This window comes from Trichosurus vulpecula, chromosome 1 (assembly GCF_011100635.1).
Source record: "Trichosurus vulpecula isolate mTriVul1 chromosome 1, mTriVul1.pri, whole genome shotgun sequence".
Taxonomy (NCBI): Eukaryota; Metazoa; Chordata; class Mammalia; order Diprotodontia; family Phalangeridae; genus Trichosurus; species Trichosurus vulpecula.
The window spans coordinates 134,198,997-134,336,747 of NC_050573.1; the positions used below are offsets into that span (position 1 = coordinate 134,198,997).

Consider the following 137,751-nt stretch of genomic DNA (forward strand, 5'->3'; position numbering starts at 1 on the left):
ATGTGTGTATATATTCTAATTAGTACCTTGGAGCCAGGTGTGGCTTGCAAAATCCTATCTGGAATTCCTTTACTCTGTGATTCAGATCTGCCTTGTGTATTAGGTGAACATTTCTTTGCTTGGCTACCCCTCCCCACACTCTCTTCCCTATTCAGCTCATTCCTAGCCCTCCCCAGTGCCTATCTTGCTCTACCTTCCTTTTCCACTTAGCACTCTGAAACACTCCTCTCATTAACATACAACTTCACCCTTGATCTCTTCAATCTTAAATGCTCAGTCACTGAAGCTTAGCTTTGTCCTAGTGACACTACATCTCTTGGTACCCTGTCTAAGGCTTTTTTTTAACATTCCCTGATACATAGGACTAGAAGGAAGGATTGGTAAATTCCTTCTTCTACAAGGCCTCTCACTCTCTCTACCTAACTCACTCAGCAATCACCTCCCTCCCTTTAAAGTTGACTCTATCCTATCCAGACCCTTATTGCTGCCATCTTTTAGGCCTCCAAGTCACTGTCCCTACTCCCAAACAAGTAAAGCACTTAGATAATGTTCTCCATCCCAGCCCCAAACTGCCTGGCAAATACATGGTATAGAATTTTCCTTTAAACTTTATCCCACTTTCCATCTGATAATAATCTATGTTGACAGTACATGTGGCTCAACTACATTCTTTAGAAAGTACAAAGTTGATTGGGAAGAAGAAGAGCAACTTATGATCAAGGGCATATCCTTGAAACTCATAGCTCCTATCAAAACTCAGCTAAAGGGCAACCCTGCAATTCTCCCAATCATTTGTGTCCTATCTGCCTTGCAATCACATTTTTAATTTTGTATGCATCCTATATTTACTCATCTATGAGCGTGTTATATCCTCCTAGAAGAACATAAGCTTCTTGAAGGTTTTCAGATTTGTATCTGTAGGAACTAGGATGATGCCTAACACAGAAAAGGGGCTGGTGATTGCTTGATTACTTGATTCCTATCTGCCTTTACATAGATGCTTGCAAAGCAAAGAATGGAGTTATATTGGTTATAAAATCTACTCCTACTCAGAACCAAAATACTATGACCAGCAAAGGTTATAGCAACACTTAGCTGAAAATTCTACCTTCTGCAAGAGGCTTTTCCCAATCCTACACACTGCACTGTTAGTACCTTCCTTCTGAGGTTACCTCCCTTGTACATTGCAAAGATGTTGTATGTGCGTTGTTGTTTGCGTACTGTCTCCCCCATTAAAATCTGAGTTTTCTGAGGGGAAGGATCTTGTTTTCGCCTTTCCTTGTACATTCAGGGCTTACTACAGTGCCTGGCACACAGAAAGCACTTAATAAATGATTGTTAACTAATAGCAGACTCCATGGCTTTTAGTGGAGTTTCTCAGTGTACTAGTACTTATAAAAGTCCTTCAAACAGGGCCAGATATTACAGCATACATCAGTAGTATCGATGGATTAATTCTTGTCTAATTATTCTCCATCTGGCCCACCATTAGAGTGTGGTGTTAAACCCACATTACTTCCCCTAAGCAGTAAGGAGTACCATTACTCATTCACAGAAAAATCATACCTTCTATTTGTCCTGGCCTTTTAATATGACTGCCCAAATCCTCAATGTAAAACTATTCTCCGTCTTTTCTTCCTTGTCTACATTTTTACTATGAGACAGTATTTAACAAGGGAAGGAAACAAACATTTATTAAGTAAGCTCTAGGTACCAATCACTGTGCTAAGTGATTTGCAAACATTATCTCATTTGATCCCCACAACCACGCTGGGAAATATATACTGTTATTACCCCCATTTTAAAGCTGAGGAGACTGAAGCAGACAATGGTTATGTGATGTGCTCAGGATTACACAGCTAGGATGTGTCTAAGGATGGATTTGAATTCCTCTTCCAGGCTTCAGACTCAATGCTCCATTCATTCTTGATCCTTTGTAAATTAATTTGAGGGGGAGGAGAACCAAGAGAATAGAAATAACTATCATTCCTGGGAACTGGACAGAAAGCATGCCTAAAAATCTTTTTAAATTAAAAATAGAAATCTTTTACAATCTACAAGGTCCTATACCGGACTTAACCTCTTCTAAATGATGCAGGCATATTCCCAGGTAACCTTAACTGCCAATACAGGGAGACTAGTAAAGTTTGGAGCTATCTAAAACATGGACCAGAAGTCAGGGGAGCTGTTAAATATCCACAAGAAAAGCAGGAACATTGATCTTGCCAGCTTCACCTAACTTTGTTTGCAATCAAAGATGATGTTGGGAGTGAGACACACAGACTTTACACACAGTAGGTTTTAATTGCGGGAAGGGTTGGAAACCCTGAAATGGGTTTTGAAGGCAAAGTGTTCACAATTAGGAATTAATTGGTGTTACATAGAATTTAAAAACCCCAGATCAGATAGATGTCTGGATGCACAAGCCCCAAATCACTACCAGATAATGGGCAGTCAAAAGAACAGATAATCTTATCCCGGGAAAGTATGCTAGATTTTTGCTACCTTTCTCAATGTTTGATGGCTTCTGAACATGATGGATTAACTTTGCCAGGGAGAGGTTTTCTGAGCAGTAATTCTCAATAAACAGGCATAGAGACCTGAAGACCAGAAGATGGTAGGAGAAAGTGACTCATCAATAACTAATCAGCAGAAGTGCCCAAGAGAAACAACATGACAGAACAAAGATGGTATCCTGTCCAGTTGACAATGGAAATGTAACACTCACCTGAAAGTGGGAGATAAGTAGAAAACAGCATGGTGACATCACCAGAGGATACTGAGAGCTCTGCAGTGTCTTGGGTGGGAATTGTTTTGGCCATGTGTGTTCCATTGCTTCATAAGTTCACTATGTATATACCCTCTATGCGTGATCTATGGTTACACAAAGTCTTTGATCATGGACCCTTGCCCATTGGTAGTATAATAAGTCACCCTATTTGTGCATGGAGGGACCTTTTCTTGATGTAGTTTGATTAAATATCTTTTGACAAATGTCTTTGAACCAGTGTGGTCTCTGGCAGGCTGGTAAAATGAAACATATCAGTAGTGACTGTTGAGCTATGGTTTTGAGTTGGTGCCATCCTACGGAATTAATGTTTTTTTTAAAAGAGGCATGTTTCCTGTTCAGATGCCAAGCATGATGGGTTCATTTTTTTCACCTGTTTTTTTTTCTTCCATGTAATTCATAATCATCTGAGTGGAGCTGCTTCTGATCCAGTCCTCCTTTGTTAAATACAATCAAACAATCAAATAAAGCAATCAAACAATCAACAAGAATTTTCATAATAATAGCTTGCATTCATATATCACTTTAAGGTTTGCAGAGCACTTTACATATCTTATCTTATTTGCTCCTTACAATATCCCATTTTATAGATAAAGAAACTTAGGCCCAAAGAGGTGCTATAATTGTCCAGCGTCACATAGCTAGTAAGTATTAAAGACAGAATTTGAACTCAGATCTTCTTCACACCAGCCCCTAACTCTATCCATTGAGCCACCTACCTGCCTGAAACAGAAGAGGGAGTAGGTGGCTGGAAACCAAAAGTACCCAGAACTGTGTGTCTTATTTAGCTCATCTTGGCCTTATCTAACTTCCTAACTAGATAGACTATCCTAGAGATTGGAGGTAAAAAAAAAAATTGACCTTGCATTCTACTAAGGTGATACAATATATATTCGGTCATGTATGGGGTGTTTTGGTCTAGGGCAGGAATGGGAAACCTGCTGCCTCAAAGCCACAAGGGCCCTTTAGGTCCTCAAGTGTGGCCCTTTGACTGAATGCAAATTTCACAGAAGGGATTCAGTCAAAGGGTTGCCCTTGAGGACCTGGAGGGCCACAAGTGGCCTCGAGGCTGCAGTTTCCCCACGCCGGGTCTAGGGAGTCACAGGTGTTACAAGTAGAACCATAGAGAAGTAGCTTATTGTGCTCTTCCCAGTAACAATGCTAATATTGATTTGATAATTATTCCCTAAGTAAAAGATAGAAAGGATTGGGGATGGGGAGTCCTTGTGTTGCCAGTGCAGATGGAAACATGACTAGTCTCTGGTGTCCTGGTTGGATGGGACGAAGCCTGTTCTAGAGTAGCTAGCTAGTACATTGAGCTGAGGTTCAGATCATTCAGATCATCCCTACTCTAGAATGAGTCCCAAGGCTGAATGGGTTAATTTTCCCTGAGATGGGGTTGGGGTATAGAAGCACAGTACCACGTATCTGAGTCCCAAGGCTTTTAATTATAGTTAGAACACTTTGCAAAGATGTATCTGGGCTGTCTCCATCCTTAGTGCCATACCCCTGTCACCTAAATTACTCACATGACTCACAATGGCCCCCCAGCTCCATGGGTTCCCAGATGTCTTGTCCTTTCTGTACCTCATTTCTGATCTACTTAGAAAAATTGCAACCTCCCTTCCATTGCCTCTACTAGTCTTTCCCCCAAAATCAATTAGTTCTGTTAAATCCCAGAGTTTCACATGCTAATTGATCCTTGAGATCAGCACTTTTAATCCAAACCTCTTGATCAACACTTCTCCTAGCCTGAAATAATATGAAGCCCCAGAAATCCATTGCTGTATTCAATTAACAGCGAGTTCCCCTGTCTTAATCTACCTTTAAATGTATTCAAGGATTATTACTAATTCAGAATCACACAATGCCAAATTTGGAGAAGGCCAAAGAGGCTATTTAGACCAATCCATATCTGAGAGATGAGTCCCTGCTACAACATCCTTTAGTCATTATTCATCCTTTGCTTGAAGATTCCAGTTAAAGTGGACTTTCACCCCTCCCACCCATCTCCACCCCCACAGCAGCCTATGACACTTATGGATAGCTCTAATTTTTAGAAAGGTTTTCCTTATATCAAGAATAAATTTGCTCTTGGCAATTTCCACTGATTGTTCTTATTTTTAGTTATTCAATCCACTTCAAGAAGAACAAATTTAATCCCTTTTCCAAGTGACATCCCTTCATAGCCTTTAAGATAGCTATCATGTCCTGCACTTGTCTTTTCTTTTTCCAGGTTAAATATGCCAAGATCTTTAGCCTAATACTCACATGGTGGCCCTGCATCATCCTAATTGCCCTTCTCAGCACTCTCTCCAAGTTATCAATGTGCTTCTTAGAACCTAGTGCCCAGGAGCAAATATAGCATTCCAGATGAGATTTGGCCAGAGCTATGGTCCTTTCTGGGTGCACTCTAGGATTCCCAGTGCTTTAGCTAATGTCACACTGGTAATTCATTTTAAGCTTACAATCCATTAAAATCCCTAAATATTTTTTTTTCTGAAGTACTATCATCTAGACCAGAACTTCACAGAATGAATCACCTTACTAAAAGGATTTGTTCTATAAAACATGGACTCAGTCGAAAGGCCACACCCAAGGACCTAGAAGGCCAGACATATGTGGGTGGTTCTCCACCCTGAGCTAGACATATATCCCATAGTCTATGCTATAAAAGTTGATTTTTGAAAGTGAATTTGACTAGGTATTTATTATTAAATTTCATCTCATCAAATCAAATGATCATGAGACAGTATTTGTAAAAAGCTTAGCACAGTGCATGGCACATAGTAGATGCTTAATAAACACTTTTTCCCTTTTCTCTTCCCTTCCTTTTTCCTTATATTACTAAGCCCAAGGTTCTAACCTGTTGAGATCTTGGGGTAAGTTCTTTGTGAGATCTCACTCTATCATTCAATGCAATACAAAGTACATTTATCTAGTACTTACTATGAGTACGATGCTATGTTAGGCACTGGAGATACAAACAGAAAGTACCTGACTTCGGGGAGCTTATATTTTACTGGAGGGATGAGATACACAAAAATTAGTAGAAATGAAGTAATGTCACTAATGATTCCACATCAGCAGCATAAAATATTTCTTCCTCTCAATGATGGAGGATTTAGTCCCTTCTGCACATATCGTTTCTTTTTTTTTCCCCCAAAGAAGCCAAGGGAAGAGAGAATTTGAGGTGTAACTGACAGTAGCAAAAACTGCTGAGAAGTTACATAGACTATGAATTTAAATAAAAGTAATTGGATTAAGCAGTTAAGAGATTGTTGGTAACATTGTATAAAGCCGTTTCAGTCTGTGGGTGGAATAGGAAACCATATCACTGGAGGTTGAGAAGTGAGAAGTGTAGAAACAGAAGTATTAAGTATAAATAGACAGCCCTTTCTCAGACAGTGGTTGTGAAAGGAAGAAGAGTTACATGATGATAACCTAAGGAGAAGGAGTTCCTCTTCCTTATGGTCTAGAAGAAAGAAGAAAGGAATTGGGAGAATGTGTAGATGGCTTTTGGGATGTAGATCAGGGGTTGAGAGAATTTATAATGAATAACCTTTTCCTCAATAAAAGAAAAATAACCTGAAGTCCTTTACTGAGAGGGAGGAGGTGAGCCCAACATATAGGGTTTGAGGAAAGAAATGTTTGGAATAGCAGCCATTAAGAGTGAGAAAGCCAAGCACTGAGTAATAATTTTTTAAAATTGCTATTCAAGAATGGGAGTCCAGTTGAGATTAGATAACATAAATTTGCATGGGAACCAGTCTCCACAATTCCATGACTTTTTCCACCAGCATACTAGTAGGAGACAGAAAACAAATGTTAAGTGTATTTAAGGGATGGAAATTTGTTGGCTGTGACAGACATGAGAATATGTGTTCAAAGATAAAAAGGGAGTATATACAATTGAACTGGGGCCCACCTGAGAAGGAAGAAAAGGGAGGCCAGAGGAATGTGAGAACTGAATGTGAGAACAGGGAGGAGTGGAGACACTGTAAGTCACGATATAGATGTAGAATGGTGTAGTACTCCCTCCAAGGCTACTTCCCAATTGCCACTCAAATTGGTGGGTCAGGTCCTCAAAAGTGGCTAACTACATCCCCTGTTAGGGTTCTAGAGATACCCCCGAGGGAATGAATTCTCTAGAACTTTTGCTCATGAGCCCCAACAATGTGCTTCCCATTGATTATCAGTTAGACTTAATTAGCTTTAAGAAAGGATATCTACTAAGCAAGTGTAACAAGAGCTATTGTTAGAACAATCCCCACAAACTGGAGATAACATTCTCCCTTTTCACACATAAGATCCCTTGGCTCAAATTTGTGGGGAAATGGAGAGAAACAAATGTAGGGAACCAACAGACGAAGGGGTAACTCAGCTCATTTTCTTCCTTCTTAGTCCACCTGATGTTCTCTTTAAGAGTGGCTCTCTATTCTGTTCCAAGGATTGCACCTGTGTAGAGTCCATAGCCTGTATTTCTCTATGTCCCAAAGGAACATACTCTATGAGACTGCCATCGCTGTGTCTAGTTTTTCTCAGTTGCCAACACAGATGCTGCCAGGAGTCAGTCTACTCTGAGGACATTGCTACCTACCAATAAGAATTTCAGTTCTTATAACCCTTTTAAGGTTATGACCTTCAGATGAGTGGGGGGCGGGGGCAGGAAAGAAGTTATTTCTTTTCCCCCCGGTCCTTCCACCAAAGAAATCCCTTTTTAGGAGTCCTTCACTGCTATATTTGACTATGACCATGTCTCCAAGCTTTCTTTCTGGTTTTTCTGGTTGATAGTACAAATCACTGGCTGATTCTTTCACATTATATGCTTAGTTGGGGGGGCCAGGGAAGAAGTGGGGAGTACTCTATTTTTTTAAATTAAGGACTTGTTCATATCCAGTGCAGACTTTTGATTGGTTCAATCTAGCTGCCAGGGTATTCTCTGATTAATGGCATTGGGATGGAAACCCAATCTTACAAAAAGTTTAGAAGGAGTAAGGTAGAGGGAAAGATGGAAGGATAGAGGTTATTATGATCAGGGAAAGGAATTGCAGAAATCTGGACCCAAGAGCACTGAATTTGAAGTAAGAGGACTTGGATTCAAATTCTAGCTCTACTTGCCATCTGTGTGATCTTGAGACAAACAGTCCCTGAACCTCAGTTTCCTCATTTGAAAAATGTAGAGGTTGGACCAGATGATCTCTAAGTTACCTTTCAGTATTATGAGTGATGGTCAGCTCAATGCTATGATATCTATGGGCTGACTAAAGTGAAGTGAAGATGTAGGTTTGGGAATTGGCTTTGATTAATTGGAAAGTGGGGTATTTCAAGGGAACACCAATATGAATACTGAACTCCTTGAAAAGGAAAGGAGTTGGAGGCTGAAATGCGACTCTGACAAGGCTCTGAACCATCAAAGACTAATGGAATGAAGCTTAAAGTTAGAGAGGTTGTTGAGTAGTGGTTGCAAAGGGATCGTCTAGAAGTGTCAATGAGAAACAGGAACCATGCATATTCATTATCCTAGCCTGGTGTATAAGGGAGTAAAAGAGCAGGAACTAGTACTGGTAAAAGTACCTATGTATTCAGCAGCTTCCAAAGAAAGACAGATATCTGTTAATACAAATTTGTGTGTATTTAAATAAATAAATAAAAATAAAATACACACACAGATTCAGGTGTGTATCTGTGTATGTGTGTATGTATAGTCAAGTAAAAAAAAGTACAGAATGCCTTGTTGAGAAACAGGAAATGTTATTAACAAGAGAGTAATTTGTTCCAGAGGATACAGTGGAATGGGAAGTCAATGGAAGAAATGGACTACAGAACAGTAGGGCCACAGTTGATAGGGATGAGAGCCAGGAAGAGGTAGCAAGGGGAAAAGAATTTTTATAGCATTAAAGTGAGCAGTATCTAAGCATTTGGCCATCATAATATGGGGGAATAACCAAGTAATCAGGATCTCTACCCTTTAGGGTATTGTGGTGACTGAGCAAGAAGTCTCTGATTAAGTAATTATTTCCTTACAAGATTGCCAACATTTCTGTCCCAACAATCAATGATTCATGATTGATGAGACTTAGATCTGGAACAAAAACTTTCATCATTTTTTTATTTTATTTATTTTATTCTGACCTTAAGAGATGAAACAAGCATTTCTATAATATAATAGAACAGAAAAAAAAAGATGATTGCACATGAAACTGCAAATCTATTATGTACAACTTACTATTTCTTTTAAATATATATTAAATTTGTCATGTAACTTTCTCTTTTTTCTCTCCCCCCCCCCATGGCTACCATCAGACTCAAATATGTGTCTGTGTCTGTGTATGTAAAATCACTTCATACGTACTTCTATTTATCTGATCTTTCACTGGACGCAGATAGCATCTTCCTTCACAGGTCCTTTGTAGGTAATTTCGGTATTTATAATCATCAAAATGATAGTCCAGGAGTGGAGATAAATAATCCCTTGATAAAAGGATTTGTTCTGTGAAGTTTGGATTCAGTCAAAGGGCCACACTATGAAAGGATTTGTTCTGTGAAGTTTGGATTCAGTCAAAGGGCTGCACTTGAGGGCCTACAGGGCCCCATGTGGCCTCGAGGCCACAGGCTGCCCACCCCTGACTTAGTCTCTCAAAGTTGTTTTTAAAACAATGTTGGGTTTTTTTTTGTTGTTGTTGTATATGACATTCTCTCTCTGCCCCCATCTTCTAAAGGATAAAAAAAGGAAAAAATCACTTGTCTTCTATCAATACAGTGAACTCTATCATCCTAAGAAGAGCTACTCCTCTTCATTGGCAGTATCGTCCAATCGAGTATGAACTATCCCAAATTTCCCACTGAGAAATGCTATCCAAAACTGATCATCTACAAAGATGGCGGCTACTTGTGAAAGATCAACTCATGATGACAAAAAAAATTCCTGAATAATAGATGAAGATGCTTGCAGAATAAAGACAGCAACACTGCTGAGCTGCTGCTGGAAGGATCATTATAGTCATCTGTAAAGGTCATTCTTGATGACACATTACAAGGACAATTCTTGTAGCTGTTACCCACACCTATAATACCTTTTCCCATAGAAAAAGGGGATAGGGGAGCAGCTAGGTGGCACAGTGACTAGAGCACTGGCCCTGGAGTCAGGAGGACCTGAGTTCAAATCTGGCCTCAAACATTTGACTTACTAGCTGTGTGACCTTGGGCAAGTCACTTAACCCCAATTGCCCTGCTTTCTCCCCTCAAAAAAAAACTAAAAGTGAAAAAAAAGAAAAGGGAGAGAGAGAGCATTATCAACACATATCCTTGCTATAATTTGTGAGAAAGATTCTCATTGCTAGACTAAGTTCGAGTGCGAAGAATCAGATCTGTGACCCTACAGGATTTAACATTCTTTTTTTAGTTATATGTCAATTTCTTGCTTCCAAACAATACAAAGACTTGGGTAAAAAAAAAGATAGACAAGGAAATATCAATACACTTCATAAGATGATTTCCTGACTGCCTTCCTTGGGGAGTTGAGTCAAACCCACATATCACAATACTGTTGGATATGGGAAAGCAAACCCCAATTCATCACAGCCAACCACTGCAAAATCACTTGAACTTCACCTACTGTGTATTTTCCTACTCTGTAACGTATCCTATTATGACTCCTGAAGACTTACCTTTTGCTCACTCAGTGCTTTGCAATCTGGCTTCTCTACTACACTATTGAAATTGTTCTCTTGAAATTCACCAATGTCCTACTAAATCATCATATCTAATGGCACTTTCCCAGCCCTCATTCTTTTTGACCTCTTTGTAACAGATGATACTGCTGACCACCCCTTTCTTCTGGTTATTCTCTCTTCTCTTGGCTTCTGCTCCCATATTTCTCCTCTTAAGTATCTTACCACATCTCTATTTCCTTTGCTGGCCCCCTGTCTTTTCTCCTTGCTCCTTAAGGTAAGTGTTTTTTAAAATTCTGTCTTTGGTTTTCTTCTTTCCTCTATGCTTTCTTTCACAGCAATCTTCTTCCCACAGTGTCAACTCTCACATATATGCATCTGTATCTCAACCAATAACCTTTCTATCAAGCTCCTGACCCTCATCTTCAAATTCCTGTTGACAGGCTCTACTTGGATATACTACATTACCTCAGACTCAATAACAGGTCCTAAACTGATTTTTTTTCCTCCACACCTGCTCTTCTGTCTAATCTTACTATCTCTCTGTGATACTGCCACCATTCATATAGTTTCCCATGTTTCGAAACAAAACAAAAGAACAACTTAGCATTTATTCTTGATTCTGCTTTTTCTCACCACACCTCTTAGGCCCACATACTACACCACCTTGGGAGATGAGAAATAAAATCTCCACTCATCACAACGTAGCCATAGCAAGCTCATCTGAGCCTAGCCAGCTATTTACTTTGCTATTTTCTTCAACATTATAGCATGCTTCCTAAAAAGGATAGGCATGTTAACAAGTCCTGTGGATTCTCCCTGTACCACATCTTTCTTTTTTTTCTTTTTTTCTCCTGAAACTCAAACACACAATAAGAAAAAGAAACATATTATAAACTTAAACATAAAATAAGAAAAGAAAAAAAGCATGTCATGTGCACAGCAAAACATGAGAGGATTCAAAATATATAGTAATAAGTTCCCATGTCAAGAAAGCCTATATAATAAATACTCTGCATTATGTTGAGAGCTGTCCATCTTTTCTTTGCCTCCTTGTTAGTTTTCTTTTGCTTTCTGCTGTGCACTTTCTATTTTGTTCTTTTCCCCCCTTTCTCCCCATCCCAGGCACATATAGACACATACTTTCCCTAACAAATTCTACTTGTACAACATCTCTTGCATTTGTCTATTCATCTCTGTTCCCACTACCACCACCCTAGTAAGGTCCTTATGTTCACCCACCTGGACCGCTGCAATAGATTCCAAAAGAGTATTTCTGACTGGACTTTCTTCCTGCTCCAAACCATCTTTCACATTGCTGCCAGATCTAACATTCCTATGCATAAATCTAGTTATTTTGAGTATTTTCTAGTATTGTGGGCATGCAGCAAGAAAAGAAAGATAAGCTTCTCTCCCTCATGCATGGAAGATTGCTGGGGCATTTAGATAAAAAGAGAGCTGCTTCCATATAACAGGAGACTTCGATAGACCAGGGTCAATAGACCAGACAAAGAAAAAAGCTGTTGGAAGACAGTGACTCCCCACAATGAGGACCTGGAAAATAGCCTGCACACCTGCATGAACAAAGCCCTCTGACAGAGCTGGGATCTGACTCCAAACCCCCTGCTCGTTCCACTGTACCCTGCTGTCCTTCTTTTAACAGATGAGGAAACTGAGACCCAGGGAACTTAAGTGATTTGCCAAGGCAGTGACAGCAGAGCTTGAATTCAAACCCCAGTCTTCTGATTCCCAAGAAAATGTCTTTTAAAATGACCTTTTCACTAATCTACACCACCACTCCATGGCACAGTTTACTCTCCAGCTTTATCCCATTCTTCTCCCTTCCATGTACCTTTGTGCTCTCCACTCCTGTACTTTTTCTCCTTTATTTGATATCGTCTAAATATGTACCTGGAATGCTCTCTAACCCTCACCCCTCCTCTTGCACTTGTTGAATACCTATGTAACCTTTAAAGCCTAATTCAAATACAGTGCCATTTCCTCCAAGAGTCCTACCTTATCCTCTCAGTCTTAGTAGCGTCAGTCCCCTCTTGTATCTCTGCCTGTCTGCACCTCTCATACATTTATATATTGTCTTTTGTAATAGCTACCATATCTATTACTAGCTGTAGCTCCAAAGGAATAGGATATATAAACTATACTATAACCACTATCACCCCCCAAGACTCCGCATACAGTTGGTGATTAATAAATATTTGTTACATTGACTGGCAAAAGATGGACACTTATGAAGAGCTCGGTCAGAAAATTTAAAAAAATGCAATCTACTACAAAGAAAAAAGAACCCTGGCATGGCTTAGATTGCAATACTTTTCATTTCGATGATGTAAACCCTGTCAGCTGATCTGTGCTGCTGTGCCAACAGTAGGTTACATACAGAGACAGTACACACACACACACACACACACACACACACACACACACACACACACACACAGAGCCAGTGTTTCATCAGGGCTGAGAGAGTCCAGGAAGAGACTCCAGCACAAGCAGGTAGGATTTGATGGGGAAATATTTGTGCTTGGGTGGGGCAGGGAGGAAGGAGGAAGAGCAAGGATACATTTAAGTTTTATGATGTGCAAATTTTATATTTGTTTTGCTGTACATTTTGCATTCTTTCTTCTGGAAAGTCAGGGTTCTGGGGGTATTTTATCAATAATAGCCTTTCCTTACTCAATTGGCTTCAAGATGCCTTTAAACTACACCTCTCATAGTTACTGCAAGGCTCAAATAAAATACTGAATATGAAAAAAGTGCTATGTACATACATACAATATTTGTATTAAGATCGATTGACTGACAGACCCATTGGTATCTATAAATGCAAATCGACAGATGATCCTGGGATCTGGAGCTGCAGTCTATTTGTCATACCCAAGTGCCAAGATTCTACACCCCCTAAACCTTCCTAGAATTTGGTTTTAGCTATTTTTTTGGCTAAATTTGGCAAAATTTAAGGGAGCTAATCTTCTGCAGTGGCTGATCTTTTGTATTTCCTAAAATGAGAAATTAATATGGCTTAAATATAATTCTTAAAATTATAACCTGTACTGTAAAAGCAGCCATTGCAGTCAGAAAGATTCTAGACAAGACTCTTCTTAAAGACATGTAAAAGATGAATCTGATGTTCGTTATTGGATTATATACTTTTTATGGTTATAGCTCTAATAACTATCAGACATTTTATCTAGTGACATATGGAATACTTGAATGAGTATAAAGACCAAAAAGCTATTATCATTCGTCCAATTTGCACTTTAGGAAAAGAAGCAAATAAGGTTCCCAAACTACAGCACTAAGAAGCCTCTGACTACTGAATCATCTCCCTTTTCCTTGGCAGGGTTGCTATGGTGACAAGCCGCTGCTGCAAAGCCTCTCTCCTGCCTGCACTTCTGCAGTAAAAGCTTCCACTGAACACATGTTATTTGCTAGGCACACACGCCCCATCGTCAAATAGAAAGGCTTGTTTGATTCATTTTCAAAATGGAAATTAAGCCTGTGTGCTTTACCATACCAGTAGTGTCCTCAATTCTTCCTTCTTTACATTTTGGGGATTTACTCTATTTAACCTCTGGGAAAATTTCAGATTTCCTTTTATATTTTGTTTTAAAACTCTCCAAATAGTCAAAATAACTGTCAGTGTCTTTCTCATAGATTATTAGAATTGGAAGGGACCTTAGAGATAATTTAGTCTATTCTGTTCTCTGCCCTGACACCATTCTCCCTATTTCACAGATATATACATTTAAAATATTTTGATGAAGTGGAAAAAACACTGTATTTAGGGTCTGACAACTTGGATTTGAATCCTGGGTCTGCTCCTTACTATTGGTGTGACCTTGGGCAAGTCATTGTGTGTAGATGACCTCTACGGTCCCTTACAACCCTAAATCTAATATCCCATTATTATTGCTGTTATTTTTTTTAACTCCAGTTCCCTAGCACCTCCCAACTTCAGATGCTGATTTTGCTATTCCTCAAACATGTTTATGTCACTGTGCTCAGAAACTCCACCTCGGACTCTCCCCAAATTTGTGGTAACTAGCTCCAGGCTTGGGAGGAACACTGTTGTATATATAGTGTATAGAGTTAGTCCTGGAAGCAAAGCAATCAGAATTTATTAAGTGCCTACTATGTACCAGGAACTGTGCTAATCACTTTACAAAAACTACTGTACATCCATTTATCCTTACAGTGACCTTGGGAGATTGATGCTATTATTATCAGTATTTTGCAATGGAGGAAACTGACATAGAAGTTAAATGATTTGCCCAAAGTCACACAGTTAAGTAAGTTTCTGAGGATGGATTTGAACTCAGATCTTCCTACCTCCAAGTTGAGCACTCTGTTCACTGTGCCACTTTGCTGTTTCTTACCTTAGATTCAGGAAGACTTGGCTTCTAGTTATGTCTTTAAAAGTAGTCTAGTAACTGTCTAGGACTATAAGTTAGAGATGAGTTGTGCACTGGTGATGAAATTGCATTAAAAAGAATCCACAGGTTTTCATTTTTGGAAATACTGAATTATATGATTCATGATGGGCCACCATTTTTCTTAAATCATTTTCTGAGATAGCATTATGTCAAGTGTGTATTATATCGATGACAAAAATCCTAGACCACACTTAAGTCATAGATTTAGATTTCCAAAAGACTTTAGAGATTATCTAATCCAAAGCCCTCTTTTTACAGGTGAGGCCCATAAGTAACTTGCCGAAGGTCATTCAGGTTTCACATGTATGTGAAACAGAACCAAGATTTAAATCTACAGTGGAAAAGTGCTAATTTGGAATTAGAAGACCTGGGTTTCAATCTTAGCTCTGGCAGTATCTGTGTGACCTGGTACAAGTCTCTACTTCTCAAGGCCTCAGTTTCCTCTTCCATAAAATAAGAGAATTGGACTAGATAATCTCTAAACTCCTTTCCAACTCTAAATCCGTGATCCTATGGTCAAAATCCATTCTGTTTCTCCTTAACCACACTTGCATTAGGAAACCCAAATAAATGAGACAATAGAGACACATCACTGCCTTAGTGGGAAGAGATTGGACAGGGTGGTTCTCTTTCATTAGCTTTATTTTTTCCCTCCACTCCCTTTTCCCTATGTTTCTCCCACAACAAATCTAATATCCTAGTTGGTTACTCTAAGAATTGAACGTAGGAAGAAATGTAATTATTCCTGGGAAATACAGTAAGGCTGCAATGTTTCCATAGACACAAGGAAGTTAAAGACCAGATAACATATCTGTTCATCATCTATCAATCACTCACAAAAGTCCCCCTGAAACTCCCAAACCATACACCAAAACAAATATAACCAAGCCCATCCATAAAAATTAATTATTATTACAATTCGGGAGTTTGATAAGAGTGGAATATTTGACATCTCTGTCCTACACATCTACACACACACACACACACACACACACACAAACACACCCCTCATCCCACTGTCATTTCTGGAAAAGAATTCATTTTTAACAAAATTCCACTACAACCAAACCATTAAATGGTCCACAGGACTTCGTTCGGTATTTTGTACCTCCCTTGTTCTTCATTTAGCTGACCTCAGGACACCAGCTTGAAAGGGAAATTACATCGTTTTAACCTTACCTCTACTTTACCCACCTTTTAAAAACAATGTTTAAACCAAAGTGCCTGGAGTACAATTTGACAGTTTATATTGATGCAGAAGAGAAGGCCTGGGCCTTGCCCCTGGCGATGTGGACTACATAGCTGGAAAGTTGAGTTTTCTGCCCCTTCATCTAGGCCTGTTTTCTCATCCTTAGAAATTACTAGCAATTTTTCAGGAGACGATGCCAAGGAACCAAGAGCCACTTGGTTCAAAAAGGTTTGTGGGGATAGGAGAATTGAGCTGTTGTCAAGCCTACAGCACAGATTTGGGCGGGGGCAGGCTTTGGACTGGGAGAAAGATTCCTTACCCTCTCTTGGATGATCCAAAGTGGATAAACAGTAAAAGTATGGGGGCGGGGAAGTAAGAATAAAGGAGGGAGAGAAGAGGGATGGGACTGGGAGAAGATAGAAGGGGGGAGGGAGGAGAAAGGGGAAGGATCAGAGAGCAGAGAGGGCAGAGGACAGTGTGGAAGGAGAAGGGATAGAGCATTTTTAGTCCCTCTACATTCCAAGTAGAAGTGTTGCTGCAGCATTTATCTGCCCCTCCTACTCTCACCCATCTTTCTCCCTCTCCCCCAAAAAGAAGTACCAAGAGACAGGAGCTAGTGAGAATAACACCTCTTCTTAAGAGCTATATCGCTCTATCACACCTGTCATTTCAACTTCGGCACCGACCCCTGAGGGAGAGATGCAGCCCTAGTAGCCGGGTTGTGTCAAATCCCCCAATCTGGCAGCGGCGCTGGGCGGAGGAACCGAGAAAGTTCCCTTGCCCTGGAAGCAGCTTTTCCGGAGGAGCGCCGAGCTCCCTGCCAGGTGGGAAAGAGGCTGCACGCTGCCCTGGGCGCTGCTGGGTCCTGGGTACCCAGGCGGCCGCGGTGACGGCAGCTGCAGCTGTGGCTCGGGAGGAGCCGCGGGTGCCTCCAGTGGGTGACGGTGGCGGCCTCAGCAGTGGCAGTGGCGGCACCACGTGTCCGAGCTGGGGCGGGCTGGCGGGGGTGGGAGAGGGCTGGACTCTCAATCACTCGCAGGGTGAGCCAGAAGAGCGGCGGGCATCCGCCGCCGAGTCCTCTCTGCCGCAGCCTTAGCCGCTGTAGCCCGCGCCCCTTGCCCGTCTCAGCGTGGCGTCTCTTCTCTGATGTCCTCAGGTGTCTCCTCCTTGGCTGCAGGGACATAAGGAGCCAAGCCGGGCAGTGGCTGTAGCGGGATGGGGCCCCTCCGGGAGACCAAGGTAGGAGACATCCGAGAAAGGCGGGCTCCGGGCGGCGGGGAGTGGGCACTGAGCCAGGGGCCACCTGGCAGGGCAGGTGGGCGGGGGCCCAGGTGAGGCCCTGCAGAGTAAAGGGCGGGGTTTGGGGAAGGGGTGGATAGGGAAGGTGAGAGGCAGCAAGTACTGGTGAGAGATGAGAGGCAATAGGGTTAAAGCGGAATGAAGAGAGTGATTTTTCAGGTGATGAAATTTAAGGAGGTGAGGCCAGGTAGGATGGGAAAAGATTTGCGGCTTGACATCAGAAAAGTCTCATCGCATTGAGGAAGATTTATTGATGGCCCAAAACCAGGGATTTTCGAAGCCGGTAGATGCTCATTGAATGTCTGTATATGAGTAAAAGAAATCAGATAAATTACTGGGGAATAAGGATTTAGGATATTATTGACATTTCACGTTTACTGAGTAAGCTAGGCATCCTGCAGAATGCAAAAACGCTGATTTGGAGCACTGGTCCTGAGCCTACAGAGAGTCTCAGGAGTGGGTGCTTTGGCACATATGGGATGGCATGAGCAGGAGGGATCAGGAGCTTATTGAGGCCTGGGACTTTCCTTTGAATTCCGACTTTGTGTAAAGCTCCCAAGGCTGCCCCTTGTTTATCTTGGCATTGACCCTAGTTAGCCCATGTTGGAAATAAGCAGGAGGTCATGTTGTGAAATGCTGTTGATTTCCTAATCTGATTTTTTTTTTTTGCCTTTCAGTGGAATGGTTGAAGGAAATCAGTGGTTTTCCCTTTAAAAAAATCTTTATAGGCGTATAGGGCCAGAGATGGTTACAGAAATTTTATACAAATGAAGCTCCAGAAATATGGAACACATGAAAATGGGCTGCCTCCTAAGTAACTGGGGGAGAACCCAGCTGGTGCCTAGGCAACCCCAAATGGGGACAGTGCTCCCAAATGCCCCAGTCTAGTTATGGCTTGTTTAGGGTATTTGTGAAGAAACTCAGCTTTTATAATTAATGTTTTTGAGTCATCTGTAGCTATTTATTTGATCCTATAAAGAAATCAGAGGAGAAATTCACTTCTTATGAACATAATATAAAGAAAATAATCCTAAAACCTGAGATGAAAAGCTAGAGTAATCTCCCTGGGTATTGGATTTTTTGTTTTGTTTTGTTTTCATCTTGGCCCAGAGCCTTGGGTACTAGGATATTAATGAATAATTGAAAGGCTAGCCAGAAGAAGGGGGATTTGAAAGATAATGTTGCATTATAGATCAGGTGAAGGAGGCAAAGGGGGGGTGCAGTTTGGGAAAAATATGTGGAGAGAAAATTGAGAAGGGAGAAAGCAGATGACACAGCTAATGCAAGGCAAGCAAAATGAGAGGAAATTGGAATGATAAACCAGTGTAAAGAGTTTAGGAAGAAGGAAAAGCTTGAATTTCATATAAAATGCCAGAATGGGAAGAGGAGGGCATAAAGTAGAATGACCTTAGCAAGATGTGACAATGGAATCGTCCCACATGAACAGTTAGTAGGGATGGCTGCTGGACTAAGTAGAAGTTGATGCCTTTCTTGAATAACTAATATAAGAAGGAATAATTTCATTCTTCAGATGATTCTTTATTCAGAAATGCCACTTCTCAAAAGGGACAAGAGTTCTGTGGGCAGAAACTGTCTTCTTTTTATTTTCATTTTTATGTCCAATTTTGAGAAGGTGCACAGAGGGCAGCATCACGAGAAGGAGATTTCCCGAAGCCGAATTCCCCGTTTGATCCTTCGGCCTCACCTGCCCCAGCAGCAGCAGAAAGTATCTCCAGCATCTGAATCTCCCTTCTCTGAGGAGGAGAGCAGAGAATTCAATCCCAGCAGCTCTGGGCGTTCAGCAAGGACCATTAGCAGTAACAGCTTCTGCTCAGGTACCCATTAGACTTTCGCTCACACCCTACTAAAGCAAATATGTGTACAATAAATGCAGACTGGATAGACTATGAATTGACTTGAGATATCAACTCCCTTTTTTCTTATTGGAATTCTGCTTTTGCTTTAATATGAACTTCTTTCTATAACAACATACTTCGGAATTTTACAGTTATTTTATTGTTTCTTCTATAAATACTTAAATAAATGCTTTGGAGGAGTTTCCCTCGGCTCTGCCTAGGAATGATGTTAGCTAGAAATCCCTATAATTTTGTGTGCTGCAAAAATTGAGGAAAACCCTTAATCAAGAAATCCATGTTCATTTAGGTCAAGATTCTGGAAGGAGACATTATGACATATGTTAGTGCAAACCTGATGAAGAAAGTGGTTTTTATCATTACGAAAGCATCTTGAAGTTATTTTATCATAGGTGCCTGAAGAATCATTGTTGAATAGAGCATGATACAGAGGAAAGAATGTTGGATTTGGGGTCAGACACCCTGTTTTTAAATCTTGGCTCTGTAACTTATACCCTGTATGATCTTGGTAAAGTCACTCCCTTCTGGGCCTCACTTTCCTCATTTGTAAGACGAGCAAGTTGATATAATGCTGAGGTCCCTTCCAGTTCTGAGTCTGTGGTTCCATGATTTGATTTCTACCTAAGAAGTATCCTAAGAATCATGTCATCTTTTTAGAGAAACACTGTACTGAGTAAGAATGGAACGGGTGACTTCTATATAATCCATCTCTGTGATTCAAGAAGAATGTTTCATTCTAATTCATTTATTAGAACTTATTTGGGGGAAACAGAATTGAGAAGATGGACCTCTATTGAGAAGTCATGTGAATCAGTACTGTGTACCAACTACACAGACTTAATCCTTTTAACTGGACTCAAAAACCACTTCAAAGAAGCACTTATTAAGCACCTGCTATGCATTCAAGGCACTCTGCTAGTCTTCCAAATTATAAAGACAAATGAGACCTAGTCTTTGTCCAATAGAAACTTAAAATAAGTAAAGGAGATAAGTAAAATAACTATCATACAAATTAGAGCATAATAAATGTATAAGAAAGGGGCAAACCAAGTGGTGAGAGACATCCAGAGGAGGGAGAATGCAAATTTCTATTTCATTGACAATAATGTCTGGTACTCATTTAGATTTGGAAAATGATTTATGGAAATGACCTCATGTGATCCTTACAACAATCCAAAGGGATAGGTACTGTTATTTATCACCATTCTACAGCTCATAATAGTGTCACAGATTTAGAGCTTAAACTACCTTTAGTGAACATCTAGTCTAGCCTCCTTAATTTACAGATAAAGTAATTGAGGCTCAGAGAGCTTTAGAGACTTGCCCAGTGTTATAGAGCTGGTATAGGGTTGAGGTATGATGGGAACCCAGTTCTTCTTAACTCCAAGTTCAGTATTCTGTCCCATGTGGCATGTTGTCTCTCCTGACCTTATAGTGTGTCCCTCTTTTAACTCCACCCTCCTATATTCATATAATGAAAATAATTTAAAAGAAGTTTGAGTGGGAGATTTTGCTGTTATAGCATTCAATTGATAACACCGAATCATCTGAAATCTTTCTCTGCTCTTCATTTAAAAAAGTGTACGCTTTCTTTTCCTAGTTATTTAAGGCATGTTAATTGAACATCTTCAGATTCTCTGTTTCATTCTAAAAATATTTACTTTCTGAAGATTGCTTTTCTTACTGAATTGAGATCAAAAGGAAAACCTACTGCTCAGTTGACATGATGTTCCCACAGTGGGAAGGGGAAAACAAATTTCCTGGGGCCTGAGTAGTATTTGTAGAATGTTAGTGTTCACTTTAACTGTGTTTTGGTCCTCAGCATTGTGATTGTGTGTGAAAGAACTCTATTAGAATCATTGCCACAAATTTGTAGAACGAGCCCTCTTTTTGTTTATATGACTAAATCTTTGGAGTGAAATTCTAAATTTATTCATGATATGAACTCCAAATAAGTCAATTCCACTAGGCTAGACTTCAGGCCTACCTTTAGCTTGAAAAGTCAGCTACATTTTCAAAATTTTAAAAAAGAGGACAAACCCATAAAATGGTGAATATCATTCATGAATCACTCTACCCAAGACCCATCTCCAGAATTGTCATTCCCTCCCTAGGGATTTGTCTTCCACTCACATTATAATGTTGTAAACTCAGGAAAGCCAAAAGGAGAAATTGATCCTTCTGCTATTAACTAGCTGAGGTTGGAGTGAAAAAGAGCTTATAATTATTAGCCTTGACAAACATACTTCTCCATCTTTAGCCTTGCCTCTGTCCTCTTTATCAGATTTGCCTAATGTCTCCAAACAGAATTACTTCCCATCTCCAGGTCCCAGTTCATCTTGATCTCTCACATTGATTCCCCAAGGTTTGGGTCTTATGCATTTTTCTTGTTCTCCTTGCCTGTCCCTACTTCTCATATGACCCGAGAAGGTTTCCAGTGCTTTTATTACTAAAATTGACAGTAGCATAGCATACTGGGGCATTGTTAATAATGCTTAAGGAGGTCAGATGGTGCATAGAAAGTAAATGGGTTGAGTGCAATGGGGAGCTGTAGGCAGTGAAGTAGAGAATATAAAATATATCCACAGCAAAGGGAAAAACAGCAGCTTTTTAAAAAAAATTCTTCAACCTCAACATAGAGAAGATAAATGTCCTCACTACCCAATCATGATAGTTCAGTCAGAAAACATGGTACATAAAAGCGAGTTTAGCAGTCAGTACTTATGAAATAAAAATATTACAATTTACAAGTCGCCTTGCCCCATAATTTAATCTGCTATTTACGATGCAGCATGAACATTCTGCACTGACTTTTCAAATTTGCGAATTATTGTATTCATCAATTAAAAAGTGATGTGGCTATGTTAAGGGCTGTTTTGAGGGATTACAAAACAGTTTTTCTACCCAGTTTCTCCTCTTAGGCCTTCTTTGATTTGGAAGTAAACCACAGGCTCCAGAATCATACTGTATAACATCTAGCTACATAGCTGACTACTTTTAAATATCCCTTGGTCATATGTTGTTTTTTTTTTTTATTTCTAATGCTCACTTTGGTGGTAAAGCTAAGTGTATGCAACCATGTGCTTGTGTATGAGTGCTAAGCACACAATGAACTTCCACACTGGTGGAAGTTACCATTCCTAAATGTTTACCTACAGAAATACATTGCTTAATAATAAGAGTTCCAGAAAAGGAGCCTGTAGAATACTTTCTTATATTTGTATCAAAGATGGTCACTGTCAAGGAAAGTACGTGCCCCAAAGAGTTTTTTTAAGCTTCATCAACGTATCCTATACTATGTTGATTTCTTTGTTTTCTCTACCTACTCCTTACTCCATTTTGCTTATTTCCCCATTGCCTTCTTCAGGCTTGGAAAAAGCTTGTCTTGTTATTATCTTCTTTTCTGAGTTCATATTCCTTCTCTGCTCTATTTTTTGCTTTTTCTCCCCAAACCATTTTCTAAGCTATTTCTAAGCTCATTTTGTATGCGTCCCTGAAGACTTTTCTTTTAAAAGGCTTTCAGTGTACCAAGGAGGTTCTTGTTCATTGCTTTTTTAAAATGTATTTTGTTCTGAACTTCAGAAATAAAACAAGCATTTCTATAACAAAGTGGGATAGAAAAATAGAGAATTGCACCTGAAATTGCAGGGCCATTATGTACAACTTGCTGTTCCTTTCAATATGCAACAAAGTTATCATGTATCTTTCCTTTTTTCCTTCTCCCCACCCCAAACTTTGAGATGGCTACCATTGGACACAAATCTCTATGTGTATATGTACACATATATACATACACACATACACATATATGTATATGTATATGTATGTGAGGTTTTTCTCTGGATTCAAACAGCATCTTTCTTCATAGGATCTTTGCAGTTAATTTAGATATAATAGTCAGAATGACTTGGTTGCTCAAAGTTATTTTTAAAACAATATTGCTCTTACTGTATACAATGTTCTCTTGGTTCTGCTCGTTTCACTCTTCATTATTTCATGGAGGTCTCTCCATGCTTTTCTAAAATCATTGAGCTCATCGTTTCTTATAGCAGAGTAATATTCCATTGTGAATATATACCACAATTCATTTAGCCATTCCCAACTGACAGGGATCCCCTTAATTTTCAGTTCTTTGCCACCACAAAGAGAGCTATTACCAATATTTTAGAACATATAGATTCTTTTACATCATCTTGTGAAACAGCCCTAATAGTGGTATTGCTAGGTCAAAGGGTATAGGTAGTTTAATAACAATTCGGGCATAGTTCCAAATCTCTCCAAAATGGTTCAGTCAGCTTGCATATCCACTAACAATGAATTAAGGTCCCAATTTTTCCATATACCCTCAAACACTTGTCACTTTCCCCTTCTATCATTTTATCCAATCTGATAGGCTTAAAATGATATCTCAAGGTAGTTTTAATTTGTATTTCTCTAATAAATAATGATTTAGAATATTTTTATATGACTCTAAATTGTTTTGGTTTCTTCATCAGAAAATTGCCTGATCATATCCTTCTACCATTTATCAATTGGGGAATGACCTGCATTCTTAAAGATTTGACAAAGTTCTTTAAATATTTGAGATATGAGACCTATTTCATCTGAGGAATTCTCTATAAAATGTTTTCCCAACTTTCCTTCTGATCTTGGCTACAATTGTTTTATTTGTACAAAACTTTTTTTTTAATTTAATGTAATCAAGATTATCCATGTTACATCTCACAAAACTATTTCTTGTTTGTTCATAAATTGTTCACCTACCCATAAATCTGGTAGGTAATGTGTTCCATGTTTTTCAAAGTTTCTTGTAATATCTCCCTTTATATCTAGGTCACGCACCCATTTTGACCTTATTTTGGTAAATAATGTAAGATATTGATCTATGCCCAATTTCTGCCAGACTGCTTTCCAGCTTTCTCAACAATTTTTACCAAATAATAAGTTCTATGCCCTAAAACCTAAGTCTTTACACTTATCAAACATTGAGTTACTATGTTCATTTGCTGCTGTAGATTGTATGTCTACTCTGTTCACTGATGTACCTTTCTATTTCTTAGCCAGTACCAGATAGTTTCGATAATTACTGCCTTATATTATGGTATGAGCTCTGAAATGACAAACTTCCTTCCTTTACATTACATTAGTTGCTTTGATAATCTTGACTTTTTTTCTTCCAAATAATTTTTTTAATTTTTTTTCTAGCTCCATAAAATAAATTTTTAATAATTTAATTGGGATGGCATTAAATATATAGATTAATTTTGGTAAATTTGTCATTTTAATTATATTGGCCCTACTTACCCATGAACAATTGATATTTCTCCATTTATTTAAATCTGATTTTATTTGTGTACATAGTTTGTTATGGTTTTGTTCCTATAGATCCTGGGTTTGTTTTGGTAGGTGTATTCCTAGGTATTTTATACTGTCTAGAGTTATATTAAATGGGGTATCTCTAGCTATCTCTTCTTGCAGGATCCTGTTGGTGTTGTATAAGAATGCTGATCCTATGTGTGGGTTTACTTTATATCCTGCTACTTTGCTGAAATTGTTAATTATTTCAGATAACTTTTTAGTTGAGCCTTTAGGATTTTCCAAGTATATCGTCATATCATCTGCAAAGAGACATAGTTTTTTTTTTTACCTCATTCCCTATTTCTGATTTATTCTTCTATTTATTTTTCTTCTCTTATTGCTATTGTTAGCATTTCCAGTACAATACTGAATAACATTGATGACAGTGGGCATCCTTGTTTCACAGTTGCTCTTACTGGAAAGCCTTCTGTCTTATCCCCATTACAAATAATGCTTGCTAATGGTTTTAGGTAAATGCTTCTTATCAATTTAAGGAAAAGCCCATTTATGCCTATACTTTCAAGTGTTTCTAGTAGAAATGACTCTCATATTTTATCAAATGCTGTTTCTGAATCTATTGATGTACTTATATGATTTTTTACTTTAATGATTGATATAGTCAATTATATTAATAGTTTTCCTTATGTTAAACTGCCCCTACTTTCTTGGTATAAATCCTGCTTAGTCATAATGTATAATCTTTGTAATATATTGTAATCTTTTAGCTAGAATTTTATTTAGGTTTTTTCACCCATATTCATTAATGAAGTTGGACCATAATTTTCATTATATGTTTTTACTTTTCCTAGTTGAGGTATCAGTATCATATTTGTCTCATAAAAGGAGTTTGATAGGACCTCTTCTTTGCCTATTCCAAATAATTTATTTAATATTGGAATTAGTTAGTCCCTAAATGTTGGATGGGGGGGCAGCTAGGTGGTGCAGTGAGTAGAGCACCAGCCCTGGAGTCAGGAGGACCTGACTTCAAATCCGGCCTCAGACACTTAACACATGTACTAGCTGTGTGACCTTGGGCAAGTCACTTAACCCCAATTGCCCTGCCCCCCCAAAAAAGTGTTGGATAGAATTCACTTGTAAATCTGTCTGGTCCTGTTGCTTTTTTCTTAGGTAGATCATTTATGGCTTGTTCAATATCTTTTTTTGTAAAATAGGTCTGTTTAGATATTCTATTTCGCCTCCCACTAATCTAGGCAGTTTGTATTTTTGTAAGCATTCTTCCATTTCACTTGAGTTGTTAAATTTTTTGGTGTAGAATTGAGCTAAAAACTCCTTATAATTGCTTTGATTTCATCTTATTAGTGGCATATTCAGCCTTTTCATTTTTGATACTAATAATTTGGTATTCTTCTCTCTCTTTTTTAATCATATTAACCAATGGTTTATCTATTTTATTGATTTTTTCATAATACCAACTCCTAGTTTTATTTATTAATTCAATGGTTTTCTTACACTCAATTTTATTAATTTCACCTTTAATTTTTAGGATTTCCAAACTAGTATTTAATTGGGAATTTTAAATTTGTTCTTTTTCTAGTTTTTTTAATTGCATGTCCAGTTCATTGGTCTGCTCTTTCTCTTTTTTACTGATACGAGCACTTAGAGATATAAATTACTGCTGATTACTGCTTTTGCAGTATCCCATAGATTTTGATATTGTTTCATTATTGTCATTTTCTTTAACGAAATTTCTGATTATATCTATTGTTCTTTAACCTATACATTCTTGAAGATTAGCTTAAGTCTGTAGTTTTTTCTATGTTTCCATGGTCCCTTATTAAATATAATTTTTATTGTGTTGTGGTCTGTAAAGGAAGCATTTAATATTTCTGCTTTTCTGCTTTTAGTTATAAAATTTTTGTGCCCAAATATATGGTCAATTTTGTTAAGGTACCATGTACCACTGAGAAAAAGTTGTATTCCTTTCTATTTTCATTCATTTCTCTCTAGATATCTATCATATTTAGCTTATCTAAAATTCTATTCACTTCCTTAACTTCTTTCTTATTTATAATTTTGTTAGATTTGTCTAGTTCTTAAAGAGGAAGATTGAAGTCCTTCACTATTATAGTACTGCTATCTATTTCCACCTGTAATTCATTAGCCTTTCTTTTAAAAATTTAGATGCTATGGTATTTAGTGTATATAATTTTAGTATTGATATTATTTCATTATCCATGGTACCTTTGACAATAATGTAGTTTCCCCATTTATCTGTTTTAATTAAATCTATTTTAACTTTGACTTTGTCTGATGTCATGATTGCTACTCCTGCTTTTTTTGCATTAGCTGAGGCATAATAAATTCCACTCCAGCCCTTTATTTTAACTCTGTGTGTATCTCTCATTTTAAAATGTGTTTCTTGTAAGCAGCATATTGTTGGATTCTGATTTTGCATCTATTCTGCTGTTTCTGTTTCATGGGTGAATTCATCCCATTCACATTCAAAGTTATAATTACTATTTGTTTATTTCCCTACATCCTATTTTTCCTCACTATTGTCCTTCTCAGCCTCTCTTTTTACCCTATCCCTCCTCTAGTTTATTTCTAACCACTATCTCCATATACCATACCCTTTTAAAGAATCTCTCCCTTATTCTCTCCCCTAAACCTCTTTTTCCTTGTTCTATCCACTCCTCTAAGGTTACCTCCCTTTTCTTCTCACCCCACCCTCCTAAATCTTAATCTACACACCTTTCTAACCACCCCCTCACATCCTATTTCTTCACTGTCTTATTTTTTTTATAAATTTAGAAGACTTTTCCACTCTTCTAGATGTATATGTTGTTCCCTCTTTAACCCAGATCTGATGAGAGTAGGGTTCTGGTACTACCAGCCCTCCACCACACCTGATTCCTCTGTATCAGTTCTTCCTCTCACACCTCATTTGTGTGAGATAATTGCTCTTTTTACCTTTTCCTACACAATTTTGCTTTTTGAGAATTACCACATCATATTCAGCTCATCCCCAATCTTTCTTTCAAACTACCCAATTATTAATGGCAGTCTTAAGAACACGGGTTACATTTTCACATATAAAAAGTAAATAGTTTGACCTTATTGAATCCCTTGTATTTGGTTTTTGATGTTTACCTTATATTTCTCCTGGATCTTGTATGTCAAATTTTCCATTAAATTCTGGTCTTTTTGCAGCAAAAACCTGAAAGTCTGTCAATTCATTGACTATCCATTTTTTGTCATTCAGGATTATATTTATCTTTGCTGGGTAATTTATTTTTGGCCTCAACCCCAGTTCTGTTGCTCTTCAATATATAGTGTTCCAAGACCTGTGGTCTTTTAGTGTAGTAGCTGCTAGGTCTTGTGTAATTCCTATTGTGGCTTCACAGTATTTGAATTGGGTTTTTTGCCTTGTTGCTCATAATATTTTCTCTTTCACCTGGAGGTTTTGAAATTTGGCTTTGAAATTCCTGTAGGTTTTCATCCTGGGATTTCTTTCAGGTGGTGATGAGTGCATTTTTTTTATTTCTACTTTCCTCTCTTATTCTAAAACTTAATGGCAATTCTCATTATTTCTTGTAATATTATATCAAGATTCTTTTTTTAAATCATAGCTTTCAGGTAGTTCAATAATTCTTATGGTTTATCTTCTTGGTCTGTTCTCCAGATCAATTGTTTTTCTTATGAGATGTTTCACATTCTCTTCTATTTTTTTCATTCTTTCTATTTTGTTTTATTGTTTCTTGATATCTTATAATGCCATTCACTTCCCCCTTGCCCAATTCTAGTTTTCAAGGAGTTTTTTTTTCTTCCTTAAGATTCTGGATCTCTTTTTCTAGCTAGTTGGCTTTCTTTCCATAATTTTTTTGGATTTCTTGGGCTGTTCTTATTTTTTTCTAATTTTTCCTCAATTTCTCTTATTTGATTTTTAAAGTCCTTTATAAGTTCTTCAAAGACCTCTTTTTGGGCATGTGACCCTTTGACATTATTCTTTGTGGTAGGAATGACTTTTTTTGCTTCAGTATCCTCCTCTAAAAATGAACCCAGGTTTTCTCTATCCCCATAGTATCTGTCTGTAGTTGGGTTCTTTCTCCTTTGCTTACTCATTTTCATTTTTTTTTATTTTTAGCAGCTTGTTACTATAATCACCTCTAGTCCAGGGGTGTGGGGGATGATGCCTCTAGCCTCAGTTCCTTCTTACTGTTATTTTCTTAGCTTCGTCCAGGGCTCAACCTCAGCACTCCTTTCCCCCTCCAAGCCACAGCTAGGGCCCCCAGCCACACTATGCTGGAAAAGCTCTTGCTCCCTGAGGACCCTCCAGTGGCTGTAACCTTCAGTTCTCCCCTCTGGCCTGGAACTGAAACCAGGAACCCAATTCTCCTGTAAGTGCCCACATCCAGGAGCATCCCCACCCAAATGCTTCTGCACTCACAAGGAATATGCTTCATCAACAACAGCCTGGGACCATGTCTTGACAGCACAGCTGGGCCTGGTGCCCCTTGGCAGCAGAGGGTCCTTCAGTCTTCCCTCCCCTCAGATATCTGACCTCCCATACTGTCTGTGAGGTGAAAATTCCTGTGACTGAGTCTGAGGCTAACTCCCAACCCAGCTGCCCCCATGGCTTTTTGTTTCTTGTTTCTGGTGGTGTTTGTGCTTCACTCAGGCTGAATCTCTGTCCCTGGGGTCTTTCCTCAGGTCTTCTCCAGCTGTCCCAGGAGGAACCACTGCTCTGCCCCAAATCTTATTTATTGTTAGCTCTCTATGTTCACCCCGAGGCTCTATTTTATCTTGTCTGTGGAGGAGAGCTTGGAATTTTCTGACCTACTCTGCCATCTTCCCAGAATCTCCCTCATCCTCCCTCATTGTTCATTTCATTAATTCATTTGGCGCCTTTTGCACTTTGGCCTCATTCCATCTTGAAATGATTTTATTCTTTACGATATATATTTTGCATGCAATTAGTGAGATACTAACAGCAGTGCAGAAATAATGGTTATCTGCTCAGAAGGAGACATTTAAATTTGGGTTGGTTTGGAGGCCTTTGTTGTCTGACTCAGAAAATGTGCACATAGCACCTAATGCATTATCAGCACTTAGTACGTGACAAATAAATCCTTTGGGGACCAAAGAGTCTAAATGATTAATAAAAAGAGGACCAACTGCTTTAATAGTAAGTGGTTTTGCAGGGGCTTTATTAATATATTCATGCTTTTAAAATTCTAATTTTTCTGTACAAAGTCTTTTTACTCTTTTTTCTATCTTCTTCCTGCATTTAATATATCCCTAAGAAGTAAGGACATTATTTTTTTGGTTGACTTTATAACCTATAGCATATGGGGCTCTGGTCCTCATTTATTAAGGGACATTTTCTGTCATTTAAATTTCTTTATTGCCCTATCTTTTGGACAGCTACAAATTATGGAAGCTGATGACCTGTTTGCATTTGGAGGATACATATCATCACTCATCTGATACAATTTACAGCACGCTGTGCATTCCTCTTTTCTTGCTATGGAGAATAATTGCTCCCTAGAACAATGAGGCGTATGGATTGTTGAGTATTAGCTAGTTCTCCTTGGGGGTGCTTTGTAAACATGGCAGGTGAAACAAATATGAATGTGGTTTTCTCATGACAGATAAGTTGAAAGGAGTATTTAGGATATATTGGTAAATTCTTCCCTTTCACAAATGAATTTTTTTTTACTTTCAGGACCTTAATGGCAAAAGAGTTAAGATGGCAAGTATCCTTCCATCACTGACAGTTCCATATATGGGGCTATCATCATCTTTGTTGTTCAAGTTCTTCTTTCCCCATTTGAGGTTTTCTTGGCAAAGATGCTGGAGTAATTTGCTGCCATTCCCTTCTCCAGCTCATTTTATAGATGAGGAAATTGAGGCAAATAGGGTTAAGTGACTTGCCCAGGGTCACACAGCTAGTAAGTCTCTGAGGCCAAATTTGAACTCAGGGAGATAGGTCTTTCTGACCCCAGGCTTGACACTCTATTCACTGCACCACCCAGCTACCCCTAAGATCACTAGATTAGGAGTGTGAGGACCAGGGTTCAAATACCAGCCCTGCCACTAAATAGCTGCATGACCCTAAGCCAGTCACTTAAACTCTCTGACCCCTCAGTTTCCTCTTCTGTAAAATGGAGATAATAATACCTGCCTCACCCACCTCATAGTGTTTACATGAGGAACGAATGAGATGATGTATGTAGACGCACTCTGTAAGCACATAAAGTATGGTAAAAATGAAAGATCTTAGTATTCTGGCAATAGTAAATGCTTTTAAAAAGGCACCAAATCAATAAAGAGAATATAGAGCAGTTGAGATTCTGTGAGGTCTGTATAATCAAAGGCTTTATGTGGCATGATCTCAGTGAGTATTTTGATTTTTGTATTGTATATTTAATGGCAGGAAAGAATTTTTTTCCTTCTGCTTGTGCCAGCACCCTGGAGGGGAGGCCAATTAAAGGAAATTAAAGCTTGATTGGCGACCTGCCATGACATGATGATGCCTACAAAAATTTGCCAAGCACAGACCCACCAAAAGTATTCTCGGTATGTTTTTTCCTTTTGTCCAGTTGAGGAAGTAGGACACTGGGTTGTAGTAAACATCTGGATGTAATGTTAGAATTGAGCTAAGCAGCTAAAAGTGAGCTACCTGGCAGGATTCTATTGTAATTAAAAGAATGGCAACTTATTTGTAAGGAGTGAGTAGGCAAAGAATTGTTTTTGCTAACGCTTTTGTACTGTTTTTAGATAGTGATATCTATACACTGTTACCAAGCATCTATTGTGTGTGTGTGATATCAGATACCACAGTCATAGAAATCCCTATCTAACCAAAAAGGTTATAAATAAATAAGAAATGTGAAAACAAGTAGTATGTGTGTACAGAATGTTTGTGGGAATGTGGCAACAACAGACAGAGAGATGACAGTGATTTTAATTAAGGTCATTTTTTTGGCCTGATCTATGATTTCATCCTTATAAGGAGTATCTTCATAACTTTCTCTGCAACTCATAGTTGTCTAGGGGTAATGATCTTCTTAGATCTATATCAAAGAGAGACAATGAAGGTGGTTAAAGTAAGAAGTAACCATATCAGAAGGTACATTATCATAGCTGATGTTTCCTGTGGTCTGAGACTACTTCATATTTGTGTCCACTATGTAAAGAGATTAGGTACAGATATAAAACTGAGGTAATCCCTTCACTTGAGAAACTTACATTTCATTGTGGAGACTACCACATCCCACAGATAATAAATACAGGATACATGCAAAATTAAGTTATTTGGGGCCCTATGGTAACTAAGAACTTGGAAAATAAGGAAAAGCCTCATGAAGGACATGGTCCTTAAGCTGGACCTTGAGGAAAGAGGAATTAGGAGTTAAAAGAGATGGAAGAGAGGAGGGAAAGCATTTTAGACACAGAAGACAATTTATGCAAAGAAATAGGGTGGTGTATGAGGATAGCAAGTAGTCCAGTTTTGTCACAAGCAAGCATCCTAGAGATATAGGCCAGGACCAGATTGTGAAGATCTCTAAATGAAGTGTATTTTATCTTAAAAGCAAAAGAGAGCTACTGAAGCTTCTTGAGTAAGAGAGTGACATGGTCAGATCTGTGCCTTAAGAACATCAATTTGGCAGCTTTTTGGAAAAGAGGAGAGAGATTAATTTCAAGACCAATTAGAAAGCTAATTCAATTCATCACACCAGTTAAGAAGTGATGACAGCCTGAAGTAGGGAATTATAGTGTGGGTAGAAAAGAGACAGATCCAAGATATGTTAAGAAACAGGAATCAACAATACTTAGTGAATGATTGATTATGGGGGAAGGGTGATTGAAAGTGAAGAATGAGTCCTAGATTCCAAACCTCAGAGGTTAGAAGAATAGTGATGCCTTTAACAGAAATAGGGAAGTTAGGAGGAGGGACAAAAGGTACTTTTATCTTTGGGCATTTTGAATTTGAGGTGCCTATGGGATACCCAGGTAGAGATGTCTAATAGGCAGTTGGAGATGCAGGACTAGATCTCAGAAGAGATTTGAAAGCTTTCTATGTAGTTTCTGGAGTCATCTATACAACAGTGATAATTGAATCCATGGGAGAGGATGTAGTGTAGAGATAGGAGAGGAAAGGGTACAGTGTGGAGCCCTTGGGTATACTCATGAATGGGGTTGAAACATGGTTGGTGATCCTGCAAAAGAGACTGCAAAGGATCCGACAGGTAGGAGAACCATGAGAAATCAGAGTTCTGAAAGCCCATGGAGGAAAGAGTACGCAAAAAGTGAAGATTATCAACAGTGTCAAATAGTTCAGAGAGGTCACAAAAGAAGAGAACTGAGAAAAGTTCATTAGATTTTTCAATAAGCAGATCATTGTTGACTTTGGAAAGAGAAGATTAATTGAGTTGTGGGGACAAGTAGTATTTCAAGGGGCTGAGAAATTAGTGGCTAATGCCAGACTGAAGGCAACAAGAAAGACAGCTTATTGCTAGGAGTTGTGCTATGAAAGGGATAAAAGATAATAGCATTTGTATTAAGATAAGTGCTGAGGATATTAAAACAAGCAAAAGGAAAGGCAGTCTTTGTCCTCAAGGAACTTACATTCTAATAAAGGAAGGCAACATATAAAAGGTAGCTTGAAGGAAGGGAGTGAAAAAAGGTGGAATTGCTCATGGGGGTGGTGGCAAAGTACTTAAGAGGCAGAAGCACAGCTGGGAAGGGAATGAAGCCTGGCCAGCCTGAGCAAATGCCCAAAATGGAGGAATTCACCAGTGAGAGGATAGGGCCAGCACAGTGCAAGGATAAATGTGGGGTTAAAAAGCCCCATGTGCTAAGGGAAGATCCAGAGTGAGAGGGGAGCTGAATCTAAAGAGACATAAGATAATAAATTAAGGACATAGTAAGATCAAGTAAAGTATGGGGGAAGATCTAGACATGTTTATATGGGGCAGGAAAAGAACTAGTACATAAAGAGAGATTGAACATTACAGTTGTTTTTCCTCAATTCGTTTTCTTTTCTGGTTACTCTTTTCATGGTGTCTTCTGGAGTCCCCACTCATTTAATAAGCTACCCTTTATTCTTGATCTCTTTTCACACACTTTGTACCTTCTACTCATGAAAACTTAGCTTTCTTCAGAAGATAATGCATCTCTAGATACCCTCTCCATTGCTGGTTGGGCGTTCTCTCACATCTTCTAAAACACTGGTCCAAGAGGCATAGTAGACTTTTGTACTTCTTCCTCATTGCCACACCCTGATCCTTTCTCGGCCACCATCAGTCAGCAACCTTTCCTCTCTTTACAAGTCCTCTCAATATTTTTATTTCATTTAGTCTTTATCTTTGTTGCATGCTCTACCAGGCTACAGGTCATTCTATGTGCTTTTTCATGTAGTTTAGTCCTTGGCTCAGTCTTTCTCTCCGACTCAATTCCTGCTACCATGCTCAGGGACTCACAGTACACATTGATGTCCCCTCAAACACACTATTTTCAAAGTTTATTAAACTCCTCAATTTTCATGACCTACAACTTTGCCTCTCAGACACACAAAGATGACTATGCCTTGACCTCATGCATTACTACGTACCAGTTTTAGTATTTTAAATAATGAAGTTCTTCCCTTCTGATAATTGCCAGTCATTCCACATATCTCTATGCTGCACTTCTCCTAACCTAACCCTTGCTTGCTCCTAATTCCTGATTTCTTTGTACTAACCAAAACCACCAAGTCATCTATCCTTTCCCATTCTTCTTAGTCCAGCCTCACTCCTCCACGACATGTCTTGACTTTAGTCCCTTAACAGTAAGCAATTCAGTTATGTATGGTCCTTTTCCTAATACTATCAATATACAACCAATTCTCAGTTCCAGACCATCTGCCTTCTCCACTCATGCCTCTGAGCTACTAAACACCACTGGAGGAAATGATACAACCATCTGCCTGAGTCCTCTACAAATTTACATCATCCAGTCTTAGGTGGGACCTTATTGTTGCGTGGCAAAAAAAAACAACAACAAAAAACCCTCATTCTTCCTTTTCTGACTATAGTTCACTCTTCAGTAGCTATTCAAAAACTCCTTTTCTCTCCCTAAATCTTCCATGCTTCCTCATACCCCCTCCACCATGGATACTCTTGCCTTCTATTTAAAAGAAAAAGGAGACAATTTCCCTCCTTTCCCCTACTCCTTAGTTTAGAAATCATCTATGTCTTTGCCCATTTTCATCTTCTTTGAAGTGAAAATCTCTGAAAAATTGGAGGCATTCTCCAGGTCAATGTCTCTTCCTGTGTCCTTAATCTCGTCCTCTTCTTCTCTCCTCTGGGAATTTGTTCTATGGATTATTCCTTTTCCCTCTCTCTCATTTTCATTTTTTGTTGTCAAACTCATAAAAAGACTCACCTGAACTCACTGGCTCCACTTCCTCAACACCTACTCCTCAAAGCCCTTGCAATCTGACTTCTAACTTCACCACTTAATGTCCAAGTTAACCTAGGATCTCACTACTGAATCACATGACCTTTTCTCAATTCTCATTCTCCTTGAGTTTTCTGCAGGTTTTGATAACAATGACTAGTCCTTCCCTCTTAGATACTCTGTCCTCCCTGGGCTTCCGTGACACAGCTCTCTCTTAGTTTTCTTCCTAGTTGACCAGCCCTCAGTCTCCTTTGCTATTATCATTTTCTACCTCCTGCCCTCAATCCTGAGTGTCTCTAAAGGCTCTCTTCTGGGCCCTCTCCTCTCTTGTCTCTCCCCTTCTCTTCCCTCCTTTACATCCTCTCCCTTGGCTTTCTTGGGTGCAAGTATTTTCACTGTACAGATGAGTCACAAATCTGTACAATAGACCTAATCTCTCTTGAACTCCAGCCTCATGTGACCAACTGCCCAATGGCCCACCTCCACTTGGATGTTCTATAGGCATCATTCATATTCAACATGTCCAAAAGAGAACTTACTATCTTTCCCTCAAAGCCTGTCCTTCCTCTAAACTTCCCTATTCCTGTTGAGCAGTACACCATTCTTCCATTAATGTAGTTTTATAATCTCAGAATAATTTTTAGTTCTTTTCTTTCTTTCACTTGTCATATCTAATCAGGCACCAAAGTCTGATTGATTCTATGACCAGAAGATCTCTCATCCATCTCCTTTTCTCCATTTACAGAGCCACCACTCTAGCAGGCCCTTATCATATCTTACCTGGACTTCTCAAATAGCCTTCTAATTCATCTCCCTGTTTCCAGCCTCTCCCCTATTCAATTCTTCCTCCACTTGACTGCAAAAATCATCTTCCTGAGGCACAAGACTGACCATGTCACTCCTCTGCTCAACAACCAGCACACTAGGTTGCCTATAGGACAAAAATGCAATTTCCTGCTATATTTCTGGTTGTCTTCAATCTGGCTCTCAACTATCTTTACAATTTTATTTTGTATTTCTCCTCTTTGTGAGTGTTTTGTACTATTCCTTTTCATTCCAGCCAAATTGCACTACTAGTTATTACCTGGATTTGACATTGTAACTTCTGCTATCATACGGTCACACAAGCCTTCTTCCATGTCTGGATTTTATTCCCTCCTCCTTGATGTATCTTGGAATCCTGCTTTCCTTGTATCCCAGAATTAACACAATGCCTTACACATAGTAGGTCGCCCCTCCCTTTTTTTTAAACTTGTAGAATTGAAAACAAGGAAATACTGGATCCACATAAAGGTAGGATAACTAATCAGTATAATAAGACTGAGGCTATTGTTTGTTTTAGCTTAATGTTTTACTTGTAGCCTTTGGCATCTGCCTTTAGTGCCAGAATCTCTTTAATCTAACTTTCTCTTCTATAGAGCGCTCCCTAGTCTTTTAGTGGCTGGCACTATAAGCAATGGTACAATTGAAAACTGCTTTTTCAGTCAGGGAGGGATATTTTCTCATTTCTTTCATGGTTGTTAAAGGTGGTTATCCATTTTCATATTAATTTAAAAAGACAGAGCTGTGCTACAAGAAAATTATTGAACTTTCATAATTTTTTCTAAATATTTATATTGTTTTCAAAGGAACAAAATTTTAAGTTGTGTTTTCATGTTGATATAGTCCTATTTCCTGTAGATAATCAAAGTTTTGATATACATCAATAACAGCAATAGTATATATGTGTTATATATATATATATTTACATATACATACATTTTCAGGGATTTACAGTTATAAGGTCCTCACACATACTGTAATATAATTTTTGGAAATGGTCAGTATGGGAATTTGTTTTGCCTGACTATGCATATCATGCAAATTTGTTACAAGTGTTTTGTTTTCCTTTTTTTCCCCCAATGGGAAAGAGAGGTGGGAGGGAGAGAAAATTGATTTTTGCTAATCAAAAAAAATAGAATTGCATTTTATAAAATCATAAATTATGCCATTGATTCTGAAAACAATCCCATGATTGGGAAGTAGGATCAATGTTCTTATTCTCACTTTACAAATGAGGAATCTGAGGCTCAAAGAATATAACGGACTTGCTTAAGTTAATACAGCTCATAAATAGTGGAGTTAGGATTCGAACCCAAATCATGTCAGGGCCTTGATCATGTGATTCACATTCTGTTGCTTCCTTACCCTTTTTCACCTCTTATCTTGATTCTATCCTCATCTTCTTCAGATTCAGAGTTAAAGGGAAGCAGTGTACCCATATGGGATATCACCATATGATAGTCATCAAGGACACTGGAAATAGACTGACCTTGGGTCAGGAGACCTCAGTTCAAAACCCAGCTCTGTTGCTTATCCTCTGCATGACCTGAGGAAAGTTACTTCCACGTTCTGGACCATAAGTTAATTTCTGTAAAATGAGGAGTTTGGACTCTGTTCCCTAAGGTCCCTTCCTGCCCTAGTTCCTGTGGTGCTATGTACATTTTCCAGAAGAAGAACTAAGGCAAATGAGGACCTAGAGACTTATTTAACCTCACTCACCATTTTTTACTGAATCTTAGCTTGATGACTTTAAATCAAGCATAGAAAGACCTGAATAAAATTCGGAAAGTACAAGAATGTATGCAGATGCGTATCCCTTCTTCAAGGAACAAGATAGTCATCTACCAAATAATTGTTCAGTTAAACATCACTGGTGTAGACATAGCTTAAGAGAGAAATGTGTATTTAGAATAACAAGAATTAAGTCTCTATACTTCATTTTTGCCCATTGCTTTCATAATTCTGTAATGATGACTGTTGCAGAGCCTTGTCAGAGGACCAAAGATTTAGAGCAGGAAATGACCTTAGAGGCCCCCCAAGATCAGTACCCTCATTTTGCATTTGATTGCACTGCAACTCTTAGAGGTTAAGTGTCTAAGGATGCGTAGGTAGCATGTAGCAAAGCTAGGATTCAAGAGAGTGCCAGGATTCTGTCCCTAGATCCACCATACTTTCCACTATGATTTTCAATTTGTGACTTTTCATTACTGAAAAAATAGAAGCTGCATTTGGAGGGGGAGAGATAAGCTGAGGATTTTTCTAGTAATATGCTAGAATCTAAAGGTATCCAAAAGGTAAGCATTTCATAACTACAGATGTTGACTTAAGGGTATGAATGGATAAAAAAAAGAGCTGGAAACTAAATTGCTGAAAGTTTTCTTTTTCCTCCTCCGAAATGTTTACAATTTCCTCAAGGACTTCTTTTGATGGTTTTAAATTTTGGCGTTTCGAAATGGCTGCTGCTTCCCCTGTTTGCTTGAGCAACTAGCCAAAACATTTTAGGAGGTTTAGTGGTGTGCTCTATGAATTGGAAAGGAACCCCATAGATCAGATTAACGTTTTTGTTTGGCTGCTGGGTCTTTCCCTTTTCCCAATGAATCCAATGAATGGCAGCTATCATTAGCCTCCAGGGTACATATATCTGGGGTAATATGAATATAGTCCTCATGCAGTAACTGTCTGTCTGCACCGAATGTTCCAACAACAGCTCAGCTGACATAAATGAGAGCCAGTCAACTTCAAATGAAGCATGGTTTTTGCACATGTACACACATGCCAAGTTATGCTTTTGCTAAAATGGTTTTGAATGTTCAGCCCCATTTTTTTTCAACCTAGTATTCCAAATCTAGTTATAACTGAGAGTTTCAAGATTTTCTGGCCAAGGTGGGGAAAAGCTATGGGGAGTTGAGAGTGAATTCTGTTGTTATTATCTTGTTCCCATCCCTAAGACGATCTTATGGAAAACCAGTTGAACTCTCAGGTTTGGCATGTGAGTTTTATTTCTATGTATACCTAGGTTTCTGAAGAAATGTGAAGCAACTTTTTGAAGTCTAATATATTATATTATTATATGGCTACATAGGGTAAAAGAATAGTGCTTTACATCATAAAATTGACTTCAGGAAACAGGGCCACAGGGCCCACTGTTAATACAGGATGGTTTGGTACCCAGGAAGTTCTATAGCATCAACAAATGCATATTACCTTAAAGAACTTGCATATGTGAAAATGACAATTTATTTGGTATCTAGAATTTATATAGCAATTTAAGGTTTGCAAAGGTCTTTATATATTACTATCTCATTTGATGAGGAAACAGATCCATGGAGGTTTAAGGACTCGCCCCAGGCTTAGTAACCATCTGCACACCATGTGATATGACATGTGTACAATAGTTATATTACCAAGCGGAGTATAAACATGCAGTAATAGAGACACCCAGTGCAAAGGGAGCTCTTAAGAGGAAGGAGGTAATTCTTGTCTGGAATCAAAGAAGGCTTCACAGAGGATATGCCATTTGAATTGGGACCTGAAAAATGGGTAAGAATTGGAAAAGTATTGGGAAGTAGGAGGAAGATTTTCTTTATGGCAGAAACAGCTGGAGTAAAGACTCTGAGGTAGAAAGCCTGGGTGTGTGTCCTGGAAACAGCAAGTAGTCTGTTTTGGCTAAAGCTTAATGTTTATAAAGGGGAGTAGTGGAAGAAGTGCTAGAAATGTGAGTTGAGACCAAATGATAGTGCCTTAAATGACAGAGGAGAGAGTTTAGATTTAATTCCAAATATAAAAAACAAGTCTTTTTTTAAGATAAGAGAATGAATTGATCATTCTTTAAAAAGATTAATCTGTGTAGGGTAGATTGAAGACTTGATCACAGTAGGAAACAGAGAGATCAGTCGGGAAACTATTAAAGTAGTCCAAGTGAGGGTGGAAAGAATGGGAGGTATGGGACAGCTATTTTAGAGGAAGGAACAACACTACCCATTGACTTATTAAATGTAGCCTGAGGTGGGGTGGAGGAAGACTAGGCAAAATGGATTATGAAGCTTGGAGGGAGAGAGACTAGGAGAGTGTGGGAAGTGTCATGGCCAGAAACAAGAGGATTTTTGAGGGAAAATGATAAGTTCAGTTTTGAACATGGTAGCCTTGAGGTACTGGTGGGGCATTCATTTAGGCATAAAAAGGGAGAGTTAAAACATGCTGGTCTAGCTCTCAATAGAGTGGTCAGAGCTATAAATTTGATATAGAAGTCCAAGTTCAAACCGTGAGAATGGATGAGATCCACCAGAGAAAAAATAGAGAAAGAAAAGAAGAAACAACATTTCCAAGGTAGAAAGAGTGTCCACTTAGGAGGGGTCTAATGGGACAATCATTAGAGGATCAGGGGGCTTTTCTAAGGGGATATGCAAATAACTATATATAACTAAATTAGATCTAAATAGTTGATATAAGGACAGTAAAAAGTGATTTGTTAAAAGAATGATTACTTACTATTTGAAAGTATTTGTTGTGAAGTAGAACAGAAATACTTGTGGAGAAATTATCACTGAACCACTATTGAGAAAGCTATTTTGTGGTCTCAGTATTTACAGCAGCCAGAGAAGCAGGAGTAGAACAAGCATAACCTATATTCTGGAAGCCAAGGGAAGAGAAAGTATCAGGAAAGGAGGATTATGGGCTAGGTTGCTCAGCACTTTAGATACTGAAAAGAGATCAAATTGGATTGGGGTAAGAAAGGGCCATTAAATTTAGAAGTCATTGATAACCATTGGAGAGACCATTTTCAATGGATTTAAAAAAGCTGAAGTCAGATTAAGGAGTGACTGAGTGGAAGGAAAATAGAGGCAATGAATTCAGACAATTCTTGAGAAATTTGGCAATAGGATAGAGAAAGAGGATAGTATTGTAAGGAGAAAATAGTTTTTGTATAGGTGAGTCCTAAGCATGTTTATAGGTAGAGAGTAAAAGGTCAGACTTGAAGATACAAGAGAAGACAATAATTTCTCTTTACCGATCTAGCTACGGAAGGGTCCTTAATGTCTCCGGGCTTTCTTTGTGGGAGAAAAACCCCATATGTATATATGTTATACATACCCCATATGTATATGTGTTATACATACATATGTTATACATATATGTGTGTGTATAAAATTTATGGAAAGAGAGACAGAGAAAGAGAGAAACAGCAATGTGTAATCAGGAAAAAGCTATCCACAGCATCAGGAAAAATTAATTTCAAGTTCAGCCTCTCTCAAGTACTGGCCACTTGATGGGCAAGTCATTTAACCTCTTAATGCCTCAGGCAACTCTCTGAGACAATAAATTGCAAAACAGATAGTTTTCATTGGTTAAGAAAGTTTCCTAACTGGAACCCAGGGCAAGCTATGTCTCAGGCGACTGCCCTGAATTGTCACAATAAATTTCCAACAGATCTCCATAGCAATGAAATGACAGGTTTTGGTTTTTTCTATGTCTAAAGTAGACCAAGAACTTTGGAGACACTCCTCCACACACCATTCCCCTACCCCACTCTATTTTAGTCTCTGCTCTTTTTCCTTTCTGTAATCTCATTTAATTTACAACTGATTTAATAAACCTAGAATCATAAAAATCAGAGACTAGGAGAGGTCCAATTCTCCCATTTTACAGATGAGGAAACTGAGGTCCAGAGAGATGATATGATTTGCCCAAGGTCAGACATCTAGTTAGTGGCCAAGATGGCACTTGAACTCAAGTCCCCTGACTGGACCTTTTTACAACTTTTCTACTATATCAGCCAGTCTCTATTGATAAAACGAAAAAGCAAGAAAAAATTCTTGAAAGGAGGTAGATAGGCTGATTTATAGAAGGTAGTGAATATCAGACCTCTCACCTATAAGAGCTGACCTTTGGTGAAAGGTTACTTTTTAAAAGAATGTTGCTATAACCTAGATCTTGCTGGGTGCTGGCTTCATTGCAATAGCCCAGGGCTAGAAAGAAGAAAGGATTCTAATAAGGGCAGAGCATCAAATCCTTGGCCCAGGAAGGAGCACATGCTTACTTTCAAGTGGATTGCACCAAGCAACATGCTTCAAAACATTTAGAGGTTGGGAATGTAACCAACCCCAGAATCAGTCAGCTTGTTTGATGGGGGGAGGGAAGGGGAAGGTGGAGAGAGAGAAGAGCCCAATTGCTTTTGTTTCATTTAGTTTTAATCCTACCCTGTTTCTCCTAAGAATAAAATGAAATCAGAGTCTATAGCAAATCACTTAGTGTCCTTGGCAGAAGAAAAGGAGCTATAAATGTAACTTGATGGCAGGAAAATCCTTAGCTTTGTGAGGTTTTTAAAGAAACTGTACCCTCCCTTTCCTTTAGACTGACAAGTCCTACACACCCTTTTCCTAAGGTCTTAGAACCTCTCTTTATGTCAAATTCAGCTGAAATTTACGTTTCCAGGCATTCCTCTAGAAATTAGAAGCATCACACCCAATTTTTGTTTTTCAAGCTAGACCTTTCAACGTGTCTGTGGCATTTTGTTATGCCTGACATTTTCTGACCAGGAACAATTTCCTCACAGTATCTTTAAAATGATTTCTCCTTGGCATTTATTCATAACATGATCTGTTAAAAACTAGAATTGCACGAATTGGGGTAATAAATCTGACATGGTTTGTTTTTTTAATGCTATGAAATTTTTCCTCAATCCAGTTGAAACTATTCTTGTGGAGGGAAATATACCACAACACATCATAGCTGAAGTGAGCAGAATGTTTTCATTTCCACAGCCCATCAATGGTGTGTACTGCACAGGTTTTAGGACCTCAAGGTTTGAGGTCTCCCTGTATAATTCCTTCAGGTATAAAGTTATGCAGAATGATGTAGCTTTATAAATAATCGCTGGCATTACCATTGTTTGAATTTGAATCTCACACCCACATGTCTGAGGTTCTGTGAGTAGAGCATAGATTATATCTATATATTCTCTCTCTCTCTACTGTGTGTATATATATATATATATATATATATATATATATATATAATATACACACACACATACATACATGCATATGTTCTAATATACATTTTATGATATATTTTAAAATCTAAATTTTCTATGCCCATAATTTAAATGTGGGGGGATCTTACTAGAGTGTTTTTCTTCTGTATTAAAAAGGGGGACTTCAAAGAGCCATACCTTTGAAATGTGCCCCCTCTTTTTAGTGCAAGGGGAAGATTGGCACTTGCTTATAGCCAAAGCCATAACTAAGAATTTTGGTGCCTGGGGCAAATTCCATTGCGGGGAGGGAGGAGTGTTAGGGGAAAGAGGTAGTAAGAAGGAGGGGAGGAAGCAGAGGACAATCTGCTTCAACCTGGGCCTCAAACACTGCAGCACTTCTGATGATCCCCAGTCCCAAGGATAAGAGAAAAGTGGGAGACGCAGCAAACAAAGGGACCTGGAGGTGAGGAAAGTTATCATGGGAGAAGGGTAGGACAAGTTACTTACCTAGCAGAAGATTGCAAAGGAAACACATATACTCCTTAGATGTTGGTACCCCTGGGCCCCAAACCCTTTTCTCCACCCTGTTTATGGCTCTGTTTTTAACCATTATTTTCAGTTAATATATATTGAGTGGTTGTTTTGTTCATAACAAATTAGAATTACAGTAAAGCTTTTTTGTCCCAAAGAAAGTACCACAACATAAATCCTGTGTTCCCTATATTATATTGGTTAAAAGTTCTCTATGGTCGGTTTACAAGATAATTAGACTGTTTGTTATTTCATGCAATCTGTGAAGACCTTGTAATTTGTCTATGGGCTATTTGACATGGCGTCAGATTACTTGTGGTTAACCTAACTGCCTCAGTACTCCACAAAGAACCATTCCAGCGTCTGCATACCCTGAGGACATTTCATGTAAGGTTTCAAGGCCCCAGAGACCATGTCATATTGAATCAGAACACTCCCTGGTCCATCTGGTCTGACATTCTGCTTCCAGCAATGGTACCGGATGCTGAAGAAAAGCCAACTGACAGGCAAAGCTCAACTGAGCCAATTGTTCAAAACTGCACAGAAGGAAGCCACACCAAGCACACGACTGGGTGACACCCTGATGAAATTGGCCTCTTTTCCTTTACTGTGGCTTTAGCTTGCATAGACTCAGATATTTTCCCAGTACAAGGAAAAGTAGCATCTTTGCCGTTTCTGGAGCTGGATTGTTTTTTGCAAGTTGAGCTGTGGCCAAAACAGGCAAATGTCACAAGGCTCTGTGAGTAATGGTCTTGACAGATCCTCTTTGGCAAGCAATGTGTTGCTATGCCATCATTGTTGGCATGGTGGGGAGGGTTGACTTAAGGACTGAATCACAAAACCAGTAAATCACCAAACCATTTTTTGTGGTCCATTCCCTCCTTTACCCCCTCCCCAGCACCTGAGTACAGTACAATACTAGACACCTCTTAGGGGCTCAATAAATGATTACTTCAAAATTGATTGATTCGAGATAAAAAACCCCCAATATGGAAATTAGTTTAGCATGATTTCCCTTAAGTAAATAGTAAAAAGCTGGTGATAGGTAAAAAAGTGTGGAAAAAATTATTACTGAACCTCTATAGACAAGAAAGCATTTTTGTTTTGCTTTGAGTCTTTTATTTGGGGGGCAGTCATTCAATGATGATAGAGTTTTCCTAAGGGTATAGGTAAATAACTAAGTTAGATCTAAAGAGGTGATGGCATTTTGCTTTCGGACAGAAAGGTAAGTTTCATTCTACTGAAGAAGTTACAAAGTGAATAATAAGCCCCAAAACAGAGGTGCAGAAGTATCCCTGTTTGTTTTTCATTGCATAAAGGAGTAGGGGAGAAAAAGCTAGTAATAGAGGCTCAAGTCCTATTTCTGCCACTGTCCTTTATGCGGCCTTAGGCAATTTACTTGATCTTTTGCTTTGCTTGGCCCTGAGGCAGTGGGTAGAGTACTTGGGCCTGGAGTTAGAAAGACCTGTGTTCACACACTGCCTACTTATTAGCTGTGTGACCCTGAGCAAGTCACTTAACCTTTCTGCCTCATTTCCTCAATTGTAAAATTAGATAAATAATAGTACCTACTTCCCAGGGCTGTTGTGAGGATAAAAGATAAATAAGATATTTGTAAAGCACTGAGCAAAGTGTCTGGCACATAGAAGGCACTTAATAGATGCTTGTTTCCTTTCTCTTTTGAAGTAGCTTATAAGAATAATCAGAGTGAAAGCAATAAGCCATTCATTTTCCACAGTAATTTGTAGATTTGTTATTCACTAATGGGTCTAAAGGTAGTAAAAAAGGAATTAGTAGAAAAGTTCCATTTATTTTGGTGCCAGGGTCACCTTGTTCCCATAAAAAAGTTTCATATTAAAAATATAGTTTATGGTTGTTTTGTTTAATGTAAATTAAACCAATGAATCTATAATAAACCTTTATTTAAATGGGTTCTTATTATACCTGTACTTTTGTCAATCCATGATTTCACTAAGTGGGAATTCCTATTTATCCTTTGAAATTCTTATTTGTTATGGTTGTCAATTTTTTAACCACAAATCCTCCACAGAGTAACTAATATATCCTAGAGATTTTTCTTTTTTAATAAAAAAGAACAATGGGGTACTACTGTACAACTAGGGCTGTCTCTCTGTTTAACAAGAATGTCAAAGACAATAAATAAGTAACCTATTTCCTTTTCCAGTCATCTATATTCTCAATTGTAGCTTTTATGCCACTTCTCACACTGATGTCAGTGTGTTACACATTATAGTCTACCATGACTTAATGTTTTGAGCCATTTGTAATTTTAATTCTTCTGAGTTCATGATGTGCTATGATTCATAGTCGTATAGCATCTCTAGAATAGTGCCGTTAAATAAATGAGTTATTCAGTAGAGAGCTATTTGGAATCTTTTAAAACTGCACAATTTGCTATCAAGCAAAGTGTCACATAGGGTGATATATTTTTATCTGTGTTCGCCAGTCATGGGAGATGTCTTGCATAAAAATCTAAAAAAAAGTAAAGAAAAGGTTCCTCTTTGGATGATAAGGTTATTCAAATGTTTCTCTTCCCAGATTATGTTATACAAGTTAATGGAACATTTCAACATCTCCTTAGTGAAATCCATTGTAATTTGAAATAGATTAGACTACCCATCCACGTGGGGAAAACAAAAAGGATGAAAGCGTTTATGCTCCCAACTAGGCAGGTAGCTCACTAACTCTGTGTGTGTGTGTGTGTGTGTGTGTGTGTGAGAGAGAGAGAGAGAGAGAGAGAGAGAGAGAGAGAGAGAGAGAGAGAGAGAGAATTACTGTGACCACCCTTGGACTCATCCCCTTTCTATCTGGGGCTATCTTGGATCAGTTTCATTACTTAACCATCTGAGCAGAGTGAAGTCCATTGTTTGGCCACCAGATGACACTCCAGCTATCTCTGAGTAGTCTCCTTCCTCCTTATCCCCACCTCCACCCCGTCATTGCTAGCAGCTCTAGCCCTCTTGGCTATCCAGTGAAAGATCTAGTTAGCTCCCAAGTTCAATGGGAGTCCAGAAAATCTAGTATGAGATATACTCGAAATTATCCCACATGCAAACTTCTCTCATCAAATTTTTTTTTTAATTTCCCACAGGCTGAATTTACCTCCTTAGTCATTATTTCCTATAGGACTTGAAAAGTCACCATTAGCAGCCATGAGCTCACACTCCGAGGGAGACAGAACACATGAAAAATAAGGTTTGGTTTCATTGTAGATAGATCCTAAAAGGGCAGTTATGACACAGATGTCCTTGGGTTACATCCCCTGGTGAGGTGAGCATGCCAGGGGACTGGAGGACATATAAGACTCTGGAAAATTACCCTACTCTTTCTGGATGGTCTTGTTGCACCCTGGAGAGATAGATAGACAGATATACTATCTATATAGGTAAATATACTTAGCTATATATACCACTTTAAGTCCTGCAAAGTGCTTTGCAAATATTATCTCATTTTATCTTCACGACAACTCTAGGAGGTAAGTGCTATTATTATTCCCATTTTACAGATGGGGAAACTGAGGCAGATGGGTTAAGTGACTTGCCCACGGTCGCACAGCTAATAAGTATCTGAAGCTGGATTTGAACACAGCTAACTATTATTATAGATAGGTCTTAAATAGGCATTATATGAGATCAGAATGAATCACATTTGAGAAATGGTGATTTTTTTGATTATCATTACTAAAAATAGAATGATTTTCATTCAAATTAATTTCTGGTTTTATGCTCTTCATAAATAAAATTATTATTCAACCTCAATATTTAAAAATAGTCCTTCATTAGTAGATCTTAACTTTTTAACAAGTGTTTAACACTATTATTAAAATCACGATTTCTTATTTGGCTCAAGATTCTATGTAATCCCAATAGTTAGTGGAAATAAATGATATAACTTTTTTGTATAACTTTTAAAAATGAAATTCTGATAATCATCTGAAATAGTTGAACTTCTTACTTAAGTTTCATCTTTTTGGAGCTACAGTAAAATTTTTCAAGAAGAAAAAAATGAGTAGAGAAAATTAGAAGGGAGGCTAGAATGCTAATTTGGAAATAGATTGTGGAAAACCTTGAATGCCATACTCAGATGTTTGAACTTTAGTAGACAATGAGGATTCATTGATAAGTTTTGGACAAGGCAGTAATAAGAGCTATGTATTGCACAGTTTACTCCAGTGGCAGTCAAATGGAATAGAGGGAGAAAGAGAAGGTAGGGAGATCACCTAAAAGGCTATTGTAATAGCCCCATTAAATTGAAATTAGGGAATTAATCATGGCCTGAACCATAGGAATGGAATGAAAAGGAGGAATTCAAGTTATATTTTAGAGATAGAATCTCCAAGAGTTAGTATTTTGGGTGAAATGGGGATAAAATCAGAATGACATGGGGCTTTTACATACTAGCTGTATGACTATGACAAGTCACTTAACTTTTCAGCCTCAGTTTACTCATCTGTGAAATGTGACTAATAACACTTCAGAGGATTGGTATGATAGCCAAATGAGCTAATACGTGTAATATACTCTGCAAACCTTAAGGTTCTATATAAATGTTAGCTATTATTTTTATTATTATGGGGGGGGCATTATTGGAAATGGAAAGTCAGGAGCCATCCTAAGTCCAAGATCGTAACTATTTTGATTATAACTGTGCCCTTGTTAGCTATTACTGTATTTTTAAAGAAATTTCTTAGGGACTTGAATCAAATCTTACTGTACATGTTAATATTGGAATATATAATTTCTACCAAATTGGTGCATAGAACAGTAGGTATAAATTATACATTCAAGATATTACAACAAGAAACTTGCCTGGTATACTTGTATACTTACTATACCAAGTATATTTGTTTACTTGGTAAACTGGGTATATTTACTGCATTTTTCCATGAGTGAGGACAATATTCATAAAAAGATAAAATGATAGAGTTTAAGAGTTGGAAGGTATCTTGGAGAAAATCTAACCCAAGCCCTTCTTTATTGAGACCTCTGGGGACATTTGAAACATTTTGTAAGATATTTTGCTTTAGAACATGCATTTTTAAAACATGTCTGAAGGGTCATCATTTTTCAAAAAAGTTCATTTGCTGTAATTACATTTTAAAATTATATGGCTTTTATAACCATGAAAAAATTTTAAAAATGTTCTTTAGTTTAAAAGTATAAAAATTCAGATGCCATTATAGAAAAATGACAGTATAGAATTTGAGGCTTCTGTTGTAATACAACTCATGCAAAGGGAAATCAATTAGATTGAATGATAGTAAATATTTGACAGAGGACCAATCAAAATGAATAATGCATAATTTGAGCTTTTATGATGTTGTTTGTTAAAGACAAGGTATAAAGTTATACCATGCTTTATGTTGGTAGTTTCCAACCTTTCTGAGTATAAAGGCCTTGGTTTCTCATGCCTACTGCCTGGCACATAGATGACACTTAATAAATGCTTGATTAATTGATTGGTTGGTTGATTAATGAAATAATTTTCCATGCCCTCATATGTTAATGGTTGAACTATTAATATACATTGAATGAAAAAACAGAAATTTCTGGAACCCTTGCAAAATAACTTCAGTATCTCGGATGTACACAGCCTTCAGGTCAGGAATTATTGTTTTATACAATAGAGATGTGTCCAAGTTGAAGATATTTAACTTAAATATTATATTAAGTCCAGTAGAAGAATTCAATGTTTGAAGGAATCCTATGAAATAAATAGCCTTTTGTAGAGTAAATAATCCTTTTCTAATATAAGTAACTATTCTCCAGTATTCTGTTTTATAAGTTATTCTCAAATACCCTGCTTTATCAAAATATAAATACAGGACTCTACCATCACAAATACAGTTAGTTGAGTCTGAAGAAGGCATTTATAGGGCACAGATGTAATCCTCCTTTTGACTTTGCTTGTGTTTGAAGAGGTCTTTACTCATTATATGCATTAATTTTCAATCATGAATGTGGTAATAACATACAACTGAGAAAATAATAAAAGCTTTTTATTTGAATATAAGCTTCATCATGCTTATTTACTCCAGATGGCACTATGCCTGGTTGCGTGTGTGTGTGTGTGTGTGTGTGTGTGTGTGTGTGTGTGTGTGTACATATGCATGAGGCAGACACAGGGCTACTTTTTCTTATAAGCAAAAAAAAGCAGCTGCCCTGTGCTCTACAGAGGATTCAGTATACTTAGTCTAAAAAAGAGCAGGGGATTTAAAGGCAATGGCTTTCAAGCACTAATAATAAACAGATGACCATATCTTCTGCTGGCTTGCCTACCTTGATAGAGGTGGCTAGGTAGTGTAGTGGATAGAGTCCAGGACTTGGTCTCAGGAAGACTAACATTCAGATTCGTCCCTCAGAAACATATGTAATCTCAAGCAAGTCTTTCATTCTCAGTTTCCTTATCTATAAGTAAATAAATATTGGGATAACTATGCCATCTACCTCTTATGAGGTAAATATAAGTCAGTAAACATTTATTAAGTGCCTACTGCATACCAGGCACCGTGCTAGGACACTGGGGATACAAAGAAAGGCAAAAGACAGTCCCTGCCCTCCACAGTCTAAAGATCAAAAGGATCAAAAGAATGTACCTAAAGTGCTTTGTAAACCTTAAAGCATTATATAAATATGATCTGTTATAACGAGTGTTTGAGTAACTTTGTCTCACGTAGAAATTGCTCTGAAGACTTCTCAAAAATTGCCATAGACCACTTTAAAACAGACTTCAACAAGCATGTATTAAGTGTTTACTATGTGTCAGGAACTACGCTGGGTGATCAAAATACAGAGAAACAGTTCCTGTCCCACCCCCACCTCGCCCCGGGAGCTTTCATTTTACATGTATACAAAATAAATACAAGGTAATCTGTGGAGGAGCCATGGAGAAAAGATACTATCAGTCAGCTAACTAATATTTATTAAGAGCATACTATGTGCCAAGTACTAATAGCTGGGGGTGGAGTAGGGAGGGATGGGGGAGGTGCTTCTCTTCATAAAAGCTGGCCTTCATTGCCCACCTGGCTATACCTCTTTGGACTTCATCATCTCCCCAAGAAACTCATCTTCTTGCAACGTCTCACAAAACCTTTGACACTTACACCTCCTCAGTACCCTCTGCTTGGAGGTAAGAACTTCCATTTAAGGAGGGCCCTCAGGCCAGCCATCTCTTAATTTCCTACCCAGCTGCACTTCCTTATCTTCCTCCATCCTCACTGAGCTAGTTGCCTTCCATTCCTTTCTCCCCACCCCTTCTTTTTACACCTTCCTTTAATGTGTTCCCTTCTCCCATTAGATTGTAAGCTTCTTCGGGGTAGGGACTTTCTTTTTCTTTTTGTGTCCCCAGCCCACAATACAGTGCCTAACACATAGCAGATACTTAATAAAAGTTCATTGGATGAATGAACGAATATAAAAGGTAGTACCCGAACAGAGCTTTAAGGGAAATCAAGGATTCTAAGAGACTAAGGTGAGGAAAAACTATATTCAAGGCATGGGGGACAGCATGTGGCAGGAAAGATCATCACAAACTTACAAATGGGAAATTAATCCAAGAGGTCTCACAGATCATGTGATGAAGGCTGAAATCAGGACTGTGTTGTTGTTGTTTAGTAGTTTTCAGTCGTGTCCAATGCTTCACTAACCCTTTTTAGGGTATTCTTTGTAAAGATCCTGCAGTGGTTTGCCATTACCTTCTCCAGCTCATTTTACAGAAAAAGAAACTGAGGCAAACAGGGTTAAGTGACTTCTGAAGGGTCATATAACTAGTAAGTGTCTCAGGTCTGATTTGATCTCAGATCTTCCTGACTCCAGACTCTGCTTTCTATCTACTGTGATACCTAGTTGTCCTAAGGGGTGTGTTAGTTAGTGTTTAACAACTGGCTCTCAAAAAAAAGTATCACATACCTTTAAGTTTAAGCTGAATTATTAACATTTTCTCCATCCCTTTCTTAAGTATAGATAATCAACAAAGCAATTATTATTTTCCAAGATATAAATGCTCACATTGAAAATTTAACAGTTGAGGCTAGACCAGCAATCTCTGACCGAAGGTGCTATATAAAAGACTTTACTATACAGAATAATTATTTGTAAGCCAAGAAGCCCAGAAAGGATTTCTTTCAAATACTTTTTAATAATGTATACATTTTCTTTCTAATTTTAGTGGGTTGTTAATGCTCTGTCATAAACTTTTACTCTATCCTGTTGACATCACTTTGTGCATAACCACAGTAACAAATCTTTTTTTGTCACCTCCTCTCCCCTAGTACTACTTTGCCTCCTACTCTATTGAAAATAACAAATGCTCACATTTTTGTAATGGTCAGCAGGGGTGGGGATTCTGTGGCCTTCTAGGTCCTTGGGTGCTACCTTTTGACTGCGTCCAAGTTTTACAGAACAAATCCTTTTATTAAGGGGATTTGTTTCGTGAAGTTTGGGTTCAGTCAAAGGGTCACTTGAGGACCTAGAAGGCCACATGTGGCCTCGAGACTGCACATTCCCCACTCCTGGGACTGACTCTAAGATTTTGATGGAAAGCAAGGAAGAAAATATTTAAAAAGAAAATAAAACAAAGATAGGCACTCTACAAAATGTGCTCAGGGCTACAATAAGACTGGAAGCATTCACTCGTGTGTCTACACATTGTATTCCTTGATTAACTGTTAGCACTTTTTTTGTCTTCTCATAGATGATACCGGGTGCCCAAGTAGTCAGTCAGTATCTCCTGTGAAGACTCCCTCAGATGCTGGAAACAGTCCAGTCAGCTTTTGTCCTGGAAGTGATGAAGATTTTACCAGAAAGAAATTTAATATTGGAATGGCTGTTGAAGGAAATACCCAGTCCTCCCGCTATAAGAAGGAACCAAAGGCATGCCTCACCAAGCCAGGTATGTGTACGCTATATTATACATGCATACACAATACACACATATGTATGTTTTGTGGTGTGTCTATGTATATGTATGTATGTGTGTATACATATGTATATTTAACCATCCAGGCATGGCAAGTAATTCTAATTAAGCAGTGAACACACATTCTTCTCACAGGTAACAGAGAATATGTAGAGCTCATAAATGATTTCTTTTCGCTTAGAGAAGGAAAATGTTAAATTTCCACACTTACTTCCTGCGGCAAAGAAAGTAAACCCACATTATGGGGGGATGAGGTGGGGGAAGCAAGATCTAAGGAGCTAAAACTCAACAATACACGAAAGTGACAATGCCATTGGGTCCAGGCTTAACTACACTAAGGTGCCTCATGGCATCATGTAAAGTGGATATAATCAGTTATCTGGAGGTACATCAGCAGATCAGGATGTATTTGCTATCTGATGATTTTCCCTGTTCTTTAAAGTTACAAGATTGTGATAGAAAGAGGAGATAATGCAGAAGATGAGATGCAGTAACTACCCAAAAAACCCAATTATCAGTAATAGTTTTTATTTCATTAATAATGTATGAAATGTCAAAATATATAATAATTCTCATTTAAAGGTAGGAGATATCATCATTGTTAAAATCTAAAATCATGTTAGGATTCAGAGGAGCAGATCAAATATTTTAGTCATCATTGTCTTTGGTGTCTAAAATGCCTTGCATTACCAGTTTGCTTCTCAGCTATAAATAGTTGATCTATAGTTTGCATGTATCTTCATCAGTTATGGACCATCTCCTGATTTCTGGTTAATGATGATGTTACCATCTCTGACTATACCTATTTGTGGTTTAAACTTCAAGCATCTTCACTTTATTAGGGCCAAAGCAAAATATTATCTGTGGCTGTATAGTCTCTGCTGTCTGCTTTGGTCATTCCTAGTAATTGATGTCCATGCTACACTGACTTTCAATTCTCCTTCCAAATCCTTTTGGATACTCAGAAAAGAAGGTAATATAGCATTATGTGTGAAACTTTGCTTGCTCTTTCAATATTTGGATGAAGGTAATTGTTGAAAAAATGTGCAGCTTCTAGCACAGAGATATGAGTGCTTTAAGGGAGGGCCCAGTAAATGTTAATTGAGATGAATTGATTAAAATCAGATATTTGTAGAGAGATAAAAGAGAAAGGGATATTTGTATAATGGATGGTTTGAAAAGAAAAAAAAGTATTGTTTACATGTAACTGGGAAAAAATTAAATACTAAATAAATACCAAAAAAAAAAAAAAGATGTAAGTGTGAGAGAAAGACTATTGGTCAAAACAGTTTAGGAAGTTTATAATCTTCAGGTAGAACAGTGGGGAGTCAGGGAGGCACATGAAATAATAGCAAAAAGGGTAAAGTGTCATTGTACATGGGGGTGGGGGTAGGGAGAAGGGATAGGGAGAGTATGTGTTCAATGAAGAAATCAAGGTAGATTACCTAAAAGGAATTGAATGTTACTACTTACATCATTCCTCTACTCAGAAATCTTCAATGGCTCCCTATCACATACTAAATTAGGATCAAACTCCTCTGTCTGGCTTTAAAAACCCTCCATAATCTCCCAGTACCCCACATTACAATCTTTATCTCAAATTATGCTGCTCTGGCTTTCTATATTCCACTCAAACTGGAATACTCTTTGACCCTGGAATATGCATTGTACTCTCATACCTCTGTGCCTTTGCTCAGTTTCCTGTGCCTGGAACCCTCTCCACTTCGGAAAAACTGTGTTTGTAATAGAAAGAACAATGGATTACAATGCAGCAAAATTATCATGAGTCTTAAATTCTCTCCTTTTTACCTTTGTTTGCTTCAGTTTCCTTGCATATAAAATACGTGGGTTAGGACTAGAAGATCTATAAGGCCCTTTCCATATCTGGGGGAAATGATTGAAAGAGTAAGGGCTTAGCACAAAAGGAAGAAAAACAGACTCCATGAAAAAAAAATAGTCCAACTTAAATTTAATGACTTCCTGAGACAACAAGAAATATTAGAATAAAATCAAAACAGAAGAGAATGGAAGGTATCTACTGGTAAAAACAGGAAATAAATTAAGAATCACTGGACTCCCTGAAAAGTATGCCCATGCCAAATACTGAATACTACCTTTCAAGAAATCATAAATGAAAACTTCGCAGACCTGTTAACTACAAACATACATAGTTAATATGGAAAGAATCCACCAGTCTCGTCCCCCAAGATAGCGAAGAGAAAGGAGAGAATAAGCATTTATATAGCATCTGCTACATTTCAGGCATTGTGCTAAGTGCTTTATAAGTATTATCTCATTTAATCTTCATAATAACCCTCAGAGGTAGGTACTGTCATTATCCTCATTTTATAATTGAGGAGACTGAGTCAGACAGAGTACATGACTTGCCCAGGGTCACACAGCTAGTAAGTGTCTAAGATCAAATTTGAAATCAGGTCTTCTTGACTCTAGGCCTATGGCTCTATACACTGCACCATCTAGCTGTCTAATGAATGAAATTCATTAAGTTAATATTCCCAGGAATGTTACAGTCAAAATTTGGAGCTTCCAAGTCAAAGAAAAATACTAAAAACAGCCAGATAGAATTCAGATACCAAGGAAACACAGTCAGTCTCATAAGACTTGGCAACTACTAGAATAAAAGATAGAAGCTTTGTGATACAGAATTTTAAAAGGCAAAAGATAATGGCTTACAGCCAAGAATATCTTCCCCTGCTAAAAAAGAGTATAATCCTACAAACAGATTCTTCATCGAGTAGAGAGGGTTTTTAAACATTCTTGAAGAAAATACCGAAGTTGAATAGAAATTGTGAAATAAAATTGTAAAGTTAAATAAATTTGAGCAATTAGAAGGGGCTAGATGATTTTGACAAAATTTCTAATTGGAGAAGAGATGTGTCCCTTCAGAATCCTAAATGTTTTGAACAGTCACAGAGAAAATTAACTAAGACAAACAGAGGGTTTGGGGGTGTTTTCTTTCTTTTTTAATGATCTGAGAAAAGGAGAAGAAAAGGGAAAGAAAAGAGGAAAAATGGATAAACTAGGGAAGAAATGAGGGAAGAGGGAGTAATTGGGGCACCGGAGAAGAAGAGCATAGAAACGTGGAGGAAGGGGTGGAGGAGTAGGCATCAAATAAATCTCAAATTTAACTAGACTAGAAAAAGGAGGATTGACCACACAAATAGGAGTGAGTGCTGGAATACATTAAATTAACCATGGGAAAAACAGGCACAGGGAGATGAGAGTTTAAGAGGAAGGGTTGAGTCCAGGAGGAAATAGTCAAAGGTACTAAATACTAATTTGCCAATACTAAAATAAAGAAAGTTCACAGCAAATGGAGAGGAAATAAAGCAAGTTATTAGAGACTTTGTCAAATTATGTGGCAACAAAACAAATAATTATATGAAATTAAACAATGTTTACAAAAATAATATAACCAGATTAATAGAATAAGACCAAGGAATAGAGAAATGGAATAATACAATCTCAGAAGAAAAAAAATTGAACAAGCCATTAATGAACTCTCAAAGGAAAAATAAACCAACTAGATAGATTTACAAATGAATCCTAGCAGACATTCAAGAAAAATTAATTCTAAGATTACAAAAACTGTTTACAAAGATAGGAATAGATCCTAAAAAATTCCTTCTGTAATAAAAATATGATCTTGATGCTTAAGGCAAGTAGAGACAAAACAGGCACTTTTTGCAAGATTAGAGTTTATGTGGCAGGAATAGGGACAGATATAGACCAGAGCTCTGATTTCATTAATATTGGGAATTCACAGGTAAAAAGATTATTTCTATTAATGCAAGCTGGTATCCTTTCTGCAGTTTATAGTCTTAGAGAAGATCTTAAAGCACTGAAATGTTATGTTACATCATTCATCCTGGGTCATACAGTCTGTATCTACCCATGTTTTCCTGACATTTTTGGCAATTAGCAAAAAACAAAGGAATACTTAATTACTTTTTGGTTTAGGAAGCTTAAGCTTCAAGTTTCACTTTTTAAAAACGTGTCATTTTGAAAGGAAGCTATTGGTATTGAAGGAAAATGTGCTTGTTGACCTAGAGTTCTGTAAAAGTTCAATAAAATGAATCTGTCAAGTTTACCACATCAAGGGTAGGGGAAATCACGGAAGTGGGGCATGCAAATGGCGCTGTGACAGTCCACTGAGAGGTCAATTATTCAACTTCAGGAAAAAGCAGAAATCTATGTCCCTAGCTTTTTGCCTCCCTTGGCTCAGAGCCAAAATGGCCAAATGCAATGGGCCTTCAAGCTCGGCCAAAAATGAATCTTCTGTTGACCAGGTTTTCTTTGTTTTTGAAGAAATACTGTATATTGTAATTGGTATTAATTCCCCATAACATCGTATAGTTCGAATTCCCTAGATATCTAGATGTCTGACGGTCCTAAATAATGTAATTCTATAATATAATAATATGATTCTAAATCCATTTTATTAAAAATTTGTTTTTGCAAGACATTATATTCTGAATGGATGAGAAAGTAATCTAATAGTGTTTGGGTCTTTAGATGGAGGCACAAGGGTGGCAAGTGGAATACAGTGCTAGGCCTGAGTCAGAAAGACCTGTGTTCAAATTTAGCCTCAGATACTCATTAGTTATATGATTCTGAGCAAGTCATTTAACCTCTATCTGCCTGAGTTCGCTCATCTGTAAAATGGCAGTGATAATAGCACCTACCTCCCAGCGTTATTGTGAAAACAAAACCTTTGTAAAGGATCTTGTAAACCTTAAAGCAATATATAAATGAGTTATATAAAATCAGTGTTGTTATCTACAAGGTCTGTAGTCATAAAATAAAACTGTTTCATTTTGTTGATCATGTATAGAATAAGAAAGAAAATTTTTTTCTTGTTTTTTTTTGGTGGGGAGTGGCAAATGTTGTGAGCTAATGCTAAAATAAGCACCAGGCCAGCTGTACAGAGATCTCACATGGATTTCCTCTCCCACCTGTCTACACACACAGCCCTCCTGCCCCTCTGATGAGCCATCTGAAATTTTGGTGTCCATAATTTTGGCATCCTGTAGATTTAATAAAAAAAAAAAGATCATCCCTCAAAACAAAAAGGCAAACAATTTTGCAGTCCTCTAATTCTTGCATATTTTCTGTCTGTTATCCTGCTTTCAAAACTCCTGTTTGGTTTATGGTGAAGTCACAGGTCTGTTTTCATGATGAATTTTTTAAAATATAGAAATGAATATCCTAACTGCATTGCTACTTTAGTACATTAAATAATATTCCAGTAGCCTAACAGTATTAGGCTTCCCTAAGCAACTACTTACTACCCAGGAGTGTCTTATCCCCAGAGACCCTAGAACTCAATACAGTTTAACAAATACATGTATTATATCAGATATCTACCGGCTCAGTTATACAGAGAGGTGGAAGCAGGCAGGAGAGTTAAGAAACAAATATTTAGGAAATGTAGGAAGGAAACAGGTGAAAATTAAGTAGTTTTGCTTAGGCCCACTGTAATTTAAAACACGGTTGTTGTGTTTTTTTTTAAAGAACATTCAGAAACAAATGTTGAAATCTCCATTTAAATGGCAATATTCTAACTCTTTACCATTTAAGCTGTCTGTATTTCTCTGTCATCAGATACCACTGCTCTTACTGAAATTGGAGACAGTGCCTAGCCCAACAACACCTAGCTTACAACAATAGCTCAAGATATAATCCTTTCACGTTATTTCCCGTGTTTCACGGGGCATTTGCAAGAAGCCTCAGAAAGTCCTAGCTAGTGCTGTGATTCATCAACCCCATTTCCTTAAATAGATACAAGCAATTTCACACACTGCAAAAAATGAGACTGATCCTAGTGTCCATATGCCAGGCTTCTATCACTAACATCCTCGCCACTTCAGTCAGGGCTGATTCATGTGAAATAAAAGTAATGATGCTTCATTTAATGCAGATGCCACTTATCCAGCAGCTTCAATTATCCAGAACCAACCATCTTGGGCAGGAACCAAAAAGCCTTCTAAAACAGAAGTCAGAAAGCACTGATGTTTATGCATATTATTCATGAGAGAGACCCTCAAACCCTCATACAGAGCCTAGTTATACTTCTATTAAACCCAATTTAGCCAGACTTGGTTATCAGGCTCCCCAGGCCACAGTCCTTCAGAAGTAAAATCTGAAGAAAGAAGAGGATTGTGGGAGGCTGAGGTCAAGCCCACTGACAAATAGCCAAGAAGAGAGGGCTAGAGTTCATTCTGAAAAAGAATAGGGACAAAAAAAAACCTATTAGAAGTCATTGTACCAAAGGGTCTGTTTGATTTGTGTCCCCAGTACCTAGCATCGTCCTTTTCACATGATACACATATAATAAACATTTGTTGATCTGAATTGAAAAGCAGACAGCATAGTTCAAAACCTGAGTACTCAAGCACCTTTTAGAGTCTTACTGCCTTTGATTAGACCTCATTAGACCTCAGTAGCCACTAAAGGTGTCATGGCCTTAAAGGCACCTCTCTGACCATGATTATTATCAGCCTGAGCTATCCAAGACAGTTCCATACTTTAGTGTAACCATCCATTAGTCAACAAGCATTTATTAAGTACTCAACAATGTGCTAGGAGGCTAAGCACTCCAATCTACATCTACTGCTCTGCCCAGTTTCAATTCCGTGGGACAAGATGTCTCCAGCCTAGATATCCCTCATAGTCCCTCCTCCCTGCTTCTCTGCCTCCTTTTGTATATTGTCTCCCCCATTAGATTGCATGCTCCTTGAGGGCAGGGACTGTCTTTTTTACTCATTGTATCCCCAGCACTTAGCACAGTACCTGGCACATGGTAGATACTTCATAAAAGTTTATTGGATTGGATAGAAGAAAGGCAAAAACACAGTTTCTACGCTCAAGGAGTTCATATTCTAATGGAATAGACAGGGGAAAGACAGAGAGAGAGAGAGACAGAGACAGAGACACAGAGAGAGAGACAGAGAGATCTGGGTAGAGGAAACATAACCAAGCTTGGTTGAATTGGATTTAATAAAAATAATAACCAGGTTCTGTGTGAGAGCTTGAGGGATTTATCTGTATGTGTGTACATACATACTGTATACATATGTATGTTAAAGGAGGAAGGAAATACAAAGGGAATGGTGGGGGAACCCCCAAAAAACCTCAAGTAGAAGGTGGAATTTGAGATGTGTCTTGAAACAAGCCAGGGAAAGCAAGTGTCCAAAGTGATGAGGGAGAACATTCTAGGTATGTGAGACAGTCAGTGAAAATGCATAGTCAGGAGATGGAATGTCCTTTGTAAGGAATAGCGAACCAGCCAGTGTCACTTGATCATAGAGTGCATGGGGGGGAAAGCAGGATATTGTGGAATACACCGTAGAAATATTTCCACCAAAAGTAATTAAAATAAAGTCTTGATGCCTAAAGGGGTAAACTTCAGTAATCTGGAAAGTTCACTTATGCAGAATACCCTATTCCTTTAATGATACTGAATAAAGGCAGTATTGCTGTATTTGCACTTATTACTATTGGTTGGGAGTATCTAGTGTCATATAAAAATCTAGGCAACCATATGCCTGCATTAGCACAGCGCCTGGCACGTAGTAGTCACTTAATAATTATGTTTAATTGTAATTGTATCATGTAGTATTTACTTTGGACATGAAAAAATACTAATGAAAATATTTGTCAAGCAGTACTCCAGTATGTATTTATAGGAAGCTAATGTTAGACCTAGACAAAATGCTGAAATCTAATATTAATAAGCATGTCCTCGTTGTAATTAGCAAAGTTATTGCCCATCTCCAAAGGAGAAGTTTATAATCCCCAAAGGAAACTATGACAGTTGAGAAAGAATAATTTATTTAACAGGCCTTCTTATTTTATGTTTGGAGAGCACAAAGTGTCCCAAGATTTATGTATGAAGCTGAGGCCATCCACATTTGGGTTGCTTGCATGTTTCTGACTATATCATTTTGTTAGATCCCAGATGTCATAGAATATTAGGACTATATGACTATTAGCACACAAAACAAGAAACATAATGAGCCCAATTGAGTTGGGAATGGAGGGGAAGAACTGGCAAGAGCTCTGGTGTCTTTAGTCAGCCAGTCAACAAACATTTATTCTTACTATGTGCTGGGCACCGTGTTAAGTGCTAGGGATACAAGGGCATGGCCTCATGTAATTCATGGGGGAGTCATGAAAAAAATATGCTTATAAGACATATATACAATATAAATAGATGGTACTGGGGTTAGGTGACTACAAAGGGCCTCCTAAGAAGGTAGAGAGCTTCAACTGAGTCTTAAAGGAAGCCAGGTAATCCAGGAGGTAGAGGTGAGGAAGCAGAACATTATAGGTATGGGAGCCAGGCAGTAAAAAGGCACAGTCTGAGGTGGTATGTGGTGTTCAAAGAATAGCCAGTGTTGCTGGAAGTAGACTGAAAAGTAGATAAGGGCCAGCTTGTGAAGGGCTTTAAAAGCCAAGTGGAGAATTTTATATTTGATTCTGGAAGTGATAGGGAGCCATTAGAGTATATTGAGTTGGGGGCGGGGTGAGGTGGCATGGGCAGATCTGAGCTTTAGGAAAGTCACATGGCAGCTGAGTCAATAGTGGCTGGGAGCATGGAGAAGGTTGAAGCAGAGAGAAAATTATCATATGATAATTTTTCTGTTCATTTTCTGTTTGGGTCCAAAAGTATTTTGTATGCTTCTGATACATATTGGTACTATTCTTTGACATAGGCTCATTATGCATTTTCACTAAAAATGTTGAGTAGTTTTATATTCTCACTCATATTGATCCCTAAAACTTCAATGCTTTCCTTCTGAGGCATGAAAGAGAGAGTGGTTACTCATTTAATAATTTTCTCCAGTGGTTTACTTTATAATTTATCACTTGTCTACAAATCTAGGAAATAAGGAACAATTATGGTCTAGAGACCAAATCTACACAATAAGGTCCAATTAAGATTTGTGGAATATGGTGTCACAACTGATCAGCTTACAAGGTTTTTAGTATCTGATCTCAAGCCTTTTTCCTTGATCCTGTAAAGCTCCAAATCGATTTAATGGGTACAAAATGTACTGTAATAGCCTTTACATAGGAACAAGCATTTCTCAATTCTTATGTTCCTAGAGGTAGACATCTTTAAAATTCCAGAGCTCTGGGGGTGTATTACATGTATTCTAGAGCACCAAACTGGAGACCTGCAAAATACTTGTTAAGGGAATTAATGTTTTAAGAACTGAGTAGTATAGACTGCCTGTATGTAAGTCAGGCAGAGGTGTACTATATTCAGAAATAATCCAATGGATTTATCTACTGTCAGCACCATAGATTTCTCTGAAAGGGCCCAAGTCTGCACTTTTACACACCACTCATTTATAAATACCTATTTTTAGCAGTGTTGTTGTAAAGTAGCACTTTTCTAGGTCATACAGTTTGGGAAAAAGGTTCTTTTAGGAATTTTTTTTTTTGCAAACGCTGTTATTTTTGGAACATCAAACTCTTCTAGAAGAAAAGGACTGGATCTGTTCTATAGTTCCTGACACAGCAAAATAAATACTTAGATGCTTAATGAGGTAATTCTCCCCAGTTTCTTTAAATAAGCAACTACCTGTTAGCATTAGGCATCTTTGCAAGTCATGGTAATTCAGGTTGCTGTTCATTAAGTTATTACTTCAGTACACAGGGTTCTTGTCCCCAGTGATTTGTAGGATGCAATGTTTCATGATTCCACAGAATTTGTTAATGTAGCCCCAAAGGGTTCTGACATCCAAACAAGGAATTATTCAGGTTCCAGAAGAATATAGCTCAACAAAAGAAGCAGAGAATAGAGTTCTTCATTTGGAGTCATCAGACCAGGGTTCAGATCCTGGCTCTGCTAGTTAGTACCTAAGTGACCTTGGACAGGTAACTTAAGCCTTAGTTACCTTGTCTGTAAACTGGGGGAAGGGGGTTGGATGAGATGACTTTTTTTAAAAGTTAATTTTATTTAATTTTCAATATTTGCTCCCCTTCCCACCCCAACCCTCCACTGGAAAAGAAAAGAAAGGAAAACCATTGTAACAAATACATAGTTAGGCAAAACAAATTCTCCCATTGGCCATGTCCAAAAACATGTATCTCATTCTTCATCTTGTATCCTTCATCTCTTTGTAAGGTGAGTAGTATGTTTTATCACTGGTTCTCTGAAATTGTGGTTTAATCATTGCATTGATCAAAGTTCTTAAGTCTTTCAGAGTTATTTGTCTTTATAATATTGTTTTTATGATATTAATTGTTCTCCTGGTATGCTTACTTCACTTTGTATCACTTAATATAAGTCAATAATATTTTATTATTGTGGTATATTAATGTGCAATAATTTATTCAGCCATCCCCCAATTGATGAGCACCACCTTTGCCACCACAAAAAGAGCTGCTATAAGTGTTTTGTGCATATGGGTCCTTTAACTATTTCTTTGATCTCCACTAGACCAGATGACTTCTAAGATTGCTTTTTGCTACAAATCTGTGATAATATTTAATGATTAAAAATACCTCAAACATGTTGTTTTATCCATCTGTTTACATCTGCCTAATTAAACAAGTTGACTAGCCAATTAGATAAAGCATAAAGGTCACATTAGGGAGTAATAAGAAATCAGGAGTTAGGTGATGAGGGCTTAGACTATTACTGGTGATTGTGAGAATGGAGAGAATAGGATGATGCTGAGAGATAATATGGCGGAAGAATTTGTAGCATGCAAGATGAATTCAGTGTTAGAATTAAGATAGAGGTGAAATTAAAAGTTAACTTGAAAGTTTAGAAAATTTTATGGTATTGCCAATGACAATACTGAGAAAGGTGTTGGGACAGGGGTTGTATGTATATACAAATCACTATTTTTGGCCTTGACTCAGTTTTTGTTTCTGTGTCTTCATTTTTGTTTCTTATTTGCTATGCTGCATATGTATCAAGCAAGATGATTACTATATGTAGATATCTGGAGGTGGTGGAATCTTTTTTGACCGCCTAATTGGGAAAGACTTCCTACCTGAAATGAGATTTAGAAAGTAAGAGAGTAAGCTCCTTGAGGGCAGGGACTGGTTTTTCATACTGCCTTTGTATCCCCAGTGCCTGGCACATAATAAGTGCTTAATAAGGACTTATTGATTGATTGCATCTTTTCTGTACTGTTTGGGTTTTAGTGTATATGCCACTGAAGCAAAAATACTGGCAAACCGCAAGTGGTAGTGACCATGCAACTGAGAGGAGTAATTTAGGAGGTATCACAAATAATTAATTAATCAACAAGCATTTTTTAAGTGCCTAGTATGTTCTGGGCACTGTACTAGGTCCTGCAAGACAAATGCAAAAAATAAGACAATTTCTAGTATCAAAAAATTCCTGAGCTATTAAGTGACCTTGGTGGTAATCCATATATGATGAAATGGCCAATTGGGAAAGACTTCTTGCCTGATCTTGCCTAATCTTTCCCATGATACATGGCCAATCCATGCATGAAAAAGAGTCTTCTCTATGGTATGTTTGACAAGTAGTCATGCAGCCTCTGTGAGGCTGGGGCGGGGGAGGGGAACAGAGGCCCAATGCTTCCCTACACAGCCCATTCCACTTTTGTATAGCTGTTATTGTTATCAGTTTTTCCCCCAATGCCTACATTTACCTCTTTGAAATACGACAGTTAACTGTCAACAAGCATTTATTAAGAGCTTATCATATGCCAGGCATTGTGCTAAACACTGGGAATACAGATATGAGCAGAAAGTCAGTTCCTGCTTTCAAGGAGCTTACTTACATTCTAATTGGGGAGGACAGTATGTAAAAGAAGTCCTGCTTTTTAGCAGGATGAAGTTGGGAGAGAGAGAGGTGAAGACACTCTGTCATAGAGACATTATAGAGAAAGTCTGGTTAGGACATTTTGCGCAGCATTAGAAAGAAAATATTCATTTTGTCTAAGAGGTTCCTGTGATATCTGCTATCTCCCTTTAAAATTACCCATCTCCCTTTCTTGGACCATAACCAAACCACTCTAATTCAAGCCCTCCTTACCTCTCATCTGCATTACGATAGCAATCATCTCCTAATTGATTTCCTTGCCTCTAACCTCGTAGTGCTTCTATCCATTCTACATTTTTGATGGAGTACACTCATGGTTTCTTTAGTGTGAGAGACCTCTCCGTGTGGAAAACTCCCTTCACAAAACAGATTGGCACCTTCTCTGTAATTTCAGGTATTAGAGAGCTGCCTAGGCACTGAGAGGTCCAGATCAATTTTCCCAGTGCATAGCTCTAATAGCATAACTCCTCTGGTCTAAGACCTTGAATAGCTCACTAGTGTTTACTGAATAAAGTCCAACCTCCTAAGACTGGTATTCAAGGCCTGCCATGGTCTCACTCTAGTGAATCCTAATAGCCACATTTCACACAACTGTCCTTTAATATACCCTAGATTCTACCTAAAACATGCTCTTCTTCCTTAGCAGTTTTGGTTTAATGCCTAGAATTTTCTTTCCCTTGTCACTCAATTGAAATCCTACCTATGCTTCAGAACTTGCTACCTCTAACCCTGAAGCTTTCTCTGATTCTCCCAGTCAGAAGTTACTATTCTCCCTGCTGAACTTTGATACCACTTAGTTTCTTTTGTACTTAGGACACTATTTTGTTTTATGTTTATTTGTGTGTGTGTGTATGTTATTTTATATATATATATATATATATATATATATACACACATATAAATACATACACATATACATATGTGTGTGTGTATATAGATATAGATATATGAATACACACACACACACACACACACACACACACACATATAGTCTCTCTTTAGCATGCCTTCTCCACCCCAACCCTGTCCCACCCAGATTATAGCTTCCTTGAGGTAAGGGATCCCGTCTTCAGGTTAGCTTTTTCACTTCACTTAGTGCCAAGAATAGTGCTTTACAGATACCAGATACTTGATAAATGCTTATACAATGAATGAATCAGCCTTTCCTGGTCATTGAATGAGATTCTTTAAGGACACGAATGATAAAAGTCATTATTTGAATTAAGGGGTGGCATTTAAAATGCAACAAACTTACTATAGCATTTCAAAGCATTTTGTTTTTTGGTGTACTCTTACCCTTGTTTATTGTGACTTCTGCTCTAGCTGTCAGGTTGGAAAAACGTCCCCCCCCAAATCCTGAAAAATGTTTGTCTCTCCCTTTGCCAATGCAGCATTTGCTTTCTCGCACTTTGTTAGAAAATGGTTGGTTTCCATTCATGAAAGCAAGCGTTTCATACAGAATACTGCATTCTCCTGGGCGGGTGGGAGAGAATACACTTTTTACTGATAGGCCCAGTCTTACTCTGCCTCCTGTTGCTATGGTGCCGGGCAGATTTGCTTACTTGACCTGCAAATGCAAGGAAGCTCTGTCTCCATGGATACACCACTATGAAACTCCACTCCACTGAGAGATGAAAATGCACATGGTCTATCCCTGCCAAAGACAAAGCACCAGAGGTGGCCACAAGGACTTGTTTGCAGTGACCATGTTTGCATTGACAGTCTCTGAAGCTCACCTTTTAAGTAAGTAATGATGCTTGTCGAAGAGTATTCATTTCTGTGGGCAACACCCTGGGTTAAAATCCATACCTGGTAGGGGAAGAATGGAGCTTACAAAGCCTGTTTCTTACCTGTCTTTCAGGAAAGCCCTTTAGCAAGATTCCATACCCAACTTTAGAAGAAATGGGGCTTTTTTTTTAACTATTTGGGAATATCTTTTGTGCAATCCTAATCTTTTTTTTAAAGGAGAGTTTATGAGTGCTTAACATTTTCTAACTCTATTCTTGAGAATTGTACTTCACGTGTTTGTAAAACCAAAGCCAGCCATCACCCAATGGTATGCATGCCATCGGGACTACGAGAACACAGCCATAAGGAATTCTATTTGGCATTATGTGTACAAATAGTTCACCTAAGGGAAATGGGCCCCTGAGTTGATTGAGAAGCTACACACCCATTATTAGAGAATAGCCAAGTCATGTGATAGGCAGAGGGCCTAAACATGGTTTTCAGTTCTGTAGGAAAATTATTCAAAGCAAGATTATCCTGACATGTTTTTGGCTGGTTTTAATTCTAATGTCCTGCCAATCTTCTGGTATAGCCAGTAGAATCTCTGAAAGCCTTTTATGGCCCATGGGATTCACTTACTGATTTGATATATTGCATTCAATAGCACACTTCCTCTTTGACTATTCACTTCTCTGGCCTGGCTCTTCCAAATGTGTGAGGTTGGATTGCAAATGTTGTCTAAAACAAATGAGTCATCATAAAGTGTTTTTCATCTGGTAGGCAAATGTTGAATCCCCGAGGCATTCAGATTCATTAACAGAAACAAAAGAAAAGGCTGATGTCCTAGCCTGCTAGTCTATTTTAGGATTTTATGATAAAATGTTTGGATTAACCTGTCCGTGACTGATACTTAATATCTTATAGTAAATCAATAAAATTTGCAGCATCTTTCCTGATATTTTCTACTAGGCTGTTAGCTACATGAGGGCAGGAACCATGCATTACCTAAATTCCATCTCCCTTAGTGCTCTTCATACAGGAGGAGCCTATTAATTGTTTGTTGAATTAAATCGTTTGTGAGAGAACATTATTCAGTGGCATTGGCAGAAACTGGGAATGGAGCTGTTATTCAGAATGAATTTTTTATAAATGTGTATAGTCACAGCCATACAAAGGGGGACAGGATTATAGTATGATACCGTCTTTCACCCCTGCATTAATTTCCTACAGTGGAGGCAAGGAACAAAACTTTGATTTTGGCAGTAGAATTATATTGATAATCCATCTGATTCTGACTTGGTGAGGGGTAATATGACCTTGTTGTTTAGTCTTTTTTCAATTGTGTCCTACTCTTCATGACCCCATTTGGAGTTTTCTTGGCAAAGACACTGGAGTGCTTTACCATTCTCCAGCTCATTTTACAGATTAGGAAACTGAGGCAAATAAGGCAAATGACTCGGCCCAGAGTCACACAGCTAGTAAATGTCTGAGGTCAGATTTGAACCCATGAAGATGATTCTTCCAGACTCTAAGTCTGGCACTCTCCACTGTGCCACCTCGTTGCCTTGTATAGCCTCATAGAAAGCATACTGGGGAAGTCAAGAAGCCCTGAGTTTTAATCCATCTAATGCCTTCTGGCTGTGTAACTTTGGACAATTCGCTTGACTCTCTTAGCCTCAATTTCCTTACGATAATGATGATAACAAGGCTGTTGTAGGGAACAAATGAGATAAACTGTGTGTATGTATGAATGTGTGTATTGTGTATATGCGTATGGGTGTGTATGTATTACGCATATCACTTTGCAAACCTTAAAGCTTTATATGAATGTTATGTTGGGACAAGCATTAGGTAAGCAGCTTAAAAACGTAATATTGTCTATACAGGCAACAGTCCTGGAATCAGGAGAGGTTTGGGTTCCAGTCCTGCTTCTCTTAATAGTGTTGTGAGCCTGAGCAAAATACCTCTCTGAGCATCAGGTTCTTCATCTCTAAAACGGTTCCTGCCCTGTTGTGAGGATCAAGTGTATTATACATGTATGTGTGTGTATGTGTGTGTGTATATATATATATATATATATATATATATATATATATGTATACAGAGACAGACAGAGATAGAAACAGAGACAGAGAAAGAGACAGAGAGTAAATATATATATATATATGTATTCTATAATTCTTAAAGTACTATATTGTTGTTCAGTCTTTTTCAGTTGTGTCCAACTCTTCATGACCCCAGTAGGGGTTTTCTTGGCAAAGATACTGGAGTGGTTTGTCATTTCCTTGTCCAGCTCATTTTGCAGATGAGGAAACTGAGGCAAACAGGGTTAAAGTGATTTGCCCAGGGTCAGACAGCTATTAAGTGACTGAGGCCAGATTTGAACTCACAAAGATGGGTCTTCCTGACTCCAGGCTCTATACTATGCCACCTACCTGCCCCCAAAGTACTATATTAATTGCCAGCAATAATTTCTAATCAGAACCTTCAGTGACAGATGAGGAGGAGAAGGAAGGGCTTAAACCTAGAGTCCCAGGAACTTTGTTAATTGCCTTTACCAGTGCTTCTTGCCTATTTCCTTAACATGTTCCACTGTAGTGTTTAACTTACTCTCCCATATCATATGTCCTAAGAAGATTGAGTTTCGTCTGGGTACTGACAAGTAAACTGAGCCAAAGGAGATTTTCTTGAAAAGAAAGACAGCATTTAACACTGTCTTTGTGCCCTGACAACTTGGTGTAGTGGAAAGAATAATAGATTTGGAGAGACACACATCCTGGATTCAAGTCCTGGCTCCACAACTTACTTGCTATATGATTACCGGTGCTCAGTTTCCCCATCGGCAAAATGGATATAATAGGACTCAAAACAGACTACATAGGGTTATTTTGAGCAATGAATGGAGTTATGAATCTAAAATGTTTAGTGATCACAAAGCACTATATAAATAGGAGTTATTAGGACTTATTCACTTGCAGAAGCATGGCTGCAACCCCTAAAACTGGCCCGGCAGCTCACTTTACCAAAGTGTTTTTCCCCTATTGAGTCGTTTTCAGTCATGCCTGACTCTTTGTGACCCCATTTGGGGTTTCTTGGCAAAGATATTGGAGTGGTTTGCCATTTCCTTCTCCAACTCATTTTATAGAGGAAACTGAGGCAAACAGGGTTAAGTGACTTGTCCAGGGTCACACTGCTAGTAAGTGTCTGAGGTCAGATCTCAGGATGACAAGTCTTCCTGACTCCAGACCTGGCTATACCAACATTAAGACATGCATACATAGAAAAAGTGAACAGGCATAGCTTATGATATGTCTTTCTTTCCCCTTATGTGTGTGACTTCATGCCTTGGTAAATATTCCCTTAATACATTGATCCTGCAAGTATAATCCACACTTAATAAAATGTTTGCTCTTATATGATCTTCCTAGAATGATCTTCCAGTGGATTAAAAAAAGATAAAAGGGGGTTTAGGTCATAACATAGCATGTGGTTAATGTTATTAACTTGCCCTCACAATGTGACAGCTGGATTCTCAGTTAAACTTTTAAGCTTACTTCCTCTCCAGAAGGGATTTCTGCCATCAGAGATAGTAAAAGCCATGTTGTAAAGGAGTATCACTTTGATTAAGCGAAAAGTCTATGGGAGAATAGGAGATGAAGAATGGGAAGGGATAATTATCGATTGGTGAAACACCATTTCCTCACACAGCCACCCCCTGCCTTCTGAGCCCCCTGCATTTGCATCCATCCAGGATGACATCTGATCCCAGAAAAAAATATGAAATCCACACCATATGCACAGAGCCTGCTGGTGTTGGTTTAAAAATGCATGAAGAGTTGACCTAGATTATCTTTTGCAATTTTTTTTCAAACTTCATTTCCATTTCCCATTTCTCCCTCCTGGCATCATCTGTGCCTTCCATCTGCCTGCCTTGGGATGAGGTACACAGAGCTTGAAGTATCCAGGGCTGCATTGGCTCTGAGACACCAAAGGCATTTTAGCACTGTGGTTTAAATTAAAGCCCTACAGCTTGGAAACTTGGATTAGGTTTATTCTATACATAGGCTATCTATCTATCATCTGTCTGTCATCTGTCTACAAATACATAGATATATTAACTATAGATACAAACATATACGGAAAAATATAGATACGTGGGTATATATGTATCTATATGTATATTTTCTGCTAAGCATAATTACATATGAAAATGACTGTCAAATCATCTAGTTTGAATAAAGCCACTGTAATAATTTAGAAAAAAAGTTTAAACATAAATCACGTTCCTCCCCTGGCACCTTGACCTTTGGGGCTCATACAAGTTTGTGACTAAGCACGACTCAATCTTGTTTGCATTGTAATTATCTTGCACATATGTATGGTGTTGGTGATGTAACTGATTATGTGTCATTTGCCACATGCTTGTCATAATTTCAGTGTTGTTATTAAGTGGTGTTTTTCCTCTCCTTTGTGATGTTGTATGGGCACAATTTTGAGGAATCAATAAATGGCTTTACTGGTAATCAACCCTTATCGCTTGGAGGAGTTGGCAGCTGCTACAGTAGGGAGGTTCAACCTCCTTGTATTGTTAACAGAGACATTGTGCTGGGAAACTGGGCCATCTCTTTTGGCCCTTTCTGCATACTTGTGTGACTGACCAACGTGGGGAGCAAAAGACAAGTTGGGTGGAGTAGGCACCTGAACGTTTCCTTGAAAGACTTCATTACTGCATAGGCCACAGATGTGTTAGCCTCTTTCATGACATAGACTGAAGACCTGGACATCGGGTGACTTGGATCCAACTGCTAGCCCTGTGCCTAGTTTATGGCCTGACATTGGAAACTACTGTGCTGTAAGGGATATTCTTTCATATGTTGTAGTGGGTATTTTTGTGTATGCTTTCAGGAGATTGTGTTTGAAAAATGTCTGGGACTCAGTGGCCTGAGATCCTGCCCCATACTCAGATTTTTTTGATTTTGTGATTCTCACTAGAAATTGTGGGAGGAGGAAGTGAAAGTTTATGTCACAGCCTTAAAATACTAGTCCATAAAAGTGATTAGGAAATCCAATTCTGTACCTTAGAAATCTTGTTACAATGGAAAGAGCGCAAGATTTAGAATCAGGAGAGATTTGGTTTCAGATACTAGCACTGGTACTTAAATAAGCATCTAGATGACCCTAGAAAGCCTTTAAGATTGTTGTGATTCATTTTCCTTTGCTGTAAAATGGGGATAATTATATCTTGCACTGCTGTCATACTTTGTAGGTTTTTAAGTAATACATAAATTTGAGCTATTATCTCATTCTCACCTTTCATCACTATTATTATCATGAATGAAGATGATGATGATGATGATGATGACTTGCAGGGATTAGGATGGTAATTTTGAGGCTGCCAAGGAGTCATATACTTAGCTTCCCCACCCTTCCAATACTCCTAACCTCAGTCATTAATAGATATTAACAAAACTTAAAGCAGCGACCTAAGGGATTTAGCCTCTTCATTACTATCACCCCTGCTCAAGAGAAGGCCCAAGTAACTGAAGGGTCTACTAAAATGTGTGTGCAAGGGAAGAAACGTGGCAGATGCCTAATATATTTATATTAAAATTTTAAGATAGCCCATCTCACTTTTCTGTTGTCTCTTGGATTTCATGAGGGGACTTGGACCAAAAGATAATCTGAGATTCCTTTCACCTCTTGGGATTCCATAATTTTGTGGAATCTGTATTTGACTGGGATTGGAGGGAGAGGGGTGTGTGTACGTGCATGTGTGTTTTACAGGTAGATTGGATCATTCTCTCCATTTGGCAGTATGAGAAACATGAAAATCAGGTTGGCTAAAAAGGATATAAGGTAACATGGAGAAAATAGATATGTGGAAGGAACAAAAACAAGCATTTTTTAAGTGCCTACTATGTGTCACGCACCATGTAAAGCACTTTACAAATATTATCTCATTTGATCTTTGCAAAAACCCTGGAAGATAGGTACTATTTTTTTTCTTATCTCCATTTTATAATTACAGGCAGACAGAGGTTAAGTGACTTGCCCAGGTCACAAAGTAAGTGCTTGAGGCTGGATTTAAACTCAGGCCTTCCTGATTCCAGGCTCTCCATCTACTGGGCCACCTAGTTGTCTCTAGAAGGATGTTGTGGGTCTAATATGTTTGGTAGGATATATGTAAAGTATGAGATGCAGGGTGGTATACTGTGTAGAAATCTGGACTTGGAAGCAGAAAGATGTGGGTTCCTGTACCTCAAATACTTACCAGCTATGGGACCCAAGGCAGCTCACCTAAACTCTCTGTCTCTATAAAATGAGAGAGGTTGGACTACGTGATCTCTGATGTCCCTTTGGGTTCTAAATATATGATCCTATGATATAGATTCAATTAGATGGCCTCTGAGTCCCAAATTCTGTGACCCCTTACACTTTTTGGCAAGCTTCCCTGGATAAGATACTTAGCCCAGATTAAAAAATTCCACAGAAAGACAAAGTATTATTCATTGGATCAGGTACTTAGATAAACATACACGGCATGTTTATCAAGGCTATTGATGGGACCACCATACTTTTAGTCACCCATGTTTGGCTGTCACACAGACCTGGCCCACTCTCCCTTTTCACATCTGCATTTTGGAGTCCCTACCCACCTTCATTGCTCAGCCTGCCTTCTTCCTGACTCTCCCAATTGTCAACCCTCCCTAACTCTAATCACTTTGTATTATTTGCACAAATCCTGTATTTATCTGTGAGTGAATGTGTCTCTCTCCAATAGAATGTAAACTTCTTAAGGGCAGGTGGAATAAGGGGCAGCTAAGTGGTACCACAGATAGAGTGCTGGTTCTGGATTCAGGAAGACCCGAGTTAAAATTTGGCTTCAGACACTAGTTATGTGACCCTGGCCAAGTCACTTAACGCCTGTTTGCCTCAATTTCCTTGTCTGTAAAATGGCAAAGATGATAATAGGGCCCACTTCCCAAGGTTATTGTGAAGATCCAATGGGATGATAATTGTAAAGCACTTAGCACACTACCTGGCACATAGTAGGGACTGTATAAATGTGTTAGCTATTATTATTACTTTTGATTTTGTATTCTTATACCTAACAGTACCTTGCCTGACATAGTAGGTGCTTAATAAATGCTTACTGATTAATATTATTTTAGTGCTTTATAATGACAAAATTCTGTACATAATTTATCCTATTTGAGTCTTAGGACAAACCTAGGAGGTAATATAGGCAGCTAGATGGTGTGGATAGAGTGCTTGCCCTGGGAGCAGGAAGACCTGTATTCAAATGTGGCTTCAGACCCTTACTAGCTGTTTCTGCCTCAGTTTTTTTCATTTGTAAAATAAATATAATGATATCACCTACCTCTCAGCGTTGTGGTGGAGATACAATGAAATAATATTTGTAACGCACTTTGCAAATCTTAAGGCGCTTTATAAATATATGATTAAATGAAATTATTGATTAAATGAAATATATAATGAAATTGATTAATTGAAACATATGATTAAATGAAAATATTATTATTACTATTATTTAACTATTCACCTCATTTTAATTATAAAGAAATTGAGGCTCAGAGGGATCGTGATTTGCTTAAGATCACAGAACTTGTGTGTGGCAGAATCAGGAGTTAAATCCTAGTCTTCTAACTCCAAGTCACAGATCAAACTTTACTTGTGCCATGATCCTATACCGCTTCTCAAAAAGATGTTGACAGGTTAGAACAATGAACCAAGTTTATTAAGCTAAAGTGAATTCAATGTTAAGTCCTTTAACAGAGGTTCAAAAATTAACTTTCTTGATATGATATCATCAACAAGCATTAATTACATGTAATAAACACATATTACAATATAATAGTGTACCAATTTGATACACATAATACAATAGACCAATATATGTATTATTATATATTAATTTATAATATAGTATATATATTTAGCATACAGGGGAGCGCTGAATGGGATCTTAGAGATCATCTGATCTAAACAAAAAAAACCTGAGAAATCACAGCTAAAAAGTGGCAAAGCTACATCTTGAACTGAGGTCTTTCAACTTTAAGTCCAATTTGCACTACACCATGCTGCCTTTCAAATGCTGGGAAATGGCCAGGCAAATAGACCGCATCAGTGGGTCCAATTTAACATTATGAAATTGAATAGGGGAAAATGTAAAAGCGTAACTGGACAAATACTAAGGTCAGTGTATCAACATTGTGGCTTGGCCACCAAAAAACCAAAACAAACAAAAACATGATACTTGTATAGACTGCATTAATAGAAGTCTACCTCCAGAACAGTAAAAGTGTTATAGTCCCATTCTCCTCAGAACTAATCAGACTATATCTGGAATACTATGTTCAGTCCTGAAGCGCATTTTTAAGAAGCATATTAACAATCGGTAAGCATCCAGAGGACAGTGACTTGGATGATAAGGACCTTGTCATATAAAGAATCATTGAAGTACCATGGACCATTTATGGAATTTGTTAGGGGACCTGGGTTCAAATCCTGCCTCTACTATACCTCCTTGACTTAATTGAGATCACTTAACTTCTCAGGCTCTCATTTTCTTGTATCTAAAATGAGTTGGAGTAGAAAGCTTCTAAGATCCTTCTTCTACTCTGAACTGTTTTCCTATAAGGGGAATGCTTAGTCTGGAGAAGTAGTCTGGAATAACTCATGTGGAACTAACCTGGGGGGAGCAAATATTATAAATATGTAGATTAGAGATCAGAGTTATTCTATATAGCTTCAACGGAAAGAATTAGGTGCCATAGGTGGAAATTATATGCAAGCACAATTTCTTTCACTATAAGGATTAATTCCCAAATAAAGCAGCTCAGAAAGGGAATGGGCCACCTTGTCAGTTAGTGAGTTTCCTATCAAAAGAGGCTTAAGACTTGGATAACCACTTGTCGTGGATTCCTGTCTCAGTGAGAAGTTGGACTAGATGGCCTCTCAGGTCTTTTCCATTGCTAACATATTTTGATTCCTATACATTTCATAATTAGACTTCAGTGCCAAAGACAAACTGCCTTCTGATTTTTCAATTTAGAATTTGAAGAGGGTCAAAATTTCTTCAAATGATAGAAGTGAAATTTGGGATGAAGAGATAAAAAAATTATAATCAAAGTTGTGGGGCAGAAAACCTTGCTAAATTCCAGCCATTCTTGTCTCTCTTCAAGTGTTCCATTCACTCCAGTCCCCCACCCCCAACCCCTACCACATTCCTACTTATACTCATACAGTGTTCCAGGTGAACAATCTGCTGAGTTCTATCCGTGCTTTCCCACTTTTGTACATAATGGTCCAAATTAGGCATTATACTACAGAACAATATACATTGTTTTACAATTGCTTTCCTGGGAGTTGAGCACCTGATCAAACATTCAGTGTTGCCCAGCTACCTGGCATTCTTGCTGTTGAGCATTTTACCTGGCATTGTTTTCCTATCCTCTTGTAGCTCAGTTCCCCTGAATGTATATCTGAGTTAAAATATACCAATTTAATTCAATTCAACACGCCTTTTTAAAGTTGCTTTTATGTGCAAAGCACTGTACTTGACGCTGGAAATCTAAAGACAGAAACAAAGCAATCCTTGTGCTGTTCCCCCACCGCATTGGCTATTGCCTCTCTCCTGAACCTCCCAAATACTTTTAATCTATTTCATATATACTTCTAGGTGTTGTACCCTCTCCCACCAGAATGTAATCTCTTTAAGTCTAGGGACTGTTTGTTCCATTTTTCTTGTATTCCCAAATGCCTACTACAGTGTCTGGCAATTAGTAGGTACTTAATAAATGCTTGTTGACTGACTTAATTTTTTCATAATGTTGGTCCTGTGCTTTTGGGGACTTTTATCCATCACTGGATGAAGGCATAGGTAGAAAGCTCATCAAATTTGCGAATGGGAAAAAAAAAACTCAGGCACAGATAGAAAGACACTGTAAACTTAGAGACAGGATCATAGATTTAGAGCTGGAGGGGATCTTGGGGATCATTTAGTTCTCTTCACAAAGATGAGGAAAGAAATTAAGCAAGAAAAAGGAAGTGGAATGGGCTCTTTTAGAAGAGACTGTGATCCCTGCCTTGCTAGAGGAAAGTCTTTCAATAAAGGATCATTTATCATGATCATAGGATCATAAATCATTGATTTAGAGCTGGAAAGAATCTTCAAGGTCACCTAGGCCAAATTCTTCCTTTTAGGAATGAAAAATTGATTTAAGTGATTTGTCCAAGTTCATACCAGTGATAAGTAACTGACACAAGATTTGAACCCAGGTATTCCATCCCCAATTCTGGAATTTTTTCTACTGTGCCAGTGTTGCAGAAGTGATTCGCAGGTTGGAGTTGGTGGCTTCTGAGTCCCCTTCTACCTCTAAGACTCTATATTATCAAGTTTTCTATTTTTCTGATTTGTCAAAATAGGTAAAACCTATTTGCCATGCAAATCCTGATGACTGACAAAATTATCAAATTTATTCAAAGCATCTGTTATTTTTGTGAAGGGCAATGAATGTGATGGGCATGAACGGGCTCCAACATATCACAAATGAGGAATTGTTACACAGAAGTGGTGGAAAATATATTACTGGAGAAATATGTCACAAAAATTTTTAAAGTGGAGCAGCCGCATAGCCAGAGCAAAGGTTTGTGTAGAGCCTCTGTGTGTGCTTCGTTGGTATCCTCACAAGGTCAGGATCGTTATTATTAATAGTAATGCTAATAATAGTAATGATGATGGCTAGCGTTTATATAGAAACTACTATATGACAGACACTGTGCTAAGCACTTTACGTATTATTTCATTATCTCATATCTCATGAGAATGCAATTTTGGAAAGACCATCCCATTACCTCCATGACAAATTTAGAGTTGTACATATTAGGTAAGCACAGATGGATTATGTTCCTGAGTAGTGGAAGGAATTCCCACAGATCTTTTGGTGGCAGTCCATTGGGAACTCCATGCTTGAAGCTTTTGCAGCTTAGTGTAAATGAAATAATATTTATGAAACACGTAGTAGGTGCTTAATAAATGCCTTCTGCCTTCTCTTCTGTGCATGGTGACTACACTGAAAGAATTTTGAAATTTTCACAGAAGTCATGTTAAGAACAATAATCTTTTATTATGGGTAAAATTTACATTGAAAAAGAGAGACATAACTTTAGATACTAAATTGGAAAGAGGAAGACGCAGAAAAGAGGACAAGAGAGGGAGGATGAGGATACATCAAGATTACCTTCACACAAAAGATAAGGTTATACATTTGGGGAATATCCAGGTCTTGGGTAAGATAATCATCAGGTCATGAATAAAAAAACATTTATTAATTAGATACTATGTGCAAGGGCCTTGGGATATAGATAGAAAAACAAAATAGTTCCTGTTCACAAGGCCCACACATTTTAATAATGGAAACAGAACATAAAGCAGAGTTCAGCTACAGAGCAAAAGTCTTGATGGTCCATAGGGCACAACAGCAAGGTAAATGTGTATGTGTATGTGTGTGTGTGTGTACTGGATTACTTCTACTACCTATTTACATATGTGTGTATGTATATGTGTGTATCCATTTCTGATATTGAACCATTTGGTAGTAACAAGGAATTTGACCCTGAGAATTTTTATTTCTTCGCCCTTGGGGCCTGCAGAAAAAACCACACATCCCTATGTTCACTGAGGTTATTTTCCCAGATGGTGGTAGAATACATCTGGCCTGGGTGGCATTGCTATTCATTAGTAATTTATGCTTGGGATCCTAGACAATTGCCTGGTGGTATAACTCAGGTCCTTGGACTTCTACTGCACTAGAATGACCTTGGTTTTAGTCTCATTTCTGAGTATGTATTAATTGGGTAATATTTTGAACAGCGACAAAATAAGAGATGGTAATCTATTTGTAGCTACTTAGCTCTTCTGAAACTTGATTAGTGGTTTTTCAATGGTTTCAGAATGCCTTTTGCAAGAGCATGACAGTAAACATCTCTGGGGAAAATAAAAATGTTGTTTTCCCACATCCTTGGAATTCTATGCTGGCCTAGTTTATTTGCTTCTGAGATGTATTACCCACTGTAGAGCTTTTTTTCTATCTTATTTACTAAAATAAGTCATGGACATTGGAATCATAACTTGTTCATGTAATTAATATGGAAAGTTTTGTTTTTAACATACTTAGTAACTATTGTCTTTAAAGACAAAATAAGGTATGCCCAATTCCTTAAGTTTTCATGGGTTTTCAGTGCTTGAAAAGTAAACAGCATAGGATATTTGGTTTGATCTCCAGAAGATCATAGATTTAGAGCTGAAAAAGACCCCAGGAACCAAGTATTCTAAACCATTCCTTTTATAGACAAAGCGGCTCAGGCCCAGACAGATTAAGTGACTTGACAAAATGTATATTATTTTTAATAAGTCAACAAATATTTATTCAGCCCCAGCTATGTGCCATGTACTCTACTGGGCACTGGAGGTACAAAAAAAGGAACAAAACAATCTCTCCCCTTAGTGAGCTTATATGTTATCCTGAGAGACAAGTACATATAAAAAAGTATACAGGATAAAAATAAGCTAGTTAAATACGAAGTAATTGGAGAGGGGTGGGTAGGGCATTCCTTGAAAGTAGGGATTTGTTATTTCTATTTTGTACCAAACAGTGCCTAACAGTGGCAAATGGGAGGTAGTTAATAAATTCTTACAGATTGTTTGCCCTAGGTCACATAGATAATAGATCATTGAGAAAGAGGTCCTCTGATTCTAAATTCAGTTTTTCTTTCCATTGTGCTGTGCTGCCTCTCTATCTCCCTCTGAAATATCTTGACTTCTAAATTTAAAACCAAAGGGCTACTCCACTGTTTTATTGTGGAGTGGAACTAACTCTAATGAAAGGTCTAGAAGGTCCTTCCAAGCTGGAAAGGCTTCCAGTACCGACCCAACAATGATCCATGTTTATTTTTCGAGAACCAACCCTATATGGAAGGGCTCATCCCAAAGGGCTGACTACCCATTGTTGATTTTTTTCAGTTACAGCTGCTCATGAAAACTCTTAAGACATGCAGAGGTTCCACTTAGAATAAGAAAGAGAGGGCCTATGCCAGTGAAATCATGGATCCTTGAAATATTGAGGTATCAGTTCTCTAAAAGTTCATGGTGTTGGACACATAATGCGTAGACTGATTTTCTTACTAAATAAAGATTTGCTTGGAATTTCAGCTCCCTGAAGGCAGGGATTGTCTGGATTTTGCCTTTTTTATCTTTAGAACCTAGCACTCTGCCTTGCACACAGAGGGTGTTAAATAAATGTTAATTGAATTAAATTTGACTGTCCCTTCTTGGTTAGCTAATGAAAAGACTAGTGGCATGGCTTGATTTTATAAATTCCTCAAAAGTTCATAACTTGTACTTGCTGAATCCCATATGGTAAAACTAAAACTCTGTTTAAATCAGAGCCTCCTCTGATAGGTAGTTAATTACCTATTCAATAGTGGTCTAGTATCTGACATTCCAAAGGCAAAGAAGATGATTAGATGACACAGAGGGTACTGATATATGAAAACTCATGATTAATATTTCACCTAGTATTATGCCATATAAATTTAAACCAAAGACTCTACACAGAGGACTCTTTACATTTGAAATAGGCCAATTGAGGGACAGCTAGGTGGCGCAGTGAGTTAGAGCACTGGCCCTGGAGTCAGGAGGACCTGAGTTCAAATTTGACCTCAGACACTTGACACATGTACTAGCCGTGTGACCTTGGGCAAGTCACTTAACCCCAATTGCCCTGCAAAAAAGAAAAAAGAAATATGCCAATTGAGGCTCCAGCATCAAGAAGGTATGCCATGTATTTCTGATTATATTCAAGCCCAGTTGTATTGAGGTCTAGAAAGCAGCCAGCTCCAAAGCTGTTGAGTTTGGTCAGACTATGAAAGATGAGTGAGAACATGGGATGGTAAATTTAGGAAGCAAAGGGACATGTGAACTAGCTCACAATGGCATTGTGACCCAAGCTGAGTTTTTCCACTTCTCAGCCACTGGCTGAAGTGGAAAAGTCAAATCTAAAATAAATGTTTTCGCAAAAGCCGTAAAAACACCTACTTTTCTTTCTATTTCACAACGTCTCTAGACAAGAACTTTTGCATTGTCAATTTTTTCCAGTGAGACTTAACCCTCTTCGGATGTGGCAGGCACCTACTTTAGGATTCAGCCTGTCGCCTTCATTCTTTAGATCAACCCTGCATTTTAAGCTTTGGGTCTGTACATGAGATTGTAAATGGGACATGGGAACACAATTTAGAGGTCACCAAGCCTGGCCATTCTGTTTAAGAAATGAGAAAACAGATAAATAATAATTAATATTCATATAGCACTTACTATGTGCCAGGTGCTGCGCTAAGGGCTTTACAATTCCTGTCTCATTTGATCTTCACAATAACCCTGGGAGGTAGGGGCTATTATGATCCTCATTTTACAGATGAGGAAACTGAGGCAAACAGGGGATCGAGTAGCTTGCACAGGGTCACATAGTAAGTATCCTAGGCAGGATTTGAACTTGGGTATTTCTGCCTCAGGCTTAGCACTCCATCCACTGAGCCACCTAGCTGACTTCGGAACTGAAGCAAGCCTCCTTACACTCAGTCCACTTAGAAGTCACCTTGGGCAATTTACTAATGTTCTCTGAGCCTCAGTTTCTTCATCTGCAAAATGGGAATAACTTTTGCACTACCTATCTCCTGCAGTTGCTATTTATTTATATGTTTATGTTTGTATTTCTCTGAGGTTGTTTTTTTTGTTTTGTTTTTTACTGGACTTGTGATTTCCTTAGTGTAGGAAATGGCTGATTGAGGAAACTCCCACTACCGAATGCAGAGCTTTACCTGCTTTACAATGTAATAGTCTTAGAGAGTTTCCTAGGGGCACGGAGAGGGTAAATGACTTGTCAGGATCACACAGTCACTATGTGTCAGAGGCAGGACGGAATCGTCTTGACTTTCTGAGCTCCTTCTCCAGGGGTTATTATCTCCCCGCAAATGTAACACAGTGATGTGATGTAAAATGTGCTTAATGCTTTTTATATTGAATTGAAGGGGAAGGCAATAATCCTAGGGTATAATGGACAGCAGGGGACTGCTGGTTTAGAATTTAAAACTTCATTGAAAATATTTTCTTACTGTTCCCTTTGGATTGTAAATCATCAAGTAAATCCTTGGAAAGTCCTTTCATTTATGTTGCATAAAATTTCCAACCTAGTCTGAAGGCCCTGAAGTATACTAAAGAACAGACAGCCAGGAAAGAAAAGCATATTATGTCAGCAGTTTCTTTTGTGTAAAAGTTGCGGGTAGGGGTGGGGAGGGCAGATTAAATGAACAGTTGGGAGATACACTTCCAAGAAAATCAGGGGAAAATTAGAGAAAATATTTCTTTGGGTTATACAAGGGCTTTGTTTCTCTCCAGTGAAGAAATGAGTTCATGGCGGACTACCATATTGTAATATGTTTCTCAAACTATCCAATGCCTCTTTATAAACAGTAACGCACGCTTTAAAGGTCTCGCTTTCCCTTACTCCAAGGTCAGGGGGATCTTAACCTTTTTGTGTGTCCTAGATCCTTTTCACAATCTGGTGAAGCCTATGGACCCCTTCTCAGAATAATGGTTTGAATGCTTACAAAATTAAATATATAGGATTAAAAAGGAAACCAGTTAGATTGAAGCTCAGTTATCAAAATATTTTTAAAAACAAGTTCATGGACTAAAACGTTGTAGTGTAAGTTGAGCATTAGAAAAAATCATGAATTTCCTATAGCATAAGATTATAAACTTGCCCAATTTTTGCCCTAAAACAGTTATATTTCCTTTTTTCTGCTCTGGATTATTCTAACAACTATCTCATGCAGATATGAGCAGAGATAAGTGTGTAGTTAATTTAGGAGAATCTTTAACATGATCATGTTAAGAATCATGAAGTTTTGAAGCATGGGCCTGGAAGGGGTTTTAAACCAGAACTTAATCTACAGCTCTTGCATACATGGAAATCATATTTAGCAAAGCTATAGCTTTTCTTTGTATGAGATTCACTAAACCCCCAGGGTAAATTTTAGATATCTCATGCCAATTATTTAGTATACCTCAGGGTCTTCCTGCTGAGCTGGGAACCTTGTGTGATACCAATCAATAAGCATGCTAAGGATTTACTTGATTATATGTACTCCAAAGGGATTGGGGGGAAAGGGGGAATTGCTACCTCTTCTCGAAGATATTCTCTACTCAAAATTCAAGCATGGTTGTTGTTCTTTGATGTGGCCTAGGGATAGCTGCCATTATCGGCTTCTGGTGGATGTTGGTTCTGATTTCTTTTCCAGTCCTAAACATGTTTCGGCTTTGTTGGGGGCCTGGCTTCACTGAAGAGTTTCTCTTACTGCCTTTGAATGATTCTATAGTCTGAAAGCCCTTGCCAATTAGCATGCTATTTCATTAATATTTTATGAATTCATTCATTCATTTGACAAATATTTATTGAGCATCTATTCTCCACAGGGCACAGTGTTAAGTGCAGCAGCCAGTAGAAAGGTTTATAACGAATAGTCTTTATCCTTGAAACAATTACAATCTAATATGGCAGAAAAGATCTATCCTCTAGCAACAACACATTCAAGGCAGAATGTAATAAATGTCCCATACCTTTATACACCTGAAGTACTACAGGAGTTCAAAGGAAAGAGTAAACACTTCTAGATGAGATCATCAAGGATGACTTTGTGGAAAAAGTGACATTTAAACTAGGTCTTGAGTTATGGGCAGATTTCAAAATGTAGAGGTAGTAAGAGAGAAAAGGAATTCTTGGAGTGGGGAACAGCATAACCAAAGGCAAGAAAGTGGGGAAAAGCAAAGTGGTTCTGAAAATAGTAAGTATTTTAGTTTTCCTAGATAACTGAGAGGTAAAGCTAAGATAGCTTGGGTGCAGGGGGCATTAAATGCTACTTTATTTGGTAGACAATAGGAAGCTATTAAAGTTTTCACAGCAGAGGAGTGATAATGATCAAAGGAGTGCTTTAAGAAGGATGAAATGTCATGTGTGTAGCATGGATGAGGTGTGTGTTGGGCTGGGGAGGAGTCTGGAGGCAGGGAGATGTTTAGGAGGCTGCTGTAATCATTCAGGCTTGAGGCCCTGAGAACTTGAACTAGAACAACGGCAGTAGGGAAGGTATGAAAGACTTTTAAGAGTTGAAAGTAGAGACTTTGGTGGTCATCCAGTCCAACATCCCACTCCATGCAGCAATCCCCTCTTCATTACCCCCCAACAGGTGATCATCTAGCCTCTTTGAACTGTAGTCAACGAGAGCTCACTACTTTACAAGATAGTCCATTCCATTTTGAGATTGCTAGTTGTTAGAATTTCATTATTTTGTTTCCCTACAGTATATACCCTTTGGTCCTAGTTCTGATCTCCTGAGTTACTCAGAATAGATCTAGTCTTTCCTTAAAATCATCCACATTTTAAAAGACTTCTATCATTCTTTCTATTTCTCCTCCTCTTTCTCCCTCTGCCTACTTCTCTCGGGCGTCCTCCCCTCTCCACTCCCCAAACACAAAAAGTCTTATCTTCTTCCATCCCAGAATCCCAGTTCCTTCAAGTTCCTCATATGACCTATTCTTAATCACTTCCTCCTGGATATATTCCAGTTTGTCATTGTTCCTTTTAAAGGGTGGAGCCTAGAATAAAGCTCAGAACTGCAGACTTTGTCTGACCAGTGAAGGGTACATTGAGAAGTACTACAGTTCTCAGAGGAGTCCTGGATATGTTTGTAGGCAGAGCAAAAAAGGCCAGCGGAGAGGCAATGGAACATGCCAGAGAAGGGAAATATAAATGATGAAAAAGGGTCAGGGGAAGGGAGTAAGAACAGAAGTGAAAAAGTTAGCCTTGGGAAGAGAATGGATAATTCTTCCTCTACTCTTTTTTATTCCAAAAACCTTTCCTCCGCCCTGCAGTTCCTTGAAGCTATTGTCCCAGAGCAGCTGTAAAAAGGTAGGAAGTGCTGGAGAATTTCCATTTCTAAATTAAGTTGAACGCCCTAACAGCCTTTTTTGCCCCCGCGTCTGCAACTTGATAATGGCTGTGGAGAGAATTAGGCATGTTATTTTGTACCTTCAAGTCCTCATTATAAAATTTATCATGACATAAATGAATATGGTCAATCTTTCATTATTTGGAGTTTGTCTAGTTTGTCAATAACCAAGCCTTTTGTTTTTTCCTTCTGTCACTTTTGACCCTGTATATTTTCAAGTGTGTGTGTGTGTGTGTGTGTGTGTGTGTGTGTGTGTGTTCTTCACTCCACTATGGAATAAAAGCCAAATCATTTTTAAGATGGTAAGAGAGATAAGAAACTCAGACATAACAGAAGTTTCTGTTTCCTCAGGTCACTATATACTGAACCCCACTCCTGTATCTTTTACGTTTACATCATACGACGAGATTTAACGTTCAAAAGTGTGATTCTGAGTCAGTCCAGAAAGATAAGATTAAATTAGGTTCATCATAAAGTATATGTATTTGGGAAACTGAGGGGCATCATGAGGAAAAACAAAGTCAGTGCCATGTCTATCTAAAAATATTTCAAAGGTCCCTTTGAGATTATTGCAGTGGAAAACGGTCTGTCCTGGGAGTTGGAATTCTAGTCTTAGCTTTGCCATTGCTTGCTGTGTGATCATATGCAAATCCCTTCTCCTCTTTCAGCTTCATTTCCTCCATGTGTAAAATGAGGAGTCAAAACCAAATTTTCTTTAAGGCCATCCCCAAATTCTGTTATTCTATCCAGTTGGTCAGGGACATCCACCTTCTAGAAACAATAATTAAATGTTATTTCTTTTAAAAACTGTTAGATGAAACCATCAGCAACAACAAAGTCAAATAAGTATACAGAATAAAGAATATTAAAGTAAAATCAAATGAATTATTAGACAACAAACAAGATAACATTTACTGTGTCTCATTTCAAGTGCCATTATTATCTTTGGTTTACTTTCTTTTTCATATTCAGTTGTAGCAATTTTTGTAAACAACTGCAAGGGCCATTATATTAGCTGTCAGTTTGTATATAGTTCTAGTTCTGCTGATCTCACCTTGTATTCAGTAGAATATTTGCAACTTAAGGGCAGAAACTATCTCACTTTTTTATTTATATCCCAGTGCCTTTCACAGGACCTAGTACATAGTAGGCACTTAATAAATGCTTGTTGATTGATTTCCATATTTCCATGTATTCTTCATATTTTGTCATTTTTATAGTACCATAATATTCCAGTATGGTTAGATAGCTAGAAGCCCATAATATTCCAATATGGTTAGAGAGTTAGAAGCCAGGAGGACCTGTGAGCAAGTGACTTAACTTCTCAATGCTCTCATTGCAGAGAAGATGCTGATCAACATTGGTAGTGGGAGTCCTTTCTACAATTAAGATCATTGGTCCAGTTCCTTGCAGGGGGGAAGGCAGGGCAATTAGAGTTAAGTGACTTGCCCAAGGTCACACAGCTAATAAATGTGTCAAGTGTCTGAGTCTGCATTTGAACTCAGGTCCTCCTGACTCCAGGGCCGGTGCTCTACTCACTGCGCCACCTAGCTGCCCCTAGTTCCTGTCTTGATATTCTAATACACACACTGCTATTTTTCACTTATTGAACATATAAGCAGTTATCTTGTAAGCAGGAAAATAAATTTCTTATTATGAGATGGAAAATGATTGTTATGAAGTCATATTGCTTAATCTACCTTCAATGGGCAAGGGAAAAACTAGAAAATTAACTTCCTGTACATATCAGTTTGGGGAAAGTTATTTCCATTTTTTAAAAAAGATCACCTTTAAGTACTTGAAATAGGACATACTCCTTTGTTTTCCAGCATTTATTTACAGATTAGGGACTCTCCAGATAAACTTCAAGCTAAAGGGTTTATAGCCTCTATCAATTAGATATCAATTCAATCTAACAAACTTTTGTTAAATGCCTACTATGTTCAAGGTGTTGGTGCTAAGGTTTCAAGGAGATTTGGAAATAAATAAAAGAGTGTTTGTCTTTGAGAAATTTATACTCTAATAAAGGAGACAAGAAGAAGTCTCTTGGCACACTGGATGAAGAACCTATCTCCAAGTCAGGATAACTTGGGTTCGAGTCCTGTCTGTGACTTCAAGTCCCTTCTCAAACTCACAGCGGTTTGTGACAACTTCTCAGGGCCTCAGGAAATGCACTAACACTATAGGTTAGTTGCAGAATAGGTGTGGACATGAATCAGTAGGACTGGTACTCCTTACTCCAATGATATCACAATGATATCACAAGTTTGTGTGTGTAACAGACAGAAACAGAGCAAGACACACACAAGAAGAGACTGAGAGTCAGAGATTAAACATAAGTCATTTTAATACAAAATAGAGAGTAATTAGGTCATGAGTGAAATGAAAAGTTGTGTGTCCAAGGAAGGAAAAGGGCAGTTAGGTGGTGCAATGGACAGTGTGTGGCCTAGAATCAATTTCCAGAATTCAAATCTAGCCTCAGACACTTACTAGCTGTTTGACCCTGAGCATGTCACTTAACCTTGTTTGCCCCAATTTCCTCATCTGTAAAATAAGCTGGAGAAGGAAATGGCAAACCACTCCAGTATCTTTGCCAAGAAAACCTCAAATGGGGTCATCAAGAATTAGACACAACTAAAACAAGTAAACAACAACAAAAGGAAGGAAAAATAATTTCTATTTGGTGGGAACAAGGAAGGCTTCCTAAAGACATCGTCTGTGTCATAGCTTGAAACATAGGTAAGATTTTATCAAGTGGAGGTATGGGGAGGTAGGAAAGGCCTTCCTGGGCATGAATGCAAGAAAGCTCAAGATATAAAGGATGACTGGGGAGGAGCAATGTGAAGTAAAGTATCTAATATGCTCATGTAAGTGGAAGGAAAATATTTAGCTATGCACACAGTTTTTCAGGAAGGTATATCTGTTCCACAGAGCAAAGTATACCTCTATGCCTTTATTTAATGATCTCTCTCTTTTTCTACTTTTCACTGATCTTTTGTTCAAATATTCCCTTTCAAGTCTGTATCCATAAAGAGATAATTCACTGAGAGACTTTGCAAATAACAGCTCTTGATGCTGTGAAACATTAATCAGAATACCAGAATGCTACCCAGAACCCTTTGTAGCTAAGAGTGACTATTGAATCTACATTAAAGCCAAATCATTTTAGCAGCATCCACCGATAATTACAAGTCTTACCACCACTCCAGCTGCTCCTTAATGGTTATTCTTGACTCCTTTAATGCAAATGGGTCCTATCTCTTCCCTAGAGACCTTTAAATAAGGGATCAGCAGAAAACTGGGTTGTTTTATGTTCTTTCTTCCTGAAGTTGTATGGCTAGCCTAGATAAATTTGATGGCCTTACTAAGACCTTGGGAAAGGAAGAGTTTAGAATTTTTTTTAAAGGCTTAATAAAGCACCTTAATTACTTAGAAGATTGATGAGCAAGATGCAGGTTCTTCTGTTCTAAAGACAGAATATAAAGTAGCAGTTGAGTACAAAGACTTCATAATATCCAGATGCAAACAGATGTGATAATATTCTCATGGGGAAGCCTCTCCAACCTACAAATTTAATTTATAGTCCATGTATTACTTTTTTTGCCTAATGTACCATGCAGATAGGTAAGCAACAATCATTTAAGCACCTACTATGTGTCAGACACTGCACTACACACAACACACAGCATTTCATATTCTAATATAATTTTATTTATTTCTTTACTTCTTTATCTTTCACTGAATACCAAGGGGAAGCTCCTAAAGAGGGGAATACCTGCCTTGACTCCCTAGAGTACCAGGCAAGTATTCTTCTCTGTGTTTTAGACAGCACCTTAATTAGGAGTGTGCTCAGTGCAAAAGGAACCACAGAGTTGAAAGGGACCTTAGAACTCATCTAGCCAATATTTCCCAGTGAAAATTATACTGTACCTTAGAAAAGCAGACTACCTAAATTCTCTACTATGAACTCTTGAATGTGTTAACTCTCGTTGACTCAGACTGTGAGATGGGGAATTCAAAAGAAAAAGAAGGCCAGGAGGAGTAAAATGCAGTTTGATGGACAACCCACAAAGCTGGCTCATATATCTTGGGCAGATAGTGTACATTTGTTGTTTTTGTCATTCAGTTGTTTCAATTGTGTCCAACTCTTTGTGACCTCATTTTGTAGGTTTTCTTGGAGAAGATACTAGAATGGTTTGCCATTTCCTTCTCCAGCTCATTTTATATATGTGGAACTGAGGCAAACAGGGTTAAATTCCTTGCACAGGGTCATACAGCTAGTAAATATCTGAGATCACATTTGAACTAAGGAAGATGAGTCTCCTGACTCTAGGCCTAGCGCTCCATCCTCTGTGCCACCTAGCTGCCTGAGATAGTGTATATGAACAATGCATAACAGAATTGAGCAGGAGGAAGAGGAGGGCCTGGAACACCTTTGAGAAATGATGCACTGCTTTAAATGACCCTAACTTTTTCCCATGAGTAAAAAGGCCCATTTTTTACCATTAATATTTGTAAGGTATGTATAATCATGTAAGATAGGTGTGTTTCATGGATTATCTAAATATGTAGAAATGGTTCATGGGTAGCACGAATAGATATCTCTGGAATATGGCCCTCTCCTCTCCAAAGGAGACTGTAATTTCCATCTTGAGAGGACCACATGAAAGGCCATAGCTGTGCACTTGCTCTTTCTTTCACCTCTCTCCCAAAGGAGTATCAGGCCAAGATTTTATATGTCTGCCTCCTCAAATATTGCTGGTCTAGTCTAGGGATATGAGTCTGATTCAGAAGGTAAACCACTTCCCTGGTTAATCTTAAGAGAAAAGGTGGATTATATCCTTCAGCTTAGTTCTTTTCCACCAAATTCTAGCTACATGAAAGACCATCACAGATAATGGATAGCTAGTAAGCCCATTAACCATTAAAACAGCAAATAGAAATCAGAGAAGCTATGCAAATAAAATATACCAAGCAATATACAAGATTTAATGAGCGTTTTAACTAGGAGTGAGATGAGATCTTAGCTTAAACTGAGAGAAAGAATTAGCTCTCATCCAAGGGGCTCCATTTTGCAGTCTAGTGTGGGGTACAGGGAGAGCTAGAAAGCAGATACATGTTGAATAGTCTGTTACTCCTATCTATCCACCACTCCAGATGTTTCTTTAATGACTGTGTTTGGCTCCTTCGATGCAATTGGATTCTCTCTCCTCCTTAGAGACAATTACACAAGAGATCAGCAGAAAACTGTATTGTTTTATGTTCTTTCCTCCGGAAGTTCTATGGCTAACTTAGATGAATTTGATAACTGCATCTTCTTTCTCCATGTGTGGCTCTGCTAAAGAGTCTTTAGAACTACATATGTCTTGCCTAGGATGCTCTGGCACTAACTGCATCCCTTACACAGGTACAGAGTCACTTGCATTCAGTATTCTCTCTTTCAGTCCAGAGTCATGTCTTCTTCTGCACACGTAGTGGCACACAAAATGCTTCAGGCTTGGTTGAAAGTCTAGTTATATATTCTTTTGTGGTACAATAGAAAAAAATGCTAGATTTGGAGCCAGAGGGTCTGGGTTCTTATCCTAGTTGTGCTATTTATTTCCTGTGTGACCATGAACAAATTGCTTTACCTCTTTATGCTTCAGCTTTCTTAAATGGAAAATGAAGATGTTGAAAGAGACTCAAAGGTCCCAACTCAAAAATTAGGATTCTATAACACTATGTGGCATCAAGCCCTGGAATGCCATATTCCCTGAAGAATTAAAGCTGACGGTCATCCAAAAGACAATGGAAAGGTGCATGGTAGGAGTAAGGATGCTGTAACACATGAACTTCTGTAACCAAGAATTTTATGTAAGAGAAGTTGTGAAGGGATGTCATTAGGAATGTATGACCAGAAATGTAACTAGACCAGCATGGAAAGATTGAGGCATGACCAATTGGCATACGTGAAAAGTCAAGAGATCTAAAGAAAGATCTACCAACACTTTTCAGTGCAAAATATTTGCAAGAGGACATAGATAAGAGTTATACAGATTGTACAGGAATGGAGGGGTTTGCAAACTACACTGTTAGAGGGAAAACACATCAGCGAGATCACAGGTCCATCAAAGTAAGGTTTTAAAAAGTAAAGACTTTCCTTATTAAAAATTGTATGGACCAGTTAAATTAGTTTCACACTGGTGCTGATCACAGACCAGTGATTGGAGGAGAAAAAAACAACTAGCATATTCTATCTTCTCTGACACTGCAGGAATCACCTACATAAATGCCTGGTAATTGGTGGAGGTTAGGCTTGTCAGTAGTAGCTAGGGGAATGGGCAAAAGCCTAATGTAGCAAAACAATGCAGATTCACTGTGATATCATGCATATTGTGTTTTACTCGTTCACAGATTGTAACAACAATGTTGCTAGCAGCTACTGTAGCTGTGTAAGACCAATAACACCGGCTCACAGAAGGGCTGCTAACAAAGGTTCTTTGATCTGCTTTTCTAAGGAAAGCAACTTTAAAGGGTTAACAGTCTCCCTTTAATCAAACATACATATATCATTCACTTAGTTCAGGAGGAAAAGCCAGCACCCTGAACTTCAGAGAAAATACAAACAGAAATTACAGAGACAATATGAACAGAGCAAACACACACAGTTATCAACAGACAGGCCTCTAGATGTCTGACCAAAGAATTATATAGTTACCAGAGAGAGAGGCACCAACATCTGGGTTTTCAAAGCCGGGGGGCTCCAGGGGCTACCCAGAGTCTTGTCTGGTGAAATCATATGACACTCTTCCAATGAATGAGAGCCCCAAACAAAACACTAACCTGTAAATTTATGTACCTTGTTCAGGGTCAAAGGGCATCACAACCATGGGACTCAAAATCATGTGAACTAGGCTTTCTTGTTTCTTAAGCAGGTCATCAAAGACTCCCGGATTTAATCAAAGAAACAAAGGCCAGACTCATCCAAAGCAGTTGATTACTTCAGTGCTCCAAAAGAGAAAACAGTAAAAAAAAAAAAAGTCCCACCTTAATTATCAACACACAGACAGATCTGCAAATGTTGCTCACTAAGTTCCTTGTTTTGTTTAGTAAATCAAGATAGTGAATTAGCTGCCATATTAAAACATCTTCTCCAGTGTTCTTTTTAAGTGAAAATGTGAAATGCCAAGCAGGGAGGCAATACAGAGATGTAGTATAGTCTGCAACTAGACTATACTAGTCTTGTCTCTAGAAGGTCTGAGTGATTTTGGACAAATCATTGAATGTCTCTGCACTTCATTTCCTTCACTTGTACAGTGGGGATAACAACACCTGCCCCACCTACCTTATGGAATTGTTTTGAGGATCAAGAGAGATGATGCTTACGATATTAAGGGTTTATATCAGGTGTTATGAAAATGTAAAGGATTATTATCAACCGAACTAGAACTGTTTCATGTATTTTAATACAAGAGGCTAAAGTAGCTTAAAATTAACATAATTCCTCCCTACCCTTTTACCAAATCACAGCAAAATTAGTTGCTGGTCAATTGACTGATTTTTGTTACAAATCTCTTTCAGATGTGCTGAATATAAACTAGAAAAGTACTAGTACAAAGTGATCTTGGACCCAGAAAATACGTGAGGCTATGTTGAGCTCCAATAATAATATAGATATAGAGCCAATTTATACCCTCAGGGCTTGCAGCTGATGGCAGATCAGGGGCATGATGAGGTAATAATGGATTTTCAGGACTTGTCTATTCCTGTGCTGGGTTTCTCATTTTCTTGCAGACAGTTAAATTATGGTATTTGGGCTTCTGTTTACTTATGTTAAAGATGTAAGCAATGTTCAGGCCCTGATTACCTCTCAGCCTGAACTGTTCCCTCCTTACTAGACTCCTTCTGCTTCCAGTGGCTCACTCCTCCAATCTATCCTCCATGCCCCACAAATGAACCTTCCTGACACATAGCTCTGGTTGTATTACTCCATTGCTCAGAAACTTATCATGGCCCCAGACTGCCTACTGAATAAGGATTTAGTTTGGCAATCAGGGCCTTCCAGAATCCTCCCTTTGCAGCCTTATCTCACATTATTCATCCTTCTCACATACTACATATAGTATTACTAAAGTGTCAAACTCATTGCCATGGGTTCATGCACCTGCAAAACTCCTCAGTGCAAGTGTTACCCCAGCACCAAATTAAACTATAATTGAGAAATGTTTAACAAAATAAATAAAATACAGTAAAATATAGATAGTTAATTTGTGATTTTTTAAGAGATACCTTTTAGTACCTTTTAGTGGCCCCTTTTCTATTTGAGTTTGATACCACTGATCTGGCCACACCAGAAGGCCCATGTTTTTCACTCTATGCTGACCTCCAAGCTTATAATGTTTTCTTGCCTTCCCTATCTATCTCTGGAAATCTTACTTTTTCTTCATTAAGCCTTCCCTGATCCTTCCCTACTTTTACCGTTTCCTTTCCCCACCAATAGTGGTCCCCCTTTCTCTTCTAAGCACATAGTACTCTTTACTTCTCTAATGCACTTAACATATTTCAATTTGTATTATAGTTACTTGTGTTCCTGGTTTTTTCTTGCCTGTTAGATTGTGAGGTTTTTGAGGGCAAGAACCAGTAAATTTATCTTTGTATCTGTCCCAGGCCTAACATAACAAACTATACATAATTGAACATAAATAAATGTTTGTGGAATGCTATTTATCTCTTAATTGACATGCTTAAAAAAACAATAACAACAACCCTGCTCCTTAGCTATGCCTATAGAATTTTCTTTAGACAAATGCGCCAATACCTCTCATTTAATAAATCCATCTAGTAACAGAATCTGAGACATGGGAATCTGAGACATGGAAGGTTTAATTCGGTTATTCAGAGTGCATTGCTAGATTTCTATCAATGCCATAAACCTGTAATCATTGGAATTGTAAGATATTCCACTTTTGCCAAGGTATTACTCATAGATAAACAATAAATTAAGTCTTCATCTCATCTGGTTATCTCAACTTAAAGCAGGTTCTGTAGGAAGTCTCTTGCAGGACACTTTACAAAACCAGAGCAGACATGGTCTTTGGGAGATAAGAGGAATGCCAGTCTTTGTACTCTCCCCCTTTGACATGGGAGGAGAGTTTATGAGTGTCATCTTGATGTGGTATGGGGAAACACATTGGACTTGGGATCCTAGTATCATAGATCTAGAGCTGAAAGAGGCCATTTGGTTCAACTGCCTCATTTTATGGATAAGAAAAATTAGGTCCAAGGACAACCCAATATCACCCAGGTAGCAAGCATCAGAGGCATATAAGCTACACTCAGAAAACCTGAGTTCAGGACCTAGTCTGACCCTTCCTAACAAGTCACTTAAAATATGCAAGCCACATTTTCCTTACCTGTAAATAAGGCTCCCACGGTTGATGAGACAAAAAGTGCTTCGTCAACCTGAAAGCCTCATCAAAATGTGAGCTGTGATTATTACCTTAACTTCTGCTTAGGTCTGCTCTTGATCATTTCCCCTACAGTGTGTTTGGATCTACCAAGATATACTGAAGGGAGGAAAAAAATCACTTTCTCCCGCCCCAGTGCAGCCCCCTTCATTTTGGTTAAAAACCAAAGACAGCTCTAGACCTTTTGACTAGTCTAGTTATAACTTGCCTCCGCCTAAGTCTTGGTTTATTCAGGAGCTGGTTGGTTATTTTGTGGATTATCAGAGCCATTATTTTTATTTCTCTCTCTTCTGTTGCCTAACTTCCCACTGATAATCCCCCCTCCCTCAGCCATCTGCCATCTTCCCACTCCCCCCAGATTACCATGGACAGTTGAATATAACACTTTAAAGTTTGTAAAAACACTTTACATACATTATGACATTGGCTACAACAACCTTGTGAGGTAGGTGGTACTATCATTATTCCTATTTTTCAGAAAAGGAAGCTGAGGCCAAGGAACTAAAAGAAAAATGTTACATTAGTTCAGTATTATAAGTATGTCAATTTATCTACCTTTGAAAGAGACACACAAGGTATAGAGGTTTCCTTGTTTTTGTATGTCTTGGCAATTGTATTTGCTGCTCAGCATACCTCTATATCTCTTCCCTACCTCTTAATCAGAGAGGTTTTTTTATTAAAACTTATAATGATTTCAAAATATCACTTTGTTCTACATGGACTCTAAATGTTCATTGTTGTACCACACAGCTTATTTCCATCACAAGAAGATACCCCTAACCCCCAACTAGCTCAGTGCTCAGGGAAAGGTATAATGGAATTTTTAAACTTAAAAACAAAACAAAAGCCCAGCCAACTAATCTTCCCTTCATGCCCCTCAACCCTCCCCCCAACCCCATCACTACCACCACCAACAACAACTTACCAACTTCACTTTTATTTTATGGGCTTATTTATCCCAGTTCTAAACTTTATTTTCATTCTAGTAGTTTGGTCTGAATAGCAGCAGTTTTCCTTTAAAGAACTGAACCCAGGAAGAAAAAAAAAAAGACGCTACCAGTCAGGGAAAGTCATAATCAGATAGTGCTGTTTCAGGACTAACAACAGAGGAGCTATCTGGAGTCCAGGCATTGTCACTGGCTTGCTTTTTAACTATTTGCATTGTGTCCAAATCCTAATGTTCCAGATTAAAGTATGGCCCGGCGGCTGTAACAGCCCGAAGAGAAACTGTCTAGGGGGAAACCCTTACTCTTTGACTGATAAGTATGTTTCTCATTTTAGTTAAAGGGAGGGGAGGCAATTTATTGCTGGCAACGAGAGAGATTCTAACACTTGGTGGGGAGGGTGGGAGGGTGGTAAAAGAAGGAAATTCTTATTTCAGTGGTGACAGTGTTGGAAGATTGCTATGTTCAGGACATGAGTTATGCCTTATGCAGTGAAATCTTCTTGTGCCCGCTTCTTGACTTGTCTGCTTTCTGCAGAATGCTGAAAGACTGGAAGAGGTTGGATTCTTGCCACTTGCCTGTGTTTGCACTTTGAGAACACAGAGAAACAGAAACAGGCAAAGAAAGAAAGGACTGACGGACTGCCCATTGACAGGGCTCGGGAGAGGCAGCCCTGGGGAGTTGTTTCTTTGGCCAAGCCCAGCCTGAGTGTGCTCACATTGCAATTTCCTTCATCTTCTCCCTGTTCCTTTTTGTTTTTCAGGTAGCGAGGCTGACTTTAGCTCTTCAGGCAGCACTGGCAGCATCTCGGCTCCCGAGGTCCATATGTCCTCCTCCACTGCTGGAAATAAGCGAGCCTCTTTTCCACGCAAGTAGGCACTGTCCCTTGCTTCTCTCGGTTACTAAAAGGCTTTGCTCAGTTTGCTCACCTGTAGCAGTTACTGTGTCTCCGAAACTATCAGGACAATTTTCTTGTTGCAATTTTGGCTTTCTTTTCCTTCTGATCACTGAGATTTCTGAGGGCTTTTGAAAAATAATAAATGCATTTCACTACACCCTGTGATTTCTGACTCAGTCCTTCCTATCTATGGACTGTAACTGTCTTCTATCCACTCCCTCAGTGGCTGTCTGCCATATAGTCCTGTGTTCTTTCTCTCTCTCATCTGTGTATTCCTCTACTTAACTCCACCTAGCCACTCATCCATTGTCTCCCACCCACCTTATTTTAGTCATGGATACAATTTTCCGCTCTCTTTATATGCTTCATTTCCTTTAGTCCCTAATTGGAATTTCCTGTCTCAAGCTTTCACCTATATAGCTTTGTAAATCAAGGGGGGGGGGAGGCAGGGCAGGGAGGGAAGTGAGAGGAAGGTTATGAGTTTGTGAATAAGGATATCAGTGGGGTCAGGTAAGTAGTTTGGGAGTGGGACTAAGGGAGAGGCGCCTAACCACTTATTAGATGCCGCTAGGTAGCACAGTCACTGGGCCTAGTTTCAGGAAGACCTGAGTTCAAATATAGCCTCAGACACTTAGTAGCTATGTAATCCTGAGCAAATCACTTAACCCTCTATCTACCTCAGTTTCTTCATCTGTAAAATGCAGGTGAGGATGATAGCACCTATCTCCCTGGGTTGTTATGAAGATCAAATGAGATATTTGCAAAGTGCCTAATGCAGGGATTTTTAAACTTGTTTTATGTCATGGATACCCTACCCCTCCCAGCGCCCTACCCCTGGCAGTCTGGTAAAGTCTATGCACCACTTCTCAGAATAATATTTTAAGAATTCACAAGCAAAATACAAAGTTTAAGTCTAAAGTGAGGTGAGCAAGAATTTATTAAGTTTCATCTATGTGCCAGGTACTGTGCTAAGTGCCGGGGATCCAAAGAAAAGCAAAAATAACCCCTGCTTCCAAGAAGGTCACAGTCTAATGGGGGAGACAACATGCAAACAACTATGTATAAATAAGATATGTTAAATTGGAAGTAAAGTGGAGATAATTTCAAAGAGAAGACACTAACATTGAGGGAACATCGATCGTATTGCAGAAGGTGGGATTTTAATTGAGACTTAAAGAAAGTCAGGAAAGCCAAGAGGCAGAATTGAGGAGAAGGAGCATTCTAGACATGAGGGACAGCCAGTGAAAAGATAGGGAATCTGGAATCTGGAAATGGAGTGTTGTGTAAAAGGTCAATCAATCAGTCAATAAGCATTTATTAAGAACCCGCTATGTTCCAGGCATTGTGCTAAACACTAGGAACACAAAGGAAGGAAAAGACAGCCACTGCCCTTGAAAAGCTGGTAATCTAATGGGGAACACAACATGCGAACAACTATGTACAAACAAGCTAGGTAAAAGATGAATGGGACATAATCAACAGAGGAAAAACACTAGAATTACAGGGATTAGGAAAGGCTTGTAGAAGGTGGAATATTATCTGGGACCTGAAGGAAACCAGGAAAGCCAAGAGGCAGAGATAAGAAGGAAGAGTATTCTAGGCATAAGGGGCAGACAGAGAAAATGCCCAGAGTGGAAGATAGAGGTCTTGTTCAAGGAACAGGAAGGAGGCCAGTGTTCCTAGATCTACAGTTACATGGAGGAGAGCAGTGTAAGACAACTGGAAATCTGGGAAAGGGCCATGAATTTTATATTTGATCCTAGTGCTAATAAGGAGCCAGTGGAGTACATTGAACAGGAATAATGTGATGTGGCTAGAACTGTGCTTTAAGAAGATGAATTTGACAACTCAAGGGAGGATAAACTAGAGAAGGGGTAAGAGAGAGTTCGGATAATACTTAGGTTTTGATCTTATGTGACATGGAATATGGTGGTACCTTCCATAGTAATAGGAAAGATAGGAAGAGTTCAATTTTGGACATGTTGAATTTAAGATGTCCAATAGACAGAGATGAGAAACAAGAGGTCAGGAAAGAGGGAGGTTAGGACTTGTTAAATAGATATGAGAATCATTTCCATTGAGATGATAAATGAAGAGATTGCCATGTGAGATAATATATTGGGAGAAGAGGGTCTAGAGACCTGAGGGGCATCCACCATCAATGATCTTGACCTGGATGAAGATCCCTAGAGAGACAAAAGTGTCAAGAAGAAGAGGGTAATCAGCAGGCTCTGAGGCTTCAAAGAGATTAAGAAAGATGAAGATTGAGGAAAGGCCATTAGATCTGACAATTAAGAGATCACTGGTAACTTTAGAGAGGGTGGTTTCAGTTGAATGATGAGGTCAGAAACCTGACTGCAGAGAGTTTAGTAAAGAGTGAAAGGAGAAAAAGTGGAGGTGCTGACTGTAGATACCTTTCTTGAGGAGTTTAGGAACAAAAGGGAGGGAAAATATAGGTGGCTAGCTAGTGGAAATTGACAGACCAATGAAGGTTTTTTTCTTTTTTTTTTTGGAGGGGAGAAGGCAGGGCAATTAGGGTTAAGTGACTTGCCCAAGGTCACACAGCTAGTAAGTGTGTCAAATGTCTGAGGCCAGATTAGAACTCAGGTCCTCTTGACTCCAGGGCCAGTGCTCTACTCACTGCTCCACCTAACTGCTCCCTAAATAAAAGTTTTTCCATGATAAATGGAGACATGGGTATGTCTGTAGGAAACAACCTATAGACAGGGAGTTTGAAGATTAGCAAGAGAGTGGGAATGGTAGGAAGGGCAATTTGTTGAAGATAGGATAGAATTTGATTAAGGTTTAGAGAAGAGCCACCTCTTGGTGTGAGATGGGATTGAAGCTGAGAGGGCTGGGGAAGGGAAGTACCTTGGGAGGCTTGAGAAGGTCCAAGGAGGCTTGAGAACGGACAAAAAGGCTTGGAAAAGCCATTGTGGTCAATGGAAGGTACTTTAAAAATTGCCTTCCTGCAGTGAGGGTTCAGTTGAGATTATGTAATACATGTATGATGGACCTAATCAACATGGTTTCATAATTTTCTCCAGCTTTGTTCAGCAGTTTATGGATAGGAGCAAAGGCAGTGGATGGTGGGAGTAATCCAAGGCTAGGGCTTGGCAAGGCATGATCACACAATAAGGGGGTAAAGGACTGAAGTGTAGAGCATACTGTACAGTTGAAAAGGTTCACCTAGCAGTCAGAATGGGAAAGGGAGGAGAGTGCAGCCAATGACAGCAGTGATGACTTGGAAAAGAACTGAGAGGTGGGGGGACTGTGTTACAAAGGAAACCAATTCTATTGAAATAGATAGATAGATAGATAGATAGATAGATAGATAGATAGATAGATAGATAGACAGACCCCAGGGTAAAAACTTGTATTGCAGAAGTAATTCATGCCTTGTTTTAGAATTAAACTAAAAGTCCTCTGACATCCCTTCTATTATTTCTGGGATTTCCTGATTGTAGAGAATAGATAGGAGTTTGTAGTCACTATTATCACCACTGTGGCTTGGGTTTGTAGGCTTGAAAGAAATTTTGAAGTTATGTGTAAAGTAAAATAGAGATTTGTCCTAGGGTTTTCATATACTGTCCACTAGTAATCTGTGGGATATGTAAAGAGAAAGGCATCATAGTGTAGTGAAAAAAAATATCAGACTGGGGGCCAGATCTGGATTTGCTATCAGTTAGTTGCATGAGCTTAAGCTTATCCCCTTTGAATTTTAGTGTCCTGTCTTGTAATGATAATGACAATAATAATAATAATAATAATATTAATAGGAAAGGGACTAGACCTGCGCTTTTATTGATATCAGGAATCTTCTAAGTGAAGAAACATCTCATACAGGTTGGTACCTTCTGTGTAACTCACAGCCTTGGAGAGTTGCTTAGAACAGTGAGAGATTTTTTAAAAATCCTTTTATTAAGGGGATTTGTTCTGTGAAGTTTGGAATCAGTCAAGGGGCCACACTTGAGGACCTAGAGGGCCACATGTGGCCTCTGGGCCATGGTTCCCCACCCCTGGATTAAATGATTTGTCCAAGGTCAAACAGTCAGTGAGGCAAGGATTAGTTCTAATATCCAGTGATTCTGAATATGAGGCTTTAGAAACATAAAGGCATCATTTATGGCTAACTCAGTGATCTAGAAGAGGTGGACCACCAGAAAGAACGAGATGGCAATATCTTGAGAAGCAAGCACCAGGCTAAATGGGTAGTGGGAGTGGGGGTACAGGGGAGGTGATGAGACCAAAGCAACAGATTGATTGTAATGACTTTACTCATGAATGTCATATTCCAAGAGGAATGTCATATAGAAGAATTCAAAGGGTTTTCTTCCAGCACTGGGTTTCTGTGACTGTCATCCTAATGTTTCCACTTGATGTAGAGAAATAATTGAATTTCTCAGAACTTCAGTTTTTAGTGCCAAGCAAGAAAATTATATTTGTTATTTTCCAATGATGATTATGAAATTTGGTTAATTTTTTTAAAAAGAGAATTGAGATCCCAAGTGTGGGGTATTATTGTTCAAAAGAAAGCTGGGAGCAGACAAAACCTGTAACAGGAGATTGTAGCCTTCGGGAGAAAAGAACATTATCTCACTACCCCAAACACCCTATGCTGTTGAAATAGTGTCTCTGAGGTCACAGGACAGAAATATAAACTTTTCTGTGTGTCACTTACAAATCAGGCTTATTCTTAAACCATAACACTTAACTTTAACCTGTTCTAGAAATTAACACATATTTATGAGACCAGGAACACAGAGAAAGGATAGTTAATAAATATTATTAGCTTCTTTTGTTATTTTTGTTGTTGTTAACTACTCTTCTTTTTACAATTTACAAATGAATTTATATTTTGGATTAAATGTCAAGGTGAAATTAGTCAAATGGAGCATTCATGGAATTGTCTTAACTGCCAAATTCTGTTCTGATTCACTCCATCTCCTAACTCTGAGCTTCTAGACTGCTTGTTCCCCACATCTGACTTGCCTAGCTCCCCTGGATTCCTTTAAGTCTCAGCCACTCCCACAGCCATCTTCTGTAAGAAGCCTTCCCCAGGCCTCTTTTATTTTACCCTCAATTTATCCTGTATATATCGTGTTTGAACGTAGTTATTTGCATGCTACTCCACCATTAGACAGTAAACCCCTTGAGAGCACAAACTTGTCTTTGCCTTTATATACCCAGGACTCAGTACAATGCCTGGCACATAGTAGGCACTTAGTAAATACTAACTGATTGACTAATTTACTGATTGACTGATTTTTTGTGGTAAAACAATTACAACATAGCTGAATATTATGGATAATTCATCTCTCCTTTGAAGAATTGCTGCTTTTCATTGAGTTGCAGAGGAATGTGTTTTCTTAGTCTAGGGCTAGGGGGAAGAGTTAGCTATGGGAGGTAAATGGAACAGAAAGAAGTGAAAATGGCAAGTACAATTAGAATCAATGAAGATATTTTAGGAGAGGGATTTTTTTTTTGAGCTGACATATACCTCTTCCTATATGTAAGCTATATCTTCAAACATGTATCATAAGATCATAGATTTAGAACTAGATGGGACCTTAGAGGTCATCATGTCCAACTCTCACATTTTGCGGATATGGAACCTGAGAAGTTAAATGACTTTCCTAGGATCCCACAGCTAGTAATTGTCAGATGTAGGTTTCAGATTTGAGTCTTCTCTGTTTCCAAGTGCAGTGTTCTATCCCATATGCCACCCAGCTACCTCTATGGAACTCTTTTTCTCAGCTTTCAGGCCTACTAAATGTGTGCCCTCAGGTTGTAAAAATATATGTATATTAAATGTATATATATATATATATATGTGTGTGTGTGTGCATACATATATACGTATATATGTACATATATATGTATATATATGTACATATATATGTATATCTATGAAAATGTGTGTGTATTTTTTCCCTGGGGGGTGGGGTGAACGGAAAATCTGATACGAAAGGCAGATTTTTAACAATAGAATTAGTGGTTCCAGAAAGCATAGTGAAAGAAGACACTAGACTGGGATAGGAGCATTCAGGAAGCATGGAGTTGACATAGATGGGTATGAGAGAGTGGAGAGTGGTATCCAGGGAAGTGCCATCCTATATGACTTCTCACTTAGGAACTCAAGCAATGAAATATATGCATATATATGTATATATACATACATACATATATATGCACATATACATATAACAGATTAGAATATGATAAATATGGGAGAGCAGATCAAAGAGAAAGGACTTCAGGGAGAGAGGCATGGGAGGAAAGAGGGTAGAGATGCATTCCAGGTATGAGGGACTATATAAGCAAATGTACAAGGGTGGGCCCATCACAGTCCTCATTCTTCTTGACTTCTCTGTAGGATTTGTCCCTGTTAACTACCCCTTCCCTCTGTGCATTAATTCTCTCCTCCTCTCTTTCTCCTTCCAGTTGTCTTCCGGCTTGCCTCCTGCCTGTCCACTCTTTTTCTGCTTCTTTTGCTGGATCAAACTACATGTCCCACCCCAAACCACAAGTTAGGGCGGGCCGGGCCTCTCCCTGGGGCCCTCTTGTTTTCACACTCTATAGTCTCTTACTTGGTGACCTCATCATGGTGAACTTAGTGACCCTATAGGTTCAATTATCACCTCTGTGCAATGAGCCCCAAATCTATATAGCTTGCTCTAGTGTTTCTCCTGAAAGTTGAAAGAACTGAATGAATTTGAGAGATGAGGATTAGAATTGATAAGAGTAGGCAAATGGTTGTATACAGAGAGTGAAGGAGAGGGAGGAATAAAAAATAAGTGGGCTCCCTCTCTTTCTCCCCTCCTCCCACATATATGTATATACACATATAAACATATATGCATACGTATGTAATTCAATAAGTTACAGTGAGCTATAATATACATAGGAGGAATAAAAATAGAAGATTTTAGTGGACTTATTTGAAGATAAGTGGTAAAAACAGCATTTTTAAACAATTAATTGCTTCCATCAGTCATTACAAATGGCATGTAGTGATGATTCTTGAAATTTGTATCAAGGCAGCTAGATGGTATAGTGGATGATACATTGAACTTGGAATCAGGAGGTCTTGAATTCAAATCTAGCCTTAGATACTTGTTAACTATTTGACCCTGAATAAGTCAAGGTTATAATCTTAAAAAAAAAATCCCACTTTGCCTCAGTTTCCCCATATGTAAAATGGAAATAATAGCACCTATTTCCTAGGGTTATCGTGAGGATTAAAAAATTGAGATAATATTTGTAAAGCACTTCACAACCTTAAAGGGCTATATAAAGGTCAGCTATTGTTACTGTTAAACTACAGCAGATATAGCTCTTGTAACATGGAGAATTTTGTTTTGGTTTATACAAAATGTATTCCTAACAAGCTGCTTATTATTGTTCAGTTGTGTCCAGCTCTTAATGACCCATGGACCATACTATCCATGGTGTTTTCTTGGCAAAGATACTAGAGTGATTTGCCATTTCTTTCTCCAGTGGATTAAGGTTAAAAGATTTGCCCAGGATCACACAGCAAGTAAGCGTCTTAGGCCAGATTTGAACCCAATCTTCCTGACCCCAGACCTAGCACTCTATCCACTGAGCCATCCAACAAGTGGTATGTCAATCTAATTTCTGTGTAGGTAATCATGACAGAAAGTATAGCTAGAAAGTAGCTTGCCTGGAAAAGATCTGGGGATTTTAATGAACCTGAAGCTTGATATGAACTTTGAAGGCAGGAATTGCTTTTTGCTTCTCTTTGTATCCCTAGCACTTAGAACAGTGCCTGGCACTTAATAAATACTTATTGACTTACTGATTGATCGGTGCTGTGACTGCTAAGAAGACGAATGCAGCCTTAGACCACCTTGAGAGGGCCTAGTGCCCGGGAATGAAGTGTCATGGTGTGGCTGTGTCTGAAGTATTGAACTGGGTTCTACATTTTAGAAAAGACATTGATTAGCTGAAGAATCTCCAAAGAAGGGCCTTGAGTTCATACCACATGAGCATAAGTTGAAGAAATTAGGAATAATTAGCATAGAGAAGAAAAGATTTAGTGGAAACTTGATACTTGCTCCCCTGAGATTTGAAAAGCTGTATGGAATCAGTCAATCCCCAAGCATTTATTGAGCCTGTACCAGCACTGTGCTAGACATTGTGGATATAAATCCAAATAATGGGACATCCCTATTCATGAGGAGAGTTTTCATTCTAATTGGGGAGTCAAGTACATTTTAAGTATATACAATATATAAGATAAGTACAAAGTCCTTTCAAACCAGGTAGTTTGGAGGGTGGACAGGCACTAGCAATTGAGAGGATCAGAAAAAAACTTCATGCAGAGAAGACAGTGAGTGCTTGAGAGAGGGACTTCATGAAGTAGAAGTGAGGAGGATATACATCTTAAGAATATGATATGGCCAATGGAAAGGCACAGAGATGACAAGTGGATGTTACGAAGTTAATTTGAATGGATCACAGAGAATAGAAAGGGAGTAATATACAAGTAGCAAAGGGCTTTAAAAGCTAAACAGAGGAGTTCACATTTTATTTTGGAAGCACTAGGAAGTCACTGGAGTTGATTAAAGAAGGGAGTGACAAGAGTAGATCTATGTTTAAGAAAAATCACTTTGGCAGCAAGGTGTAGGATGGAATGGAATGGTGAAAGACTTGAGGCAGGGAGGCCAATTGGGAGGCTGTTGCAGTAACCTATGTGAGAAGTGATGAGGGCCTGAACAAAGGTGAGAAGTGTGTGAGTGGAGAGAAGGGGCTAGATGCAAGAAATTTTGTGAAGTTAGAAATGGCAAGACTTGGCAACCCATCAGATATGTGGGGATGAGTGAAAGTGAGGAACCAAGAATAATGATAAAGTTATGAATCTGAAAGATTGAACTTCAACAGAAAGAGGGAAATTTGGAAGAGGAGTGGGTTTAGAGGGAAAGAAAATGAGTTCAGTTTTGAATATGTTGAATTTGAGATGGGATATCCAATTTGAAATGCCCATTAGGCAATTAATGATGCCTTTCTTTGTATCCCCAGAGCTTAGCACAGTGCCTGGCACAAGTAGGTGCTTAATACATGTTGGTTGACTGACAGATGCATGACTGAAGCCTACAGAAGGGATTAGGCTGGAGAGATAGGAAGATGGATTACATTTGTTCTTCTTGGCCTCAGAGAGAAGGAGGAAGATGTTGCAAAGAGGAAAAATTTTGGCTTGATGTAAAGAAAATCTTCCTGACAATTCAAGCTATCCAGAAATGGAAGGGCTGAATCAGAAAATAGTACATTCCCTCTCATTGAAGGTTTTCAAGTAAAGACTAGATGGCCATTTGTCAGGTGTAATGATAATAGAAGTTAATATTAAGGTTAGCGAAGTGCTTTACATTCATTATCTCATTTGATTCTCACAACAACTTCCGAGATATAAGATATTATTAAACCTATTTTATGAGGATATGATGAAACTGAAGCTTAGAGTGGTTAAGTGACGTGCCCAGGGTTTCAGTGTCTGAGGTAGGATTTTAGGAAGGGCATCCAAACCAGATCTTCCTTACTAAGTCCAGTGTTCTGTCTATAGACTTATTTTTTAAGTATAAGTTGAAATAGATGTTTGTTCATTTCCCTTCCAACTCTGACGTTCATGTTTGAACTTCATGAAAGGAGCTTTCTAGGCTAAATCCTTTAGTGATGGCATTCATCATTTCCATAAGCCCCTAACTTACCTGTTTAAATCAGGACCACGTCTACATCTTCCATTTGGTTTATAACATTGTGTTGCCCAGACCCCAAAATCACAGTCTTCATCAGCTTTCTTTCCTAACTTTAAATGATTTTGCCTGGAAACTTGTCCTGTTTGTGTTAGAAAAGAGCTAGACTTATTTATGCCAAATTATAACTGAAACAGAGGGATAATAACCTAAGCCAGAATATGCTTTCCTTTTCCTCTATGCTACTTATAAAGGGCACTTCCCACCACTGGACTCTTAAAGTTGGTTTGTAAAAAAGCCATCAGGCCATCTGTTACAGATAAAGTGTCCCTTCTCACGAGAAGGAGGGGCATGCTCAGGCTGATTTCAAGACAGAGCTTTGTTTGTTTTCCTTTTTGGTGCTGTTTCCATTTATGTGTATTATTGTGCATTACTAGCTAGTTGAATATATAATTGTTTTGTTTTGTTTTTTAACACATTTATTTCTGGGCTTTCACAGAAACTACATTATGAATAGAGGGAAATATGTGACCAAGATGGGAAAGAGGATTGTGAAGCAATAAGCAAGCTAGACTGAAGTTTCCATTCTACCTTAAAAGTTACTGTAATTTCCTCATCCACATGATGCCATCTTGGAGAGTCAGTGCTATAATAAGAATCTGTTTGGTATATAACGTAGTGGGAATGGTACCGTGTATGGAGTTAGGAACCCTGGGTTCAAATCTGCCACATATTCATCTGGATGGCTGTGGGCAAGTAGTTTAAACTCTCTGGACCTCAGTTTTCTCACCTATAAAATGAAAAAGTTAAACTACTTAGTGGTCCCCAACTACTCTGAGTACTTGAGATCCTTTCTTACAAAAAAAAATTTCACATCCCCTTCTCCCCTCCCCCCCACATACATTTTAGTAATTGTTCTATTACTATATACTGATTGAGAAAATTGGTAATGGCAAAAAGGCCTTATAAAATCAGTGATGTTTTAAATGAACTTAATTTTTTTAATCACAACACTATCTCTATCCTCTTATAATCTATAAAGAAACTGTCACTCTGCATTGATGGAGGGAATCTACACTGAGAATTCCCCACATCAATGAAATCACAGGTTTGGACTGAGAAAATCTACAAACACATAAGTGTATGATATATTTATCCAATCCACCCAAAGCATGTTTGATTATTTATAGATTTGTGTATGGATTCATGGAGCCCTTTTAAAAAATTCAGGGACCCCGTAAGCCCATAGATTGGGAACCACTGGACAAAGTAGGTGCCTTCCAACTCTTAACCTTCTGTGACCTGGGAGATGTTTTCTAGAAGAGATTCTTAGAATTTCAACATTATGAAAAAGACCACAGTGGTTGTCAAGAATTGTTCCTTATGGAACAAAAGAGTACCAACTGGTTTTAGCTTTACCTTCTGAGATCAACACATTAGAAGAGTAGAAAAAGGCAAAATAGAACTTCTTGAGTGTTGGGTACTAAAAACTATATTCGTTGGGTTAATACAAATATGTTCTAGGACTCCTAGAGCTCATTTAACCAAATGATGGCAACAGAGAAATACATCAACATGTGCTTTGTCTTATGAGTTAATAAAGAACTATGTGATTTTATCCAAAGCTTTGTTGTCAACCAAGCCAGCCCCCCCCCCCCACTGCTCCTTGCTGTTTCTGGAGTAGATTTGTTAAGGTGGGGGCACAGTCCTATTTTAAAAAGAAAGCTTAGCAGATTTAGCAGTCTTCTTGGCCAGAGGGGCAGTCTGAAACCACCAGGTGTTAAAGAGAGATTAGAAGCTAATAGAGGCTCCCTCTCTGATTATCATAGGAATTGGAAGATTATTGCAAAAGGGATAGCTTTGGGGAGAAATGTAAGCAGCTGCCAGAAGTATTTTGTGCAGGAATAATCCCACTTTATGCATAAATCTTTATCATCTGGACAATGTTTTCAAATTTCCTTATTCAAGGAGAGCTCTGACTATAAACCACGTGAATGTGGAGGATATCCTTTATAACATTGTAATTCAGTTTGGGAGATACAAAGAATGGATATTTTAAAGAAAAAACAAAAACAAGAAATTGTTGTCTTAAATATTTTTCTATAAATAACAGAAAGTTGAAAAGATAAGTGATTCAGGATTTGTGCAGGGAGCTGAACAAAATTATGACCCCTAAACCAAAATGAATCCCATTAATTTTCTATATCTTAAACTGAGCCATCCCAAATATAAATTGTTTGCTTTTACCGAAACTACTGAATTGGAATAAAATCCCAACGTCAATATACTCTTCAAATGGAACCATTGCATTTCCTTTTGTTAAAGTCCCTGGACTGGGGGGAGATATATTTCAGAGTTTCTTAGAGGCAGTAGAATTTAAGCCACTATATTACAGATCATTAGTTTACAGATTTACAGGTAGGCCAGATGTTCAAAATTATCTAGTCTCACCCCCTCATTTTACAGTCAAGAAAACAGAGGCACAGAGGGATAACTACATTTCCCACTGGTAGTTAAGGTGGTAGAGCCAGGATTTGAACTAAGGCCCTTTGACTTCAAATCTAGCACTCTTTCCACTACACTGATCTCAAGGAGGCACAGAGGATAGTTCCTCGGAGTAAGACTCAGGGAGATAGAAGGGGCAAAGGCACCCTGAGAAGGCCTGTTTGACTTAGATCTATATCCCATATGCATTGTTAGCAGTCGTTTTTCCTAGTGATAATCACCTCAATGGAAGAATTAAACAACAGAATTTCATTCAAGTAGCTCGATGATTTTCATTATTGTTCTTTGTAGCCGTGGTCCCCATGGACGGAATAACGGATCTTCATCTTACAAGTCTGGCAACAGCCCACCTTCACGTGAGAAGGACCTTCTATCTATGTTGTGCAGGAATCAACAGAGCCCTGTTAATGTCCATCCAAATTATGGGCCTTCATCTCCCAGCAGCAGTAACTCAGGCTCATATAAAGGAAGTGATAGCAGCCCGATCATGAGGTGAGCTCTTTTGTCTTAATTCTAATTCTTCGGTATCCTATTTAGTGAACTTTTTCTTTTCTTTTCCTCTTTATTCCTTTTTTTTTAAAAAAGATACTCTATATTAACCAAATAGCTGCATAATCACAATTCATGCCTTCTCCATGATTAAATATTTTGGGGGTCAGCCAATGAAAACTAACACATGGGTAGCAAAATGTTCAACAAGAACATAATGAAATTGAAGGTGGGGATTGGGAAAGTCAATCAACAGGAATACAAATACAAAGGATGAAACAATCCTGATCTCAAGGGGTTTACGCTCTAATGGAAGATAAAATAAATTACATATAAAGTATATACAAAATAAATATAAAGAGAATAAATACAAAGTAGTTGAGTAAAATGTAGTTTGTAAGAGAGGGCACTAATAACTGAGGGAATCAGGAAACGATCCCTCCGATGTAAAAGGTGGTACCAGAGTTAGTCAACAGTTAATAAGCATTTATTAAGCACCTGCTATGTACCAGGCACAGAGCTAAGTGTTTGAGTTGTGTCTTGAAGGAAGACGGGATTCTGTGAGATGAAGAGAATGTTCCAGGTATACACAGGCAGAAAGCCAGTGCAAAAGTATAGAGAAGGGAGTGTCATGAGTGAAGAACAGAGAAAAGGTCAGATGTGCTGGATCATACAGAGAGTGTTGGAGGGGGAGTAGTACCCAGAGAGACTAGAAAGTTAGGTTGGGACTAGGTAATGAAGGTTTTAAAAGCTAAACAGAAAAGTTTATATTTTATTGTAGAAACAATAGGGAACCATTTTTGAATTAAGTAAAGAATTGATAAGGTCAGATGTGCACTTAAGGAAAATCCTTTTGGCAATCAAGGACTGGAGTGAGGAAAGACTAGAGGCAGGGAAACTTTGCAGTAATGCAGATGAATCCCACTCCTTTCCATCAAAGTAAGGTAGCCTATAGCTACTTTGCTTCCCCAGAAGTAGAATGGGTAGGATCCAAGAGCCAACATGCCTCTACCCGTCTAAGATTCCCCATTCTGATCAGTGGGCACTCTGCTCACAAAGGATATATTCATCTTTGCACTGGCTCTGGGAGCTAGGCCCTGAAATCACTCACGGCTGTTCCACAAGTCAGTGGTGAGGACAGGAACATAGCTGAGGACTCTTGGCTTTCAGTCCAGAGATGCATCATAGGACACTCCATGCCTCCCTTTCAAAATCAAACCATTGTGAGAGGGAAATAGCATTTCTGTCCTTCAGAATAAAGGGACTTTCACATAGTAGAAGGAAAAAAAATCATTTCTAGCAGAAACCAGTTCTGACCACAGCATGTACCCAGCCCAAGGAACAGTTTCTGAATAATTGGAATTTAGTTCATTACAAATAGGATCTTTAAGCATTGACACTTTGCATAAGCACTCAGGTCACTCCTTCTCCATCCTCCTCTTTACCTCTTTTTCTTCTATATCTCATTGTCCTCTTACTATAATGGCATATTACTTAGCACAACTGATAGTACTAGCATGGAGACAATTGTACATTATTTTGGATGTGATAATTTCTTTGTATTAGAAAAGCCTATTTTGCCCCTTAAACTTTAATTTAGTGGATACTGACCAAGGAAATAGAAAGATATATTGTCCCAAGATCTGTAAATGCACAAACCATATACCACCTTTTCAGATGAAGTCATCCATCATTACAATACAAGAAGCAAACATAGTAAATCTGTTTTCTTCAAGCTCATATTTTTGTGTTAAATTTTTTTTTCAGGAAAGTAAATAGGATAAAACTAACATTTTTTACTTGGCTTATTTCAGGCGGCCTGGGAGATATATGTCTTGTGGTGAAAATCATGGTGTTAAACCCCCAAACCCAGAGCAATATTTGACTCCCCTGCAGCAGAAAGAGGTTACAGTGAGACACCTCAAAACCAAATTGAAAGAATCTGAGAGCCGACTACAAGAGAGGTATAGTAGGAGCATCATCTATTTTGCAAAGTGTTGAATAGTTATCAATTTTCCTTTAAGAATAAGGCAAATGACAAAAATAAAAAGAGCCATTTTTTCTTTTATTGAAATATCAAGATTAGTTTTAATTTCTTTCAAAAATAAGTTACTGTATAATTTGCATGATTCCACTTTTGAAAGTTCATTAGAGAAAATCCTCAGCTTTTTCTGGGTATGTGCAACTGAGCAATATTGCCAAACCTCAAATGATGGGTTAGCATAAAGTTATTTTTAAAGTGAATCTATGCTGCAGGGAACAGCCCTGGACTAGGAAAAGAACAGGCTGAGCACATTATGGCCCAACTCAAGCCCTGTTCCCATCTCAGGGGGACTTCCCATTAGGGATTTGTATATAATTTGGACAAGTAATATCTTTCTCTGATTTCTCTGCTAAAGGGTAGAAGCTTATTATTTTTGACCAAGCTTCTGTTTAAAAAAAATACTAAGAGATTCTAAGAGAGAGTTAAGAAAAAGACCTTTGACATGTTAGACAGACTGGTTTTCCCACTTGAATAATTATTTTTTCCCTGAAACATTTGGGAAAGGATTTAGTAGAACTGTGGGCCAGAGAGGTAGTTTTGAGTTAAGACCATTTTAAACTGGATTTAAGGGCCTAATTCAGTTTTTAGCTTTGAGGACACCACCTCTTTCCCCTTTATATAGAAGACCTAAACACCTTGACTGCATTTGGAATGACTTTAGTGATATGAGAGCTGCTCTGTCTTGGGCTAGACTCCCTACTAGGTTGCCTCAATGTAGCCCCTAGAGAACTGACTGGATTTGTTAAAATCTTGCATCTGGTGGGACCTATTCCAATATGAGTTTGGGCAAATCATTTGCCCTAGTCTTCATTTTCCTGGTCCTCAGTTTCCTCATCTGTAAAATGTGAAGCGGTTGGACTGGATGATCTTTGAGATCCTGTTCAGTCCTAGATCTACGATCCTATGGTCGATTGCAGTTGAGGGATAGATACAGTTTTCTAGAAATATTCATCTCGTAGCAAATTTAAGTAAAGACAGAAAGTAAAACTTGTGAGGAAGGATTATTTAGCCTGGAAAAGAGAAGCCTCAGGAGTGTTTAAAAAACACCTTCATATATAAGAAAGGCACTTACAAAGAAGATTGAGGCCAGGTGTTGTGCATTATCAGTTAGAGTGACAGTAAGTGTGCTTAAACTGAAGCATGAGGAATTTAGGTTAGCTGTTAAGAAAATTTTCTTCATACTTAAGGAGGTAGTTCTGTGCAATGGGAAGAGCACTTGGCTCTTGGTTCAACTCTTACATTTGACATGGCCTTCATGGCTTTGGGCAAGTCACTTAACCTCCCTGGGTCTCAGTTTCCTCACCCGTAAAATGAGGGAATAGGACTAGATGGCCTCTAAGAACCCTTCCAACTCTAGACCTATGATCCTAAGGATGAAAACTGTGCTATCTCCTACTCTGAACTTAACATATGGCAGTACTGCAAGAATCTGTGATTTCAGTGGTATGACACCCCGCCTAACCTAGACAGATCATAATTCTTCTGTACTGCACTAGATCTCTAGAAGTTACTGAATCCCAAAAATTCCTGATAACCAACTTCGTGCCAAGTCTCTCTGAATTTGACCAAGCTGGTCCTCATCCAATAGATATATGTCCATCATTGGGAGTATACTCAAGGTCTTTCTACCTTGATAAGCCATCAAGAACCTCCATGATGAATTAGTGCAACAGGACTTTGGTGAAGGTTGCTATATTGGGATGAGTGTAGGCTATACTTTTTAAAATTTATTCCATATAAAATCTTAGTTCAGAGTATAATTTTTCACTGTATGCCTTTGTTCTTGAAAGGCACTTCTAGAGGGTTGGTGACCAGAAAATGATTTTTTTAGCCACAGCCATCAAAGAAGCCTGTCTACCAGGCATGGAAGGATTTGCAATCTGTATCAGTGAAAGGAGGGCCCATTCTGGTCAAATCATAGATCTTCGTAATCTAGAAGAACCTGCATTCTTCATTCCCATGTGTCAAAGGGATTAGATTTGTTCTGTTTGGCCATGGAGGACAGGTTTAGTAACAGTAGGTGCTAATTTCTATTCAATATAAGGGAGAAAACATATACCTAGAGCTGTTCAAAACTGGAATGAATGACCCAGAGAAATCATAAGTTCTCTATCGTTGGAAATCTTCAATCAGAGATATTGGAAGACCACTCAGGGATGTTGAAGAAAGGATTCATGTTTTGGTCAGAGTTTTAATTCAATGGTTTCTTTAGTCTTGTTCAACTCAGAATTTCTGGAATATATTTTTCCATGTTTTTTTTTCTTTTAGGTGGAGGGTTTGTTTTGTTTTTTGGCAAGGCATTTGGGGTTAAGTGACTTGCCCAAGATCACACAGCAAGTAAGTGTCAAGGGTCTGAGGATGGATTTGAACTCAGGTCCTCCTGACTCTAAGGCTGATACTCTAGCCACTGCTCCACCTAACTACACCTATTTTTTTTCCTTTTAAAAAGATCTGATTTTAGAAGCATAGCCTACTTAGACCAATTTGTTATAGAGAAATAAGATAGTTTTCCCATGCTTTAAATGGCTTTCTGCCTAAGAGTTTGGAGGATGGAATAAGTAACCTCTAATACTCTTGTCTCTCTTCAGGTTGTACAAATTCAACCTTAACATATTATAATCATTTTTAAAGTACATCAATAATTTTTCAGTGAAAATTGCCATTTTTTAAAGGAAACCTAAAAGTATTAGTCATTGTGTGAATAAAGAAGGTAAAAGGCTAGAGAGTGTAACATTTAAGAAGTGAAACTTCAGATATTTGATTTTACCTTGTTGATTTGTTGTTGTTGTTTTTAACTTTGAATAGGGAAACAGAAATTGCAGAACTCAAATCTCAGTTGGCCCGTATGAGAGAGGACTGGATCGAAGAGGAGTGCCATCGGGTGGAAGCTCAGCTAGCCTTAAAGGAGGCAAGAAAAGAGATTAAGCAGCTAAAGCAAGTCATTGAGACCATGAGGAGCAGCCTGGCTGATAAAGACAAGGGAATACAGAAGTACTTTGTAGACATAAACATCCAAAATAAGAAATTGGAAACCTTACTTCAGAGTATGGAGATGGCCCAGAATGGATCTCTGAGGGATGAGCAATGTCTAGACTATCTCTGTGATTCCCCAGAGAAAAGTTTACCTCCCAGCACTATCTATGGCAAAATGGCAGATGCACAGGCTTTGGAAGACCAAACCACAGAAGAAGGAGCTGAGAGTGAGTTACTGGCCATTGAAAGCACAGAGAATAGCACAGATTTGTTTGAAGAGATTATGATGGCCACTACTACAGAGGCTGGTGACCTGTCCCTCTTACAATCCACATCCATTTCCTCACCACTTGAAACAAAGGCATTTGAAATGGCCCCAGTCAGTCAGGAGGAATGCTGTGTGGTGACGGAACAGGCCATTCAGACTGATGTGGTGCCATATACTCCTGATGTAGAGCAGCTCATTCAGAATATGCTCAAGTTGCAAGACCCCCATCCCTCAAGCCCATCATCCCTCGATGAGTCTGAGGCTGACCTGATAGAAAGCTTCCCGGAGGCCACATCTGCTTTGATGATTGATCTCACACCGAGTGATCCAAACTCTGCCATTCTTTTGTCTCCTATGGAGACACCATACAGCAAGATGGAAGTTGGAAGTCACGAAAACCGGGTCATGAGGGAACTGGATTTCATGGCCTACCCTGAAGAAAGGTTTGGCAATGTCATTCATCTCTCTCAGGCAGGAATCGTGAAGCAGTACTGGAGCAACAATTTTCTGGTGGATCTTTTGGCCGTAGCAGCCCCTATAATCCCCACGGTTATGTGGGCATTTAGTACTCAAAGAGGTGGCATTGATCCAGTCTATAATATTGGAGCATTACTCCGGGGCTGTTGTCTGGTCGCCCTGCATTCTCTCCGCCGAACCCCATTCCATATTCAAACCTAAACAAAGGTTGCCATCATCCTGTGCCAGTTTGTTTTGTGTGGTGTTGTGCCAGGTAGAAGAGCAGCATTTCTTGTGATGCTCTGTCCAAGAATGTGTCTTATCTAATGACAGTCTTCGTCCTGTCGTTTGCTTCTTGGTATTTGATTTGCACTATATATAGTTGAATGCCTATTCACTGTTTAAAAACCGGAGGTATCTTCAAAAGGCATGGAGACCTGACCTGGTTTAAGTCAATGTCCCTTAACTGTGGTATGGAAAGCATGCTAATGATCCTGCGGTGTCGTCTGAGGTACCAGCTCTTATACTAGTGGTTCAGGAAGAGGAAAAATAAATAAAGGTTTGCACTTTCAAGGCAGCTTACATAAGGCTGGCATGTGTCTCCTCGCTTTGCTTTGTGCCGTTTTAAAGTGTGTGATTGTCCCAGCATTTCAATGGTCTTGTGCATAGCAGGGGATTGTAACCAAAAATAAAAATGCATTCTTGTAATTGGTTTGGAGAAGTCTTGATAGCTCTTTTGGTGTTTTACTTAGATCTGAAAAGGTATGAGTGTTGGACAAAGTTTATATATTAAATGTAGTTCCAGAGTCTTAAATGAACTGTTTGTTCTTAAACCTGTTAATTAATGAAGCTGTACTCAAGTTTACCATGTATTAACTAATTTTTGCTTATTATCTATAGCTGTTTCATTGGAAATTATGTTTGTAATCATAAATTAAAAGCATGTTGAAAATGCAGATTAGTGTTTTAATTTAGTAAAATGTCTTCCTCCTGATCCACTTAGGAGGGTAAAAAGACTGTCCTACACAGATCTAGCATAGTATATGATATTTAACTGCTAAGGTTGACAGAAAACAGGCTGAATTCATGATATTTTCCTCCAGGGAGCTTCTCTTTGCTCACAGAACTCCCTAAAACAGCAACTCATGGTGAAAACTTTGCCCTGTCTTAAAGCAAACTTGTAAGCAGCTTGAATGAGAATAATGATGGCTGACATTTATATAGCACTTTAAGGTTTGTAAAGCACTTTTGTTCTCTTCCTTTTAACTAGAACTCTCCTACTCCTCACCTCTGCCTCCTGGCTTCCCTGCCTTCCTCAAGACCCAGCTCTGTGCAAAACCCCTCCTCTGCAGGAGGCTTCTTCCACCCTCATCCCCTGTGCCATCCCTTTGAGATTACATTCTATTTTTTACTGTATATGTCTTGTGCGTACTTAGACATTTGCATATTGTCTTCCCCATTAAAATGTGAGCTTCTTGAAGGCAGGGACCATGTTTTTGCCTTTCTTTGTATCCCCAGCACTTAGCATAGTGCCTGGCACAAAGTAAATACCCAATAAATGCTTGTTGACTGAATGACCTATACTCCCTTGTACAATGACTTGTGCTAACCCTTCTCTGAAACCCCATATCTAGACACTAACATATTTGACACATTCCAGGTTAAAATGGTGTCTCCTTTCCTGTGACTTCAGGGAACAAAAAACTAATTAGGGGAACTCCTACTCAGGAAGACCCTCCCTTTCCTATAAAAACACCTGTCTCTGATCTGGTATTGGACCAGACCTGATCTAAGGGTTGCCTCAATGGCTGTGACCCCTGAGCTACCCTGACTGTGGAGGTCTCCTTCTTCCTGCCATGTCCTGAAGACCACATTCCCTGAGGCTACCTTGCACATTCCCATTTGCATTCCTTCCAGTGGTGGGATTCAAATAAATTAACAACCAGTTCTTTGACCTAACGACCTTTGAGTAAATGTTGGTGAATGTGTATGAATGTGTGTGTGTGTGTATGAGAATATGTATAGTCTGTGAGTGTATGTCAGCTTGTGTATGTGTGAGTGGGTGAATGTGTATGAGTGTGTAAGTGAACATATGTGAATGTATATGAGTCTGTGACTGTGTGTGGATGTGTATTTGTGAGTGTGTATGAATGTGTACAAGTGCGTGAGTGAATGTTGGTGAATGTGTATGTGTTTGTGTGTGTGTGTGTTTGTGTTTGTGATAAGGCACTGGACCAGCTCAGAAAAATGGTCTTGTGTTGGGTTGTATACATGGGGTTGTCGTATCCATGGACTCACAGCCCCCCTTCTCCCAGCAGTCAGCATCCTGAGACCTGGAGACATCAGGACTAAGGTGAGCTCAGGGCCAGGGAAAAAGTCAGTTTCTCTTGAACAGCTTTAGTTACACTAAAAGGCCAAATCGCAGACACTAAGGACAAGCACGTCCCACCTCACCCCACCCCCCGCCCCCTCCTCCTGCCCCCCATGGAACACTCCCTCTGAGCCCTTGGCATCCTTGATTTCCATGACACAAGGGTCCCTCAGTCATCAGGATCAGTTGGGACCAGCTCTGGTCAGGGGTCAGACCCAGGGAGAAAGAAGCAGGCTGATTACAAGAAGGGGAGAGGGTGCTGGCAGAGGGAGCGGGGTCGATAAGGGCCGGGCCAGTGTGTAAGGGCCAGAGGGTGAAGGTGGTCAGGGGCGGCTGAGGTGGTGGGTGGCTTCCACCATCAGTGCCTTCTGTCTCCTCACACTAAGTACATCAGGAGTGGCAAGCAGGCAGAAGGCCCTGGGAGGAAGCCCAAAGTAACTGCTTGCTTTTTTTTTTGCCTTTGCACTAAGAGACAGGGTCCCAGCCCTCTAGCTTCTCTGCTGGCCTCTGGAGGGGTGGCTTGGCAGGTGATTCATAAATGAACAGATGGAAAGGGAGGGAGCAGAGGAAGGGAGAGGGTCTAAGCCTGTAGACCCCCCCCCCAACCCCTGCCAGCGAGGCAGCTTCTGCTGGGGGTATGGCCAGCCCTTCCATCTCAGGTCTGGCTCTCCCCTTCCCATTCCATCTTGTGCTGGCAGCTCATTACTGCATTTCTACTTTCTCCTGTGCCTCCATCCCAGACCCCATTCCCTAGGCCAGGACACAGCACCACCTTTGCAGGGAGGGGGAACCAGGAATATATATTTGTGATTTCTGATGGGGTGCTTGGTGCTTGTGCTTGGACCCTAATTCTAACATCACATTTCTCCTTAGCCCCTGCTTGAGTGCCTGTGCCCGGACCCCAGTTGTAAAATGCCTTAGCAAAACACTTATTTCTCCTCCTGATACTGTGGCCAGATGCACCTACAGAATTTATTAGTTTGGACTCTTTGTGTATTGGTAATTGGCTGTGCTCTGGAACATAACAATATTTACTACTTACTGACCTTCCTGATATGTATCCTAGACATAGTCAAATTTATACTCCATTACATTCATCTTGTCTAACAAGACATTTGATGGAAGCAACCTGGATATCTCCAGCCAGCCCTGACCTTTGGTTGACTTAGTGACACTTCACAGTCAAAATCACACCCCCAGGTAGCCCCCTCCTTGGGCTATTTCCCAGTGAACTCTGGGTAAGATACGTGCGCAGTAGAAGTGCATGTTCCTTTAAGAACTAACCACCCCTTAACCACTCTCTAATCCCACCCCAAAACACCTAATTGACAGGTTTCACCCCCAAATCTCCTACTTAAACTTTCCCTGTAACCCTGTAAGGTTGCAGGTTCCCTAAGAACTCCTGCCCGTTGTAAAGTGTAATAAATCTTTGCCACCTTGACTTGAAGAACGTTTGAGATCATGAATCCATTCTAGACAACCCCGAACCTCTCCAGTAGTTGGGTCTTTGAGGGGCACTCCCTCTCAATGACCCCATCTGGGAACTCCAGTCTTGGGGTTCCTGGACCTCATCTTCCTCAACCCTCAACAATTTCCACATGCCCAAGTGCCCACCTTAGGGAGAAACCTGATTACAAGTGCTGTTTTAACAACCGGTTCCCCTAACTCAATATAAAATTAGGTATTGGTTCTGCCAAACTGGTGCAAACCTGCTGAATTCCACCACTGATTCCTTCCTTTCCCTTCCCAGTCCCACTTTGAAGTTGCTGGTTCTGATCCCAATGAGAAGGGGTTTGATGGTTTGCCCTATTTGGGAGGTGTCAGATGTGGCCTCATTTTATAAAGTAGGGATCAGTGAGCTGCCCTAGTTCCTTATTTGTTCTTGTTACTTCTTTGGGTGTCTAAGGTAAACCACATGGATTTCCCTTAAACAAACATAAAAACACAAACAAAGGGGAATTTTTCTGTGAAGTTCTTTTGTTTCCAGTAAAGGACTTGGACAGCATTATATACTGTCCTTTATCTCATTTACTCCTCACAATTTTGTGAAAACGGCTATATTACTGTTCCCCTGTTCAGATGAGGAGACAGTCTCAGAGAAGTTGAGTGTCTTGCCCGGGGTCACCCAATTAGTAAGTGTTGGAAACAGTATTCATACCCAAATCTTCCTGATACTAAGTTGAACATTTTATCTACAATTCTATGTTCCCTTTCACATGTTTCTCTCTTTACAACCACCTGTGCCCTGGTGAGAGAAGTTGGTTGTTTTTTCTGTTTGTTTTTTATGTGAGCTGGCTAATTTTCTAGACTTATTTGCAAGGCATCAAAAGAAAGCCATTCCATAAGTGAAAAAGAAACAATGATTATTAGAAAAGTAACATGGACCAGTGGCCTATCCACTTAGATTCTAGGCCAAGGACTTCTAGATAAAGAAATAGGTAAAATAGAATTCCCAAAATATCCCTATCAAAACAGACACTCATCTTTGGCAAGTTGATCAGATTAATATTCAATGAAAGTGGCAATCATATTCTGGGACTACAAATAACATAAATATATAAACCACCAAATGTTTGGAACCTGCAAAAGAGAAAGTGCTTTGGGTCCTGTGACAGAGAATAGCTATTAACAATGAGGCCATTATTGAATACCTACAGTATGAAAAGCATACTACTGGGTTTTTTAATTTAACTAAACAGTTCATTACCTTCCAGCCAACTGGTTATAAGTCTTTCTGAATTGAGCTGGCCTTCAGATGACAAACAGACTCCAGACACAGGATCTATACTTGAAACTTCTTTAGCAGGACCTGCCATAGCTTGTGCTACACTGACATTGCCTATGAGAACTAAGGGTTACCTTCATGCCTCAATAAGATATAAATAGGGTAACTACACTTTGATAAAAGGTACCATAGATAATGAAGCAATATCAACACTGAACCTATAGGCACCAAATATTATAGCATCTAAATTTCTAAAAGAAAAGTTAAATGAATAACAAGTAGCAGTATATAATAGTAATATAATAGTGGTGGACTTTAATCTTCCCCTCTCAGAACTAGATCAGGCTAACCAAAAAAGAAAAAAAAGAAATCAAGGAAGTGAATAGAATTTTAAATAAGCTAGATAGAAGAACTAAATGGAAACAGAAAAAGGAATGAACCTTTTTCTCAGTGACTCATGGTACCTTTACAAAGATTGACCATATATAAGGATATAAAAATTTTAAAGTTAAAAGCAAAAGAGCAGAAATATTAAAAGTATCTTTTTCAGATCATGATACAATAAAATTATATTTGATAGCGGATCATGGAAATATAAATTAAAAACTAATTGGAGATTAAACAACCTAATCTTAAAGAATAAGAGGATTAAAAACACATTATAGAAACAATTTCATTAAAGAGAATGACAATAAAGAGACAACATATCAAAATCTATGGGATACAGCAAAAGCAGTGATTAGAGGAAAATTTATATCTCTAAATGCCTACTTCAATAAAAATAGAGAAAGAGTAGACCAATGAATTGGGTGTGCAATTAAAAAGAAAACTAGAAAAAGAATAAATTAAAAATCCCCAATTAAACACTAAATTGGAATTACTAAAAATTAAAGGTGAGATTAATAAAATTTAGTGTGAAAATACCATTCAGTTAATAAATACAAGTAGGAGTTGGTTTTATGAAAAAGCTAATAAAGTAGATAAACCACTGGTTAAGGTGATTTAAAAAAGAGAAGAAAATGAAATCACTAGTATTAAAAATGAAAAGGGTGAATATACTACTAGCAAAGACGAAATTACAGCAATTGTAAAGAGTTATTTTGCCCAATTATATGCCAATAAGTTTAACAATCTAAGTGAATTGGAAGAATATTTATAAAAGTATAAATTGCCTAGATTAGTGGAAGAGGAAATAGAATATCTAAATAGGCCTATTTTAGAAAAAGAAATTGAACAGTTCATAAATGAGCTTCCTAAGGAAAAAAAAGCACCAGGACCAGATGGATTTACAAGTGAATTCTATTAAACATTCAAAGATCAACTAATTCCAATATTAAATAAATCTTCAGGAACAATGGACAAAGAGGGGATCTTACCAAACTCGTTTTATGAAAAAAATATAATACTAATACTTAAAGAGTAAAAACAGAGAAAAAATTATAGATCAATTTCTTTAATGAATATGGATAGAAAAACTCTGAATAAAATACTAGCTAAAAATTACAACAATATATTACAAAGATTATATATTATGACCAAATGCGATTTATACCAAGAATGCAGGGATGCAGTCCGTAACATAATGATAGTTAAACATAAGGTTTAACATGGCATAATTAATGTAATTAATTATGTGTTATAAAAATTTTAAAAATCATATATTAATAGATGCAGAAAAATCTTTTGACAAAGTATAACACTCATTTCTATTTTTAAAAAAAACCCTTGAAAGTATAGACATAAATGGACTTTTCCTTAAATTGATTTTTTAATTAAAAAACTTTATATTTCCCAAAAGAGAATTAGTGATAGAATGTCATTGTGTTACATATTTTGCAATTTCTTTAATGTCTGACTCAAGAGAAGATAGCTTGATTCTCACACATGCTTCTGCATTAAATATATGGTGATACGTTCTTTAGGTTGAAGTGTATGAAGAAAACCTGCCCTCATATATAAGTGGTTGAAAAGCGAGGAGCATTTTTAATAGGCAAACAACATCTTAACCTTATTAGGAAAATAGTTCTGATCTCATAGATGCCCTAAAAAAGGTCTTGGGGAACCCCAACTGCAGAAGACACTCTACTAACTGTAGCACTAGACATTCTCTACTCCTTTGGCTTCAGACATAGTAAATTCTTTTTTTATAACTTTTTTTTTATTTTTAGTTTACAACACTCAGTTCTACATAATTTTGAGTTCCAGATTTTCTTCCCTCTCTCCTCCCCTCCCTCCTCTCCTCCCTCCCCAAGATGGTACGGAATCTGATATATCTTCCACATATAACTTCGCATTGAACTAATTTACACACTAGTCAAGTTGTGGAGAAGAATTATGACCAATGGAATGAATCATGAGAAAAAAGAAACAGAACCAAAAAAAACCCCAAAGACAAAAACAAGAGAGAGAGAAAAAAAAGGGGGAAGAAAAGCGAGCATAAAGCGTGCCTCAATCTGCATTCATACTTCATTGTTTTTTCTCTGGATGTAGATAGTATTCTCCATCATGAGTCCTCTGGAGTTGTCTTTGCACCTTGTGTTGCTGAGAAGAGTGAAGTCTATCAGGTTTAGTCCTCACAGAATCCATATATCTGTGGTTGTGTATAATGTTCTCCTGGCTCTGCATTATGTCTTGTAGGTTTTTTAAGGTTGTTATGAAGTCTGTATTATCCCTATTTCTTATAGCACAATAGTATTCCATTACCTTTATATACCACAGCTTGTTCAGCCATTGATGGGCATCCCCTTGATTTCCAATTCTTAGCTACTACAAAAAGAGCCGCTATAAATATTTTTGTACATATGGGTCCTTTTCCCCTTTGTGTGAGCTCTTTGGGATACAACCCTAGAAGTGGTATTGCTGGGTCAAAGGGTATGAACATTTTTATAGCCCTTCAGACATATTTCCAAACTGCTCTCCAGAATGGCTGGATCAGTTCACAACTCCACCAGCAATGTAACAATGTTCCAATTTTCCCACATCCTCTCCAGCATTTATCATTATCATTTTCCTGTTTTGTCATTTTAGCCAATCTGACAGGAGAGATGTGGTACCTAAGAGTTGTTTTGATTTGCATTTCTCCAATCAGTAGTGATTTCGAGCATTTTTTTCATATGCCTATAATCTTTAATTTCTTCCTCTGAAAACTGCCTGTTCATATCCTTTGACCGTTTCTCAATTGGGGAATGACTTGTATTCAGTTCCCTGTTCAGGCTCAGTTCCCTGTATATTTTAGAAATGAGGCCTTTATCAGAGACACTAGTTGTAAAGATTTTCTCCCAATTTTCTGCTTCCCTCCTAATCTTTATTGCATTGGCTTTTTTTGTACAAAAACATTTCAATTTAACATAATCAAAATTATCCATTTTGCATTTTGTAATGCTCTCTAACTCTTGTTGGGTCATGAATTCTTTTCTTTTCCATAAATCTGATAGGTAAACTATTCCTTGCTCTCCCAAATTGCTTTTAGTATCAGCCTTTATTCCTAAATTATGAACACATTTTGACTTTATTTTGGTATATGGTGTAAGATATTGGTCTATGCCCAGTTTCTGCCCTACCATTTTCCAATTTTCCTAGCAAAATAGTGAATTCTTAGTCCATAAGCTGGCCTCTTTGGGTTTATCAAAGAGTAGATTGCTATAGTCGTTGACTTCTCCATCTTGTGTACCTATCCTATTCCACTGATCCACAACTCTGTTTATTAGCCAGTACCAGGTAGTTTCGATGACGGTAGTTTTGATGATGGCTGCTTTATAGTACAATTTAATATCTGGTATGGCTAGGCTACATTCCCTAGCATTTCTTTTCATTAATACCCTAGGTATTCTAGACTTCTTGTTCCAGATGAATTTTGTTATTATTTTATCCAGCTCTGTAAAATAATTTTTTGGTAGTTCAATTGGTATGGCACTGAATAGATAGATTAATTTAGGTAAAACTGTCATTTTTATTATATTAGCTCGGCCTAACCATGAACAACTGATATTTTTCCATTTATTTAGATCTGACTTTATTCGTGTGAAAAGTGTTTCATAATTATGTTCATATAGTCCCTGGGTTTGTCTTGGTAGATAGTCTCCCAAATATTTTATAGTGTCTACAGTAACTTTGAATGGAATTTCTCTTTCTATCTCTTGCTGTTGGGCTTTGTTAGTAATGTATAGGAATGCCAAGGATTTATGTGGGTTTATTTTATATCCTCCAACTTTGCTAAAGTTGTTTATTATTTCAAGTAGTTTTTTATTCATTCTCTAGGATTCTCTAAGGAAATCATCATATCATCTGAAAAAAGTGATAAATTAGTTTCTTCTTTGCCTATTCTAATTCCTTCAATTTCTTTTTCTTCTCTTATTGCTACAGCTAACATTTCTAGTACCAAATTGAATAGTAGGGGTGATAATGGACATCCTTGTTTCACCTCGATCTTATTGGGAATGCATCTAGCTTATCCCCATTACAAATAATGCTTGTTTATGGTTTCAGGTAGATGCTATTTATAATTTTAAGGAAGGCTCCATTTATTCCTAAGCTTCTAGTGTTTTTAATAGGAATCGGTGTTGTATTTTGTCAAAGGCTTTTGCTGCATCTATTGAGATGATCATATGGTTTCTGCTAGTTTTGTTGTTGATATGGTCAATTATGCTAATAGTTTTCCTAATATTCAACCAGCCTTGCATTCCTGGAATAAATCCTACCTGGTCATAGTGTATTATTCTGGTGATAAGTTGCTGCAATCTTTTTGCTAATGTTTTATTTAAAATTTTTGCATCAATATTCATTAGAGAAATTGGTCTATAATTTTCTTTCTCTGTTTTGACTCTACCTGGTTTGGGTATTAGGGCCATATTTGTGTCATTAAAAGAAGTTGGTAGGACTCCTTCTTCATCTAAGTTCCAAAATAGTCTTCAAAGTATAGGAATTAATTGTTCTTTAAATGTTTGATAGAATTCACATGTAAAACCATCTGGCCCTGGAGATTTTTTCCTAGGGAGTTCATTGATGGCTTGCTCAATTTCTTTTTCTGAGATGGGGTTATTTAGAAATTTTACTTCCTCTTCTGTTAACCTGGGCAATTTATATTTTTGTAGATGTTCATCCATATCTCTAAGGTTGTCAAACTAATGGGCATACAATTGGGCGAAATAATTACTAGTTATTGTTTTGATTTCTTCTTCATTAGAGGTGAATTCACCCTTTTTGTTTTTGATACTGGTAATTTGATTTTCTTCTTTCTTTTTTTAAATCAAATTGTCCAAAGGTTTATCAATTTTATTGTTTTTCACAAAACCAGCTCTTTGTTTTATTTATTAATTCAATAGCTTTCTTGGTTTCAATTTTATTAATCTCTCCTTTGATTTTCAGTATTTCTAATTTGGTATTTAATTGGGGATTTTCAATTTGTTCTTTTTCTAGTTCTTTCAATTGCATGCCCAATTCATCGATCTCCTTTTTCTCTATTTTATTCATGTAAGCATTTAGAGATATAAAACTTCCCCTAAGAACTGCTTTTGCTGCATCCCATAAGTTTTGGTATGTTGTCTCATTATTGTGATTCTCTTGAATGAAGTTATTAATGGTTTCTCTGATTTGTTCTTTGGCCCACTCATTCTTTAGAATTAGATTATTTATTTAGATTATTTAGTTTCCAATTAATTTTTAGTTTATTTTTCCATGGTTCTTTATTACAAATAATTTTTATTGCATCATGATCTGAAAAGTATGCTTTGACTACTTCTGCCTTTCTGCACTGGATTGTGAGATTTTTATGCCCTAGTACATGGTCAATTTTTAAGTATGTGCTGTGTACCACTGAGAAAAAAAGTATATTCCTTTATATCCATTCAGTTTTCTCCAGAGGTCTATCATATCTGCCTTTTCTAAAATTCTGTTCACCTCCTTAACTTCTTTCTTATTTATTTGGAGGTTAGATTTATCAAGTTCAGAAAGGGGGAGGTTGAGGTCTCCCAATATTATAGTTTTGCTGTCTATTTCTTCCTGTAACTCCCTTAACCTCTCCTCTAAGAATCTGCATGCCATACCACTTGGTGCATATATGTTAAACAATGATACTGCTTTATTGTTTATGGTGCCTTTTAGCAGGATGTAGTGTCCTTCCTTATCTCTTTTAATTAAATCTATCTTTACTTTTGCTTTGTCTGAGATTAGGATTGCTACACCTGCTTTTATTACTTTAACTGAAGCACAATATATTTTACCGCAGACTTTTACCTTTAACCTGTGCGCATCACCCTTTTTCAAATGTGTTTCTTGTAAACAGCTTATTGTAGGATTATGGTTTTTAATCCATTCCGCTCTCTACTTCTGTTTTATGGGAGAGCTCATCCCATTCACATTCACAGTTATGATTTCTATCTGTGTCTTTTTCTCCATCCTATTTCCCCCCTGTTTATGCTTTTATTTCTCCCTTTCCCCTTCCACTCCTCAACAAAGTTTTGCTTTTGACCATCACCTTCCTCAGTTTGCCCTCCCTCTTGATTCCCCTCCCTTATCTTACCACTTTCCGCTTTCTACTTCTTCCCTCCCTTCTGACCACCCCCCTCCCTTTTTCCCTCTTTCCCCTCCTACTACCCGTAGGATAAGTTAGATTTCTATACTTATCAGGGTATGTTATTCCCTTCTTGAACTAAATCAGATGACAGTAAAGCTCAAATACTGCTCTTCTCCCTCCCTTCTTTCCCTCTACTATAATGTGTTTTGTGCCACTTCATTTGATGTAATTTACCCTTTTCTACTACCTCCTTACCTCTTCTCCCATAACCCTCCCTTTACATCTCTTAAGTATGTTTTTTAACCTTCTATCAGTTATTTTATAAAGACATTCACAGTTTATGTGTATCCCTTTCAATTGTCATAACACCTTTACTCCTCTCAAGATTGACATGTATATATATATATATATATATATATATATACACATATATACATATATATATATATATAACATACATAAGATGATATAATCCTATATAAAGATGTAAATAATTTGCCCTTATTGATTAATAAAGTTTGTGGGGGGGGGGGTTCCCCCTGTATACCTTTTTATGTCTCTCTTGAGTTTTGTATTTGAAGATCAAATTTGCCATTGAGTTCTGGCCTTTTCATCAGGAAGGTCTGGAATTTCCTTATTTCGTTGAATGTCCATCTCCTTGCTTGAAAAATTATGCTTAATTTTGCTGGGTAGTTGATCCTTGATTGTAATCCCACCTCCTTTTCCCTTCAGAATAGCATATTCCAATTTCTCCTGTCTTTTAATGTAGAAGCTGAGAGATCCTGCATGATCCTGACTGTAGTTCCACAATATTTGAATTGTTTCTTTTTGGCTGCTTGTAGTATTTTCTACTTGACTTTGTAATTCTGAAATTTGGCTATAACATTTCTTCGTGTTTTCAGTTTGGGATCTCTTTCAGGGGTTGATCAGTGTATTCTTTCAATGACTATTTTACCCTCTGGATCTAGGACCTCTGGGCAGTTATCTTTGATAATTTCTTCGAAGATACTATCAAGGCTCTTTTTTTCATCGTGGATTTCCAGTAGACCAATAATTCTTAAATTGTCTCTCCTGGATCTATTTTCCAGGTCAGCTGTTTTTCCAATCAGATATTTCACTTTTTTTCTATTTTTTTCACTTTTTACATTTTGTTTGACTACTTCTTGATGCCTCATAGAGTCATTAGCTTCCACTTACTCAATTCTAATTTTTAATGAGTTGCTGTCTTCATTGTGCTTTTGAGTCTCCTTTTCCAATTGGTTGATTTTACCTCTCATGGTGTCATTTTCTTTATTTAGATTCTGAATCTCTGTAGCTATTTAACCAATCTTATTTTTTAAGGACTTGATTTCATCAGTGGTTTTTTTTCCTTTTTGTCCATTTTTTTCCATTTTTTCTTTTACCTCCCTAATTTGGCTTTTAAAATCCTCCTTTAGCTCTTCCAGTAATGCTTTTTGGGCTTGAGGCCAGTTCACATTCCCTTTTGAGGTATCAGATGTGGGTATAGTATCATTGCTATCTCTTCCAAATTGGTATTTTGATCATGCCTGTCTCTATAAAAAAGAATCAATGGTCCTTGGTTTTTTTTGTGTTCTTCTTCATGTTAGTTAGCCTTTTCCTGGCTTTACAATAAATTTCTGCTTTTGGGCCTCAGGGCTCTCTGTCGCAGCTTTCTTATTCTGGGCATTGTGAATGTAGTTACTGGCTTTGTGAATTATAGCCTCCAGTTTCCTGAGGTGTGGGGGAGGTGTCTGGCTGCCTGAAGTCTCTTACCCTGGGGTTGCTCTCCAGCACTGTTGCTCTTCAGCAATGGTCTCAGCTCTTTGTTGTTTGAGCTGGTGTCTGGCACTTCCCCTGGGGGAGCAAGAGTACATCTGGGCTCCTGGTGTTGACCCCTGCTGGTTCTGCCCCTCTGGGACTCAGGAACTCCCACTACTCAGCCACTGAAGCCCTACTTCTGTCTCCTCTATTCCAGCGTTTTTTTCCTAAGGAATTCTCTGGGTCAGGAGGGAGAGATTAGAGCCGTTCACCTGGCCATTATGTCTCCCAGAAGTTCAAGAAGACGCGTTTCATACCTTTGGACTGCAAGCCTCAGGAGTTGATGTCTCACGGCCAGTGGCGTTGTGCTGCTGCCTCTTGTCACTTCCACAGACTGCCATCCTGCGTTGGGAGGCCTGGGAATCTCCGCTGGTTTCGGGCACCCAGCTTTCTCTCAGCCTCTCTCCCATGTTGGTTTCCACAGCCGCTTCCACTTTGGTGCTGTCTGAAGCAGCTCCGCATGCCCAGTGCTCTCCCAGCCTACAGATCCTTCCCATCGACCTTTCAGACTCTCCTGGCTTGGACATTTGCCTTACTCAGACTGCTTACAGTTTCTAACTCTCTCAAATATGCTCAGATTCACTTTTTTATAGGAATCTGACAGAACTTGTGAGAGAGCTCTGGTAAGATGCCGTTTTCACGTGGCCATCTTGGCTCCGCCCCCTTAAATTGATTTTTAAAAAAGCATTAATCTAAAGCCATCAGCAAGTGTAAGCCTTCTCAGTAAGAAAAGGTGTGAAACAAGGATTCCCATTGTCACCAATATCATTCAATATTGTATTAGAGATTCTGCAATAAAAATGAGAAGAAAAAGAAATAGAAAGAATCAGAATAGGGAATGAGGTAATAAGACTATCTCTTTTTGTAGATGAGATGATGATATTTGGAAAATCCTAAAGACTCAACTAACAAGTTTTCTGAAACAATTAATAATTTTAGCAAAGTAGCAGGTTATAAAGTAAATCCACATAAATCACCAACATTCTTATATATCACAAATAAAATTCTGAAAGAAGAAATAGCTAGAGATACCCCATTTAAAATAGCTCTAGGCAGTACAAAATACCTGGGAGTAAATCTGCTAAAACAAACCCAGGAACTATATAAACAAAATTATAAAAAAAAAAAGAGTATACAAATAAAATCAGATTTAAATAATTGGAAAAATAGCAAATGTTCACTGGTAGGCAGAGTAAATGTAATAAAAATTACAATTTTACCTAAACTAATTTATATATTCAATGGTATCCCAATTACATTACGAAGTTGTTGTTTTTTTTACTAAATTAGGAAATATTATAAAAAAAATTCATTTGGAAAAGCAACAAGTCAAGAACATCAAATGAACTAATAAAAATTGTAAAGGAAGGAGGTTTAGCAGTACCAAATCTTAAACTATTTTATAAGGCTGTAATAATCAAAACTATCTGGTACTGGCTAAGAAATAGAAAGGTAACTCAATGGAACAGAGTAGACATACAATTTACAGCAGCAAATAAATATAGTAACCTTGTATTTAACAAGTTTAAAGACTTAGGGATAGGAATTCATTAATTGTTAAAAATTGTTGGGAAAACTGGAAAGCAGTATGGCAGAAATTGGGCATAGATCAATATCTTACACCATTTATCAAGATAAGGTCAAAGTGCATACATGACCTAGATATGAAGAGAGATATTACAAGAAGATTGGAAGAACATGGAACATATTACTCATCAGACTTACGGATAGATAAACAATTTATGAATAAAGAGAGAAAGAGCAGAGTGAGGTATAAAATGGATAATTTTGATTACACTAAAAATATTTTGTACAAATAAAACAAATATAGCCAAGATCAGAAGGAAAGTAGAAAATGTGGGGGGGGGGGATTTTATTGACAGTTTCTCAGTTAGAGGTCTGATATCTCAAATATATAAAGAACTTTGTAAAATCTATAAGAATGTGAGTCATTCCCCAATTGATAAATGGTCAAAGGATATGAACAGGAAGTTTTCAGATGAAGAAATAAAAATAATTTATAGTCATATGAAAAAATGCTCTAAAGTATTATCGATTAGAGAAATGCAAATTAAAACAACCTTGAGATATCATTTTACACCTAAAATATTGAAGGGGAAAGTGACAAATGTTGGAGAGAATGTGGAAAAATTGGGACATATTCATTGTTGGTGGAGTTGTGAACTTATCCAACCATTTCAGAGAACAATTTGGAATTATGCCCAAAAAGTTATTAAACTGCCTGCAATTGACCCACTACTAAGTCTATTTCCAAAGATGACCAGGGAAAAAGGAAAAGAACCTATATATTCTAAAATATTTGTAGCAGGTCTTTTTGTGGTGGCAAAGAACTGGGTATTGTGAGGATGCCCATCAACTGGGGAATAACTGAACACGTTATGGTACATGATTGTGATGGAATACTATTGTGCTGTAAGAAATCGAGAGCTCAATGATCTTAGAAAAACATGGATAGACTTGCATGAAATAATGAAGAGCAAAATGAACAGAAACAAGAGAATGTTGTATACAGTAACAATGATATTGTTTTAGGAATGACTTTGGGTGAATAAATTATTTTGACTATTCTAAATACCCAGATTAACTACATATGAAGGAAGATACCCAGTCTGATGTTCTTACAGTGGATACTGGGGACATGTTATCATTTACTTACCAATATCCAAGTTTAGAATGTCCCTTATATCTCCAACATAAAAATGGCAGGGGCAGCCTGGCTATTGATTTATTATGTTTCTTTTTTTTTAATTGGGGGAAGAAGCAGGTAGAAGCTGAGGGGAAGGAAAGGAATGATGCTTTACCCATTCTTTTCCCCCTTAGACCGGGAAGTCCAAAATATTCCTGATGTCTGCCTCTTCCGACCCATCCAGATTCTCCCTGGATCCATGTTTAGAAAGTGACTCATACCATTAAATGTAGGGCACCAAACATAAAATTGGAAGATCAAAGGATTACCTACTTAAGCATTGTAGACAGTTTAGAGATTCCATCTCCACCCTGCTTTCTGGCCTAGCTTGGATTGAAATGTATAGGGGCTATCATGACTACCCTGCCCTACAGCTGCTCTTGCCACTGGAAGAACCATTTAAGGTTCTCTCTTTAGCTAGAAGCCCCAAAGGATTTATTTTATAAAAGGATAAAGTATTAGCTTCCCAGTAGCATTAGGCCATATGAAAACACATTAAAACTGCCCTGGAAATTAATATTCTCTCCATGAAGGAAGTTTCACACAGAGTTCAACCATGCCAAAGAAATTTTGGGTCCAGATCTCCCTCAAAAGTAATCATATTTCAAATCATCCAGTGAAGAACTGAATCTCCAGATGGGAAAGAGAGACCAAAGGGGAAAACTATGGATGGATTTTGCCACAAAATTCTAGAGCTCCTTCAACAGGGCCAGAAGTCCTGGCATTCCCTGCTGTACATTGGTTGTTACTATTCGAGACAAAGAGGTATACAGGCTTCCTTCTTGACAGATTTAGTATTTCCTTTTTCCAAGTTTAATGGCTGTCAGCAGGAAGCAAAAGACCTGAGCAGTCACTTTGTCAGGACCTTGAAGTTCACCTAGGACAAGGCCTTCCTAAAGCATGAATCCCTGCTACGATATGTATCCTTGACAACTGGCTATCCAAGCTCTTTTTGAATTTCTCCAGTGACCCATAACTTACTTTGGCAAGATAGCCTACTCCATACATAGATGACTCTAATTGCCAGGAAGCTTCCCTCTTCCTTATATTACATTGAAATTGATCTCTCTCAATCATTCCACTCATTGATTCTAGTTCTGTGTTCTTAGCCCAAGCAGAAATCAGCCTCTTCCTCATGACAATTGTTCAATTATTTCAACATAGTGAAGATCTAATCTTTAGTCAAAACTTCCCTGTTTCTTCAATCAATCCTCATATAGCATGGTGTCTAATCTTCTCACCGTTCTAGTTGCCCTCCTTCAGTATGCCCCAGTGTAATGCTGCTTGCAGCTACTATGGAGGTGCAAGGCCAATAACACCATTACACAGGAGGGCTGCTAGCACAGATTCTTTGATCGCTTTTCTAAGGAAAGCAACCCTAAGGGGTTTACAATTTCACTTTAATTAAACATACATATATCATTCACTTAGGTCAGGTGAAAAATCAGCACCCTGAATTGTAGAGCAAATACAAACAGAAATTACAGAGAAAATACAAACAGAGTGAATAACACAAATCAGCAAACAGGGCTTCTCTGTCCATAGCAATACATACATAGTTACCAGAGAGAGAAGCACCAACATCTGGGTTTTCAAAGCCAGGGGGCTCCATAATGGCTATCCAGAGTCTCCTCTGGCAAAATCACAGTCAGAGGGTGTCACAACCATGTGACTTAAACTCATGAGATTTAGGCTCTCTTGTGACTTAAGCAGGTCATCAAAGACTCTTGATTCAATCAAAGACTCTTGATTGAAACAAAGGCAAGACTCAATCAAAGGCACCTGATTGCCTTAGTGCTGAGAAGCACTCCAAAAGAAAAAACAGAGAAAAGCCCCACTTTGCTTGCCATTACACCAAACTTGTCATTGTCCTTGAATTCTGAAAAACCTTTTAATTCACAAATAAGAATAGTGTGACAATACAAATGGTAACAGGAATATATTCCCTCAAATCTTGTTAGAATCTGGACTTCACAGATGGTCAGCTCAACTTTTCCTGGAATACCTGCCTAGAGACTATGATTTCAAATGAGCCCATCTTTGTTCACATATGCTTACTCCCCTACCTCCCATTAACAGATTTAACCTACAAAATTATAATTAGAGCCAGGCAAAAAGGTATTTTTTTGTCTCAGTGTGCTGATATGGGGGGTGGGGGTGATCTTCCTTCTTTCACCAGAATAACTACCCTGTTCCTCCCCCCAACCCCCATAAAGGATTCCATTATTATGGCGTTCTTTCCTAGGGGGATCCCCCCTTTTCCAACTCCATAAGGTTGGGCTATGGATAAGCTGTCCCCTCCCTCAGAATGACTCTACCTGTTGGACACTCCCCCAACCTTATTCAGTTTTTTTGCCTCCAGGAAAAAGAATTGCTAGTTATGGTTCTGATAGCTTTGGAGGGATCTGTCTCTTTACAGGAGGCTTTTTGGTGTCAGCCTCTCATTCCATAAAACTGGGTGGTTCTGGGAGTATCCCAAGAATCAGTCACTCTTCTTCCTAAAGGAGGAGTACTACCTGGATCTACAAAGAGGTACCTAATGTACTGTTTTTCACATTTCCTCCCATGAATTTATTTTTAGCCAACTCTGAATCAGTTTTCTTTTTTCCTAAGACTTCTGTTTAGCAAATTAGTACGGGAACCATTGTAACCATCCATAATGAGAGTTGACCCTCACTGGCTCAATCTGAAAAGGAAGATAGGCTCTAATGGGGAAGAATTCTCCATAAACCACTATAGGGGAGGCAGCCAGTTATAAAAGGCTGCAATTCTTCTCCCAATATGTTGCAACCTTCTCAGTAAACAAGCAGATGGAAGAAAATCACCTATAAAAGGTTTGGCAGCTTCACCTCTTATCCAGCCTCAATTCAAAATTGCACAAAGGTAAGAAGATATGATATATTGGACCAGTTATTGCTCTCCCTTATTTGAGGCTCCACAGAATCTCTTAGAATACTTGGAAAACTAAAGCTTTGAGTCAGAACAAAGGCTGCTATAAATAAATCCCATGGAGGAAATAAGGAATGGAACACAGATTGCCCTTCCTTCAGAAGCTCAAGGCGTTGGCTGGTTTTGACAAGATGATCTAGTCCCTCCAACAGCACTCTCCTTTGGTTGCCCTCTCACAGATTTCAGCACTGGTAATCTATAAACAGGCAAAAAGGTGAAAAATATCGAATTCGGCACTACTTAAGAATCCGTCGCCCCATCAAAAAGAAAGGATGTTTTAAATGCTTCCTGGGCTGCATGTGTACAAACATTCTAATTTATAAGTGAGTTTTCCCAAAGGGATATGCTGACCTTTCCACACTGAACTGCTTGGGGGTTGGGGAGAAAGGCAAAAACCCCAGCCATCCACTCATATGCCAAGCGTTTCTGACATTTGAAGGCTGGGAAGGGAAGGGAGACTGGGGGAGGTGAGGGGAAAGTCTGGGATTTGCATTTAGCATATGCCCAGTCTAAGTAGCACTGGGGTCTTTTCCTCTCTCTGTGTTGTGGGTTTTCATTTAGAAAGATTTGGCATCATTTCCAAGGCCTTTTTAAAGGCAGGAATCTTTTCCCTTTATTCTTGAGGCTTTTAAAAGAACAATTGCATACTGAGTCAGACCAGCCTTAATGATGAAAGCAACAATAGACTAAAGGATTTGAATGCTGTAGCCACTGACTGGGCAAACAAATCAGAGTTCCCATTTATCCAGAATACAAACAACTGGAAAGGTTAGTTGTTTTTTTGTTTGTTTTTTTTTTTGTTTTGTTTTAATCTATGCTGGTTTTAAGGAGAGACAAATGAATAGAAGACCAATAAGCTGTTTGTTTTTTTTTTTTTTAAGCTGCTTTGGACATATGCCCTGGGCTCAGAACCTATTCTACCCTATTTCCTATACCCTTGACATCTACAATCTACATTATGATATTCATAATGATGCTGCTGAAGAACTGAAAGATCCCCAAGGACCTTCTGGTTCACTGAAAGATTAAATTATGTTCAATGCAGTTTTAGTGTTAAATGATGGACATAAAGTACCTTCTGGGTATGAGATTCCATGGTTCAAAGTATATTTTATTGTATTTTTAGTTCTTTGAATATTGTCAGTTCATGGATGGTACACAGTGATTAGAATGTTCAATTAATCAGAAAGTCACATTCCCCAACCACTATTCTAGATAAATGGAAATATATTGTGGTTACTCCCTAGTCCTTTTGTATGAAAATCTATTTATTCATGCTTTATTGTTATACAAACTGAGCAAAGATTCTTAACTTTTTTGGTGTCATGGATACCACTGGTGGTCTGGTGAAGTCTGTGGATGGAACTCTTCTCAGAATAATGTGTTTAAATGTAGAAAATAAAATACATAGAATAACAAACATAAATTATGCCAAATACCATTTTCAGTATTTCAACCAAATTATTGGGGGAAAATGAGAACCACTGGTTTGGAGGGTATACTAAAGCTTGCATCCCTTATAGTCTTCATTTCTACAAAAATATCTACAAAAATATTTACAGTTTACAAAGTGCTATACATATGTGTGTATGTGTGTATATATCTATATTTATCTATATATCATTTGATCCTCACAACATTTTGATTTAGATGGTGAATCAATGTATTGATCAACAAGTATTTGTGCCAGGCATTGTTCTAAGTACTCAAGATTAAGTACAGAGAATGAGATAATTCCTAATAGAAAGGAGGCTACAGTCTAATGGAGGAGACACCAGGTACAAATATAAACAAAGTAGTTAAATACCAGATAGTTTGGGAGTAGGTGGTGATAGGGGTGCTTGGGTGCCTGTGCTTGGACCCTAATTCTAACATCACATTTCTCCTTAGCCTCTGCTTGGGTGCCTGTGCCTGGACCCCAATTCCAAAATCAAATCCAGTTCTAAAATCACATCTCTCCCTAACTTCAAAGCATTGGCCCTAGGAGACTCTCTCCAGTTCAAGGGCAGCATGCCTTAGCAAAACACTTATCTCTCCTCCTGATACTACAGCCAGCCGCACCTATAGAATTTATTAGTTTGTGTACATGCTAAGTGGCTGTGCTCTGGGACATAACAAAACTTACTCCTTACTGACCTTCCTGATATGTATCCTAGACATAGTCAAATGTATACTTCCTTACATGCATCTTGTCTAACAAGACATTTGATGGAAGCCACCTGGATATTTCCAGTCAGCCCTGACCATTAGTTGACTTAGTGACGTTTCACAGTCAAAACCACACCTCCAGGTCGCTCCCCCCACCCCCAGACTATTTCCCAGTGAACTCTGGGTAAGATACCTGTGCAGTAGATACAAAAAGTGCATGTTCCTTTAAGAACCGACGACACCTTCACCACTCCCTAATCCCACCCCAAAACACCTAATTGACATGTTTCACCCCCAAATCATGTATATAAACTTTCCTGCATCCCTGTAAGGTTGCAGGTTCCCTAAGAACTCTTGCCCATTGTAAAGCATAATAAATCTTTGCCACCTTGACTTAAAGTGCTCGGGTCCTTGAGGGGCACTCCCTTTCAATGACCCCATCTGGGAACTCCAGTCTTGGGGTTCCTGGACCTCAGCTCCCTCAACCCTCAACAGTGGTACTACCAGTTGGAGGATCAGGAAGGGATTAATGCAGAAGATAGTGCTTAACCTGCATCTCAAAGGAAGAGAGGAACTCCTGGGCAAAGGTTAAAAAAGAGAAGAAAAAAAAGTGTTTTCTAGCTATGGGGAATAGCTAGTGCACACAGATGAGATGGATTAACATGTTTGAGAAACAGATAATACCAACATGACTGGTTCATTTCACAAGTGCAGAAAGGGGAATAATGTACATTGAGGCTAGAGCTAGTTTGTTTAGGGCTTTAAAATCTGAACAGAGCAGTATTTATTTTTTATCTTAGAGTCAATAGGAAATCAAGCAGGCAACTCATATTGTCAGAGTTCTGCTTAAGAGAAAATTCTTTTGGCTGTAAAAGATGCCCAAGACTGGTAAGAGATATGGGTTGGGGGGACCAATTAGGAGGCTGTTGCAATAATTTGGCTGAGAGGTAATGAGAGTCTGAATTAGGGTAATAGTTGTGTTAATAAAAGAAGGGAAGCTGTGAGAGATGATGTGAAAGCAGAAATGTCAAGACTATTCTTATTCATGAAAGGAAGGAAACAAGCATTTATATTAAGTGCCTACTGTGTGCCAGGCATGATGTTAACTGCTTTACAAATATCTCATTTGATCCTCACAGCAACCTTGTGAGGTAGGTGCCATCATTATCCCCATTACAGTGAAGAAAACTGAGTCAGACAGAGGTTATGACTTGCCTAATATCACACAGCTAGAAAGAATCTGAGGCTGAATTTGAACTCAGGTATTTCTAACTCGAGGCCCAGTATTCTAACTGAACCACTTAGCTGGGTGAAAGATATTTATTTAGATCACATAACTATTAAGTGTAGGAGCCAGCACTCAAGCTACTCTCCGAGATGACTTCTCTCCAAAGACTGAGCCCTCCTTAATGAACTCTCATCTTTGCTTATTCCTATATCTTAATTAGATCCACAGCTTGTTATTTTGGTGCCTCAGCCAAGCATCCCTTAAATCAACATTGTGAAATTAAGTGATGTAAAAATAGAAGAATTTAAGAAAAATTCAGTTGAGCAGAAAGGGAAAACTTGGCCTTTGGGGTGAGGTTTTAGGAGAGAGAACTATAATTCCAAGGTGGGATGAGCTCATCTGGTGGGCAGAAAACAAGGAAATGTACCACAAAAGGTTAACTTCCTAGGTTAATAATTCTTCCTACTGTACATAAATGCTAAGCTCAATTATTTCTATGCTGCTGAAAGAGTGAGTTGTCAAAACATAAATTAACTAATTTTAAAATAGGACAGTCATTGTAAATCTTCAACAATAAGAATTTATTAAGTACCTACTTGGTCCCAGGCTCAGTGGTAAATGCTGGGTATACAAAGATAAAAGTGGAACAGTCTGTGTCCTCAAAGAGCTTCTATTCTAATAGGGAAGACATAACACACACATAAGTACATACGTAAAGTTTTCATTTTTGCCCCTCCCAATTTCAGTGTTCTATAACAAAATGTTGCCCTAATTATTGCTAGGTTCTAAACCTCCCAATATCTTTTCCCATCTTCTCCTCTTTCCCTTCAGTCTTAAAGGAAAAGGTGGCCTTCTTCCTTGCTTTTTTTTTATGGTGAAGCAATGGGGTTAAGTGACTTGCTCAGGGTCACACAGCTAGTAAGTATCAAGTGTCTGGGATCTGACTTGAACTAAGGCCCTCCTGACTCCTGGGTGGATGTTCTATCTTCCTGGCTAAAGATACTTCCTTCACCAGTGATAAAAGTTTCCTCCCTCTAGAGGAATGGCAGGCTAGTGAATGATGAGTGGAAGAATCAATTATTGATGGCCTTCCCACGGGGTTCACCCAGGAAGCCAAGGAGAGATAGAGGATAATAGCTTGCAGGGATAGTAGTCAAGCAAGGATATTTTTTAAAGGATGGAAAAAACAAAGGCATATTTGTAGGCAGCAAGAAAGGAGACTTCAGGGAGCAGTGGAGATCAAGTAAGTTAGTGCTTGAACTAAATCTTTTTTCTTTTTTTTCTTTTTTTAAGGGGGAAGGCAGGGCAATTGGGGTTAAGTGACTTGCCCAAGGTCACATAGCTAGTGTGTCAAGGACTCAGGTCCTGCTGACTCCAGGGCCATTGCTCTACTCACTGTCCCACGTAGCGGCTCCAGCTTGATCTAAATCTTGAAGGAAAGAGAGGGAGTCTATAAGGTAGAGGCAAAGAGGGAGTATATTCCAGATATTGGAAACAGCTAGCCTCCCCTATCCTTAAAAAACCAAACCAAACCAAACCAATTCTCCCTTGATCCTGTCATCTCCTTGAGCTATCATTCTGTATTTTACTCCTTCCTCTGCCCTCCCC

General features: G+C 38.3%; 1 protein-coding gene across 4 annotated transcripts; it reads left to right on the forward strand.

Annotated features, from left to right (window-relative positions):
• The first annotated feature begins 12,878 nt into the window (after window positions 1-12,878).
• On the forward strand, window positions 12,879-114,642 carry SYBU (syntabulin). Of its 4 annotated transcripts, XM_036761462.1 has the most exons (8): window positions 12,879-12,975; window positions 17,261-17,343; window positions 19,034-19,238; window positions 52,078-52,275; window positions 95,107-95,215; window positions 107,748-107,948; window positions 109,760-109,909; window positions 112,795-114,642. In XM_036761462.1, exons 2-8 carry the CDS (start codon window positions 17,320-17,322, stop codon window positions 113,906-113,908), a joined length of 2,001 nt encoding a protein of 666 aa, XP_036617357.1. In that variant the 5' UTR covers window positions 12,879-12,975; window positions 17,261-17,319; the 3' UTR covers window positions 113,909-114,642. The 4 variants fall into 4 exon arrangements, with proteins under 4 accessions (XP_036617357.1, XP_036617350.1, XP_036617364.1 ...); XM_036761455.1 differs by lacking the exon at window positions 12,879-12,975 and having other exon boundaries at window positions 16,904-17,343; XM_036761469.1 differs by lacking the exon at window positions 12,879-12,975 and having other exon boundaries at window positions 17,157-17,343; window positions 19,037-19,238.
• Window positions 114,643-137,751: the final 23,109 nt, after the last annotated feature.

Coding starts and splice junctions, on each gene's coding strand:
- SYBU (XM_036761446.1), top strand. CDS start 18,935: ATGATTCTTTATTCAGAAATGCCACTTCTCAAAAGGGACAAGAGTTCT. Junction 107,949..109,759: donor GATAGCAGCCCGATCATGAG/GTGAGCTCTTTT, acceptor GGCTTATTTCAG/GCGGCCTGGGAGATATATGT. Junction 109,910..112,794: donor GAGAGCCGACTACAAGAGAG/GTATAGTAGGAG, acceptor AACTTTGAATAG/GGAAACAGAAATTGCAGAAC.